Raw genomic sequence first — 143,609 nt, 5'->3', positions numbered from 1 at the left:
CCTTCCTTCCTTCCTTCCTTCCTTCCTTCCTTCCTTCCTTCCTTCCTTCCTTCCTTCCTCTGTTCTTTCCTTTTTTCCACTGGGTCTTGCTCTGTCACCCAGGCTGCAGTGCACCCAGGTGCAGTCTTGGCTCACTGCAACTTCTGCCTCCAAGGCTCAAGCAATCCTCCCATCTCAGCCTCCCAAGTAGCTAAGGACTACAGGTACATGCCATCATGCTCAGCTATTTTTTTTTTTTTTTGTATTTTTTGTAGAGATGGTAGCGGGGGCGGTCTTACCGTGTTGCCCAGGCTAGTCTGAAACACATGGGCTAAAGCAACCTACCCACCTTAGCCTCTCAAAGTACTGGGATTACAAGTGTGAGCCACTGAGCCTGGCTTACTTTAGGGTTTCTTCTCTTTTGTTTCCATTGTGAATTAGCATTAACGCAATAGGACTCATTTATATATTTATTTTGTACTATCAATTAAGGTTAGAATTTCTATGTTTTGTCCCAAAATGGTTAAATTCCTGGACCAACTATGCCACCTCTGTCTGCTCACTCCTCCTGCTCCTTCTTTGTTGATATCCTGAGTTTAGCTCTGGAATGTTATAAATAAATTTGTGGGTTTGCTGGGATGGGGTGTTACCGCTTACTTAAACAAAAATAAACTGTACCTAGCTAATCTTCTTACTCTCACTTCCTGTATCTTTTTGCTTCCTCTGGCATTATTCTTCTCTAGTGGTTTAATACTTCCTCCAAGAATGTTCCAAGAAAATGTTTGTTTGGTAAACTTTGAAAGGTCATGGATGCTAAAAATATTTTTATTTCAGTGTCATTTAAATTATAGTTTATTGGTATAAAATTCTAGCTTCAGAGCTTCTTTTTTGCTTCCACACAACCACAATATTACCCATTATCATCCCGTGTCTAATAATCATATTGAAAAACCTTTAATAATATGGTCTTTGTACTTTTCGTGGTTCTGCCTGTCTTCTAACAATGAAGAGAGATGCCAGATGTAGGTGATGGGGAGGAAGGTAGCAAATCACACTGCCGCGTGTGTACCTATGCAACAATCTTACATGTTCTTCACATGTACCCCAAAACCTAAAATGCAATAAAATAAATTTTAAAAAGAAAATTAGAGAAAAGAGATGAGAAGCCTCTAGCAGCTCATGACATTTCTTCAATCTTCCTTGTGTATCTGATGGTCTGACATTTTGTGACAACGTGGTTAAATGTGAGCATTCCTTTCTAGCCTGTCCTCTTCCCACAGCTGTCTTCCCATTACACATGGCTGTGTGCTGCTCACTTGTGCATTCCTCTTACCTCCTACAAACCAATCCCTAGCCACCCTCTGCTGCTTCAAGAGTTTCTCAAAGATGGTTTTCTTTTCTTCTATTCTTGGTGTATGCATCAGTACTGGGATTATTTGAAATGCATGTCAAATCTGTAACATCTCTAGGTTTGGCTTTAAGACAGGAAGACAGGCCCTGATGCCAAACTGCCATCTTATCTGACACTTGCAATTCTGCTTTACTTCTGTATCTTAAGATGGAGCTTGTGGTTGGGAAGATGGGATCCAGGAATGGGTGTGGAGTGTGACCCAGACAAAACCCAGAATGTTTGAGGGGCAGGTCTCGTGTTTTATATTTTGATGTCCCAGAAACTGTCATGAACTACTAGAGGCTTCTCATCTCTTTTCTCTAATTTTCTTCATTGACGACTAGGGCTCTGTTAATTTCTATGGATGCCTACATTGTCCTATTCAGGGTGACTCTAGAACTACTCATATGTGACAAATACAACACATAAAATGTAGTCTTCTCTGGGTGTGCATAAGCCCTCTCTTGACACCAACTTTCTCTTTAGATCCTCAATTAAGAGCTTCCAATATATGGCTTTCAGGTCATTCTAAAACCTGTGTTCATTGAATGCCATCGGTACTTAACCTTCAATTCATGCTAGATTTTTCTATATCATGAAAGAGAAGCTAATGAATGCTAACAAAGCTAATGAATGAATTACTTAATATAAAAGTGAATAAGTGCATTAATAAAATGCTATTTACAGTAGTATTGCTTCCCAGAGGATTATATCATTACATGAATCGATGGTTTAACCTTAAACCCCAAGGAAAATTTCACTCTCATCCTGGAACACGCTCCTCCAAGATGGTCCATAAGTTGCCTGTGGAACATCTGCAAACTTTTCTTGATTTTAACATGTTTAGTTGATATAATCATGAATTCAGCATTCAGCATTTTCTCAGCGAACATACCAAGTTGGCAACTCTTCAAGTTTTTGTTCACTCCATTCTGTTTATTTGGATCCCCCTCTGCTTCTCAGAGTTTATCCAGAATCCCCTGTTTTCTGAGGTTGGTACATAATCTCCTTGGAGCTAAATGTTCAGTAAATACTGCCGAGTCCCCAAGCTGCTCTGTGTTCCCAAGACCTCTCCATGTGCCAGACAGAAGTGGAGAGATGGCCACACCCTCTTCTCTGTTACTCTTTGCTTTAAGAGCAGGAAAACAGTTCTGCTTTGTCTATTTCTTACTGGGAGTTCAGAGTAAACTCAGCCTCCTTATAATTCAGATAAATCCAAATGAGAGACATGGTGATGTACTCCATTCATCCATTTATTAATTCCAGAAACCATTTACTGAAACTTCTAGGTGTTAGCCATTGGGTCAGCTCTATACAGGATGCAACGATGATACAATAGAGAGTGCAAAACAAAACAAAACAAAAAAAAACACAAAGACCAGAGAAAGTGATATAGAGAGAAAACAAGAAATTTCCAGTCTGGGAAGCGAGGAGTTTTCCAGGACAGAGCTCTGTGAGTCTATGGTGAGGAGGCCAGACCTAGAGCAGCCTTTCCACAGACTTTCTTTAAATGATAGATGGGTATGAGTAACGGGATTGAAATAAGACCCCAAGGAATGCACACGGACACTCCAAAGTATCATTAGTACTCTAAATATATGTATGTGTGTGTGTGTTAACTAGAATTAAAGCATTAAAAAATAATAAAAATGAAAACTTCTAATGAACTATTTCAAAAATTCTAAAGGAAGGGGTGTGGTGATAGTAACCACCAAGGTATCTATAAGTATCAAATGCTGTGTTTATATAAATGAGAGAGGGCATGGTATTGACAAGATATGCGTTGATAATAAATAATTATCCATTGAGAGCTGGGAATTGAAAAAACAGTGTGAGACTTTCTGGAGAATCTCAAAAAAAACAATAATGCCTGAAGAATTGTTCATTGTGACATCTTTTAAAGGGAGTTTTGTGTAGCTGGAGACCTGTAAGGCTCAATGGGATATACAGGGTAATCATGAAATCACTAAGAGCAACGTGAGTTCAGAGCCCTTCTTCCCTCTCTCCTTCCTTCCTTTCTTTTGTACATGATAGAATTAGTGAAGTGGAAAATTCAATCCACACTTTGGGAAGTATTTTTTTAATAAATGTGTTAATTAAATAGTGGGTAAAGGCATGGATAGAACTAAATAAACATGTTGTCATGTGGACTTTTAACACCCTCGCCACGCTGGCCATGTTCAGCACTGGCCATGCTTCTGACCGATACCCATGTGGTGTCTCTGTGGTTCCCTTTCCTAATCAGAATCCCATTATATCGCTGAACATATTTCTTGGGCAAACAAAGTCCATTTGCGAATTGCAACATTCTTATAAAAAGCATGGTTCTAGAACAACATTCTAAAGATAACTAACATAATAATTATGGCAGTATTTTAGTTGAATGGGAATTGATCCCGTATAAGGTCGTTTTCAGCACCTCTTTTTTTTATCAATTTTTTGTAGCCCTTCTCTTGCTGTATCTCTCCTGAGTCCCTCATTCTTCAAGAGCTGTGACTGCGTTGTCTGCTCAATCTAGTGTCTGCTCCAACTGACCTTCAACATTGTCCTGAGACATGAAGACAAACAAGCCCTGTTGAGGACCTGAGGGCTGCTGTTCATGAAGCAGCTCCAGCAGCCCTGGGCCTTTCTCTCTTGCTTGCCTCCTCACAATCTCATCAAGACTCACCTGCTACCTGTCCACGTCCCGATAGGCAAGCAAAATGGTGAAAGATGATTTACTAATCAGTCCCTACTGGGGAGATATTGATTGCACCTGTCACATTTTTTTCACAAACTATGTTTTATTTTATGTATTTATGATTATACTTTAAGTTCTGGGTAGCCGTGCAGAACGTGCAGGTTTGTTACATAGGTATACACGTATACCTATGTAACATCATCAAGTCCTTCTATGCTTCCAATGGAGAAGGGGTGGGATTTTAAGCAACTGTGAAGTTCATTGGGGGAACTCAGATCCCACCCCTTAGGCTGCCATATGCTCACTGGAAGGATCATGCTGAGTACCCTGCAGAGTCAGAGGAGGAATTGCATACTTTCTATCATTGCTGTTTGCTATAAATTGAATTGGGTCTCTCCAATTCAGTGCTGAAGCCCTGATCCCCAATGTGACTGTATTTGGAGATCAGGCCTTTAAGGCAGTAAGTTAAGCTTAAATAAGATCATAAGAGTGGAGTCTTAATCCATGCCATGTTGCCCAGGCTGGTCTCAAACTCCTGGGCTCAAGAGGTCCATCTGCCTAGGTCTCCCAAAGTGCTAAGATTACAGGCACAAGCCACTGCACCTGACTTAGGATTGGTGTCTTTATAAGAAAAGGACACCAGTAGCATGCATGCACAGAAGAAAGCCATGTGATGACACAGGAAAAGGTGGCTGACCACACTCCAGAAAGAGAGGGAAGAGAGACTTCCCCAGAATTCAACCTCACCCACACCTTGATCTTGGACTTCTAGCCTTCACAGCTTATTAGAAAATAACTGTCTGTTGTTCAAGCTACCTGGTCTGTGGTACTCCATTATGGCAGCCTGGGCAGACTAATACATTTGCTATTTTGAAAACAAACTCTCCTGCAGATTAAAAATGTATTTTAAAAGTTTAGATCATTAAATTAATTCCAATTATTAATTAATTTCAAGCTTTTACATGTATATAGGGAAATTTGGGGTTTAAATTTTTTCCAAAAAGGCCTTTAGAAAACTTGTTACCACAAACTGCTAAGAGTGATCTGGCCTTGGGAATAATTTGTGATGATTGGTGTATCATTAATTAGGTTCTTGAATCAAAAGGCAATGACTTGGTGTTTTCTTTTTTGTGTAAGACTGGAGCTGACATTCACACTGTAGGCTGGGTCTCCCAGTTATGACTGCTTTGCTTTCTCACTGTACATCGTACCATCCTGGGCTGGATATGTGGCAATCCTCGCCACGTGGCAATGCCACAGCTGACTAAACTGGCATCTGCACTTTGCAGCTCATGACAGATGTCTATTGAGAGTAAAGATGGAGGAGATTTATTAGAAAACTATCGAGATTTTGGAGTCTATTGGTCACTTTTGGAAGCCTTGAAAGGTCTTGCCTGCCTCTCCTTCCCCAGGGTCAGAAGCAGAGCCCTAGAGAAAAGCCAGCAGGCCTAAGGAGGGCGGGTAATAATGACAGAAGCCCTCACATCTGTGCCAGGCTTAGGTTCAGAGATCAAGATGCAAACTGCTGTAGGCTTTTTATACCTGCCCTAGAAATTAAAACCAAAATGTTAGCAGCCCAATTGAGTTTCAAGGAAGCTGCTTTGCTGAAGAACCTTGTATTCATCCATTCTCACACTGCTAACAAAGACATACCTGAGATTGGGTAATTTTTAAAGGAAAGAGGTTTAACGCTTCCACATGGCTGGGGAGGCCTCACAATCATGGCGGAAGGTGAAAGGCATGCCCCCCGTGGTGGCAGCAGGCAAAGAGAGAATGAGAGCTAAGAAAAAGGGAAAGCCCTTATAAAATCATCAGATCTCGTGAGACTTATCCACTAACTCGAGAACAGTATGAGGGAAACTGCCCCCATGATTCAGTTTTCTCCCACCAGGTCCCTCCCTCAATGCATCGGACTTAAAGAAGCTACAATTCAAGATGAGATTTGGGTGGGGACATAGAGAAACCATATCAAACCTTTACTGGGCCTGAGAAGTGGCTTATATTTGCTCACTCCCTCAGGTGGGTCCTGATCACCCAGGCTACCAACAACAGAGAATGGGCAAAATTACCAAGCCTGAGCAAGCTTCAGAAGAGAGAAACTTCTTCAGTGCTGTTCTCACACACGGCCATGGGGGGAATATGCTACTAGATGGGTTAATCAGGATGCTCGCCCACATGCCTGGATCGGGATGACCCCAGCCCTATTCCTGTCTTTCACAAAAGAACAATGTGGGTAGAAATTAGCAAGTCTCCTTGCAAAACAAAACATGCATGTGAAAATAAAACATTAAATCATAATTTATTGAAAGAATAGCACAATATGAGGGAATCTATTAGTATGATTAGAAATATTAAAAGAATAAGGCAATCATGTAATCCTCTCTTTGGTCCCTTAAAGAATGAATCTGAAGAAATTCAATATCCAAAAATAATTAAGGCACTTCTCTAGGAATTTAAATAAAAGAGGAATATTTCCTTTTTAATTTTTTCTTATTTTTTCTTTTCTTTTTTTTGATTCAGAGTCCCCCTCTGTCACCCAGGCTGGCATTGCAGTGGCCCCATCTCAGCTTACTGAAATCTCTGCCTCCTGGGTTCGAACTATTCTTGTGCCTCAGACTCCCAAGTAGCTGGTATGACACACGGGCACCACCACGCCAAGCTAATCTTTAGGCTGTATTTTTAGTAACGATGGGGTCTTACCATGCTGCCCAGGCTGGTCTCAAACCCCTGAGCTGAGTGATCCACCCACCTCAGCCTCCCAAAGTGATAGGATTATAGGTGTGAGCCACTGCACCCAACTGGGAGGAATATTAATCTTAAGTGTGCCTTGCTTGTTTTCTACCAGAGAAACAGAACCAACAGGATGTGCGCGCGCACACACACACACACACACACACACACACACACACACACTGAAAACCTTTGGATTACGGGATTGCTGGGGCTGGCTGGGCATATCTGGTACATCTGAGCTGGGGAAGGGAAAGCTGGAAACTCTTGAGCAGGCTCAGATCCTGCGATCCACAAGCAGAATTTTGTCTTCTTTGGGGAAACTTCTGTTTTGTTCATAAGGTCTTTCAATTGATTAGATGAGTCCTATTCCAGTTATCAGTGATAACCTCTTTTACTTAATGTCAACTGATTGTAGATATTGATCACATCTGCAAAACATCTTCTTAGCAACATGAAGGTTAGTAGCTGGGTGACTAGCTGAGTGTTATGGCCTAGCCTGTCATCAAAATGTGAGATACTTTGAACTTTACATAATGAAGGACTTTCAAAATATCTTTTTCTTTTGCTGAACTGAGAAGCCTAAAAGAGGCTCGTTCTGCCTAAGAAAACAGCAGTCAGAGCCTGGGTGATCTTGGGGGTGAGAGGAGGGATGAGAACAGGGCCCGAAAGCTGCCGTGGCTGTGGTCAATGATTGAGGTAGGAAAAAGGAGCACCTGCCTTGGGAGGGTTTTGTGACAGGGATTTTAAGTTGGAGTTTAAAGACGCTTTGCTATGTGATAAGTGAGGCACTGTCTCTGCTACAGTTTCACAGAAAAATCTTTTGGGCCAGGCATGGTAGCTCACACTTATAGTCTCAGCACTTTGGGAGGTTAAGGCGGGTGGATCACTTGAGGTCAGGAGCTCAAGACCAGGCTGGCCAACATGGTGAAATTCCATCTCGACTAAAATTACCAAAAAAATGTAGCAAGGCATGGTGGCATGCACTTGTAGTCCCAGTTCCTTGGAAGGGTGAGATAGGAGAACTGGTGGAACCTGGGAGGTGGAGGTTGTGGTGTGCCGAGATTGCTCCACTCCACTCCAGCCTGGGAGACACAGTGAGACTCTGTCTCAAAAAAACGCAATAAAACAAAAAAACCCCAAAACTTCAGTAAACATCTTTCATTGTCTCCAGCACTCTTAGAGTGGACTTCACTCTTCATTTACTGATACTATTGTATCAGTTGTGTCACTATTGTAAGGCAAGATCAGAATAGCCTCAGGGCAATTACATCAGAGTTGCACCGGTTTACAGGAGTCAATGAATGAAGACCAGTATTGAAAACATTCATGATTGCTATGTTTGGATTGCTATGTTATAGTCAAGGTTAGGTGGCAGTAAATTGAGAGGATGCTGATACCAGGAATGTCGATTACATACAGTCTGGAACAAAGATTAACAGCAAATAATAGATTTTCCTTAAGGGATGCTCTGATGAGCCTTGGTCACCTGACCTGAAGGTTCCAATTCAAACCTAATTATATTCCTTCCTTCAGCACCTATAAATTTGACTTTTAAAATTTCCCAGTAGTAGAACACAGGAGCATATATTGTCTTGGTTCTTCAAGCAAAACTTTCTCAAAGTTAATTTTGAAGAAAAATAGGATGATTCTTTTGTTCATCTTATTTTCAGAAGGCCCTAAATTTGGATTTGTTAACTTTCAAATTGCCAAACCAGCTGGAGATGTGAACTTACTTGTCACTTACGTGCAGGACTGAGATGCAAAATACTAACGGAAGGATCAGACTCCTCTGGGTCAGACTCCTCCAGACTCCAGTCAATGTTATTAGAGGCTTTCAACAGCTGCAGGAAGTCAACAACTTAATAAGAAACATCACAAATACCTAATTTTTTCAGCATGATCACAACACTAAATTCCCATATTGACAGAGAGACAAATACTGATTCAAGCAATGTGAATGAAAGCAGATGCTAGCTGGCCTCCTATTGTTAGATTGATTCAGAAATGTAGGACATAGTTCCAAGACAAGGCTATTCTTGGTTGCATATCAATTTAGTCAGGTGTTAAGAGGGAAATTTATAGCACTAAATGCCCATATCAGAAAGTGGGAAAGATCTGAAATGAACACCCTAACATCACAATTAGAAGAACTAGAGAAGCAAGAGCAAACAAATCCAAAAGCTAGCAGAAGACAAGAAATAACTAAGATCAGAGCAGAACTGAAGGAGATAGAGACACAAAAAACCCTTAAAAAAAAAATCAATGAATCCAGGAGCTGTTTTTTTTTTTTAATTAACAAAATAGGCCACTTGCTAGACTAATAAAGAAGAAGAGAGAGAAGAAGCAAACAGATACAATAAAAATGATAAAGGAGATATTGTAATATTGGGGTTCAGGGGTTCAATGTGCCCTCAGCTCCCCTGAGAGGATGTTTCTCCAGGTTCTTGGTCTCCTGCCCTCTCAAGAATGAGAGAGGGGACCACGGCATAGTACTCAGTAAATGCCGGACTCAAAAGTGTTTGTAGAAAGTGATTTATTCACACAGAGAGAAGCAGCTAACTCTCACACTGAGGGAGAGAATCCAGAAAGATGGAATCTAGGAGAGGAAAGCAGCTTCCACACTGAGTGGAAGGGAATAGAGAGAGAGATGGAGTTTAGGAGGGGAAGACAGGCTTTCAAGAGAGTGTGGAAGGGGACTCCAGAAGGAAAATCCAGGATAGAGAAAAACAGCTTCCACGAAGGGAGTGTTTGTGGAAGGGGATCCAAACATGGTGTCCGAAGGGGTGTGGAAGAAGGGGACTTTTAACCTGGGAGGACCCTCCCCCCCACCTTCTCTAAGACCCCTAGCCAATGAAAGGAGTTCCTTAGAACTTCTGCTGGAGTGATTGACTGTTAGTTTCTTCCCACGAAATTTAAACATAAACCATTAAATCTCCTGGATGGAGAGAGATGGGAGGGAGGGCATGGTGCTAGGAAGTTCTTGCCCTTAAAACTATGCCCCCTTGTGGACCTGGAAAGAGAACACATTCCCTCAATATCACCACTGACCCCACAGAAATCTAAGTGTCCTCTGTTGGGACACAAGCTCACTGCTTTGAACCAACTGATATAGAGAGAGGGTTGAAGTTCATGATTGTCTCAGCTTAGCAGGATCAAATAGAACTCCACAGTTGTCATGGAGGAGATGAAATTCCTTCTAGAAAAAGGGCATGGTTAAAGAATAAAGGGGCAGCTAAGTGTGGTGGCTCATGCCTGTAATCCCAACACTTTCAGAAGTTCAAGTGGGAGGATTGCTTGAGTCCGGGAGTTCAAGACCAGCCTGGGCAACATAGCGAGACCCTGTCTCTATTTAAAAAAAAAAAAAGCAAAGCATAAAGGGAAAAGAGATGCTAAGAAACTAAAAGTAACAGCTGTCTACTACTGAGTATTTGTCTTAAGTTTCAAATATCTTAAACTTAAGCTGATCAAATTCTGTTTGCCATTGCAAAAAATTTTGAATATTCATAACCTAAAAGACAAAATGGTAATACCTTTTTAGGGAGGAACCTAGAAATTTTTAATGCATTTTAAATACTTAACTAAATAATAGATGTTGATAGTTTAATACCTAGATTTATATTTTACCAATAAATAAAGTTGTTCAATAAATCACTAACACAGTCTAGGCCAAAAACATTAAAACCAAAATAACTAGTTTAACACTTGGTCATATTCATGTTAACACATTGTATGCTAATGTTAACACATTATTCCAAAATAAATGAAAAGCCAAATTCTTGATGAAGCTAACACAATACTTAAGTCATGTAAATGTGGACAAAGATCAAAAGTTTAATTAGAAAAAAAAAAAAAACACTCAATTTGTCCCTAGCAGCTCTAATCTCAAAAATAAGTTCCCCAATGATCAAGGTTCATTCATATTCATGCTCTCAGGGAAACCAGCTATTAAAACCGTTCTTTGTCAAATTACATCATAGTATGGTCTATGTTTATTACGAACCTTAGACTGTTTCAATTCTGATCTACTTTTTAAATGTCATAATTCAAACAAGTAGTAATCAAAACGACTGTGTTGTGTCAAAACAGGATGTCTGTAGGGGGAAGAGAGAGATGAATAGGTGGAGCACAGAGGATTCTTAGGGCAGTGAAACTATTCTGTATGATACTGTAATGGTGGATACACATCGAAAAATATAAAATGTACAGCACCAAGAGTGAACCTTAATGTAAACTATAGACTCTGGTGATCATGAGGTGTCAATATCAGTTCATCAGTTGTAACAAATGGGCCACTCTGGTGGGAGATGTGGATGATGAGTTAGGCTGTGCATGTGTGGAAAGGGGGGAAAAGGGAAATTTCTTACCTTTCTGCATAATTTTGCTGTGAACCTAAAACTGCCCTTAAAAATATAGTTTATCAAAACTAAAAACAAAACAAAACAAAACAGTAAAACTACCCATTATATCTGGTTTGGAAGAGATTATTTTCAAAGGTACACACAGCTTTCAAATTATATCCACTGGTACAGTTAACGGAGATGCTACATTTCTGGGTCACGTTAGCTCATTTCTCTCCCATCTGTATATTCCAACAGAAACATGTTTAAATTTGTGCCCATGTATTGCTGAAGTCCTATAGACATGAAGAATTCCAGTGTTGGGGAATTTTCTGTAAATTTGCATTATGGGGGTAGAAGGTAAATGCCCAGGCAGGAAGTGATGCTGTTTGAATTGCCTTTTCAGAGCACTCAGCTGCAACATCCCCAGCAAACCAAACAACCCCTGAAAAATCAGATCAGTCTTAGCTAAAGGAAGAAGAACCAGGCTAGGGAAAGAAGAATGAATGGCAAAGCTTAATGACTTCAATGGTAAGAATTTATCACTAAGAAGCAGAAGGAAACCACTCATGTGGATAGCAGATGTTGTGCACTTGATTTAAGTAGTACCAAGTGAGGGTGAAAGCTTGCAGGAAGACTTATTCAGGACAGTCTATTAGAAATGCAGTGTTAGTCCCAATACATCCCTCCAACCTGTCTTGCCTTTTTCTCTTTATTATTCCCCAGCTACATTGCATGACATTAGTGGTCCAAACAAGGGATGTTGTAAAGGGTCGACCCACTGAAAAAGAATTGTCCTGTTATTTGGCTTCCCCCTTGTTCTCCAAGTGCTAAGCTAAGTGTGGCGTACCATTCCAGGGTAAGTTTCCTTTTCAAATGTGCTCTTCTTAGCTCTTCTTTTTTTTTTCAGGAATTCTTCAGTTTTTGGTTCACTATGCTCACTATGCGATTGTTTTTCCATAATCTCTGAAGATTAGAGTGGGAGGGAAAGATGCACTTATCTTGAAACATAAATCTTCCATTTAAGTTGAGAGAGCAAATAACAAGGAAATCAAACATCAGCCTCTTTCTCTTCTCCCGTCTCCACGCTCACAAGACTCACTGCCAACTGAAGGAGCTTCTCTGCAGGGATTCTTTTGCTTTCTGCTCCAGGCTCATTGTGGACAACTGCATACTTTGCTATTGTACATGACTTAGAATTCTATCTTGTATTATGCTTCCTCATTATGAGCTTTAGGGGAGATGTACGTGGGTTAGGGGCAGATCACATATTTCTTACTTTTCTTCTCTTTATTTCCCCAAAGACTCCTCATAAAGACTTTACTGAACGGTAGGGGTAACCAAGGAAAATAAGGCCGCATTATTCTTCTGTTTAAGCAAAATCCTAAGCATGCATGGGAAAGATTCTTCAAGTTATCACAGGATAGGGTGGTGAAAACTGGATTTACTACACGCTAAAGTCTCAAAAACAAGGAAAGGATAAAAGCATTTGATTGCTTTTTTAAAATCTAATTTATGTAAGAATCCAAGTGATTTGTTTTTCTTCCAGCACTTATCAAACATGTTTAATAGTTCAAATATGAGCTTATTTTTTTGATGTATAAAAGGCACAAAATAAGTTATACCAAGTTCTTAATAACATGGCTACTGAGTTTCCCAGTTGAAATAAGTTAAAAGTAAACCAGATTGTGAAGATTTTATTTCATTTGTTTCTAATATTTAATAAAAAGTTGGAAGATTTCCCTGTTGACCTTGACTTTAGCTTTACTCGGCAAATTATTCAACTTATAGAGTGTTTCTTGTTGAGGAAAGCGTTCGATGTTTGGGCTCAGAAATGTACAAGCACTGCAACATTTAGACTTAAGAGAGAAAAGCTCCAGAATACATCTTAAATAGAAACATGGAATCCAGTAACATTTTTGGTATTCTGGAGAGTCTCAGCTCTCTATCACTGTTGTCATTGGAGAGGCTCGGGACTAGAAGAACAGGTGGCCATCAACCTTGTCAATATACGAGAAGCTATTTAAAATATACGTAATGTCTCAAAACCCACCAACAAAATGACTTACAAACTACAAAGTAGACAAAGCCAATCATTTACTGACGTCCTTGGTCATGATGTTGGGAACTCTCAATTCACGTAAGGAATTGGTCACCAGTATATGATTTTTTAATTCTTCTTTCTATCATTAACAAAATAAGAGTATTAACAAGAAAAGCTTCTGAGATGAGAACTCTATGACAAGTGGCTTTGTTTTGGTTCAGGATATGTTATTAGGTAAGAGAGAAAATCTTTTATGCAGTCTGAATATTTAAATATTTAAATTTGAGATTCATAATGATTGATGCATACCAAGAAGAGTATGGAGATCCTGGAGTAGTGACCAAAACAAACAAACAAACAAACCACAGCAAGGAAACTCCTATGACAAATTTGATTCTGTTTGTCATTGGGCAATTTTTCTCTCTCCTATATACTTCCACAGCTGTTCATCTTCCAGATGTTCTCTCCTGTGAAGCTTTGTCTTTTAAGGGGTTCATGCTCCTTCAAGATAAGTCATTCTTTTCCATTTCCCAGTGTATTACTTAGTCAAAACAAATCATTCTTCTAATCCTCATTTAACCTTTCCTAAATTTAATACCAGTCTTTTGAACACCAAATGGAACAATTTATAAACTTGAACTCTTGGTGGAAGGCAAAAACTGGCAGTCCACTGTGGCAGCCAAATGGACCAATCTTCCTTCTTGCCTTCCCCTGTTAACCTGGGAGCAGGCAGGCTACTCAAGCCCAACAAATAAGATGCTCCTTCTCAAGTCTTTGGAACCAGAGGAGGAGAGGCAAAGATAAAAGATGGTAGAGATTACTCGCAATAGCAAAGACATGGAATCAACCCAAATGCCCGTCAATGATAGACCGGATAAAGAAAATATGGTAGATATACACCATGGAATACTATACAGCCATAAAAAGAATGAGATCATGTCCTTCACAGGGACATGGATGGAGCTGGAAGCCATTATCCTCTGCAAACTAATGCAGTAACAGAAAACTAAACACTGCATGTTCTCACTTATAAGTAAGAACTGAACAATGAGAACAGATGGACACAGGGAGGGGAACACCACACACTGAGGCCTGTGAAGAAGTGGGTGAGAAGAGAAAAAGCATTGGGAAAATAGTTAATGCATACTGGGCTTCATACCTAAGTGACGGGTTGATAGGTGCAACAAACCGCCATGTCACATGTCTACCTGTGTAACAAACCTGCACATCCTGCACATGTATCCTGGAATGTAAAATAAAAAAAAAAAAAAGATGGTAGAGATATTATTTCATGGTGGCCATGTTGAGAACCCAGCAGCAATGACAGCTTCGAAAATTCAGTGGCTGCATTCAATGTTATTGATGTTGACGGTTCTGCAGTAGTTGTCTGGCACTCTGATCATGAAACAGATTGTCCTGCAGTGTGACATTAGTTGCATTTTCCTACTATCTAGTTTCTTCTAGTTCTTGATCACATTTTGAAGCTAAACCTAGAGCTTTCCCAACATTTCTGTGAACTCTTTATTTCTTTACAGTAAAGCCTTTAACAGCTGGCAGAGTTGACTCCTGTTATTTCAACCAAGATTGTTACACTGTCTACAAAATAATTCTTTGAGGCTGGGGGCGGTGGCTCATGCCCGTAATCCCAGCACTTTGGGAGGCTGAGGCGAGTGGATCATGAGGTCAAGAGATCGAGACCATCCTGGCCAACATGGTGAAACCCCGTCTCTACTAAAAATACAAAAATTAGCCAGGCGTTTGGCATGCGCCTGTAGTCCCAGCTACTCAGGAGGCTGAGGCAGAAGAATAGCTTGAACCCGGGAGGTGGAGGTTGCAGTGAGCCGAGGCTGTGCCACTGCACTCCAGCCTGGCAACAGAGCAAGACTCCATCTCAATAATAATAATAATAATAATAATAATAATAATTTGAGGCTTTGGATTACAAGTGGGACCCTTCTTGTGTTTCTGGTTTTGGCACCAAGGCATATATGTATGTATTCATGGGTCATTTTGTTGAATAGTTGGCCTCTCTTTGCAGAAAGTTGGCAGAGAGAAAGGGAGATTTAACGTGTTGGTGTACTTTGCTTTCTTGATTCAGGCTCTTTTTCTATAAACTGCACTATGTAGATTAAGGAAGGCAGAGGGTTTTATGTGCCCACTGATCCTTGTTGGTTCCTGTCTCCAACCAGGAACTCTTGTGATTTTAACATTTTTGTGCTTTTCTTTTCCCAATGGGTATATTTTCATACCATGTGCTATTCCAAATTTCTGAGTTCCTGGTGAGAACCACATGTTGCCTTGTTCTGTGCATCTGCACTGGGTGTATTTTTTATGGTGCATGCCCATCTCTACCATTAGCTCCTGTTGCTCATATAGTCATGATTTGTAATAAGCAACTCTGTTCCTCAACCCCAACTGCCCTAAAGAAACATGGAAAACAAGGTTGAGTTGTAGCCGAGAGAGAGAGAAAACCTTTGGTAATGGGTCATGAGGTAGGGCAAAACAGGCTTGCAGGTTATCGCTGGCTTCTGGAAGGGCTTCTTCTTCAGATGCTGGGCTTCTTCTGGTGCTAGGCTGCTGTTTCTTCTCCCCAGCATCTTTTTGCTTTGGTGGTCAGACAATAATTTTGGTGGAGATTATATTCTGGACATTGTGCTTGTAAGACTTCTTCCTTCAGCTGCATGAGCTATGTGTGAGTTGAGGCATGCTTTCACAGAGCCAACAGGTTCTTAAGTAGCTCACATTTCATCAGGCTATCTTGGGCATCACCCTTGCATTCATAGGTTTGTAGACACTGAGGTATGTATAGAGAGTTAAGTTTCTCAGCCTTTCTATGCTGTGGACTTCTATGGTTCCTGCATTAAATTTCTTACTGGTCTGCTTACTGCCTTGAATTGCATTCCCTGCCTCCAGTTACAGAGCCGTGGGATTTTGCCACCAGCTTCAATCTGAGATCGCCACCTCTTCCCACCTGTAATGATGAGGTTCTGAAGCCTGAGTATGCTGGAAAGGACAAGAGCAGCTCAAGGAAAGAAGGCCACATGCTCACCAGTATGCCCTACCAGATACAGCAGCCCCATTTCAAGAGGAAAATCTTCACAATGTCTTGTTTCTCAATTTTTTTTTTGGGTCATTTTTTTTTCAGTTCCTCAAAATGATTGTCTTAAATAATTTAGTCCAGTTTTATTCTTGTTCTCTAGGAACAGGAATTATCTGACCTCAGGCTGCCTTTACTGGAAGTAGTCTTACAATTGTTCTGGCAAAGAAGACAAATGAATTTTTATGGGACTTTAAGTTCTCATATGTGAGTGTTTATTACATTTCTCACAGAAAAAGTTAGGTTGTTCTTGATAGAATGTCATCATTATGGAGTTATTTTCTAACCTACCTACAGGGACTATCTTTTAAAATTTCCTTTTTGTTTTGTGGAATGTTTCAGATTGATACAGCTCTCTCTCTAGAGGTCTTTTGCAGCTGCAGTATTTTCAAGGATTCATTTGTTATGAAATCTGGCTGACCAGAATAGGTTAATTCCTTTGAGATACAGCTGCAGCCATTTTTAATAGCAAAAAAAAAAAAAAAAAAAAAAAAAAAGAAAGACACTATTTTCTTTTAAAATCATTTGTACAAATGGAGTATAATTTTACACATTCCTAAATTTTTCTCCATCCTTTTCCTCCTCTCATATGTGTTTTGTCGGTATTGTTGCCATTTTAGTTTTTCTGTCATTTTACCCCTTTCCCAATAGTTTGGTTGTATTTTTTTTTTAAATAAGCTATTTGAAATCCTTTTTATCAATCTGAGAGAGTATGAATAAAACAATGAGAACACTGTGTTTCATAAATTCTTGTACGTGTAAGCTAAGAGGCACATTCATTATATTGGGCAACCAAGAGTTGTGGAATAACCCATAGTCTGCTTTCTGCATCTGGTACTTACAAAAATCTCAAAAGAGTAACTGAGAAAGAGCAAATAAACCCCTCAACCTGTGTTACTCAGTCTTTTAAAATCTGAGATCCCTTTAAATTGGAAAACATACTTTTATTGTGCTATTGATGTTATGTGGAATGTAAAACAAAATATAACAACTTCAGTTAATTTGAGAATAATCTGTAAGTTTAACAGTTCATCTCTCTTTTTTTTTTTTTTTTTTTTGACAAGTTGTCACTCTGTTGCCCAGGTTGGAGTGCAGTGGTACAATCTCGGCTCACTGCAGCCTCAAACCCCTAGGCTCAATCCATTCTCCCACCTCAGCCTCAACAGTAGCTGGGACCACAGGCACACACCACATGCCTGACTAATTTTTGTTATTTTTTTGTAGAGATGTAGTTTTGCCACGTTGCCCAGGCTTGTCTCAAACTCCTGAGCTCAAGTCATCTGCCCACCTTGGGCTCCCAAAGTGCTGGGATTACAAGCGTGAGCTGCTGTGCCTGTCCCAGCTTAATGTCTTTGACTCCCAATGGAGGAGGAGGTTCGAGTTCTCATATTGCCTCTTGGAGCATTGCTCTACTTCTGTTTTAATTCACAAATGTAATTAGATGTTCTGGAAAAGAAATGTAGCTAATTTGATTTAACGGCATCAAAGTCTCAAATGCAACATGAATGCATTGGGAGGGGCTGAGAACCCAGATCCTTACCTGCTCAAGTGACCTATTAGATTACTACCAACTCTAGGCTGGGCGCGGTGGCTCATGCCTGTAATCTCAGCACTTTGGGAGGCCAAGGCAGGCGGATCACCTGAGATCAGGAGTTCGAGACCAGCCTGGCCAACATGGTGAAACCCCCGTCTCTACAAAATACAAAATTAGCCAGGTGTGGTGGTATGTGCCTATGATCCCAGCTACTTGGGAGGCTGAGGCAGGAGAATCACTTAAACCCGGGAGGAAGAAATTGCAGTGAGCAGAGATCATGCCCTTGCACTACAGCCTGGATAAAAAGAGCAAAACTCTGTCTCAAAAACAAACAAACAAACAAACGAAAAGATTACCACAACTCTATACTTACTTATTATTGCCATCAAAAAGTAAGGAAATGATATCCGACTAAGTGCTTATTAATTCCTTCTTCTGAAGCCTTTGGAGTATACACTTAAGCAGCATGGTTTAATAAAAACACAAACAAAAGCAGCATTATTTTTGAAGTCTGGATTATCAGAAGTAGCTTGCATAGTGGTTTTGAGTGGAGAAAAAATAATCCTCTTATGGTTTTACCTTAAATTGGAATATTTATGTAAATTGCATCATTAGCTCTTCATCAGTAGTATTAGAGGTTCTAATAGTTTAACAGGCCTTTCCTGCTTTTGTAAGTTCAAACTTCTCAAACTTTCATTCTTCTAGAGCGCTCTGGCAAGTTTTTGTTGTGATTCAAAATGGCAGCCAATCAGCTTCCTCCCTCTCCAGCCTGGGATCCTTTGGCCCCATCCTGTCATCCCAGGGCTCATTTTCTTCCTTTCTGCATTCTTTGCCAACACTCTGTTTCTGCCCTGCTAAAATTTCTTAGAAAAGCCAGGCTTTTTACCTTTCTGAACTGTAGAATCCCTGTTCCCTGAGGACAACAGTATTGAGATTAGACCAGGTAATGACCCAAATAATAGTCTTGCAGGGTGTAAGATTGGATTCAGGAACAACAAATTAGAGGCCAATGCAGAAATCTGGGTGACAGATGATGGCAGTTTGGACTAGGGTGGTAGCAGCAGATAGAAAGAAGTAAATAGATCTGGGATACCTCTTGAAAGCAAAGTCAACAGTACCATTGGATCACCTGAGGGGGATGGGGGAGAGAGAAATAAAGAAGGGCCCCTAGCTTGGCAACTAGGGTATTGCTATTTACTGAGATGGAGAAGACAAAGGGAAATTTGAAGATTTCTTTTTTGGACACATTTTCTTTGAAATGCCAACCAGATATTCAACAGGAAAATAAACCAACCAAGGGGTTGGATAGATGAGTGAGGCTCAAAAGAAAGGTCTGGCTGGTATTTGAAAGTTCTGTTTTATTTAAAAGATTGGATTTCAAATTTTCTCCCACCCTCCTTCCTGTGTGCTTTCCAGTATTGCATAGGCCTGGAATTTGAAGTGACACAAAGCCTCCTCTCCTTAGGTTTCAGAACGACCACAACCATTCCAGGGAGTCAGGTTTCAAATCAAAGCCAAAATAAACGGAACTTCTAGCATTTGCTATGTTTTACCCTTAGTGGTTCTTTGACTGGTGGCAGCAAAACAACTTCAGCCAAGGTAGAACTGTGGCCGGGCACAGTGGCTTATGCCTGTAATCCCAGCAGTTTGGGAGACAAAGGAGGTGGATCACCTGAAGTCAGGAGTTCGAGACCAGTTTGGACAACAAGTTGAAACCCCATCTCTACTAAAATTACAAAAGTAGCTGGGCATGGTGGTGTTGACCTGTAGTCCCAGCTACTCGGGAGGCTGAGGCAGAATAGCTTGAACCTGGGAGGCAGAGGCTGCAGTGAGCCGAGATCATGCCACTGGTTTCCAGCCTGGGTGACAGAGTAAGACTCATTGAATAAAAAAACAGAACTTGGATACACGCTCTCTCTCAATCCCAGCACCAAGACTTCAATCACTCAGGCTCCCAAAGGCTAAACCTTCAACTCCAGAACCTCTATTTAGTTTATGGGTAGACCTTGTTTTATTGCACTTCCCAGACGCTGTGTTTTTTACAAATTGAAGTTTTATGGCAACTTTGTATAAAGCAAGTCTATCAGGACTGTTTTTCCAATTGCACAGGCTCACTTCATGGCTCTGTCTCATGTTTTGGTAATTCTAGCAATATTTTAAACTTTTAAATTATTATTATATCTGTTGTGATGATCTGTGATCAGCGATCTTTGGTGTTACTACTGCCATTGTTAGGGCAACTACAAACCATACCTAGGTAAGATAGCAAACTTAATAAATTCATGTATTCTGACTGCTCCACTGACTGGCTATTCCCCTATCTCTCTTCCTCTCTTTGGGCCTCCCCATTCCCTGTGACACAACAATATTGAGATTAGGCCAGATAATACTCTACATGGCCTCTAAATGTTTAAGTTAGTGCAAGAGTCACATGTCTCTCACTCTAATCATAGGATTAGTGAAGAAGGCCTGTTGAACTCTGAGATAGGTTGAAAGCTCAGCCTCTTGTGCCAAACAGCAAATTTGTGAATGCAAAGGAAAAGTTCTTGAAGGAAATTGCAAGTGCTATTCCACTGAACATACGAATGAGTAAGCAAAATAGCTTTATTGCCAATGTGGAGAAAGTTTTAGGGGTCTGGACAGAAGACCAAACCAACCACAACATTCTCTGAAACCAAAGCCTAATCCAGACCAAGGCCCTAATTCTCTGCCATTCTATGAAGGCTGAGAACAGGTCAGGAAGCTGCAGAAGTAAAATTGGAAGCTAGCAGAGTTTGGTTCATGAGGTTTAAGGAAAGAAGCCATCTCCATAACATAAGAGTGCAAGGTGAGGCAGCACTGATATAGAAGCTGCAGCAAGTTATCCAGAAGATCTAGCTAAGATCATTTATGAAGATAACTACACTAAGTAATAGTTTTTCAATGTAGATGAAACAGCCTTCTATTGGAAGAAGCTGCCATCTAGGACTTTCCCATAGCTAGAAAAGAAAAGTCAAAGTCTGGCTTCAAAGTTTCAAAGGGCAGGCTGACTCCTGTTTGGTGATAATGTCACTGGTACTTAAGTTGAAGCCAGTGCTCAATTACCCTCAAAAAATTCTCAGGCCCTAAAGAATGTTGCTAAATTTACTCTGCCTGTGCTCCATAAATGAAACAACAAAGCCTGGATGGCAGAACATCTGTTGACAGCATGGTTCACTGAATATTTTTAGCCCACTGTTGAGATCTACTACTCAGAAAAAAATGATTCTTTTCAAAACACTATTGTTTACTGGCAATGCACTTAGTCAAGAGCTCTGATGGAGATATACAAAGAGATGAATGTTCCTTTCATGCCTGCTAACAAAACAGCTATTCTGCAGGCCATGGATCAAGAAGAATTTCGACTTTCATGTCTTACCAGTTAAGAAAGGCATTTTATAATGCTATAGCTGCCATAGATAATTTTTCTTCTGGTGGAGCTTGGCAAAATAAATGAAAACTTTCTGGAAAGGATCCATCAGTCTAGATTAATTACATTTCCCAGTAATAACAAATATCCACATTAACAAGAGTTTAGAAGAAGTTGATTCTAACTGCCATGGATGACTTTGAGGGGTCCAAGATGTGATGGAGGAAATTACTGCAGATGTGGTGAAAATAGCAAGATAACTATAATTAGAAGTGAAGCCTGAAGATGTGACTTAATTGCTGCAATCCCATGATAAAGCTTGAATGGAGAAGGAGTTACTTCTTATGGATGACCAAGAAGTAGTTTCTTGAAGTGGAATTTACTCCCAATGAGGTTACTGTGAACGTTGTTGAAGTAACACAAAGGATTTTGAATATTATATAAACTTAATTGATAAAGCAGCAGCAGGGTTAGAGATGATTGAGTCCAATTTTGAAATAAGTTCTACTGTCGGTAAAATGCTATCAAACAGCATTGTATGAGACACAGAAATCTTTTGTGAAAGGAAAAGTCAATTGATGCAGCAAATTACACTGCTGTCTTATTTGAAGAAATTGCAACAGCCACCCCAATCTTCAACAATCAACACCCTGATCAGTCATAGCCATAAATATTGAGGCAAGACCTTCTACCAGGAAAAAGATTATGATTTGCTAAAGGATCAGATGATTGTTAGCATTTTTTAAAGCAATAAAGTACTTTTTCATTAGGATATGTCATTGTTTTTTCTTTTTGCACATAATGCTATTGAACACTCAATAAACTAGAGTGTGGACATAAATTTCATATATACAGGGAAACCAAAGAAATTGTGTAACTTGCTTTATTTTGATATTAACCTTATCGTAGTGGTCTGGAATGAAACTCACAATAGTTTCAAGGTCTGTCTGTAGGTCTCATCTATATTTTTCTTGGTTGTGAGGAGAAGGATTAGGACACAAATTTTAAGTTATCAGAAAAAGAGTAAGGCTGATCTGGAATTTATAAAAAAGAACATTAAGCCTCTCATCTTTCAAAATCTTGCTATTTGCTCTCTATTGTGTAGTGGTGATGGTCTACTTTCTTCCTTCAATTCTTTCACAGCTGGGAATGATCTTATATGAAGGAGGAAAAGGATATCTCTTGAGGCACTCAGTTCCCACCATTTAAAGACATTGCATATCATATCGTCTCTGTTCTCTTTAGCATCTCTTGTTCAACATAATATACTTCTTGGTCCCTCTGGGATCTTAGATGATGGTACACATTTTTTTAATTGCAGGAAAAATCCTCCCCTATAGTTTTAATTCAATAAAATATTTAAAAGACTTCGTTGAAATTGACATAGGCCTAGAGAGGAGGACAGGAAAGAAACATGAAAGCAGAAAAGGAATTTCAAGCACAGAAACTGGAATAAGCAGGAGCCCAGGACTGAGAGACAGAAGCCATGTTTCCTTGACCTTAGTTTACCTGGTTGAAAAGTGATGGGTTGGTTCAATAGGCATCAGAATTTTTTCTACCATGCCAATAAATTAATTTTAATCAAACGTATCTTTCAAATACTATTTGGTATAGCGTCTACAGAACCAGAGTAAAAAGAAAACAAAGAGAAGTTAAAAGAATTTTATAAAATATGAGAAAAAAAAGAAAGATGGTATAAGGTTGGTCATAAGAAGGAAAAGGAATTGCCTTTCACACAACAGTATGTTTCCTGCCTTTTGTGGCCTATAACTAGTTGTGACATGTTGGGGGTAATATAATGCTTTCAGTTACAGATTTTCTCATTGGCCTCTGAAATGTAAATATCTGCCAGCCAGTGATCAACTTTTTACTGTTCACCATGCTCTGTGTGGTTCTAGGTTTATAATAATGGGTTTCCTTTGCAGATATATCAGGTGACATCAGCACCAGACCTTGGGCCCACATAAAGCCACGTGAAGAGTTGGGTGAGCTTTTCCTTGCAAAAGAGCAGGTACAAAACATGAGCTCATTTGACACAGTTATCAGTCTCATTTTTCCGAAAGTATGGTTGTCTATGATATCAATGCTGGTCAGATCCACAGGTTGAATAAAAATCCTTCTGGGTGCTGAAACTCTGCCTGCCCCAGGATCTCTCTCCCACTGACCTGCCAAGTACCTTCAGATAACAAAGATTGAGCTAGTTTGTACTATTTCTTTGGATGACAGCATAAATTCTTCTATTGAAATAAATCTGTTTAGTGAATTATTTGCAGACATTTCAGTTGGTCCTTGGGAAATGATGTTTAAAAAAAAAAGGTACATTTTCATGTGTCTGTGAAGAACTGAGGGAACAGGAGCAGGAAGGGAACCGCACAGGACGTGAGAGAACTTGGAGTTCTGGTAACAGGCAGGGAGCTGCTTAGTGCTGGTATTGCTTTTGTCATTGTTGGTTGCTATGGTCACTCTCTGAAGTGCGTACCGATATCTCCATTTTCTGGGTGATGCAACAAAGCCTGCATAGATGGTAAATGGTAGATCCCAAATTAAATCTGGGTCAAGATCTTAATCAGTGTGCCCTTCAACAACATTTACTACAGGTAAAAAATGAGTTTTAGTCCTCTATTGTTTCCCAGAAGAAAGGATGTGCAAAAAGCTGGCAGAGAAAGCTCAGACTTATCTCCCTGACTCAGAAAATCTTGCTTAATTATATTTACACATGTAGATGATCATGTGTCTTGTATTTTTAAAGGATTCTTCTAAGAAATGTTTCTGCTTTCCACCACTTTTTACTGCCTTATTCATGGTGTGGTGTTTTCTTTGTTTACATTTTGGTGGCAGGTGGATTCAAGCAGCAAACTAGCTCTAATTGCGTATTTATAAATATTCTTTAATCTTCCCAAGTGTTTACATTTCTCTTCCTAATTTGATTATAAGCATTTCAAAAAGCAGAACTATTCATCCAATTCATATTGAGTTCCCCAAAAAGTGTTTAGTAAATGCTTGGAAGCATAATGGGCTAATGGAAAATGTACGAACTTTAGATTTAAGAGGGAATCCACTTGGTTCTGCCTCTTAGAGAATGCCTATGGCAGTGACATAATTTTGCTATTATTGATCCTGAACAACCTCAAGATACAGTAGAAACTTATTTTTTTTTAATTTTTTGCTTTTTTTTTTAAATTGTACTTCAGGTTCTGTGGTACCTGTGCAGATTATGCAGGATTGTTGCATAGGTTCATACATGGCAAGGTGGTTTGCTGCCTCCATTCACCCATCACCTATATCTGGTATTTCTCCCCATGTTATCCCTCCCCACCCTCTCCACCCCCTGCTGTCCCTCCCCCAGCTCCCCACAATTGACCCCAGTGTGTGATGCTCCCCTTCCTGTGTGCATGTGTTCTCATTGTTCAACACCTGCCTATGAGTGAGACATGCGGTGTTTGATTTTCTGTTCTTGTGCCAGTTTGCTGAGAATGATGGTTTCCAGATTCATCCACATCCCTATGAAGTATACAAACTCATTGTTTTTTTATGGCTGCATAGTATTCCATGGTATATATGTGCCACATTTTCTTTATCTAGTCTATCGTTGACAGACATTTGGGTCTTATTTTTAAAAAGAGTAGTCTTAATTAATTTCAAAATGTGACAGATTCAAATACACACCAGTGTTAAATGCTAGTTTAACACACACACACACACACACACACACACACACACAATTATGATATTTTAAGATTCACTATCCATATAATCTCCATACTATTCAAGATAGTATTATTAGAAGTTAAAACAGTAAAAGTGTAGATCTTTTGAAATAGGTATAAATCTTATCAGAATATAAGAAGGATTTATGACTCTGGAATAACATATTCAAAGTGCTGAAAGAAAAAAAAAGAAACTGTGAATCAGACATTTGATATCAAGCCTACCTACTCTTCAAATGTGAAATTAGAAAAAAATACATTTTCAGGTAAAAAGAAACTGACATGATTTTTTGCCAATAGACCTGCTATAAAACAAAACAAAAACTTAAAGGACATTATTTCATCTGAAGGTAAATGAGACTAGATGTCATTTCAGGTCTTTAGGAAGAAATGAAGAACACCAGGCATTGTAAAAATATAAGCCAATAAAATAGATGATACATATATATATATATATATTTTTTTTTTGTTTTATTAAGTTTGTTGAAATAAGATGGCTTTTTAAAGCAAAACATATAACATCATATTGACGGTTTTTACAACGTACATAGTTGAAATATATAACAAGATGTAGTGCAAGGATGGGAATAAATTGAAATATACAATTGCAGAAGTCCTTTGTTATACAAGAAGAAAGTCAGTATCAACTCTAAATAGAGTAGCATAAGTTTAACATGTGTTGTAATTCCCAGAGCAACCACTAAAATGTATGCAGAGAATCTGCTAGAAAGCCAACAGAAAAATCAAAATTGAATGCTAGTAAAACGCACGATAGGAATAAAACAAGGCGACAGTAATAACTATAATATCTGAAAAAAGAAAAGAGACAAAAATATTAAATGATATAATCATATCAATAATTACATTAAATGTAAATGAACTTAACATTCCAATCAGAAAATAAACTACTAATACTTGATATAAAAGCAAGAACCAAGTATGTGCTGTGTATAAGTGACACATTTTAACTACAAAGACACAAATAGCCTAAGGGTAAATACATGGAAAAAGATATACCATGAACAAGATAGCCAGGAGAAAGCTGCAGTAACTATATTAATATTAAAAATAGACTTCAAGATAAGGAAGGACACTACAAATGATAAAAGAGTCTGTGCATTAGGAAGATAGAACAATGTATATTTGCCTAATAACATTGTGAAAATATGTGAACCAAAATCTGTGACAGAAAAATAAGGATAAGCAGACAAATCCACAAGTGTGGGTGGAGACTTTACAACACTAAGTAGCTGACAGAATAATCAGATCTAAAAAGAGACATAGTCTAAATGACACTGTTAATGATTTTATCCTAATTGATATTTACAGAACACTAAAACAATAACATTTAAAAAAGTGCATCTATATAGATACGCACAGTTAACACCCAGTATTTGCGCTCTGAGATGCCTAGTGAGGTCTGATTACATAAAAATTAAATAATACAAATAACGCTGAGAGGAGGGAATTTTCAGCAAAGGGTGTGAGAGAACTTTTGTTGCAAATGGCAAAGTTGTGTATCACAATTGAGGCACTGAATTTTAGATACACATATTGGATTATATATGTATACACACACACACACACAATTTGATGAGTTTGACAAATGCATATATTTGTCAAAAATATATATCTGTGCTGGGTGCGGTGGCTCACGTCTGTAATCCTAGCACTTTGGGAGGCCAAGGCAGGCGGATCATGAGGTCAGGAAATCAAGACCATCCTGGCCAACACAGTGAAACCCCATCTCTACTAAAATATAAAAAATTAGCCAGGTGTGGTGGTGTGTGCCTGTAATCCCAGCTACTCAGGAGGCTGAGGAAGGGGAATCGCTTGAACTCGGGAGGTGGAGGTGGCAGTGAGCTGAGATCCTGCCACTGCATTCCAGACTGGAGACAGAGCAAGACTCCATCTCAAAAAAAAAAAGAATATATATATATATCTATGTTTTCTTTAAAATCAAGGTTAAATTCATTTTCACTCAGAAAAATCTTCATTTGATAATATTAGTTCAAAATGGATCTTCTTAATTTTTATAGACAGCACCTTTGTTGATAGCATGCTATGTAATATTTGGTTATATAACACTGTTATCTTTTTGCTTTCTGCTAAGAGTAAATTGTAAGCACATCAAGAAGTTTCCAGGTTTTCTATGTCCACTGCCTTCTGAATTAAGTTATCAATAAGTGCTTGAGTCAGCTTGAGGTAGTGGAAAAAACATGGGCTTTGATATCAGACCTTGTTGAATGCTGGATGGGCTAATTACCAGTTGAGTGAACTTGATTAAATTACTTATCCTCTTTGAACATAGATTTGCATATCTAAAAATGAGAAGAGTTTAATTCCTGAAATCCACCCCAACTAGGCAATGAAATACACGAAGGCTTGACAGGGTTATAGGATTTACTCCAAATGTATATCTAAAAAAGGACAACTCAGACTTATATTTCTTGGGATTCCAAATCCCAGCATATTTCTATATAAAACAAAAGTTGAATTAGATAGGCAAACTGAAGCCAAGGCAAATAGAAATATGACTATTCTTTTCTATGTTAACTGTCTGGTTTTATGATTACAAACATGAAAAGGTGCACTACCAAGAAGTATGTAGAATTGGTGTTTCATTTTTATACTTGGTAAACAAGGGTAATAATTAGGCTAATATCCCAAACATTAGCTCAAATATTAGTATAGCAGAAAATCCTATTATGATGGTCTTAAAGTCCAGTAATTATGCTTACATTAGAAATTATTTTAAATGAAATTTGTAATTAGGAGGCACTGAGTTAAGAAAAAGGCACATGAAATAGAAAACATATTTCAAAACTACATATATGAGATTTATTTCACATTTCCTATCTACTCAGTCATGTGACTTATTGCTACATTTACGAACTTTCTGAAACCCAATGACAAATATCCACAAAAGATCAGTTAAACATAGACATCACTAAAGTCTAGATTTCAAAGTTCAATGAAAATGGCACAGAGTTGGCTTACAGAAATAAAAAAGTACAATATATTTCAAACAGTAGGTTTCTGGTTTTCAGTTTATGTTTATATCATGGTGTTACCTGTGGATATGTTATCAACTATATTAATATTAGATACTCTGACCCATGACATTTAGTATTTTTAGCAATAGGAAGCACATTTAAATCTATTTCAAAAAGTATGTCACATTAAATTCTTAAGAAAATATCAACTTTACCAAGTATCAAACACCATAAACATATGAATTTCTCAGTCTAGGTTAGAAAAAAAGTGTTTTAAGATTTTTATTAAAAATTTAAACAAAATTTGTTTATCATACCTAGAAACTTACATGACCTTATAAAAGTAAATTTATTTATTCGGTATTATTCAGAAAAATGGAACCAGGGTGGCCTGCAGAGATACGGAGGCTGTGAGAGGAGGCTGGCTTAGTCAAATGCCTCTGTCCACGATGTCACAGCACTTACCCAGCACCTCCCTCTTCCTCCCACCACCTGAAGAACCATTTCAGTACTTATAATATAGTTTCTTAAAATAGAATATTGATGCTATAAAATAAATGCATTAAAAAAGAACACCATGGGCTAAAACAGGAACACAGAATTTGGGTTTTTAAGACTCTTCCTGGGGAAGGAGCTTCCACTTCACCGAGGGATCAAAGTCCTCCTCAAAATTACCCAGCTCCTGCTCCTTGGAGAGCTCCAGGAAAACCTGAAAGAGAGGAAAGAAAGAGCAAACAATGCCCTATTGCCTCTGCAGCTCTGAGTGAATGCATTATACACATATTCCATGGATGATACGGAATCACGAAAAATGACCTACCTGCTCCAGAGTAGACTGTGAGAGGCTATACTCCTCTAGGTCGAAGCTCTGTTTAACTGTAAAGGGATGAACATGTATGAGGAGTTATGTATTTCATATCTAGAGGTCTGATAAATCAGCATATAGTACAAATGATACATTTTAAAAAAATATTTAATTAATAGGCTAAGGTAATATTCATTCATGTCTTAAGTACATCATTCAGTTAAAAATACACCAATGCATTTACTTAGGTTTGGGGGAAAAAGTGCTTTGAATTATGCTTGCATGTTGTACAGTTTTTGTGAACTGTATTTAAAGGAGAAAATGATACTAAGTAAGCTTTCTTTCTTACATGTGAGCCAGTGGGTTTTGCACATTCAACACAGAAAGAGGTGGAAGGCAGACACATTTTAAAAAGGCTAGCATCCGAAGATTATAGAGAAGGATTTGTGAAGTTTGTTAGAGAGCAGGTATCTTCATGGACCTTTATCCAAAACCATTGCAGCTTTCCCTGAATGGTTTGGAAACTTCTTATTGACCAAAATAGACTGAGAGATGCAGTTAGAGCTCTAATAGGAGCTCGGCAGACTGGAAATATGCCACCAAAAGTCTCAGGTGAGTATGGGGCTTGGTGCCAACCTGGAGAGTGCTATGAATGACCACATGACCCAGAAAGTTGGGATGCTCAGATCCATCAGGGAATTAAAAGAAGATGCATCACTGTGACCACAGATGCTCTCAAGGAGAGCATCAGACAATTCCTGATGCTCTAGGAAGTTAGACAATTTCTTTAGAACCAGAAAATCTGAATCTCTTCCTTAGGGCAGGCGATAAGGAAACAAAGACATGTCACTGAGCAGTGACAATGAAAACAGTATAGTGAGAGAGTTCTGACTAGCACAGTTCAGAGTAGCAGAGTTAATGAGCTAGAATCACAAGGAAAACATGAACCTGTGATCACAGATGCAGGGCAGTTAGTCTTAAAATGTGACAGATGCGAGAAGATTGTTTCAACGACCAGACAGGAGTCAGCTTCTTAATATACAGCCTAATACAGTAAAATAATATGCTGGTCTTGGAAAATTTAATTTTAAATATGTATGCATAGACGTCCCCAAAGAAATTTTTCTTAAATGCATATGTAACTGAGTTTTGACTTAGGCTGTACCAATACATGTGCAAAAATACATGACAAAACCCACAAGGCAAGTCAAATCACTCTCATTATTCTCTGCCACAGACACAGATAATCCCTCTATCTCCTTAGTTTCGGTCTTCCTAAAATTAAATTTGAAACTGTAACTTTAAAATTTAATGCATTTTGTCATGTTTCATTTTTGCCATCAGTATGGATTATTTTATAATTTGAAATTATCTTTTTTCCAGGGTCTTATTTCAAAATGATATTTCTTACCCTTCTCTAATTTGAAGAAAGTTTGGGCTAAAGGTCGCACATCTTCCACTGGCAACTTATAAACCATCAGAGAGGAGTACCTGAGAGAAGAGGAGAGGAAAGGACAGTGATGCCACCTATGGCAAATGTGAACTGATGGCAACCATCTCTCTGGTCTTTTTTTTTTTTTCTTTTAAAAAGTGGTATTAGGAACACTTAACATGAGATCTACCCTCTTAACAAATTTCAAAGTGAACAATCCAGTACTGTTGACTATGAGTATGTAGGTTTCCCCAGTTATCTCTCAATGAACATTTAAGATTGTTTACACATCTTGGCTATTGAGAATAGTGCTGCAATGAAAATGTGGGCACAGGTATCTCTTTGAGATCCTAATTTCCGTTATTGTGTATATATACCCAGAAATGTGATTGCTAAGACATAAGATAGTTCTATTTTTGATACTTTGAGAATCCACCATATCGTTTTCCATAGTGGCTGCACCATTTTGCATTGCTACCAGCAGTGTGCAAGGGTTCCAATTTCTTCACCTCCTTAGCAACAGTTTTCTTTTTTTTTGTTTGTTTGGGAATAACCGTCTGTCTTAGTCCATTTTTTGTTGCTATGATACAGTACCACAGACTGGACAATTTATAATGAAAAGTAATTTGTTTCTTACAGTTCTAGAGGTGGGGAAGTTTCAGGTTGAGGGGCTGTATCTGGTGAGGGTCTTCTTATTGTGTCATAACTTGGCAGGTGGCACTATAGGGTGGGAGGGGCACTCGAGAGAGAGCCAAACTGGCTTTTATAACAGACCCACTCCCAAGATAATTAACTTACTCCTGAGATAACCAGCAATCCCCTGAATAGATTAAGCCACTCATGAGGGCAGAGCTTTCGTGACCTAATAATCTCTTAAAGGTCCCACCTGTTCCTACCTTTTCATACCATCACAATGGTAATTTAATTCCAACATGAGTTTTGGACGGGACACTCAAACCATAGCACCATCCTAACCGATGTGAGGTGATATCTTATTGTGATTTTGATTTTCATTTCTCGGATGACTAATTACATTTAATACTTTTTCGTGTACATGTTCATTTACATATCTTCTTTGGAGAAATGTCTATTCAAGTCCCTAGCCCTTTCTTTTGTTTGTTTTTTTGAGATGGAGTCTTGATCTGTTGCCAGGCTGGAGTGCAGTGGTGAAATCTCAGCTCACTGCAACCTCTGCCTCCCGGGTTCAAGGGATTCTCCTGCCTCAGCCTCTTGAGGAGCTGGGACTACAGGTGTCCACCACCATGTCCAGCTAATTTTTGTATTTTTAGTAGAGACTGGGTTTCACCATGTTGGCCAGGACAGTCTCAATCTCTTGACCTCGTGATTTGCTTACTTCAGCCTCCTAAAGTGCTGGGATTACAGGCGTGAGCCATCATGCCCAGTCCCTTAGCCCATTCTTAATTGGGTTATTAGTTTTTTTGCTACTGGAGGTTAGGCATTCCCTATATACAGTCAGGGGTCACATAATGATATCTTAATCAATAATAGACTACATATGTGACAGTGACTCATAAGATTATAATGGAGCTGAAATAGTCAATTGCTTAGAGATATCATAGCCATGATGACATCATACATATTACTCATGTGTTTGTCGGGATGCTGGTGTAAACAAACTTATTGTGCTGCCAAACATAAAAAGTATGCAATTGTGTACAGTACATAATACTTGATGATGATAAATGAGTATGTTACTGGTTTTATGTATTTACTATACTATACTTTTTATCATTATTTTAGAGTGTACTACTTCTACTTATAAAAAAAGTAAACTGTAAAACAGTCTCAGGCACGTCCTTCAGGAGGTGTTCCAGAAAAAGACATTGCTATCACAGGAGATGACAGCTCCACGTGTGTCGTTGCCCCTGAAGACCTTCCAATGGGACAAGATGTGGAGATAGAAGACAGTAATGCTGATAATCCTGACCCTGCATAGGCCTTGGCTAATGTGTTTGTGTCTTAGTTTTTAATACAAATTTTTAAATAGAAAACATAAGTGAATAATTTTAGAAATAGAGAATAGCTTATAGAATATAGATATAAAAAATTATTTTTGTATAGCTGTACAATGTGTTTGTATTTTAAGCTATGTGTTATCACAAAAAAGTTCAAAAGTTAAAAATTTTAAAGTTTATACAATAAAAAGTTACAGAACACTAAGGTTAATTTATTATTAAATAAATTTTAAAAATAAATTTAGTGTGGCCAAAGTGTACAGTGTTTATAAAGTCATATACAGTAATGTCCCAGGCCTTTGCATTCACTCACCATTCTCTCACTGACTCAGCCGGAGTAACATCCAGTCTTGCCAGCTCCATTCACAGTAACTGCCCTATACAGATGTGTCATTTTTTATCTTTATGCCTATTTTTACCCTATCTTTTGCTGTGTTTAGATACACACGTTCTTATTGCATTACAATTGCCTACAGTATTCCCTGCAGTCACACGCTGCACAGGTTTGTAGCCTAGGAGCAACAGGCTATACCATACAGCCTAGGTTTGCAATAAGCTATGCCATCTAGGGTCGTGTAAGTTCACTCTGTGATAGTCACACAATAATGAAATTGCTGAATGGCCCATTTCTCAGAAAGTATCCCTTTTATTCAGCTGTGCATGACTGTATTTTGGACATTAACTCTTTATCATATATATGATTTGCAAATAATCCTCCCATTCCACAGGTTGCCTTTCACTTCGTCAATTGTTTCCTTTGCTGTGTAGAAGCTTTCCTGTTTTATATCATCCCACTTGTTTATTTTTGTTTTTATTGCCTATGCTTTTGTTGTCATAGCCATGAACTCATTGTTGAGATCAATGTCATGAAGCTTTCCTCCTATGTTTTCTTCTGGGAGTTTCATAGTTTCAGGTCTTATGTTTATGTCTTTCACCAATTTTGAGCTGATTTTTTGTGTATGGTCCAATTTAATTATTCTGCGTGTGAATATCCTGTTTTCCCAACACAACTGGTTGAAGAAATGATCCCTACCCCATCATGTATTTTTGGCACTCTTTGTGAAGATCAGTTGGCCGTATACTCAGGGATTTATTTCTGGGCTCTCTCTTCTGTTCCACTGGCCTCTATATCTGTCTTTACACTAGTACCATATTATTTTGATTTGTGTAGCTTTGTATCTGGGTTGTTATTTCTATTAATGAGAGTCAATTTGGTGGAGAACAAAAGGGTGGGGTGAATCAGTAATAATGAAAAGGATGAAGTTCACAAGAAGAACTAGGGGAAGGGCATGTAATAATACTCACACCGTTTAGTGTTTCTGGCTCCTTGGATGGAAGAGAGTAGGTGCTGTCCAGATGATATTTCAAGATTTGCCAAAGTCACCTTCCACCTTATTTTCTAACTGAATACCTGATCTTCAACTCCACCCTTCAACCAGGAACTTATACTGCATAGTTTCTTAAAGTTCCTCAAATAGGGTAGATATCTAGATATATTCCCCACAAGTTACATAGCTCTCCTTCTCCTCCGTCCTACTCAAACTGCCTTCCTAATATAGCATTATAAAATTGAGCCTCTGGTTGGAAGAGCGGGAATTCAGCATCAAATAATGTAAGCAACAATAATTTTTAATACTCTGTTTCTCAGATAAATGTTTGTCTTTTCATCATTTGAAAATAAGGAAGATTTACATTTCATTTCATAAAACATCATTACATATATTTATGGTGCACGATTCTCAATTATTTGGCTTATTCCTTGTGGTTTCATGATATATTTCTATACAGCCATGAGCTGGACATTGAATTATAGCATTGCTTTTACATTTATATTACAGCTGTAGAAATATACTTTCCCACACTGTTATTATGACTTATTTCTCCTTATTATCACTTTTCTCACCTAAATCTTAAATGATCTATTATTTGCTATAAATTCTATGTATTAAAAATGACCCTAAGGCTACTCTTCAATTTTTTCTGTCTATGAAAATAAATACATCAGGATGGTGTTACCAAAATTTACATAAATTTGGAAATGTTAATAGATTTGAAATAAAATAATTAAGTTTGCCTCTTGGTTCTGCCACTTGTTACCAATTGACCTAACCTGTCTCTCGGTCAATTTCCTCTTCATAATCAATTTCATTTATGAAGGTTCCTGTAAAGGCCTGATACTCACAGCCCTTTTTTTAAGTCTATTCATTTTCTATGGAAATAACTATGTCTATGCTGAAAAGTCTCTGTAAGCTTTGAGTAGGATAACACAATACCAGGACAGCCCCTGGCGCATCGTTGAACCATGACACTTGTTATATCAGCTCTTACATTTGCTCTCTCTTCTCTAGTTTACTTCCTGCAGAATCCAACAAATAATCTCTTTCTTTTAGTTTTCCATTTGAATGACTATAGATCAATGTAACTGACAAGGAACAGTGAACATGTGGTACCATTTCCAAAACAGCAACCATGTTTACCTTTCCTGACGAGCGGCTTGGGGGAAAAGCTTCAAGATCTCTGCATGGAGGGGCTCCACTTGTGCTACGTTCTTCACCTTCATCTCCAGCAGGTAATCTTTGCCAAATTTGCTTTTCAAGTGTTGGATGGAACCGATGCATCTGGAGGTAGGAGGAGGATGAGGTCATATGAGAAAGGAGAAAAAAATCATACAGTATAATGTTTGAGAACCTTGATTCGCTGCTTGCATTGTCTCAAAGTCCCTATTGTTGGACCCAGGCACAGTCGTTTCAGCTATTTTAAGTGATCTCTCCCTGCCCACAGACAAGATTTTCCAGCAATGCACCTTGGGTTCAAGATTGTGTCCAGGACAGGCACTTACCTCAACCTCCCAGACACCATGATGGCCACTCGGTCACACACTGCCTCAGCCTCTGCCATGTAGTGGGTGGTCAGGAGGGCACCCCTTTCCGTGTTTCTAAAGGTGGCCCGGATGGCCTGCCTATATTGTCAAGAGATTATTTGCAATTTAGGAAATATTCTAATTAATCAGAAAATGACAAAGAAAATAATTTTTAACTGGCATGCATGTGAATAATTAGCAAAAAGAGATTAAGCAAAAGAGGGCTCTTAGTACGGCAAGTAGGTTGAGGAAGGGCAATCTAGGTGAGAGCTATTAAACTGGAATCATGCATTGGAAAAGGGGCATTTACAGAACACAACATTCAATACAGGGCTGTATTCAAAGAGAAGCGCTAAGCAAAAGAGGCTTGTTTATGAGAAGTCTGTTAAAGGGGAACAGAATGACATAAAATTTAACAACAGCAACTCACAACCTAGTGAGAAGAAAATAAATGCACAGTAAATTCACACAATGACAACCACTTTTACACCTTAATGAGAACTACTGTTCTCATGCTAAGTACTGAACACTAGGTGACTGTGGTCCAGAAATGCACCTAAAAGATCAACTGAGCACTTATGAAACTCAAGAGTGAGACCTACAGGCCCTGACAATGGTAATTCTTCAATGAGAAATGGTTTTATTATCAGGGCTTTTTTTTTTTTTTTGCAAAGTATTGGTTTTACAAGTGACATCAATTTTTGTTTTTTTTTTTTTCCTCCACAAGAGTTTAAGGGACAATTTTTACAGAAGGAAAATGGTTCACAAACTCCATGCAAGTCATCCATGCTGGCCCTGACCATGGTAATATTCCTCACCACATTTGCTGCTGTCCCTCGGGGTCCATCCCGGTGGATGGCTCATCCAGAAGCACCACTGACGGGTTCCCCAGGATGCTCAGCACGAAGCACAGCTGCAATGAGAGGAACAGCCCGTCTGGCTCCCATCTATGGCACTTGCAGAGCAACACCAAGCCCTGCCTGTACCTTTCTCTTTATTCCCTCTGACAAGGTCTTCACGGGAGCCTTCAGCTGGTCCTGCAGCTTGAGTGCATCCACCAACCTGAAGGAAACAGTAGAGACGTACAGTCTTCTTGACAAGGAGAAGTAGAGAAGAGGATAGACCAGGCAAGGGTGGAGGAGCAGAGCTCAGAAATACAGTTCTGGAAATACATGTGGTGGTGGCAGTGGTGGGGAGGAGGGGTAATATTACTGGCTGACTTGCTCCCACACAAAAGATAATGTTGCCTTTTGAGGAAATAGAAGGACATGTCATGATATCCAAATAGTTGTTCTATGACAGTCTAAATTTTAGTATTTTTGGCTGGGTGCGGTGTCTCCCAGCACTTTGGAAGGCCGAAGTGGGTGGATCACCTGAGGTTAGGAGTTTGAGATCAGCCTGACCAACATGGAGAAACCTCATCTCTACTAAAAATACAAAATTAGCTGGGAGTGGTGGCTCATGCCTGTAATCCCAGCTACTCAGAGGCTGAGGCAGGAGAATCACTTGAACCTGGGAGGCAGAGGTTGCCGTGAGCCAAGATCATGCCATTGCACTCCAGTCTGGGCGACAAGTATGAAACTCCATCTCAGTAAATAAATAAATAAATAAATAAATAAATAAATTTTAATATTTTTGATATATTTTACCAATGAATACTTTAAATTTTTAATTTTATTATTATTATTAGAGACAAGGTCTGACTCTATCCCACAGGCTGGAGTGCAGTGGCTCAAACTTGGCTCACTACAGTCTGTGCCTCTTGGCTCAAGTCATCCTCCCACCTCCATCTCCTAAGTAGCTGGGACCACAGGTGTGCACTACCACCATGCATGGCTAATTTTTGTATTTTTGTATTTTTTTTTAGAGATGGCATTTCACCAAGTTGCCTAGGCTGGTCTCAAATTTACGAGCTCAAGTGATCCGTCTGCCTTGGCCTCCCAAAGTGCTGGGATTAGAGGCATGAGCCACTGTGCCCAGTCTTTTTAAATTTTCTTGTTTAATATGAGAAAGAAAATTAACATTTTGAAATCCAGAAGAAGTTTCTACTTGTAAATCTACCCAATGTGACCTGGTTCGGCATTTAGTGTCTCCCATCCTGAATTTCCTCTGAGGTTCGTCACTGCCAACCTTACCCTCCACCCTCCCTTGTGGCTCCTCTGTGTACCGTGTGATGGCAACCTCAGCATCCTCTTTCCTCAGCCCTTTCACGGCGGCGTACACCTCCAGGTGCTGCCTCACTGTCAGGTTGGGCCACAGTGCATTCTCCTGAGGGCAGTACCCCAAGAACTCCAGGTCATCCCCTCCGGCACTCCCTTTCAGTAGCACCTGCAGATGAAAGTTCCCACTGAGAACCTACATTCTGCACTGCTTCTTTGAGTATTTCCATGACCTCTTTCTCTTCACAAACCTAGAAAAACTAGAGAAACTCTAGGACCTCATTGGGTTTAATAATCTGTAATCATTTTGCAGTGGAGAAAGGTTGTCAGAAAGTAAACATATGAAAATGAGTGCGTGCACAGCCAGCAATCCAATCTCAGCTGAAAAATCCAATACCCCATAAATGTGGTGCCTGTCCATCCTGGCCAACAGTTGATATGTATTTTTTTAATTACTGTCAAAATGAAGCATACTGATTGAATTACTATTTAACTTCACTCATGGATCAACATCTTTTGAGTACCTCCTATGTAACAAGTGCTGTGTTGCCAGTGGGTACAGCGGAAGGTGGAATAACTAATGCCTCAGTTATTTGGAGTTTTCATTCTACTGAATGAATGAATCAGTCAATAAACAAATAAATAAATGAATACACAAAGTAAAGACAGATCAAAAGTGGTGCTGTTGTGGATATTCAAGAGGTTTGGGTCGAGAATAGCTGGGGAAGTGACAGTAGGTAGGGTAATTACAAAGAGCCTGTCTGCTGAGGGGCCATTTCAACAGAAAAGGAGGAGGTACTAGTCATGGAAAAAAGGCAAGAGGCAAGGAATTTGGGGCAGAGAAAAGAGCGAGACCAAAGTCCTGTGTGGGGATGAAGCTTGATGTGGAAACTTGATGCGGAGGACAAAAATGTGGCCGGAGGGACAGGAAGGTCAGCTCCTGCAGGTGCCTTTAAGACAGGGAGGGGTGTGCCCTTCCAGCCATAGAACAGCAAGAGGTTGCTGAAAGTATTTAATCAGGAGAATGTATAGGTTAAAAGAAAAACTCACACTGGCTGATCCAATTAAGCTCATTTTGTGACACTCAAATAGCTGGCTTTCTACTTCAGATCAGACTTACCTTTTAAAAGATTTCATTCCAATGTTTCAGTGAGCAGTTATCTCCTTTCTTCCCATGCTTAATGAGAAATAAAATACTGATTTAGGGTCCAAGTGGTGATTGAGTTGGACGGTGTCCATGATTGAAATTAAGAAGTAAGTTAGAGTTGGCCAAGCCACCAGCAGAGAGGCACCTTCATGAACATCTGCTCTCACCGTGGCTACAGAGGGATCGTGAATATCAATTTTCTCTTCTTTAGTGCGATATTTGTCAATAGCATTCCAAACTATCTTTTCCTTTCTTGGATTGACTACTAGCCCCTTTCCCATGGTACAGTTTCACAGACCTGTGCCTTATATTCTGTTCTGCACTTTTCCTGGACATTATTTGTAAAAGAGTTCTTAAGGTTTTCTATCTTCTGCCATGGAATTTGAGAGAAAATGTTTTATCTCTACCCCATGATGTTGCTCTGTTGGATAAACGCTCTTTTAGAAAAAGAGCTCAGGTTTATCTAACAGAGCAACCTAGCCACCTTTGTATAACCTTTGCCTGGCCACCTTATACAACTAAGCTGCAAGTACAATTAAAGTTGATTTCACCTCCTTGTATCTCATTTTTGAGCTATTCCTTGAAAATATTCCCAAGAAATAGTTGCATTTGCACAAAAATGTGTGTTCTGATAGCTAAGCACTTTGTGAAGGACAACTGTCTAATACAGATTTTTTTAAAAAAAAGTTTTACTAAATATTAAATATTACATATTGGAAAAGCAGTGCTCACTAAAAATGCAAATCCATGTGACTGATGGCAGTATAAATAGGATTTGTATGAATTCTGGCATTGATTTCAGCTCTGAGGCTGAACATTCTCTTTTAATGCCTTTAATAATTACTCCTTGAAAGCAGCAAACCACATTGCCATGTGTGTACCTATGCAACAATCCTGCATGATCTGCACATGTACCCAAGAATCTAAAGTACTATTTTAAAAAAATAATATAATAATAATAATTACTCCTTGATGGTGGCCAAAGCCTGTCTGCAGCCACTGCAGTGAAGATGCTGGCTGCAGCAAGGGAGGCATCTTAATGCCCTTAATAATTATCCCTTGATGGCAGTGGCAGCCTGTGTGGAGTGGCCACAGTGAAGATAGCAGTGGAGGTGTGGCTGTAGCAGTGGAGGTGTGGCTGGGGCTGTGCATTCTGGGGAGCTAGTGAAGGCCAGAAACAGGCAGGAGCCCTGCCCTTTACTTAATTGGGGCATCTCTGTGCTCCTGGGGGGCTGGTGCATGCTCCAATTTTGGAGCAAAGTTGTGGCCAAGCCCAGGCACTGTCATGACCCTGCCAGGTGTGTGATCACTCAGGGTGGCACTGACATGCCAGCCTCCTGCTGCCTTAGCCCCTTCTGGACTTTGAGCCCTGACAAGCATGGGAAAGAGGCCCAGGGGGGTGCTGATGGGAGCTTGGCACAGGCCTGTAGGTGCCCTTCAGCACAAACAGCCTGGGTGCCATGGATGGCATATTGATGGCTGGAGGCAGACAGGTTCCTGGATAGAAAGGAGTGGGTCCTTGGTGAAACCCCATCTTCAGGCCAGGGATGGCCTGAAGCCTGGGTGCCAGGGTGCCAGTTCCAGGTGGAGTCTGTGGCCCAGAATGAGAACTTATGATGCTTTTTCCAGGTCTGCCCATGGCCACCCATGGACCAATCAGCCCACACTTCCTCCCTTCTGAGCCCATAAGAAGCCTGGACTCAGCCACACTCACACAGATGTAGGGACTACCAGCTGCAGAAAGGAGCTACCCATTTTGGATCTCCTCTCAGTTGAGAGCTGGATGGTAATTGGGATGACCTGCCTGTAAATAGGAGCTACCCACTTTGGGTCTCCTCAGAGCTGTTCTGTCACTCAGTGAAGCTCCTCATCTCCAGTTGTCCACATGCCTCATTCTTCCTGGATGTGGGACAAGAGCTCAGGACCTGCTGAATGGTGGGACTGAAAGAGCTGTAACACAAACAGGGCTGAAACATGCTCCCTGTTTGCCACAGGGAGCCCAGACTTAGGGAGTCCCTGAGCCAGGACTGTGACACCCTCTTTAGGGCTCTGTGCTTCCTGTCATCTCCAAGCTTCTGGATGCCACTGTTTTTCGGTGCCTGCAGTGAAAGCTGCTTGCAGTATGCCTAGTCCAGCCACAGCTGTACATGGAGCTGGTGCCTGTGTCAGTGCCTGGAGCTGCCTGCTCTGCCACAAGCAGCATGCCTGGCTGTGTGCAGCAGCCAGACCCCATGCTTGCTCATACACCCATCACTGCTCTGTATCTGGCTTGTCCTTGGCAAGCTCAGGATCTGGGTTGGTAACATGAACCAGCAGCCTGCTGAGCCAAGTGGGCAGAATGAGTCCATTGGGTCTGAGCAAAACTTAAGCAAAGGTGCCACCAGCTACAGAGGTTTTGACTGGAAAAGCAACACCTTTAGGATTTGGCAACACCCTTTTAGGCTTAACTTTTGTGTGCATTTAAGTGATAATTTGTGAATTTATTCACCTGTGTATTTCATTAATCACTTCAGTTATCTAATTCTTAAGTGACATTTGCTGTTTTTAAGGTCATCAAATCTTATAAATCTATTTCACCATTAGATAACATATTTTGCACCTAATTCACCTACCTGTCCAGCCGTTGGTTTTGTGTCTCCAGTTATCACCTTAATGGATGTGCTTTTGCCAGCTCCATTATGTCCTAATAATCCTAAAACCTCACCTGAAAAAAAATGATTATACTTAATATTAATCTATTTTAATGGTAACATTAAGAGTAAAACATAGTTGAAGTCTCACTATGTGACAAGCATTTGCTATTAGTTGTCATTTAATAATCACAACTACCCTGAGAAGTTGTTATTGTACCCCCTTCTTATGTAGTTGGGGTAGAAGCTCTCAATGATGAGGTTACTTGTGCAAAGACACACGATGGGAAGTGGCAAAACCACTCTTGGAAGCCAAGTGAGTCAGATTCTGTCTCCTGTGATTCTAACCTTGGTGCAATAATGGCACAAACTGAGGTCATCTAACACTTGCTGACCTTGCCTTCAGAGTGTGCTAGCACAACCTGTCAGTCCTTTTGTGAAAAGCAATGAACATCAGGAAATCAGCTGTGTTCACTTAATAGAAATGCTATGATTTCAGAAGTTCATCTTATTAGAGAGCTTACAGTTTCATTGTAGATTTGACTAGGCTCTTCTTTGTGGAGTAAATTAATTTAAGTTAAAAATGAACATGTAAAGGACGCTATCATTGTCACTCTCCTCCGGGTCTGCATGTGAACCAAGAGGTGGTGTCCAGAATAATGCTCATTAGGAGCCAGGAAGCTCTAAGGAGGGCTCTAAGCCTGCAGTGAAAGAGCCCCACGGCCAACCTTTTCTAACACAGAAGGAGACATTTCTTGTGGCTATCTTTTTCTTCCTCTTGGAAAAACAGCCTCTCCTCTTTCCTGCATACTCCTTGCGTAGACAGCTGGCAATGATGACTGGTTTCTGTAAATGACAAGAAGTTGTGACAGATGTTAATTCTCTCCATTAACTTTGATACAAAGTTTCATTTTCCCATTGGTTGGACCCAGCCACGCATCAGAGAAGAACTTCGATTTGGTGACATGCTCCTTGGCCATGCCCCTATCCTAACACTTGGTTTTGGAGAGAAGAGACTATCATTTCCTCTCCTACAAAGGCAGTTTTTTTCAGGAGCACATTATTTTATACAGCTTGCCTGTCCTTTCATAACAAACAGGGGCAATGAGATTCAGAGAAGCACTGATTATTCTCAAACAACAAAACAAATGCTGTGGGCTGGACTTGACCCTGAATTTGTACTGTGCACTTTCTCCAACAAGCAATGATATTTGTTGCTTAGCTCAGTTTCTGAAATTCTTTCTTGGCTTTAATAATTTCTATTGCACTCTATTTTTAATTTATTCTAAGAACAACAAAAAAATTAACTTGACTTTTAATCTGCTCATTTAGTTGCAAAAATGGCAACTGCCTACTAAAATAGTGATCTCATTTGTAAGTAATAGAGAAACTCAAGATTATTTGAGAATTAGACTAGTAGATTGACTAATAAAAAACATTTGTGTTACATTTTACCTCATCAAAATCAGTAGAATTCAAGGCATTTGCTGTTCTCACTCTTTCCATCTGAACATCTTCATCTTCCCCTTCTGGTTCTTCTGGATTTTGACACACATCACTACTTCTTGGATAAATTCTAGGGTCAAAACCATCCATTAATAATTGATTTCTGGCTTTCAACTTTGTATCAAAAGTTGCATTCTTTAAAGCTCATTTTTGAGTAGTATGAGCAATTAACAAACTGTCATAATCTCCCTTCACTACTCCCATCCCCTTACAACTTCCTTGCTTATCTTATCTATACAAATATGTTTTTATCAGTATCAATAGTAACTTGAAACCTAATAGCCGACAAAAGATTCTTATACCATAACTCAATAAAGTAATTTTTCTGGGAACCCTAGCTTTGACACCAAAATGTTGGTGTCTTATGTTTTCATGAGGAAAATAGGACAGGATATTTGTAATGAGGAGTTTCTAACAACATACAAGTTAGATGCTTGATCTCTCATTAAAGCCTGACCATTTCTTTGGAATATGTGGCATATTTACTTTTCCCCTCCATTCTAAGTCTGATCATATCCAGGATATACTTATTCTGGTCTCTCTTCCCTTACATGCCTCCTCCATACTGATCTCAGAAGATTTCCTAAAGGTCTGCTTTCATCTTGGCAGTCTCTCATCCAACTTTCTATAATAGCAAAAGATGAAATTGATGTGGTATGGGAGACACAGAGGGAGTAAGATGCTTATGGTTGCTTCTTTGTATGGTGCCAAAACCAGTCTCAGCTTTTAAGTACCATTAATAACTGAACCAGCCTGTGATCCCATGACTGGGATGCTTGCTACCAGGAGAGAACACAGCTATTGGTGTCCTTGGCCAGTGGACCATTCTGTTCCTTCCTCCTGGATGGACAGCATTTCTTCAACTGGCAATATACTGTTTGTTAAATGGGGCTGGCCACATGGAACTTTCCTCAGCGCTCTACTGTGTGTAGTGTCAGATAGAGCCTTAATACTCCATGTTTCAGGTCTGTTTCTTCCACTAGATCATAATCTTCTTGGGTTTAGGTATCTGGATCTGTATTATTTGTATGGGCACATGGTTCCTACTCTAGCCCATCCTAGCACATGGCACCTCTTTGTTAATGATTTGATTTATGCATAAAAAAGTTACAATATTAAACAACAAAATTAAAATCTGATTTGATTTTTCCAACCTAAAGAAATGATCTTTTCTCATTGATTTCTTTCCAAACTTCCATTCCAGACATCGAAGAATAAAAAGAAAAATGATGAAATGAAGGAAAGGCTAGGAATAAAGAGAGATGCACAGTTAGAAACATAGAAAGATAACTGTTTAATATCAGAGATGCACTATAAATAATTGAACTTCTACAAAAATACATTCAGTAAAATAGTTACAAATTTCTAATAATCTATCTACCAAATTATAAAACTGTCAAGTTCATTTTCAATCTTTTTTATAGAAACATTGGAAACAACTATAGTTATGTGACATCATTACTTTCTCATCTCCTCTAAGAGTTGTGTCCTTAAAATTTGGGAGGCACATTTTCTAGTCAGTTGATCTTCGTAAAAATAACTCTTCCAGATTTTACAAGCATTATATCTCCTTGAGCTATAGATACCTATATCTCTAACTTAATAAAAAATTTTCACAGTGTGTACAGGAATAAAAATTATTAAATTTAATAAAAAGCAATAATTTTTCAAGAGGACTGTGTTCTTACAATTAGGAATACCAGAAGTGCCTGTACATTCTTCGGCTCTCCACCAAAGAAAGGAGATAAGAAGAGCTGCAAAAGAAAAGACAATTGTTAAACAGGAAGTTTTTTGTTTCCTGAATTTTGTCCACATATATGTGAATTGGCCCTAAACAGCCCTACTAACATTTGACCATGAATATCACCTAAGTGCCCTTTGTATAGCAAGGGGCTGTCTTCCTTCCTCCCAAGGTCGAGGAGCTTTTATTTGAAGCAGTGGCATTTATTAATTACCAATCACCTGGCGAGAGAATCCTGGAGATCCATGCTAACCTCCCCAAACAGTGAGAGACAGTGTTTATTCCATTCTCACACAGAACTTCACACCTGCCTATGCTCATTGTTTCTCTCTGTGGGGCCCTTTCTCTTCCTTTCCCCTTCCCATAGATACCTCTTCACTCATGTACTGTAACTTCCTTTTGCAGGAGTATAAGTTATCAGTCAGCCAGAAAAAAAGGACTTTGTTTATATTGGGTGCTTCTTTAGAACTCTGAAATCCCAAAGATCAGGAACATTTCATTTGCTTCCTTCTAAAGCCGAGCATATCCAGGAAGGAATAAGGCCCAAATGAGTGTAAGGACTGGTTGTAGTACACCTTCCACGTTGGGCAAAGCTTCACAATTCGTCATGAGTTTCAGAGCTCTGGGACAGACTGTGTCATTACTTACATGATAAGACATGAACAAACAGCCAATCATTGTGGAAAGTGGTATTAAAAAGGTGAAGAGAAATAGAATTTCAATTTCAAAGATATCGAATGCAAATCCAGTCACAGAGAAGAAAGTGATCTAAAAAAAAAAAAGTAAATATAACTGTTAATCACTCTGAATTTCAGTGTAAGTTCCAAATTGAGGTGGCTCATCTTGAAGATATTACTAATTTCAGCTCCAACCTCACAAACTAAGCTGAAATCAGTATATCTTCATTAACATTTTATTTTCGTGACTTAGCCAAATTCCTTTGGCCTAGGGTTTCAAGAATGAGGTATTACTTGATAAATCTAGGATTCAATATATAGATTTTTTTTCTCTGTTTTTTTGAGATGGAGTCTTGCTCTGTCACCCAGGCAGAAGTGCAGTAGCGTGATCATGGCTCATTGCAGGCTTAAACTCCTGGGCTCAAGTGATATTCCTCTCTCAGATTTTCAGATAGCTAGGACTACAGGTGCACGCCAACATGCCCAGCTAACATTTCTGTATTTTTAGTAGAGATGGGGATTCACCATGTTGCCCAGACTGTTCTCTAATTCCTGGGCTCAAGTGATCCACTGACCTAGGCCTCCCAATGTACACCTAGCACCAGTATATATTATATTTTAATTAAAGTAGATAAACTTTAAAAAATAAAAGTAGATAAGCAAAAAACAAAGAATAAAATTGAAATTGATATCTAACAGGAATAAAACAACAAGAACAGGAGACTTTTGGTAACTATACCAATGGGAAAATAAAAGCATTTAACAACATGGAATGGCTTAAGCAGAAGCACTAAAATACAAAATTCAGGTCGAAGAGAAAGTGATAGGTATGCTAGAAGCCCTCACATTTTACCTTCTAAAACACTGCAATGACTTCTTGAAAGGTTTTGCACTTCTAATGTCTCTGTCTTCCAAACCATCATCTTTATGGCTATCAAAGTATTCTTCCTCCAAGTTTATCTCTAATCCTATTTATGTTCTGCACTATAAGCTTTTACGGCATCCCATAGCCCACAGAATAAATTCTTGAGCATATTATTTAAGGGCAGCCATAATTTTATTTTTTGCCATAACTAGGACCATGGCCATTCTGCACCTTGTTTTTTGTCCATATCTAGAAGAGATTATTACCAGTTCCTAGGATCAGCTTGAGCTTTTTCTCTTCTAGGTTTCTGTTCATTATTTCTATTCACACCTTATACTTCTCTCGGCTAACATCTAACTTTTTTTCAGATTTCACCTTTTATAAGAAATCTCTGTTTCATTTTCATAAATGAATCTCTCCCTTATCTGTTTTGTCATAGACCTCTTTATTCAGTTGTATAATAGACTCTTAAGATGGAAAATAATTCATGATTCTGTTTTAATAAGTGGCTGATAACTTATCTGTTTATCTTTTGAGAGCTCTTTCAGGGTTAAAACTGTTTAATATATTTTCTCCCATTATCAGTCTTAACTTGGACATACTGCAGAAGTCAACAGTTGTTTATTGAATTAATAATTTACTTTTGCCATCCTGAAATCATAGGATTAGAATACATACTCTTAAATCATACACATTTTTCCGCCTAATTTAGACAAAAGAAAGGTGGCTTTACAAAATTAATTCTTGGTAGGGAGTTTGGTGAAGTAGTTTCTAGTTTTAACCATGTCAGTAACAGAATTTGTAATCTTGTGTTTATGAGGGTTTTGGGGCTTATTTCTTTTTCAGTAAAAAGAAGATATAGATGGTTTACAGGTTTCTTCTAGCTTGGTATTTTATAGTTCTAGAAACAATTTGGCTACTTTAAAGAAAGAAAAGCATGAAAAAAGGTGCAGATTTTGAAAAGAATCCATATATAAAGGAAATGTAAAATATTTTAGATCATATTATCATCCTATAGAGGGCAAAATTTAAATGAGTAGCTCAGAATTATGTATTGAATATATACAGTATACATCCACAAGAAACATACTTACAATATAGAAACAAAATGACCAAATGCCACTATTTTTTCTCCCTTTGTGAAAGATGAATGAAATCACATATGTCATGAAGATAAGGGAAAAAGAATAACCAACAGCACATGGGATCTAAAATCAACAGGGATGAGAAGCTTAGTTAAATGCAAGCAAGGAAAACATTTAGGATCCAAAACATTGTTATAGCCCAGAGTTTTATAGTTCTTTAATTTATTACCATATAAATATTGATGGAAATATTTCAAAATTTCAAATTAAATCACACAATGATACTGTGAATATTTTCACTTACTTGAATATTGTCACTTACTTGAATAATACGAATTACAGCTACAAATATTTCTTCGAACTCTAAAATGTAGCTCATTAAATATATAAAAACGAACATCAAGAAATACAGGGAAACATCCACCAGCGCCTGCCCAAACCAGTAAGCAGAAGGGAAGAGTCCTGAAATCCGCAGCTGGGACCGAGCTCTGTTCTAATTAGGAGACAGCAAAGATACAAAGTTTGCTGCTTAAAATAATGTGGATTATGCAAGGAAGTATTCCAGCAAAATCTTTATTTGTAACAATTCTAGATTATGGCTACAAATGCAGTCTGGACTAAGGGATGTGGATAGTTACAAACATAAATAACCAGTCTGCCGCCTTAATGAACTACAATGACGTTCATCACACCTGGTAGAAATATGTAAATGAAGACCTTGGAATAATCAAGGCATGAACACTGCGGCAAACAAAACAGTGATTTTATGACTTACAACAGGGTAAGGGTGAGTGTGAAAGTTTATTCCACTAAACAACTAACTTCTCATCACAGTGATTCGAAGTGCATATGTATATACACACACACATACACACACACACACGCACACAATTGCTTTATCCTTCAATTGAAACAAAAGAAATGGAGTTGTTCTGCCATAGTCCACATTCATATATTTATCATTCATTCAAATATTTATGTATATGTATATAAATATAAATACATTTATAAATGTAAATATATTTTACATTGTCATTCTGTAAATAAACATACTAAATTACATGTTTTAAAAGTACTTATGAAGTGTTGTGGTTTTCAGTATAATCAATAGGTTTATACATTAAACTATTCTAATAGTTGTAAAATTTTTTCTTTTAAAAAATACTTAAATTCATTTATTGATGGGCTTTGATGAGCTAAATGATGTTTCTGCCTGAGACATAATTTGACCTGAAGATTCATATTAGAGCCTCCCAACATCAGACACGGGTCTATGCAGGTAGTTGAATTGGTAAGGAATTGATTGACTCAACACATGAGTGGAGGTGAGAGAAGAAGAAGGATGATTTTCAGATCTTTAGAAATGACTGAGCATATGGTGCTGCTATCTATGGAGAAAGTAGGAAGAGGGGAATATGTTAAAGTAGCTATACATTCAGTTCAGGTTTGGAAGCATGAAGCTTGAGACATCTGTGTTGCCTGTAGTGGAAATGCTTAGAAGGGATTTGTATTAATGTTGGAGGTCAAATTAGATACAATTATAGATCTGGGATAGAGTCAGATCTGGGGGTGACCAGCTGGTAGAGGGGATTTGAAGCCATAGAGCTAGATGGGCTTGCCTAAGACAGAATGGCATCTAACATGAGAAGACAGCAAAGGGCCAATATCAGGATTTCAGAAATTTAGAGATTATATAGAGGAATGAGAATCTCCAAAGGAGACAAACAATGGACAGTCTTAGGATAAGCATGGAGAAATTGTGGCCTCACAAAAGCCAAAGAAAGTGTTCATGTTTCCTATGGAGGAAGTTTTAAAGTTTGGATTATGTTAGTTACATCACACTACTAAAAAGAATTCCTTGAGATTCCTGCATGTTCCACCTGAAAAGGGAATATTACATAAATCGCATGCTCTTTTTGTGGGCAACAGAGAGAGAAAAAAAATGAAACAGATGAAGATGACACAGTAGAAATGCTTAAATGTAGTTTCATGGACTTTTTTCATAAAGTCACAAAAACTGAGTGCTAAAGCACATTTTTTTGAAACCTGTTAAGTAAAGCCAATGCAAGTTGGCCTGCATTGATTAATCATATAAATTCACCACCTGTGATTGCCACTCAAAATCTGGTTCCACTGCAGAACTACCGAATCAGAATCATCTTTTAAACAAGATTCTCAGATAATTTGTAGACACATTATAGATTCATTTGGATTAATAAGAGTATCTGTAAATAAAAATTTATAGGTCGTCAGTTCCATATTAAAATTCTCTCTTTATCTTTTCAAGTTCTCACATTTCCAAAAACATCATTTCCTTTTATTTCAACAATCTCTTTTTAATTAATTTTTTGAGGTATAATTCTCAAACAAGAAAAAGTACTCATATTACGTGTATAGTTGAATGAGGTCTGATGAATGCATATGTTCCTGTACCACAATTGTAAGGCGTGGAATACCTTCTGAAGTTACCCATGATACTTTGCGGTCCATAGCCTTTACCACTGGTTACAAGTGACCCACCCCCATCACACCCTGAGACTGCCTTCTGTCACTGTAGATTAAGTTTACCTTTCTAAGAATTTTATGTAAATTAAATCATCCGAATTAAAAGTACCTAATCATTTGTGGTTATCATTCCCTCAGTGTAATGGTTCTGAGATTCACCTGTGTTGGTGCATTAGTTGTTCGTCTGTTATATTGCTGAGTAGTATTCCATTGTATGGCTATATCAGAATTTGTTTATCAATTCACTGTTTGGGGGACACGGGTCATTTCAAGTTGTTGGCTATTATAACGAATGCTGTTCAGAACATTAATGTTCAAGTGTTTAGGTGGAAAGATGTTTTCTTTTGAGTAAATACTTAGGAGAAGAATTGCTATGTCATAACAATAAGTATATTTTTAACTTTATAAGAAACAGCCAAATTATTTTGCAATGTGATTGTACAATTTACATTCCCACCCAATGCATGGGAGTTCTAGTTTCTCCACATCCTCATAAACTCTTGATATTGATAGTCATTCTAACATTATTAGTTTTATTGAGTGTGTAGAGCTATTTCATTGAGGTTATTTTCCTGATTACTCGTGATATTAATCATCTTTTCATGGGAGTATTTTCCATCTGTACATCTTCTTTGGTACAGCATATATTCAAATACTTTGTCCATTTTAAAACTTAGGTTATCCTCTATTACAGAGGCATGAGAGTTCTTTACATATTCTTGATAGAAATCGTTGTCACATATATAAGTACTGTGAATATTTTTTCCCAGTCTGTAGCTTGCTTTTTATTTAATTTTTTAAATTAGTTACTTAATTTATTGTTTGAAATGGAGTCTGTCACCCAGGCTGGAGTGCAGTGACATGATCTCGGCTCACTGCATCCTCTGCCTCCTGGGTTCAAGCAATTCTCCTCCCTCAGCCTCCCACGTAGCTGGGATCACAGGCGCACAACATCACACCCAGCTAACTTTTGTATTCTTAGTAGATATGGGGTTTCACCTTGTTAGTCAGGCTGGTGTCGAACTCATGACCTCGAATGATCTGCCCACCTCAGCTTCCCAACGTGCTGGGATTACATGCGTGGGCCACCGAGTTCGGCGGCCTTTCGTTTTTTATTGGTGTTTTACAAAGAGCAGAAGCTTTTAAATTTGATGAAGTTCAAGTTATCTTTTTTAAAATTACATATGCTTCTTCTTCCCTATCTGAAAAATATCACCTATGGCAAGATCTGTGATTCATTTCAAATTAATTTTGTGCATGGTATGATGGATGTTAAGAATTTTTTTTCCAGAATGATAACAACTTGTTCCACCACAATTTGTTGAAAAGTCTAATCTTACTCCCATTTAAGTTGTTTGGTAATTTTATTGAAAATCAATTGATATGTGTGCAGGTTTATTTCTGAAATGTCTATTTCATTTCAAATATCTACATAATTATTCTTAATACAACACATTCTTAATTACTAAAAATTTGTAGTGAGCCTTGAAATCAGAAGCATATTTTCCAACTTTGCTTTTTTTTTAAAGTTATTTTGTCTATTCCAGTTTGTTGGCATAACCAAATAAAGTTCAGAATAATTCTCTATCACTTATTTATCTATATATTTCAATTTACAAAACTTTCTTTTATTTTTATAACTTAGAATTTATGTCTGAATTGGCTGTTCAATTAAGCATGTATAAGTTTTCTTATGAAAACTCCCGTAAAATTACCTTCAGCTTCTGATTATGCAAAATAATGGAAGTTGAAATTACTTATTATTACCTTATAATCATCGATGCTGCTCATGGCAATGTAAGGTGGGCAACTCGATGTTAAAAGCAGCCAGAACATGATATATGCCGGGAATCCGAGTGGAGAGCTCTGTTCATCCTTAAAATGCAAAGGATACAGTGAATTGAATGAAGACATTTTAGACTAAGTTTACATAATTCTGCCTTAGGTCCCTTTTGAGATTCCCAGACTCTCTCATTATCCTTCCAGTTTTGACACTTAAATCTTGGCTTTATACTCAAATTTATAGATAAGTGATTGAAGAAGATGAATGCACTGATAACATTTGGAAAATAATAAGAGCAAGATTTTTCTCTTTTCTTACCTTATGATTCTAAAATTTATTTTGGTGCTAAATGACAAATTATAATTCACAGTTGACACATTCAATTTCTTAACTGACCTTTATCTCAAATGTCACGGCTTGACTCAAAAAATACCTGACATTTTATGGGTATAGTGATAATAAGTTAGTTTTTTAGGTACATCATGAGACCCGATAAATATTGGTTGAGGATTCAAAAGTAGAAATAAAGTACTAGAAGGGAGAGCAAAAACACCCAGAAAACCATTCCCTAGTTCCATCTGTTGTTCCTCTGTTTGTAAGAATCTTCAAGGATAAAAGATCACAAACTGTCTTGAAAGCCAGTCCCATTTATTTTCATGATTCACATAGTTGCTTGTTTGACTAAATATACTACTGAAGAAAGTTATAACCACATCCTGGTGGTCTTCAGCTTGGTCACCAGAAAGCCACTTGCTAAGGTTCCAGCTTATTGTCGGGATGCTTCCGGAATGCCCTGAGTTCAGTACTTAGTGGCCAATCTACTGACTTTGGGGAGGATAGAAGCAAGTTCTGAAACTCCAGGAAACTCTGAGTTTGGGGGCAATGAGCAGGTAAAGTACAATAGAGAATGAAAGGAGTTGCTGGGGTTATTGGCTAAAGTGAATATGTCAGGCACATAGACACAGAGTCAGCTGAGCTAATTCATTCATTATTAGCTTCAATAATTAATGGTATCTAATTCATTCTAGTTGAACAGGATATCTTGATAGATAGAAGTCTGAGGCAATTTGCCCAATTATGTATACTGCTCTCAGAAACCAGAAAATTAAAAGGTCTTCAGTCACAAAACATTAATTAAATGAACCATAGCATATATTCCAAAATTAATTCATACTTGATGGGTGACTAAAATCTTTTACTTTAATGATAAAATTTCTTGCACATCCTTAATTAAAGGAAGTTTTACCTCCTAAGCACACAGTGAAATATGGTGTGAGAAGGTAACTGAAGATCTTGCTGAAACATACAAAAATAATAATGGCAGCTGGGTGCAGTGACTCACACCTGTAATCCCAGCACTTTGGGAGGCCAACATGAGAGGATCTCTTGAGCCCAGGAGTTCGAGGTCACAGTGAGCTATCATCCCACCACTGCACTTCAGCTGGATGGCAGAGCGAGACCCTGCCTCTAAAAGTAAATGTAAAAGAATGACAGATATGTGGTCTATTTTATGTATACAGGAGTACATGATTGTTAGCCAAATATATTATCATAAAACACTGGAGTCGGATGTAGATAATTTGATGACCCTAACACTGACTTGTGTACTTAACAATTAAGTTGTTTCATGTTTATCATGTTGCAGGTTTTTTCCTAGGTACAGGGTATTTATATAGTGTTAAAAACACATGATCTTTGTGCTTAAAGAACTCTCCGATAGGGAGAAATATATGTGTACAATAATTAAAAAGGAATCATTACAAACTGTGATAGGTATTCTGGTTCTAGGCTTAAAGGGCTGTATATATTCCAATCACTTGGCCTTTTGTTTAAAAATAAATTCCATCCTCTCACCATCTCTGTAAAGAAAAGTGTTTGATTGGTCTCAAATAGGGCAGGGGAATTAATATTTTTGACAAGAATCTGCAGTAATTCTAATGTAGACAGTCTGTAATTCTAGCCTGAACTTTGTCTTGAATTTCTTTTGTAAAATTTCTATAAGTAATAATAAAGCCCCTTTCTTCCTTTGTTCCTTCTCTCATTCTTTCCTTCATTTATTCACTCCTTCCTTCCTTTCTCCTTTGTTTCATTTGTTCATTATTCTTGTGTTGGTCACACTGCTGTACGATTTCATTTTTATTGCTTCGTATTCTCTTTGAAAAATGTTTTGTTAGCTTTATTTTACTTTAAAAAAATGAGGCTCTGAAAAGGTATGGATTTTCCAAAGTCACAGAATTAGAATGAGTCCAAATGTTAATTTTTATGCAGTGGTTTACTCAATAAAGACAAGATCCCAGCATTTAAACAGGTGATCTGGGAGATTCCTGACAGAAGAGAGTCAGGAATTGTAAGATTGTATATACTTACCCCCAAAAATGTACCTCTTTCAGTATGGATATGTACTGATGGTTTAACCATTCCAAGTAGCCCGTTACTAACAACATCCATAAGAACTGGGAAGCAATTCAATCTTTTGGCATTGCATGCTAACGAAAAGCTGTAATTCTAAAATATAACAAATAAGGATATAAGTTCTCATATATCTTCATTTTGTTTTCTAAAAAAATCAAAATTCCATATTTAAATTTAAGATATTATGTTTTTATATGGTGTCAAATAATCAAAATAAAGGGCCAAACCCTGTACAAGTAAAAGCATACACTATAAGTAAATCAAAGCATGTATATAGTAAAACAAAATCATGTATCTGATATTTAGGACACCAGATATCTTGCTATATCATATGTTCAGTGTTTATTGCTTAAGAACAAAACAGAAGTTTTGGAATACATGTATTATAAAATCCTTGAGAGGAAATATAAAATTTTTGAACTTAAATACGGACTTGACAGTAGGTACTCTATAGTATATATTTTGCTAATAGTTTGTGCCAGTAGACAATGATTGATACATGAATTATTTATGCCAGTGAATACAATTCACTAAGTAATAAATGAAAACAGTATTTGTTTTTCATTTTTTCAGTATTTCTGAAGTTGGAGGCCTGGGTATACTGATATTATGTTAGCTTTTCACATTTTTTCAGAAAGATTATTAGAGACCTGCATACCTTTTCATTACCACACACTGTGATGGCTCCATTATAAGATGGGTCATCTGTGGCATTTCTAGTTCCAAATGCATCCACTTCTAAAGCTATCTTCTGGTGTTCCAAAGAATGTATAAAGTCATCAATGCTTGCCCCTAATGTGTAAAGATGATAGATATCACAAAACTAAAAAAATTAATGTCAAGTTGTGTAGTCAAATTATAATTAATGTTATTATGTGATGCAGTAATATGGACTGTCAGGATATTTTCCACATGCTTGTTAATGTGAATTAAAATATCTATTTATTTCTCATGGAATAACTTCATAATTTTTTTTGATTTTTAAAAATTGTACTTCATATTTTTATTTGCTTATGATTACTATTAATGTAAAAGATTTTTTTAGTGCCAAATGTCTTTCAACATCAATTTCTTTTTAGAATCTTACAATGAATGGCCATAACCAAGAATGATACAGATAACTTTGTATCTGTATCATTATCATTTAATGATAATGATACCTTTAATGATACAGATAACTTTTATTGATTAACCACCAAATTTGCTAAAACTCACTTTATTACTGCTAGATTATTAATTAATTTTCAAAATTTTCTTGACACAGGAAGACAACACATAGATTAGCAATGTGAGTAGCTCTGTAGACCTTCTCCCCAGAAAAACAATCATAACCTACAAAAATTCCTTAACCAACAAATTAAAATCTTTTCAAATTGTTCTAAGAGCATACAGAAAATGATGACATATATTTAATAAAATCTACTAAATCTAAGTAAAAATGCTATGAAATTGTGACATTTAAGTCACCACCTGATCCCTCCACTCCCCACTTCCTTCCCAGATCTGTCTAACAGAAGCTTCACTCTAAAAGGGTGTAGCCAAGAACCAGGGATCCTTCTTCCCCAAGCCCAGTTCAGAGCTACAGTATCTTCCTGGGAGGGGCTGCCCATCAACTTTTCTCGTTTCCCCACAACTGTGTTACAGAAGATCAATACCAGGCAAGAGTGGCTAAGAGAGCTGGAGGTCTCTTCGTCCACCCAGTCCCTGATCCTAGGTGGAAGCTGTCCTGTAGGCATAAGGGGCCAAAAGCACCGGGGCACAATCATCCTTGTCCCATCTCACGTGTAGGGCAGAGTTTCCATGACAGGAGAGGCAAGCTGAGAAGACCAGAGGCTACCACCCCCGCCAAGTACCCTGCTCATAAAACAGGGGCGGCCGGGCGCGGTGGCTCAAGCCTGTAATCCCAGCACTGTGGGAGGCCAAGGCGGGTGGATCGTGAGGTCAAGAGATCGAGACCATCCTGGTCAACATGGTGAAACCCCGTCTCTACTAAAAATACAAAAAAAAAATTAGCTGGGCATGGTGGCGCGTGCCTGTAATCCCAGTGACTCAGGAAGCTGGGGCAGGAGAATTGCCTGAACCCGGGAGGCGGAGGTTGCGGTGAGCCGAGATCGCGCCATTGCACTCCAGCCTGGGTAACAAGAGCGAAACTCCGTCTCAAAAAAAAACAAAAAAACAAAAAAACAAAAAACAAACAAACAAACAAAAAAAACAGGGGCTCCACACCAAGAGAATGAGGCATGATCCATGCTTCCAAATCTGAAGCAACAGTGAGATTCTTGTTTCAGGAGCAGAGGCAAACCATAAGAATAGTATGTGCTGAAACTCTCCCTCAGGAAACTGACTTTAGCTGGAGCAGAGTTTGGGGAGGTTCAGGCCTAAGAGTGCACTAAAACCATCAAGATTTTGTTAGTTAGCAACTGACAAGAGATTGCAATTCACTAGGTTAAACCATACACCAGCTAATAGTTTACTAGAGAGAGCAGCAAAACAGTTAAGAAGAGCCCTTCTGTGGCGAGGACAAACCTCAATAACTGGCCTCAAAGACTTTTCCTACAAACAAGACCATATTTATATTAGTGCTCCCTTATCCATGGTTTCACTTTTCGCAGTTTTAGTTACTTTTAGTCCACTGAAGTTCTAAAATACAAAATGAAAAATTCCAGAAAAAAAAAAACAATGTACAAGGTTTAAATTGCATGGCATTCTGAGCAGCTTGATGAAATCTCATATTGTCCACTCTGTCCTGTGTAAGATATGAATGAGCCCTTTGCCCAGTGTGTCCACATTGCATATGCTACCTACTCATTAGTCACTTAGTAGCCACCTCAGTTATCAGATCAACTATCAAAACATCACAGTGCTTGTGTTTAAGTAACCCTTATTTTACTTAATAGTGGCCCCAAAGCACAAGGGAGTAGTGCTGGCAATTTGGATATGTCAAAGAGAAGCCATATATTGATTCCTTTAAGTGAAAAGGTAAAAGGTGTTGACTTAATAAGGAAAGGAAAAATAATTGTATGCTGAGGTAGCTTAGATCTTAGCAAATCTCTTCTGTGAATTGTGAAGAAGAAAAAAGAAACTCATGCTAGTCTTGCTGTTGCACCTCAGACTGTAAAAGTTATGGCCACAGTACATAAGTGCTTAGTTAAGATGGAAAAGGCAATAAATTTGTGGACAAAAAACATGAACAGAAATGTGTTCTCATTGATGGCTATTAGATTTGGTACTATCTATGGTTTCAGGCATCTACTAGGTATCTTGCAATGTTTCAGATGAGAGGGAATTACTGTAATTGGATTAAACTGTGGAACAATTTGTGCATATGGGCATTTTTGAAAACAACCGGCCAATCAGCTTGCTACTGGTGGTGACTAACAACTGAATGTGATACCAGTAGAGTTAGCCAGTTTAATGGAGAGATCAGGGAAAGAGTCAAGGAAAGGTCTGCCAAATCTATTGCCATCTCAGGAGAACAATGCACTTTGCAAAGTTATGTCTCTAAAGAATGGCATCAGAGTTGTATAAAGCAGGGGAAATGAGCAAATAATAATAACAAGCTTCAAGACATTACCCAAAGTTGTTACAAAGTATTATTTTAAATGTCCAGTTTTCAACCATAATTATGAAGCATATTAAAAAATAAGAAAGTGTCACCCTTATACAGGAAAAAAAAAGTAAGCAACAAGAACTGCCTTTGGTAGGCCCAGGTAACAAATATAAAAAACAGACTACAAGGCAGCTATTGTAAGTATGCTCAAAGAACCAAAAGAAAACATGTTTAGAAAAGTGAAGAAAGGTATGATGACAATGTCTCTTCAAATACATTATACCAATAAAAAGTTTTTTTAAATAATAAAGAGCCAAATATAAATTCTGGAGTTGAAAGTACAATAATTGAAATGAAAAATTCACTGGAGGAGATCAACCATAGATTTGAATGATCAGCAGAAAGAATTAGCAAACCTGATGATAGATTAAATGCAATTATGCAATCTGAAGAATAATAACAAAAAGATCCCACAATCTAAGAAAAATGTGTGACATTATTAATCACACTATTTCACATGCATGGCAGTACCAGAAGAAGAGGCGCAAGATAAAGGAAGAGGAAAAGAACCACTGAAGAAATAATGACTGAAAACTTACCAACTTGATTGAAAACTTTGTACATCTGAGAATTTCAACAAACTCCAAGTAGGATATATGAAAAGAGATCCAAACCCAGACCCATCAGAGTAAAAATGGTGAAGACAAAGGCAAAGAGAATGTTTCCTTAATGATGTATAAGGAAACACCAATATGAACACAGCTGATAGTTCATCAGAAACAAAAGAAGCCACAACACAGCAAAATGACATATTCAAAGTGCTGAAAAAAATTCAGCCAAGCATCTTATATTTAGCAAAACTGGCTTTCAAAGATGATAGCAGTAATAGGTATGATGTACACTATTTGAGTGATGGTTATGCTAAAAGCTCAGACTTCACCACTACACAATATATCCATGTAGCAAAACTGTACTTTTATTCTCCTAATCTATAAAAATAAAAATAATAAATAATAAAAAGATGAAGATATAATAGAATTTTTTTACAAAGACTTGCCTTATAAGAAATACTTAAAACTGAAAGCGAATAACCCCAGATGGCAATTTGAATCCAAGTGAAAAGGCCAAAGAGGATCAACAAAAACAACTATGTACTTATAATTGGTAGTATAAATGCACGGTTTTCTCTCTCTTATATTAACTCATTTTAAAAGCAATTTTATAATGCATTATGTATATAATTTTATTATCAATATATAATATTATTACAATATAGACATGTAAAATATTTGAAAAAAATGGCACAAAGGAGGCAGGTGGAAGCCTAGCTGTATTGGAGTAAGGAAATCACATAAAATGATAATATAAATTCACAGGAACAAATGAAGAGAACCAGAAACAGCAAATAATCTTAACTCTTTCATTTTATCTGGCTGTATTCACTATTCCACATTTTGATGTTATTATTACACATATTACATCTATATGCTTTAAAACCGACAATACATTGGTACAATCATTACTTTATATGATGTCATATCTTTTAAAGAAGATGAGAGAAGAAAGGAGAGCAAGTATGTACTTGTACTTTGTAACATTAATCTTAAATTTGTGTAAACTTTAAGTAGATTAAAATAAGTTAAGATGTATATTCCAAGCCCAAAAACAACCACTAAGAACATAATTCAAAAATATACCAAAAAACTTATTAAAAGAATTAAATCATTAAACTAGAAAATACTCAGTGTAAAAGAAAACAGTAAAGAAGAAATAGAGGAACAAAAATGACATGAGACATTCAGAAAACAAAAAACTGGCAGATATAAATATTACATTATTAGTAAAAGTAGGTGAATATGATAAATAATACACCCAAAAGGCATAGATTGGCAGATTGTATTTAAAAACACTATGCAACTATATACTGTTTATAGGAGACACATATTAAATTAAATTAAATTTACAGGGGACACATTAAATTTCATTGATACAAATTAAATGGTGAATACAAATAGATAGAAAGCAGAAGGTGGAACAGTACACCATGCAAAACAAGACCATAAGAAAACTGAAGTGGCTCTTCTAATATCAGACAAGAAAGATAAAAAATTGTTACTAGAAATAATAAGAGACATTTTATAATGATAAAAGGGTCAAAACAGCAGGAAGTTACAACATTTATAAACATATACACACTTTTAACAGAGACTCAAAATACAAAATAGCATTGAAGAGCGAAACAGAAAAATTTTCACCCAACGGCAGAATGTACATTCTTAAGTGCACAAGGAGTATTCTCTAAGATGAGCTATAGGCAAGGATATCAAACAAGCCTCAATGCACTGAAAAAGGTTGAAATTTTATAAACTATGATCTCTGACCACAGGGGAGGAATTAAAAATTCAACAACAAAAACTTAGAAAATCACAAATTTCTGGAAACTAAAAAGTCTGCTCCCAAATAACCAATGAGTCAGAAAAGAAATCACAAGGGAAGTTAGAAAATATTTTGAGATAAATACAAATGAAAACATAATACACCAAAGCTTATGCTATGCAGTGAAAGCAGAGCTTAGAGGGAAGTTTATAGCTATAAACACCTATGTTTAATAAAAGAGGAAAAGTATCAAATCAGTAAGTGAAACTTTTATGTTAAGACACTGAAAAGAGAGGAACAAGCTAAATACAAGGCAAACAGAAAGAAAGGAAACGAAGAATATTGGTTTGGAAATGAGTGACACAGACAATAGAAAACCAATAGAGACAATTAAGCTAGAAGCTAATTCTTTGAAAGCATCAACAAAATTGATGAACCCTTAGCTAGGATGACCAAGAAAAAGTAAAATAAAATGAAAATTACTAAGATCAAGAACAAAAAGAGGGTATGAATACCAATCTTATAGATAAAAAGGATTAAAATGGAATATGTTTGGATAACAACAAATTAGATAATACAGTATAATGGAAAAATTCCTAGAAAGATAGAAACTATCAAACTGATACAAGAAGAAATATAAAATGTAAAGAGACTTGTAACAATTAAGATTGAATTACTAATTACACAACTTCCTATAAAGAAAATCCCTCACCCAGATAGCTACACTAGTACATTTCTACCTAATAAAGAAGAATTGTCAATCTTTCACAAAGTGTCAAAAAAAAAAAAAAAGAAAGTTCAGGGAATATTTGCCAACTTATTACATGCAACAAGTATTACCCTGATCTTTAAAGACATTACCATAGAATAAAACTACAGAACAATATCCCTTATGAATAGAGACACAAAACATTATCAACAAAACCCTAGAAAACCACATCCAGCAGAAAATGGAAAGGATTATGCACCACAACTAAGAAGAATTTATCCTATAAATGCAAGGTTGGTTTAATATCTGAAAATAATATGATGTAAAAGTCACATGATCATCTCAGTAAACACAGAGAAAACATTTGACAAATTCAACATCTGTTTATAATGAAAACACTAAAAAAAAAAAAAAAAACTAGAAAGAGACATGTCACAGCCTTCTTCCATTTAGAAACATTAGATGACACTTCAGCACTATGCTTTGTGTCATTTTAAACAGCAAAATCACCACAAAAACACACACAAAAATGTGAAAAATGTAGAATGAAATAGACTTCAAAAAAAGGCATTTGTTTAAAGCATGAAAGCTAAAACAAGAAGGCAGTGTCATTTTGTTCAATCTCTTTTGAAAATGTGTACATCAGGTGACTAAAAGTGTTCACTTCTTTGAGCATATCTGTAAATATCATGAAAGTGCAACAGATATGTATTTGGGGGTTACCAATAAATTTTAGTGAAGAGAAAAATTCTTAGATACAGAATCTGAATAATGAAGACCTACTGTATCTGATAAGATGATTTTATTTAGACTATATAAATATCATTTAGAACCCAATAAAAAAGACAATCCATTTTAAAAATGGTCAAAGAAAATAGACATTTTTACAAAGATGTACAATGGATCAGTTATCACATGAAAAGATGCTCAACATTACTGGCCATTAGTAAAATACAAATCAAAATCACAAGATACCACTTGACATACACTATGATGTATGTAAAGAAAAAACAAAAAAAATTGTTGGCAAACATATGTAGAAAGTGGAATCCTCAAAAATTGCTGGTGTGAATATAAAGTGGTACAGTCACTTTGAAAAACAGTTTGGAAGGTCCTTCAAAGGCTGAACAAGTTACCATATGACCCAACAATTCTACTCTTACGATTACACCCCAGAGAAATGAAAACATATGTTCAAACAAAAATGTGTACATGAACATTTATAGCAGCATTTTTCATAATATCCAATTATTGGGAAAAATATCCATCTGCTGATGAATGATAAATAAATTGTAGTATAACCATAGAATAGCATATTACTCAACAATAAAAAGGAAGTATTGATACATAGATAAATGCTACAAAATAGATAAACTTTGAAAACATGCTAAGTGAAAGAAGTCAGTCACCAAATATCACATATTGTATGAGTCCATTGATATTACATGTTCAGAGTAGACAAATCAATAGAGACAGAAAGTAAATTTGTGATTGCCTAGTACTGTGGGGAAGGTCTACATGGGGGTAATTGCTATTTGATATTGGGTTTCTTTTTGGGGTGATGAAAATATTCTAAAATGGATTGTAGAGACGGTTTCACAATTCTGCGAATACACTAAAAACCATGGAATTGTACATTTAAATGGGTAAATTATATGGCATGTTAATTAAATCCCAATTAACCTGTTAAAATGCTTTTTTTGGTACGAATGCTTTCATTTTGCAAGTTGCTATCAGATAATGTTTCTCCTTTAGAAAATACTTTCCACTTTGGGAGGCCGAGGCGGGCAGATTACCTGAGGTCAGGAGTTTGAGACCAGCGTGACCAACATGGAGAAACCCCGTCTATACTAAAAATACAAAATTAGTCGGGTGTGGTCACACATGCCTGCAGCTACCCAGGAGGCGGAGGCAGGAGAATCGCTTGAACCCAGAAGGTGCAGGTTGCGGTGAGCTGAGATCATGCCATTGCACTCCAGCCTGGGCAACAAGAGTGAAACTGCATCTCAAAAAAAAGAAAAAAAAAAAAAAGAAAAGAAAATACTTCCCCAATCTTCCCCAATTCCTGCTTCTTTTGGGGCCTGTATTTATTATCTCCAAGCTTCATAAATTGTTTTTTAACACATGCTGAAAAAGTGGAAAGCTATTTTCTTTCTCATGATTATGTTTTCTAAGTACTGCTCTGAACAGTAAATGTATTTGGAGATCAAGTATTGACCACCTTACCTGTTTTATTGATGATCAGTAATTGAGTGAGAGGGTCATGTGGTTGTTGTCCAGGAGCAAGGAAGTACAGATGAGGAGAAAGTTCCAAAGTGTAACTGTTTTGATACATTTTCATCACAATATACTCCACCAGAAAAGGGCACAATCCAACTGCTAGAATTAATAGCCTACACAAAAGAAAATTGACAACATGAATGCAACGTCATTTCCTAATCTAATAATGTATGAGCAGTTTATAATGTAATGGGATAAAGAAATTATAAAAATTAAGCGCATAATTATCTGTCACATTTCTTGAGTAGTTTGTCCTTTCACTACCTCCAAATTGGAGATGATAAACCGTAGATTTGTCCTTTGTTCATTTCCCCTGTTGCGTTTTGGCCATTGGATATCCCATAAAATTTCATGCGATATTTGTCCTTTATATGTCAAGATTCTACCTTGCTCCTGTGCTTCCACTGTGATGTTTTCCCTTTCTGCTGCCTAATTCATCATCAGTGCTTTACTCCCAATTTTATTCATATCCACTCCTCATCATTCCTGTTTCTGTTAGTGGACACATGATTTCTTTAGTATCCAATCTCAAATTTCAAAATCACTTTCTACTGCTTATTCTCCTATATTTCCCACTTAGAATAAATTTAAAAATCTTACTATACAGTCATATTTTTTACTTTGGAAACTTTCTCCATTCTCAATTTTTAATTACCTCTTGTCTGAAATCTTGCCAAATGGCTGGCATTCCTCCACTTTTCACTCTCTCTAGACTTTCCATACACTGTTGCCAGATTCATATGAAAGATTTTTCTTAAATCATGCAAATCTTTTTGTCATAATTACTCAAGAAATTTTCATTACTTATTTGTTTGGCAAGTATTTGTTGAAATTCAATTATGTGCCAAGTCTTGTATCTTTTAGTGCTTAGAGTATTCAAAGACAAAGTATTGATTGACAGTCAAGGTACCATGGGTACCAGAGTGCTAATGGGAGGTGATGTGCTTCTTGGGAGCAGGGATGGTGCCCATTATACACAGCAGACAAGGAGAATGAACTACTTTCACTAAAGAGGGCTGAAGAGAAGTCAGGGCATGTAGGGAAGGGTCTGTAGGATGACAATGAAACAGTCAGGGTACCCATAGAAGAGTCAGATGCTGTATGGTTAGCTAATGGCTAATGTAGGGCACTGGCATATAGACAATGGGAGAAACAGTCCAATGCCTCTGTCACATACAAGAGTGGAGAATTTGAGAGAGAAAACATTACAGGAAAACTTAAATTACTTCGACTTTTTTTCTACAAATGTCTCTAGAAGATTACAAATTCCACCCACTAGTCTCCTAATAGGTAACTACTAGGACCTTTGACTAAACTGGGTATTACACTTTATCCAGTTTTGTAGATGCAAAAATCTATTCTCATATTTTTCATGTTTTTTCTCTTGCCTTTATACCTCAGATTTTCTTTTTAATGCATTGAGTTAAAAAAAAAAAAGCCGGTGGCAACTCTGATACCTACAGTGCTAAAAGAGCTTTTCTTTCATGCTTTAACTTTAATAAGCGAACTCTTGCAATTGCACATAATTGCTGTCGCCAGAGAGCCACACCACCTATTGTCTTTCTCATCTGGTTAAGTGAAGAGAGGACTTGTTCCAATTCAACAAGCTTTTCAGTGTCGCCAGCTTTTTCCACTTGTACTTCTCCCAAAGTAGCAATATCTGCAAAACATAAAATAAGCAACTCATACGAACTTTATTGAGCTTACAAAAGGGATTTGCTCTGTTAAGGGTATATATCATGATTAGACTGTTCTGCATTACTATAGGTATGATGTGGTTTTGCTGATTACTGCCTTAAAATAGAGAAATAGATGAAATATTTATTTCTTGAACAAAGGGATAGAAAGGAGACTTTAGGTAATTCGGATACAGACAATACATTACAGAGATCATGATGAATAGTTAAGGTCATCACAGTGCTTAGGAATGACTTGGAAAATTAGTAAAGGAAGCAACTATCTCACACGTTCAATTAAGCTACAAATTGACACGCCCTGAACTGGGAGTAAACTGTAAATGACAAGCTACAAACTGAGAGTTAGCTATAAATTGTTGTTACTGCAGAGATTTCAAAACTATTCACAGTTTCTGAGACTGCATTCTTTTGTGTATTCTCTATAATCTCTGGATACCCAGGATGATGTCCATTGTATAATGCCTAATATCAAACCTCAAAAAGCACATACCCGAAAATGTATAAGTACAATGACAGGACACAACAACACATGTGAAGGAAGATGTAAGGATCTTAAAATAGTGGTCAAAAGTATATTAAAAGAATAATTCAGGGATATTCTGCTTCTCATTAGTTGCAAGAGACTGCCACCTGGTCTTACCAAGGGAAAAAGTTAGTTATTTTTAATCCATCAGATGGGCGAGAGCACAAAGAAAGCTAAAAAAATACCTAACATGTACAGAGGAAGAAAACATTTCTAGGGGGAAAAGATTCCTGTGGAAGCTTTCATCTTTAGGGGCATGGCAGAAAAAGGAAAAAGGAGAAAACCCCCAAAGGTAGGTTAAGAGAAAGCAGCCCAGATTACACAAACTCTGTGGTTATATGTGAGCTGATATAACTGACTAGAATCATGTGATACCTTAGCCACAAAACGAGTTTACACCATCTACCAACTTTTTTTCATGGAGCCCTTCCTAAGTGCATAGAAACAGTACACCCGTAGCTGGGGGCAGATACTGAGATAAACAGAGAGAGACACAAGAAGCTGCACAGCGTCTTGAGCAAGATGTCATCGTGTTTTTTTGGTGCTTCCCTTTGTGTAATACATTAGTCCACTAGGGGCCAGACACTGAATGAGAGGGTGGAGAGATATGTACAAATAAATAATAAAGAAATACGAACAAATAAATAAACGAAAAGTGATGGCAGGCTGAAAAGCAGTGAGATTAATCCTGTTATTGAGGTATTTGAGAGTGGGGCTACAGAGAAATATATAGAATTTTTCCAGTGCTATAATTCAAAATCATGTCTAAGGGAAAGACCTGATTCTACTTTTAAAACATTCGAAGCTGGGAGCGAGCTGAATCTATTAAAACCTATGCAAAAGCCCAGACGCCTGCAAATACAAACTAGATCAGTTCTGCCATCCACATCAGCATGGATGTGGACGGAGTAAGATTCATGCCATTTTCTTGGCATTGTTTACCTCAGTACTCCTGTTTTGTGACAGTAATGTCCATGATAAAATACAGTTTCAAGACATATGAAGAAGCAAGGAAATATAACCCATAAGGAAGAGGAAAAAATCAAAGTCAGTTACTGATAAGGGTCATCAGTCTCGTGGTCCACATGTTAAAATTAAAATACATGAGTTTAAAAATAACTATAATAAATATGTTATAAGATCTACTGGAAAATATGGACAATATGAGGAGCAGACGAGAAATAGTGAAGAAACTGAAACTCTACAAAAGAACAAATGAAAATGTTAGAATGGAAAAGTACATTATCAGAAATAGAGAGTTTATTAGGTTTGGCTTCAAAACAGTCTGAAAACAAGAGAGTAAGTTATCTGTGACTTTGAAAATAAGTAGATAGATATTGTCCAATTTCTAACATAAAGAAAAAAAAAGAATAAAAAACCTGACACCAGAGAATCTGAGATCTGTGGAACAGTACAATATGTTTAATTCAGATTTTATTGTTTATCACTGGTGTACAGAAATTTAATAGTTTCATTTTTAAAGTACTGTTTGAGGTTCTTAAGTGTTATAGACCTGGGAGTTCATGTCTTATATTAACTATTTAGAATAAATGTTTTATTTGAAATTGCTCTTGGAAGCACAGGGATACAATGAGTGCAGTGAGCTTTGGATGTAGAAAAATGGGTTATTTTTAACTACAAGGCAATGTTGACAGGGATGCGTTTTATTTTTACACAAGCTTGTCTAAGAAGAGCCTTCATCATGAACTCCACATTTTGTAATCACATCTTTGGAACAGTGTGTTCTTAAAATATGTGCTGCACTGGATACTGTGAATACTTTTACATAATAATTTTCACGCATTTTATTTACCCGATTCATTAATTGTTGATTTTCCTTCTAGTTTCAGGAATACTTCATTTAAAGTTGTCATGGAAACACCATAATTCTCAATTCCTAGGTCAGGATAGCTATCGAGATCCTTGTAAAGTTCTAAAGAATACACACAACAGTGAATTAAAATAAGACTCACAAATGAACTGAAGACAATTTTTCAAACTAATAAGCACAAATATATGAAATTATACTTGTGATATGTCAAAGACATTTGAAAATTAATATTTCATAATAGATAATCTTATTCTGCAAATTCTATATATTATTTTATATTTTATATCATGTATTACAACCCCAATATTACTTTCTTATTATAAAATATTAATTTATATTAATTTGCATGTCTATTAAAATTTGATCTTAGTTTCTTCTGACTTGCTTTTAAAATTTAGTTAATTGTGAAACTTTGGATTTTTCAACTCTAAGCCTAATTAATTGAAGACTCTCTTCTAGAGAACAGATATAAATGGGAGCCATTTATGCTATAACTGACAAAATGAAAGGAATTAATTTTTTGAGAATTAGTTGGATGGTACAGCATCTTCTGTAGTTCAGAAAATACTTGTTAAAGGGAGGACAGAATATAAACTATTTAAAAGTATTCTGCTTCTAACAATGGAAGAAAAAATTCACAAGATCTAATAGGCAGAGAATGTGAAATTGAATAAGGGAATTTTCCTGGAATTGTGATAGTGATTATTCCCTCTAGCAATTTTATATCTATTCATTCTTTAGTTCATTTACCAAAATATACTTATGCATCAGTCATTGTTCATGAAGCAATGAACAATGCCCCTGCCTACATGGATTTGAATTATAGTGGTTAAATTAAGCTTAAATAAAAACCTAATTTTAATACTAGGGTGATTACAGAAGTCCTGAGGCTTCGATCTTGAGCTCCTGCTTAGGCAAAAGGATAAGTTAAAAAACTTTTTAACTTATCCACACATAGAGCAAGGTTAATGGTTTCAACCACTAATGCAGGCCCTCCTAGTGCCCATTGTCAAGGAATAGATTCCCTGAACAACAAACATAACTAGTAAACTTTTATGCATTAGCCTGAAAAACACAAAGTTATTGCAAAAGTCTCATCAAGAGAGACAGCCACATCACAGGGTTGTTTAATACAGTGCGTATGCCAGAGGTTTTCAACTATTTGTGCTTGTGCACATTTATGAATATTAGAATATTATATTATACACTACAAGGACGGAAGGACTAAAAGAAGCTTTCTAAAGCACCCAGGCATTACAATAAAACTATTAGAATATAATACTATTTCCTACTATACAGAAAATAATTCAGTTATTGTACTATTCTTTTGATTATGTTTCAATACCTGAGCATACTATAAGACCTTGATAAATGTTAGTTGTAATAATAATTATGATTATCATGATGACTACTATTTACATATTTTATTTCACAGTATTCATGTACATTACCTGGAAATTTATTTGTTCTTTCTAATGGTAATGTATAAACAAGTTTTCCTTCACTTTTGGCTGATAATTTGGCATCAGGGATGTGCTGTCTAACAAGCGACGTTATGTTTTTCTCAACACATATTTCATTTAACTGCAAGCTGGCATTCAGAAAAAAAAAAGGACATGTTATTTGAAATAGTCTCAATAGCAAGAAAAAAAAAATGACTAGTCTCTATAGGACAAAGAAAATCAATTAAAATCTAATGCCAGAAATAGATCATACAGATATGAAACATGAGGACAAAAACCCAAGAAATAAGAAGACAAAAACCCAACCAAATCATATAAAAGTGATGGACAAAAGAAAAGCATGAGCTAATCAGAGTTACTGGTGAGGTTACTGGTGCCCAGAGAAGTCTGATATTGATTCAAGCCCCTGAAGAGAGAGTAGTCACACAGTGGAAACACCAGGGTTGCAATACAGCAAAGGTCGGGACTATGCAAAATGGCTAACGTTGCAGATTATGTTCAGTTTTAAGTTGACTAAATAGAATTGTTGTATTGATTCAAAAGAACAAAAGACTTGTGATAAGTATAGATGCCAAACAGTTTCATTTATTCAATTTAGTCATCCAATGCAAGTTTACTAAGTTCTTAGTATGTGACAAACATCATACTAAGTGCGGAGGATACAATGGTGACTAGACAACATTATTCTGCTCTTACAGAGTTGATTGTCTAGTAAGGGAGACAGGAAGAAAACATGTAGACAACCAGATGAGTAACATAATTATCAACAGTAATAAGCACTATGAAGGAAACTAGATTATAGATAGAAACTAATAATGGATGAATATGGGTTTGCTTTTCTTGTCATGCTAAGCCCAGAACTGTGAATAGGAACAAAGTATTATTGAGAAAAAGTCTATCCATTGAAAAACACCACCGCTATTTCTCCACTATAGAGAAACAGATACACAAAATATTTATTAATTAAGGCTATAAAGTATACAGTAGGTAAAATATCAGTAGTGACTTGGCTTTGAAACATAGTTTTGCCATTTGGAATGTGTTATTTAACTTATCCAAACAGTTACTTTGTTAGAAAATTGGAATAATGATTCCTAGCATCTAAGGTTATTCTAACAACTGAATAATAGTGATGTTTGCACTTAGCAAGCCCTTAAAAATGGTAGCAATTTTATTTGACCAAATGCATAAGTCAAAATTATTCCACTGACACATAAGGCATGTATGAACTTACAAAAATATAAGCTATTTTTGGAAGTAGCGAAATCCACTGAAGGAATGAAGCAAAAAATGTCATAGTTGTTTTCCATGATGCTGACTCCTGAAACTAAAGCAACTTAAGAAATATTTCTTGGCCACTTGTAAGAACTTGTGCTAAGTGCTACAGGAGAATGAATGAATCATGCACAAAGTTGTTCCTTGAGGAGCTTACAGCTTGAAAGGGGAGGTGATAAAACTTCTTCTGTAAAATATGTACTAGATAGCAAATTTTCTAGGATTTATGGGCCAATAGAACTCTGTTGAAACTCTTCTACTCTGCTGTTGTAATGTGGAGGCAGCCATGGCAGTGTGTAAAAGAATGGGCATGATTGGGCTCCCACCAAACTGTGTTTATAGAAAGAAGAAGTAGGCTGGATGTGGCTCATGAGCTACAGTTTGTTGACCCTTAGATTAGAAGAAACTAAGGCAACTGCACAAATAGGAGTCCATGAAGGGACATGCAAATTGGGCAGGGATACTGACTAGCGCTTTTTATTTTGAGAACATGTTATGTTTCCATGCAATGTGCCAGGCAGCCTCTTACTTATTTTTCTCTAACCATTACTTGCAAGTAGGAGTTACTAGTCTCACTTTGTAGGTGAAAACACTAGGTTTTAGATAGTTTAATTTCCAAGAAGAGATTCAAACAAAGTGCTATAACAAATAAAAAATTGGGGGACATTACACAGAACTGGAAGATTAATAAACTCTACATGAGATATTTTTCAAATAACTCTCTAGGACTTGCACAAGTGCAGATGAGTTCAAGGAAACTGTCATCCTATTTTCTTTGTCTTGCTGTTATCATATGTTTGTTTTCCTTCTTTCTTTTTTTTTTTTTTTTTTTTTTTGGGAAGAGTCTTGCTCTGTCGCCAGGTGCCCAGCTGGAGTGCAGTGGTGCAATCTCGGCTCACTGCAACGTCCGCCTCCTGTGTTCAAGCAATTCTCCTACCTCAGCCTCCCAAGTAGCTGGGACTACAGGTGCGCGCCACCATGCCCAGCTAATTTTTGTATTTTTAGTAGAGACGGGGTTTTGCCATGTTGGCCAGGATGGTTGCGATCTATTGACCTCTTGATCCGCCCGCGTTGGCCTCCCAAAGTGCTGGGATTACAGGCATGAACCACCATACCCAGCCCTGTTTTCTTTCTTAAGTATAGATGGTATAAATTTACACAAACAACCAATCATGTAACAAAAGTAGTTTAAAATATGAATTTGACTACTAGATTTAGAAGTTAAAAATATTCAGGTTCAATTTCTGGCTCCAGCTCTTATTAACCTAGAGAATCTGTAATTTCATCTTTAAAATTAAAAGTAACAACACTTCTATTTTAAACAATAAAAGATTTAGAAGGGGAGGCAGAGCAAGATGGCCAGATAGAACCCTCCAGAAATCTCCCCCTCTGCAGGAACACCAAATTGAACAACTGTCTACACAAGGAAGCACCTTCATAAGAACAAAAAATCAGGTGAGCAATTATAGTGGTTTTAACATTAGATAAGGAAAATAAGCACTGGAGAGACTAGGAAAGACAGTCTTGAATTGCTGACACAACTTCCCATCCCCTGCAACAGCTGCCTGGCACAGAGAGAGAATGTTGTATGCTTGGGGGAGGAAGAGCACAGTGATTGTGGGACTTTGCATTGGAGCTCAATGTTGCCTGTCACAGTGAAAAGCAACATAGGACAGAATTCAGCCAGTGCCGACAGAGGGAGCATTTAGAGCAGCCTTAGCCAGAGGGGAATAATCTATCCCACTACCATGGACTAAAGTGCTCTAGGGATCTAAATAAACTTATGATCGCAGGAACTGTAATTCCTGGCCAAGTACTGATGCTGTGCTGGGCTCAAAGCCAATGAACTTGGGGTGCACAAGACCTAGAGAGACACCAGCTGGGGCAGTCAAGGGAGTGCCTGTTTCACCCCTCCCCCAGCACCATACAGTGCAGCTTGTTGTTCCAGGAGAGACTTCTTCCTACTGTTGAGGAGAGGAGAGAGGAGTAAAGAGGATTTTCTCTTGCAACTTGCACACAAGCTCAGCCACAGCAGAACAGGACATCAGGCAGAGTTCTGAGGCCCCCATTCCAGGCCCTTGCTCATGGATGACACTTTTAGACATACCCTAAGCCAGAAGAGAACCTGCTGCCTAGAAGAAAAAGACCCAGTTCTGCCAGATCCATCACCTGCTGACTAAACAACGTTTGGGTTTTGAATAAACACCAGCAGTAGCCAGGGAGTACTTGCCACAGGCCTTGGGTGAGGCCCAGTGCTGTTGCTGGCTTCAGATTTGACCTAACACATTCCCAGCTGTGATGGCCCTGGAGAGAGATTTTCTGCTTGAGGGAAAGAGAGGGAAGAGTAGAGTGGACTTTGTCGTGCAGCTTAGGTACCAGCTCAGCTACAGTGGAGGAGAGCACCAAGTGGATTCCTGGGGTCCTGGATTCTAGGCTTGGGCTCCTGGATGGCATTTCTGGACTTGCCCCAGGTCAGAGGGGAGCCCATTGCCCTGAAGGGCTCACTGCAGGCCTGGAGCAGTGGTTACTATGGGAAGAGACTTCTTTTCCTTGAGGAAAGGGACGAGTGGGAAGACTTTGTCTTCTGGTTTGGATGTCAGTTCAGCTGCGGTAGAATACAGCACCAAGTACACTCCTAAGATTTCTGACTCCAGGTCCTTGCTCCCAGATGGCATTTCTGGACCCACTCTGGGCTGGGGGAAGCTTGCCACTCTGAAGGGAAGGACACAAGCCTAGCTATATTTGCCACCTGCTACCTAAAGAGCTGTTAGGCTTGGAGTGAACATTGGCGGTAGCCAGGCAATAGCCACTGCAAGCCCTGAGAAAGACCCACTGCTGTACTGGTTTTGGATCTGACCTAGCATAATACTTGTGTCACCCCTCTCCCAGCTCCAGACAGCTCAGCTCAATACACACGCACACACACACACTCTCTGTCTCTCTCTCTCTCTCTCTCTCTCTCTCTCTCTCTCTCTATTTGGAGAATGTTAAGGGAAGAGAACACAAGAGTCTTTGCTTGGTAATCCAATTATTCTCTAAGACCACCAAAGTGGTACCTCTAAGAGTCTGCAAGAATCACAGTGTTACTGGGTTTGAGGGTGCCCCCTAGTGCTGATATAGCTGCAGTGATCAAAGACTTAGACCACAACATTCTATTCCCTTTTAATATTTGGAAAGCCTTCCCAAGAAGGACGGGTACAAACAAGCCCAGACTGTGAACATTATAATAAATACCTAACTCCTCAAGGCTCAGACACTGATGAACATCTACAAGCATCATGACTATCTAGAAAAATATGACAGCACCAAATGACTAAATAAGGTACCAGGGACCAATACCAGAGTGACAAAGATATGTGAGCTTTCAGGCAGAGAATTCAAAAGGGCTGTTTTGAGGATGTTCAAAGAAATTTAAGATAATACAGAGAAGGAACTCAGAATCCTATTAGATAAATTTAAAAAGAGATTGAAATGATGTTTAAAAATCAAGCAGAAATTCTGGAGCTAAAATATTCAATTGACATACTGAAGAATGTATCAAAGTCTCTCAATAGCAGAATTGATCAAATAGAAGAATCAATGAGCTTGAAGACAGGTTATTTGAAAACACACAGAAGAGACAAAAGACAAAAGAATAAAAAAGAATGAAGCACGCCTACAAGGTCTAAAAAACAGCCTCCAAAGGGCAAGTATAAGAGACATTGGTCCTAAGGAAGAGATAGAGAAAGAGATAAGGATAGAAAGCTTATTCATGGGATAGTAACAGAGAACTTTCAATGCAAATACAAAACAAGAAATAGCAGAAATAGCTATCTTTATATTATACAAAATAGATTTCAAGACAAAAACCATAAAAAGAGATAAAGAATGTCACTATATAATGATAAAAGGGTCAATTCAGCAAGAGGATATAACAATTGTAAATATATATGCACCCAAGACTGCAGCACTCAGATATGTAATGCAAGCGTTATTAAAGCTGAAGACAGACAGAGAGAGAGAGACCCAATATAATAATAGCTGGAGACTTCAACACACTACTTTCAGCATTGGACAGATGATCCAGACAGAAAAATAAAAAACACTGGACTTAATCTGCATTATAGACAAAATGGACCTAATAAATATTTATAGAACATTTCATCCAATGGCTGTGGAATACACAGTCTTCTCTTCAGTACATGGATCATTCTCATGGATAGACCATATGTTAGCCACAAAACAAGAATTAATTTTTTTTCAAATTGAAATTATACCAAATAGATTCTCTGACCACAATAGAATAAAACTAGAAATCAATACAAGAGGAACTTTGGAAACTATACGAACACATGGAAATTAAAGAATATGTGCTAGAATGACCAGTGGGTCAAGGAAGAAATTAAGACAGAAATGGAAAAATTTACTGAAACAAATGAAAACAGAAACACAACATACCAAAACCTATGGAATATAGTGGAAGTGTTACTAAATAGGGAGTTTATAGCAATAAGTGCTTATATCAAAAAGATAGAAAAACTTCAAATGAACAACCTACCAATGCTTCTTAAAGAACTAGAGAAGCAAGAACAAACCAAACTCAAAAGTCATAGAAGAAAAGAAATAATAAACATCAGAGCAGGAATAAATAAAATTGAAATGAAGTAAACAATAAAAAAGATGAAAAGTTTGAAAAGTAAAAAAAAATGAAAAAACTTTTAACAAAACTAAAAAAAAAAAAAAAAAAAAAAAAAGCAAAGCAAAGACAAAAATCAATAAAATCAGAGATAAAATAGGAGACATAACAACTGATACTGAAGAAATTCAAATAATCATTAGTGGCTACTATGAGCAGCTATATGTCAATAAATTGGAAAACCTAGAAGAAATGGACAAATTCCTAGACATGTCCAATTTATCAAGATTGAATCATGAAGAAATCTAAAACCTGAACAGATCAACAACAACTAACAAGGTTAAAGCCATAATAAAAAGTCTTCCCACAAATAAAAGCAAGGGATTAATAGCTTCACTGCTGAATTCTACCAAGTACCTAAAGAACAACTAATGCCAATCCTACTCAAAATTATTCTGAAAAATAGAGGAGGAGGGAACACTTTGAAACTCATTCTGTGAGGCCAGTATTGCCCTGACCACCAAAGACACATCAAAAAAAGAAAACTACAGGCAAGTATCACTGGAATATGGATGTAAAAATCCTCATCAAAATATTGGCAAATCGAATTCAACAACACATTAAAAAGATCCTTCATCTTGGTCGTGGCTGGACTTATCTCAGAGATTCAAAGGTGGTTCAATGTATGGAAATCAGTGTGATACATCGTATAAACAGAATAAAGGACAAAAAAGATATGATCATTTCAATTGATGCTGAAGAAGCAGTTGATAAAATTCAACATCTCTTCATGATAAAACCCTCAAAAATCTGGGTATAGAAGAAAAACGACTCAACAAAATAAAAGCCATATATGGCAAACCTACAGCTAGTATCATACTCAATGAGGGAAAGCCTTTTCTCTAAGATCCGGAACACAACCATGAGGCCCACTTTCACCATTGTTATTCAACATAATACTGGAAGTCATACTGTGGCAATCAGATAAGAGGCAGAAATAAATGGCATCCAAAATGGAAAGGAAGAAATAAAATCATCCTTGTGAGTATATGATCTCATATCTGAAAAATCCTAAAAAAAAAAAACACAAAAACTATTAGAACTGATAAAGTCAGTAAAGTTGTAGGATACAAAATCAATATATAAAAGTCAATAGCATTTCTATATGCTAACAACGAACATGCTGAAAAGGAAATCAAGAAAGTAATCCCATTGACAATAGTTACAAATAAAATAAGATATCTAGCAATAAACTTAACCAAAGAAGTGAAAAATCTCTATAGTGAAAACCATAAAACATTGATGTAAGAAATTGAAGAGGACACAAAAAAGGAAAGATGTTCTATGCTCACAGATTGGAAGAATCAATATTGTTAAAATGTTCACACTACCCAAAACAGTCTACTTATTCAACACCATCCAATGACATTTTTCACTGAAAATAAACAAACAAACTAGAATTCTTATGGAACCACACAAGACCCAGAATAGACAAAATCATTCTTAGCAAAAAGAACAAAATTAAAGGAATCACATTATCTGACTTCAAATTATACTACAGAGTTATAATAACCAAAACAGCATGGTACTAGCATAAAAACAGACACATAGGCCAATGGAACAGAATAGATAATGCAGAAATAAATCCATACTTCCACAGTAAACTCATTTTCAACAAAAGGACCAAGAACATACATTGGGGAAAATCTCTTCAATAAATGGTGCTAAGAAAACTAGATATCCATATGCAGAAGAATAAAACTAGACTCCTATCTCTCACCATTTATAAATATCAAATCAAAATGGATTAAAGTCCTAACTATAAGTCCTCAACCTAGGAAACTACTACAAGAAAACACTGGGGAAACTTCTCAGGACATTGGTCTGGGTAAAGATTTCTCTACCCCACAAGTAGAGGCAACCAAAGCTAAAATGGACAAATGAGATCATGTCAAGTTAAAAAGCTTCTGCACAACAAACCAAACAATCAAGTAAACAGACATCTCATAGGGTAGAAGAAAATATTTGCAAACTATCTGACAAGTGATTAATAATCAGATTATATAAATAGCTCAAACAATAGGAAAAAAAATCTAATAATCCAATTCAAAATGGGTAAAATGTCTGAATAAATATTTCTGAAAAGAAGACATACAAATGACAAACAGGCATATGAAAAGGTGTTCAACATCACTGATCATCAGAGACATGAAAATCAAAACTATAATGACATATCATCTCACCCCAGTTAGAATGGCTTTTATCCAAAAGACAGGCAATAACAAATGCTGGCAAGGATGTGGATAAAAGGGAATCATCGTACACTGTTGGTGGGAATATAAATTAGTACAAGCACTATAGAAAACAGTTTGGAAGTTCCTCAAAAAAACTAAAAATAGAGCTACATATGATCTAGCAATCCAACTCCTAGGTATATACCCCAAAGAAAGGAAATCAGTATGTCAAAGAAATATCTGCACTCTAATGTTTATTGAAGCACCATTCACAACAGCCAAGATTTGGAAGCAACCTAAGTGTCCATCAACAGATGACTGGATAAAGAAAATGTAGTATATACACACAGTGGAGTACTATTCAGCCGTGAAAAGAATGAGATCCTGTCATTTGCAACAACATGGATGGAATGGAGATCATTGTGTTAAGTGAAATAAGCTAGGCACAGAAAGACAAACTTCATATGTTCTTACTCATTTGCAAGAGCTAAAAATTAAAACAATTTAGAGAGCAGAAGGATGGTTACCAGAGGCTGGGAAGGGTAGTGGGGTGGAGAAGGGAAAGTCAGGAGAGTTAATGGTTACAAAAATATAATTAGTAGAATGAGATCTAGTATTTGATAGCAGAGCAGGGTGACATTCTTCACAGATTATATTACATGTACAATATATTAATATAACTATACAGGCTATATTAAATAGTCAACAAATTATTTTACATAGCAAAATAACTAAGACAGTATAACTAAAATGTCTGTAACACAAAGAAATGATTAATGTTTGAGGTGGCTAGGCGTGGTGGCTCATGCCTGTAATTAATCCCAACACTTTGGGAGGCCGAGGCAGGTAGATCATGAGGTCAGGAGTTCGATACCAGCCTGACCAACATGGTGAAACCCTGTCTCTATTAAAAATACAAAAAAAAAAAAAAAAAAAAAAAGTAGCCAGGCATGGTAGCACATGCCTGTAATCCCAGCTACTTGGGAGGCTGAGACAGGAGAATTGCTTGAACCCAGGAGGCAGAGGTTGCGGTGCACCGAGATCATGCCATTGCACTCCAGCCTAGGCAACAAGAGAGAAACTCCGTCTCAAAAAAAAAAAAAGCAAAAAAGTTTGAGGTGATGAATACCCCATTTATCTGGATATTATTATTACACACTGTTTTCCTGTATCAAAATATCTCATGTACCCCATAAATATATATACCTACTATGTATCCATAAAAATTAAAAGTTAAAAAAGGAGATTTAAGTAAAATAATGTTAAGTATCATATATGAGTCACTCAATAAATTACAGCCAGAATATGCTGCTATTCAAAATAAAGATAATAAAATGAAGAGGGTGGACAGGAGGAGAAGAACAAGAAAGAAGAGGAAGGTCTAGGAGGAGTGGAGGCAAGTAGCCTACCTAAGAATATATTAACAACCTGGGTGAGAGATGATGAAGGTGTAGAATACAAGTGTGTCAGTTGAAAAGGTTCCCTTAATATACACCTCTGTTAATAAAAACTGTGTTGCAGATGTATATTTTTAATCATATTTATCTAAACTTTTGTGGTTATATTCTCAATATCTAAAATCTTCAGATCGCTATCTCTTACATATACATACTAACCAGGTAGACACGAATATGTGTATATGTTTGTACAAACACCTGTGTATAATAATAAAAGTTTTTCTTATGTGTTGTAATGTTTTGCTTCAAGCATCATGCCGTACTTTAGACCAGTTCTCATTTACTCCCAGCCTTCTTAAGTGGCCTTACCTTAAGTGATATCCAATCCCCCATTTCTTCTTTAGAAACAAAGAAGAGCCCACACACTTTAGCTTCCCTTTGGAGAGAAATACTTTCCTGTCTGAAAAAGAAGAAGAGCAAAGAAGAAAGTTTGTTAATAAGTTGCCCATTCATTTCCAAGAAAAGACAGGTAATCATCTATATAATCAAACTTTAATTCAGGAGCTTCTATGGTTTTAAATGCAGGGCTTGATAAGGATTCAATTAAATAGACACATTTTAATCTCATTTATGTACCATGTTTTGCAATCCATCCCATTAGGGAGGTTAAATTTTGTGGATATATGTTCTAATATAGAAAATTGTCATATTACATATTTTAACAGATGAAACATTAAAATCATTTGAATATTTCAAGTGGATTTCCCTCAATTCTGAGTAAAAGGTAGATCTCTTAGAAAATAAACTTTGTTTATTTTGCAATAAGTGAATTTCCTGGCAGATCATGCTTCTATGTGACCAAATAATACAAAATTCTGCAAGATACTCTGAAATGGTTGTAAGAGGCTTTGGGTCCAGTTCTAACCACTACCAGCCATTCAATTTGCCAGATACAGCTGGATAACAGAATTACAAAATACAACTGTTCAGAGACCAATCCATATTTTTTTAGATCTATTAAAGTCCTCCTCACGATACTTAACAGAAACCAGTGATTACCCGCCAGGATGTCGGCCTCATCCATGAACTGGGTACTGAAGAGGATCACGCGGTCTGTTTTGCGTTCTTTCAGATGATTCCACACTTGGTGTCTTGAAAAGGGATCCAGTCCAGCAGTTGGTTCATCCAATAGGAAAATCTACAAATGTGGCAAGTATATAAAGCAGTTTTCCACAAAGATGAAGTTCTTCCAGAAAACAATGCAAAACCCATATTGATTATATTTAAGAGGGTATTATGGTTAGGATTTAGATACTATATTTAATGTTCTATTATGAATATTTTATAACACATGTCCTTTGCAAATAAAATATTTGAACTAATACCTAAAGTTCCATTTTTTTAAAATTTGAATTCACCTGCAAATTCATTCAGTGTGACTCACCAGAGGGTCTCCTAAAATGGCAGTCCCAAAGGTTAGCTTTCTTTTCTGTCCACCGCTTAAGTTTTGAGCAAGAACATCCTGAATATTTTTCATTTCCAATTCCAGCAAAACTCTTTGTATCTAACCAAAAGACAGTATTTATGTCATACACCAGCATTTAATTCTTTTCTTAAATGTATAAATACAAGGCTATAAAGTGTAAATGATTAAAAGCACAAACAATGAAGCCAAACTTCCCAGGTTTGAAAGTCACCCTCATTAACTAAGTTGGTAAAGTTACTCGCTCTCTTGAACCACAGGCATAAAATGGGGATAATAATAGCACCTGTCTCATAGGGTGGCTGTGAAGAATAAATGATTTATTACATTTAAAGTTAATTATCATCGTGATTTTATTAAGATGGATCGTAAACATTATCTTGATACTAACTTTTCCTTTGTTCCAGGTTCAGTTATTGTCAATTATATGCAATGTTAGCTATTGTTTAAATTGGATTTTCTTGTCCAATAATTGTACAATAATTTGCACACAAGTGATTTAAAATTAAAAATTAAAACTCACTGCAAATATATTTTAATAATCTCATTTTGACCAACACATTAGCTCTAACATATTTATATACCTCCTTATCCACTTCTTGTGGCAGAATCCCTTTAATTTTAGCAAAGAGTCTGAGGTTTTCTTTCACAGTGAGGAAGTCAAATTGCACATTGGATTGTGGACAAACTCCGGTCAGCTTGCAGAGATTTTCTAGGTCAGCCATTTCTGAAAGCTTATTGTTATAGACAGTGACTGAACCTGTAACAAAGGAAGAGTTAACATCAAGATAATGCTTAAGATATATCTTAGCAAAATAACTATGTTAATTAAATTTTGTAGGTATAACTTTATCTTCACAGTTTATACAATTCAGGCATTAGAAATTTCTACTTTAGTGGCATAGTATATTAAAAAAATGTTCAGATCTGCAGCTTTTCCCATCAAAGTGTAGTCTCTTTGTCTACCCTTGACATTTAGGTTTGCCTGTCTACCAAGCAGGATCTTAGCAAATGTGATACAAGCAGTCTGATATAAAGCTTCCACACAGTGATTCATCCTCGCTTGCTTCTGGGATCATGGGGACCATCAGGTGAAGAATCCCAGCTAGCCTTCTGAAAGATATTCCCATGCGGGAAGAGACATGCAGCTGTTCTAACAGAAGCCCCAGATACATGAGTGAGGCCATGGTAAATCATCCAGCCCCTGTCACTTTGGTCCAGAATAGAAAAAAATTCCCAGTCAACTCACAGAATCATAAGGAGCAATAAGACATGAAATCAACTTAAATGCCTAGCAATGATGGACCAGATAAAGAAAATGGGATACATATATGCCATGAAATATTATGCAGCCATAAAAAAGAATGAGATCATGTCTTTTGTGGGAACATAGATGGAACTGGAGGCTTCATCCTTAACAAACTAATGCAGGAACAGAAAATAAAATACCGTACACTCTCACTTATAAGAGGGAGCTAAATGGTAAGAACTTATAATTACGAAAAAGCAAATAACAGACACTGAAGTCTACTTGATGGGGGAGGGTTGAAGAAGGGAGGGGAGCAGAAAATATAACTATTGGGTACTGGGGCTTAATACCTGGGTTATGTAATAATATATGCAACACTCCCCCATGACATTATTTATCTGTGTAACAAAGTTTCACATGCACCCCCAAACATAAAATAAATATTTAAAAAATACCTTATTGCTAAAAAAAGAAAGAGAGAGAGAGAGCTGACAGATACATCTGGAATGCCAAATGGTAACTAATGACCATGAAAATAATTATTATGAAATATTCAGATTCCATATGCAGTATACCAATTAAATATTACTTACTCTGTTTAATATTACCATTAAATAAAATTCCATTTTTCCCTAGGTGTGTGTTTGTGATTAACAATTGAGAGAACTTTATATTAACAGCTGATTTATTTGTCAATCCGACTTGTAAAACAAACCAGTTTGTACCTTTGGTGGGAACAGACAAGCCACTGAGAATGTTTAGCAGTGTTGACTTTCCAGCTCCACTGTGACCAAGTATGGCAGTGATTTGACCTTCGTAAATGTCAAATATCAGATCTAGGAAGAAAAAAGGAAAGGAAAGAAAGATAAGATAAAGAGGTAAAGAAAAAGAGGTGGAGAGAATGAAAAACAAAACCACAAATAAAGTCTATTAGGGAGCCAATCCATTGTTGTTAATTTCCTTGAATGGTTGTCTTTTCCAGGTATAAATATATAAATATAAATAAATTTGTTAAATTCAAAATGAAACATTAAAATTTCCCTTTATAAACTTATTTATCAAAATAGCTTCTTTTGAAATTTTGAAATTACTGAGTTTAAATGAATGGAACATATCTATATCATAGGTTCATTGACATTCCCTGCATATGGTAGGTCAACGTTAATATTTATTAAATGGAAGAATAGATTAATAGTAAATCATTACATGGCTAAAACTCCTTTGAGGTAAGTGACATTTTCACATGCACATAAAAATACAGTATCTACCAATAGCTTTTAGATTACAGAAGAAAAACTTGAGTTTGTAGGGAAAAAAAACCCAGAATATCCTTAGTCTACCTCAATATCACCCATTATAGATCCTAAATACATCCATTTCTAAAACATTCATTTTTTCTAACTTTTATTAAGTAAAAGTAATAGAAGAAAAAATTTATTATGAAGCTCAAATAACTCAAGTCTGAAATACCACGTTACTCACCAAAACAAAACAAACTGAATTAAAATCATGAAATCAATATTAATATAATAACTAAATATTTTCTCTCTCTCTCTTTTTTTTTTTTTTTTTTTTTTTTTTTTACCTTTCAAGGCTTCTATTTTGTCAGGCTTTCCTTTGTATTCTTTTGTAACACTTCTGATTCTGAAAAAAAGAAAAGATACTTCAAAGTGACAATTTTCTTCAGTTTGTAACTTCCAGTTTGGTAGATAGGATTGGATGAATCTTATCTTCAGGGTACATGAAGATCTAGGTCTTCACTCTCATGCAGTCATAGTTGTGTGACAGAATCAGCTAGAATTCTGCTTGCCAACCCTGTCTGCACATTGGCATCACGTGAGGAGTTATAAGAATTTAACTGTGCTTGGGACCCATAAGCACAGGTTCCATAGATTGGGGTTGGAGAATAGGATCACCTTTGAACGGCAAGGCTAAGACATCTGATACCAAAAGGCTCCTGTGAACCATGGGCACAGGTTGGAAAGATCTTTGGCTATCCTGAGTCAAGGTCTCCAAAGTTTCTCTACGAAATACCGTCAGAAAGGCCGTCAATGTATCATAATAGCAAGAGCAAAGCCTTCACAGTACTGTTCATTTAAGCTTAACCCATTACAACCACTTCGTGCTGTTACCTTAACCAACGTACTTATATTCCAGGCCAGTTTCAGGTTTCACAACTTGAAAATTTGCAGGGCTTTAGGACTGTGTTGGAAGGTAAATACAACATTTCATCTTGCATGTACAGTGTATATAAGATGATATTGGTTACATGGTGATGATGTCTACAGAAAGGAATGAAATTAACTTATGCTGTGTACTACTATAGGTCTGGATTCCTAGGCACTTAATCTGTATGGTTTTATTCTACCAGGTAAGTATATAATCCATAAGCCAAATCAAATTTATATTTCTTATTTTATGATCTACTATTCAGTCTCTATTCATATAAAGCTGTTTAATTAGATTTTTTTTTTGAGGGACAGTCTTGCTCTATCACCCAGGCTGGAGTGCAGTGGCACAACATTGGCTCACTGCAACCTTTCCCTACTGTGTTCAAGTGATTCCTGTGCCTCAGCCTCCCCAGTAGGTGAGATTACTGGTGTGCACCACCATGCTTGGTTAAGTTTTGTATTTTCAGTAGAGATGGGGTTTCACCATGTTGCCCAGAGTGGTCTCAAACTCCTGAGCTGAAGTGATCCACCCACCTCAGCCTCCCAAAGTGTTGGGATTACAGGCGTGAGACACTACTCCTTGCCAAAGCTGTTTAACTGAGACCTAGTAAAGCAACAAGGGAGGCTGAGGATGGAAAGAAATAGCAAGTAAAAGACTGAATCCAGGCAAGGTTTTGCTGAATTATATTAGCTGGTAAAATTTAGGTTTTTATTTAGTGTAAATGTCAACAATGTTAGGCTGTAAGGGGTTGGCAAAAGGATCTTTCTTTAAACTTGAGGTGAGAAGTGACAGAAGCAGCATAGGTGAAGACAGGTGGGAACTGTCTACAGAGCACAAAAGGAAACTTTGCTTGTCTCAGGTGCTGACTCTTAGCTTCCTGCCTTTGCCCTGTTCTCCACCTGCAGCCTTATTACCTGATGGCTTCTTTCCCATGGAATTCTGGAGGCACTGGTTCAAAAGAATCATTAGATGAAGGATCAGAATCCATTTCATCTTCAAGGGCCACATGATCAGCCTTTTGTGTCTGTGACCAAAATGAGGACTTCAGGAAAAACAAAGGTGAACGTCGACGTCCATATTCATCTACATAATCAAAAGACAATTAAATATTGGGTCAATCACCACATTAGGGAGAGAGTCACAGTAATGTAGCATGGGAACGCAGCCCCTTTGTCACTAAAACTGAATATGTGGTCAACACCAGGTAATGCACATTTTGACACATGTAGCTTCATAAGGAAAAAAAAAATTACCAGATGTCTCTATATAATAGATCCCATAGGAAGCAATGAAATTGTGATTTTTAAATATTTCAAAAGGAATCTAAATAAATGTTTTAGAATTTCTTAACCTCAAGAAAGACATTGAACTACTAATGCAAGGTATGCAAGCATGCTGAATTCTGTCTAGAAGACCAGGTGTCATTGCATAGGCAAAGAAAGAAGAAATTGAGAATTGAATATTGGATACCTTAAAGAAAAATCCAAGAGAAGACAGAATAGGATTTAAGAAAAGTAAATGACACATTTGTAACAAAGGAAAAGAACACGGTATAATAATTTACTGAAACTTAAAGTGAATACTTTTAAAACTATTGTGTATTTCTGCTTTATTTCATCACCATACCATAATTTTCCTCTTAAGTAAATTTATGATCTGCTTTAAAGACATATTATTCATGAATATCTTGCTGGAAACTAATCCAGCTGTATTAGTATTCTATCAACACTTCTGCTTTTCTTCATATTAGGAGACATTATGAAACGGAAGAATCGTACTTCACTGATATTCTGCAACTGACCTCCTCTGTAAGGTTATGGGTTTTCAAACTTCTGTGTACTTCTCACATGTTCAGACCTTCATTCACGTAATAAATACCTTACACTCTCTGTATACCTGGCATACGGTATGTTATTAGTACCTATCTCTCCCTTTTGACAAAAGAAAAATCTAGCACATAAAAGCATATCACCATCACTGGATACCTTCTGCCACCAGATTTACCGTGAAATAATTCTGTCATTTTATCCAGTTAATTTTTCTTTCTGTCATTCGTATTTATTATCTTTAAAAGTATTTTAAACAAAGTCATCTCTGGTCTTAAATTCAAGCTTAGTGAGCGATAATAATTAGGAAGAAAATGGAATAACTCATTTTTTGGATGAAATACATGTCCAGTTATAATAATAATATGCTTTTGAAATTGAAACAAGTGTGGATGTGAAAGACATTTAGTGATATAATGTTAAGTAAAAAATAAAATGAAGACATGAAAATGTAACAATATGTGATATAACTTGATAAAACTTATACAAAGAGAGTATTTAAAGTAATATTATTAGAATATGTTTGAAACAGGGACTAAAAAAGATGGAATATATTACATAATGCACACCAAAATAAAATTTAAATTAGAGAAAACAATTACCTAAGAGGATACTATTAAGCAATTGTAAACACAGTGACAAGTGACATCTGTTTGTGGATCCACTGAGAATAAACACATTGGAAAAACAAACAAAAATGAAAAAGAATATAACCAGGATGTTTTAATAAGTAGAAGGAGAAAAGAAAGAATTAGTTAGTACAAGGGTCACAAGAGTAAACCTCCTAAACTACCCCGAACACCAGGGATATAAATCATGACAGAAACACAAAAAAAGGTCATTGAGATTTTGCCATAAAAGCAAAAGCAGAACAGAGAAAATGTAATTAAGCATGTGTCTTAAATAAGCAATGTTAACAAGGAGTAGAAAGGCTTAAAATATTAGTAAGCAAAAATAATAATTTTTCTATATGTAATTTTTACCTCTACTGAAGAAAATCAAATGAAAACAGTTTATTCAAGCAATTCTAATTGTATATTAAGCATGCTAGCTAACAATAGTGAATTCTGACATCTTTTGTTCCGGGCTGTTTTAAAAGGCAGAGACAGTAATTCTTAAAGGATTATCCTAAAAAAAAAACAACAAGAACAACAACAACAAAACCAGAAAATTCATGCCACAAGATGTTGCTTTCTGTCTTCCTGCTCACCCTTTCCCCTTCTTCCCTTTCCACAAGTGTGTATTCATTGCTTTATGAATAAAGGGCCCTTGGCATTCTGTCTTCAATAGGAAATGCAGAAGGGAAACTCAGGCCCTGCCTTTGGTTATAAAAGGAGGGAGAGAAAAGTGAAGCAATATTTCAGCTACAAGAATCTACTGAGTCTCCAGGGTTAATCAGACACTGTCATGGGTGCTTAAACTTCATCTGTGAACAAAACAAATCCCTACTTTTGTAAAACTCATATTCTTTTATGTTGCAAGGTGATACAAATGAAAATGTATGATATATTGGCTTTCATATTGTGAAATTCTGGCGAGTTTTTTTTTTTAATATAGATGCATTGATTAATTGAATCAAAATCTCTTCAGGTTGAGCTGGGTTTAGAATTGCTTTAAAATTCTTCACATGGGTCTGTTGTCCAGCCGGAGCTCAGAACCATTGAGCTAAACAGTTAGACAAAAACAGTTACAAATGTCCATGATTACCAGACCTGTTTAGGAACTAGCTTTCTAAGATCTCTTAAAAAGAAAATAGAAAAAGAGTATGTGTTAGGAGATTTGTTTTCAGAAATAAAATCATTTAAATAATGTTTGATTTTAATCATATCACTACTCACTTGGCAAAATTTTGTCAAAGTAAATCACCAATGCCAGATAGAGGCAGGTATCAAATGCCAACATGAAATTTGTTGCCACAATGAGATTTGAGCCGCCCGATGGATGAGGAAATACATTAGAATTCAAATCATAATCCAAATGTAAAAGCTGAAAATCAAAAAGTAATTAATTAAAGGAAATTAGGTTTAAGATACATTTTAACAGTTAGGTTTAGCCTAGGAATAAAATGGCTACTCATCGCCTCATAATGCAAATAGAGTTGAATAAGGAGCATGCCTACTTTATGGTTTTCAAATCTATGCCTTGAAAATCATGGACATATGAGCAACTAGAATGCAGTTTAGTAATTGTTATGATAAAAATATGTTCCAAATGAAATTGAAGCATCAGGAGGAAGTAGGGAAGTATGGGAAGAAATGGCATTTGAGATCAAACTTAGATGAACTTTTACCAAATAGGGCACAATCAAAAGGTGTGGTGATGCATGTAAATTGGTGTCATGAGGGAGAATTTCTGGGCAAAAGGCAATGGTGCGTTTAAGGAGGACCAGAAGTGGCCTGGTCTATGGTGATCAAGTTAATGAGCTCTTTATAATTAACAATCCTTTTGTTAAACACTAAATAATGGATATTTAATGGTTGGCATTTTCATTTAATTAGAGGGAAGGCAAAGGGAATTTAATAAGAATCACATAAATAGAAAAGATATTTTATGAACAGAAAAATAATTTACTAACAAATTTTCCAGACATTTAAAATTTTTAATTTAATTTAATGGTTTTTAAAATCATGTATTATCTTCAATTACTAGGTAAAAACATGAATTGGAATAGTTATTTAGAATTAGATTTGTGACAAGTCCATGTTTAATTAGTAGCCTAAGAAAATACTTTATATTACCTTTAAATAATTGTATATTGATCCTCTTTTTTTCACTTTCTAAATGTCTTTTTTTGCTGGGCTAAATAATTTCAAAGCTTTTAAAAGTTCCACCTTTGTAACTTCATAACAGCCTTCACTAGAATTTTAAGCCTTACACTGTTGAATTTGAAAATGACTACAGCCTACCGAATTCCAGAGAGGACAGACATTTCAGAAATGCCATTAACAGACATTCAAGTCATATCTCACCTGGGCCATTCCAAGCATGAAGGCAAAGGGACTAAGCAAGCTTAAAATCCACTCCAATGATGCAGGAAGGTGTCTGTACAGCGACGTGAACCCAAGACTCCCACAAAAGACAGTGAGAAGGAACCCAACCAGGCCACTGAGGAAAGATTTCCTTACCAAGATGCTCATTAAGAAAGCCAAAGGTATCTAAAATGAGAGAAGATGCAGTTCATTTATGTAACATTATTAATAGCATAATAAAATAGGTATACAAAATTATAGTTATTATTTCATATATAACATACAAAACTGTGTTCCACAAATTCCACTAAAAATTGGCATTACAAAATACCTCAAATCAATTGTTGCTTTTTATAGATTTTTCACATGCAAACAGAGTAGACAGGAAAAAAAAGGAAGCATATAATCACTTAATCGAAAACAAACACTTGATTTTTAGGCTATGAGGTGGATGGAGAGATATTTAATTCAACAACTCACCAAAGACAATCCATATAGGAGAAAGAGACTGAAAACCACCATGAAGCCAGACAAAATGATAAACTGGATAGATTTTATAACAAGTGCTAATAAAAGGGCCATAATGAAGATGAAACCAGCATAGAGCAAACCCCAGGAGAGCCTAATGTGGAAACAAAACGTTATTTTAGTATTTTATTTTCACTTGAAAAGGAAGACCTGAAATGGATTCTAACATAATTTTTTCATTCGCTTATTCATCCATTCATTCTCTCTTTCAATAGGTATTTTTTGGGTGTTCTAAGTACATAAATACAAGTAAAAGTTTTGGATGGAATTCTTTAGGAATTAGAAACATTCTTTAGGAATTAGGAATTGTTTTTCCTAAAATTGATTTCAGAAATACATTCACACACATATGCACATTGTTCTGGGGATGGAGGGGCAGGAAAAATTGGGTAGATTTTGGACTGAACATTTTATCTGCTGTATTCTTGCTCTATAACCTTGGGCAGCCTCTGTAACCATTCTATTATTCCTTTATGTTTCTGGACACCAGGAATTATACTACACTGAGGGCTCAATAAGACGATGGATATGTAGGGCACTGTCTTAACACAGGGTAGGCCCTCAGTCAATCTCAGAACCTTCTCTCCTCTCTGGAGTCTCTCCAAGTTCAGGACCATCTCAAGTTTTCTTGGACATAAGAAATCCTTCCTTACGTGTAATTCTGTCATGTCACTTTTTTTCCAAAAACCGTTGTCACCTTTCTCTGGATGTGTTCACTGAAAAGTCTACATACTTGCCTTTAATTCCACTCGTTTTTGTTAAGAAAGAATGTTTTTTTAATCCCATTTCTTTTATGTCAGAATAATTCACTTTCCTTTCCTCATCAATTTCTTTTCTTTTGTTTTACAATATTATTTGAAAACTATAATGCAATAATAATTTTAAAATTAAAAAAACAGCTGCAAAACCAACATAATAACTCACACACAGCAATTAATATGTATTGGAGAATATTTTAAATAAATATTTTTACTTTTTTGTGCTGGGTTTGACTCACCAGAATGCTGAATCCCGAAGACCCATCATTGTCATCAAGCCCTTCATCCTTTTCCTCTCCCTTGCAACATTAACAGATGCATAGTAAATGAATGGAGAAAAGGAAATAATGCAGGCAAAAAGAAATAAATCAGTTACAATTCCTGATTGGCTAATGAAGGAATGTATCTTCATAATTTTTCCAGTAACTGACATCAGCTCTTCCATCACTGAGTGATTTGCTGTAATCTGAAGAAAAGCATTAATAAACAAAATTTGTATCTTAATGAATAGCATTTTCTGTTTTCTTTTAACCATCTGTTTTCCTGTGAATGTATAATTGGCCTATTGGGATCTGATACTAACCTAAATTTCCACTTCTATGTCCTGCCATTGACCTACTGAGAACCTGGAGTCCGGGCATTCTTGAGTTACTCACCATTCTCTGATTTACTATGTGTTTCAATATCTCCCTGCCTAACATTACTTTATGATTTGCTTGGCATGCCTTTTCTGAATTTATATACTCAGTAAGCCACCCTTCACCTCAAGCTTCAAGCTGAAATGTTATTTCGATTAGGAATTCTTCCATGGCATTCTAAGGCTGAGAATCCTCATTTACTTATGAGGACCTGATTTATAGTTCTGTAATAGTCTACTTCTGTTCTAATAAATTTTTTGTTTGCCTGGCTTCCCAACAAAGATGAGTCCATGAATGAGATACTTTTTCTTCTATTTGTATCTACATTCCATGGTATACAGCAACTTCAGTAAACTTCAGAGTGAGTAAATAAAATAACAAGGCTACCCACTTAAATTTTCTTTCATGAAACTTTTGATGCCTTTAATATTATTAACTTGCATTAAACATTAGTTTGCATTGAACAGTTTGTACTCACTTCTATAATAGCGGCATTAATGGTAGCTTGAAGAACCACAAAACCTTCTTCCCAGAATTCTGAAACTGCACAGTAAACACCTTCATATGCTCTATAACAATGAGCTTTGCGGAAAAAAAGAAACCGTAAATATCATTACATCGCTATCTATATTATTGAAATATTATTTCAATACTGATTATAGCAAACAGTGAACTTTACAATGGCTCCAAATTCCGAATGCTCTTATTTTGACTCAAAGCTTATAAAAACATAAGTTATAATAATGATTCTCAAAATGAATCAGGCAGACTCATGAGGCAGAACACTCCTAGGAAATGTTGTACATTAAGTTACAACACTCTAAGCTTTCCCATATCATGTCCTGTGCTTTTCTGCTGATCAAGAATTTTATTGATGTCTTTTCTTTTGTAATTTGTCTTGTGAAAACAATACATTTTTATGTTTTTCAAAAGTTCACAGAGCCTAACATGGATTGAGAAACACTGAACTAAAGCTTTTTCTAACACTGAATATAATACAGGCATAATAGGCAAATAGAAGTTCAAGTAAGATTAGTTACTGTGCTTAAATCATGCCAATCAGAATATCTTTTGAAGAAAAAGATTTATTAAAAAAGGCCTACCAGCACATTTAATATTAAACTATATTGAAAAGATATTCTTCAATAAGATGAATTAAAATTGAGTAGAGGAATTAAATGCATGTTACATGAAAAGTGTAAGTATTTTAAAAATCATCTTGAAATATTTCAGATATACAAATGATATAAAAATATAATAAACACAAATGGACCCACTACAAATTTGCAAAATAAATACATCATTTTAAATACAGTCAGAATCCCCTGTACACTTCCACTAGCACCAAGTTTCTAGCTAGCTAACTGCTTTCCTGAATGTTCTGTTTACATATATGCCACTACATATCTCTAAACTATATATGTGATATAAAAAAATTAAACTCTACTAATTCCATATAGCTTGTTATGTTTATCATTATAAACTTTGCTCATTTGCTCCATATTATAATTTTGACATGTGTATAAATATCCACATTTAATTTTTTCTTTTTGTGGTTATAGAATCCCATTGCAGGAATGTAAATCAATATATGTATCCATTCTTCTGTTGATGATAATTGGGTTAGTTCCTTTCTTCTTTTTGCTATTACTGGAAAAAAAATCTTCTGCTATAAAAATCTGTATATATATCTTGTAAATATATCTATCTTGGTCAGGATAGTCTCTTATATGTTACAGTAATAACCCCTAAATCTCAGTGATTTATCACAGCAAAAGTTTATTTCTCACTCAGGCTACAAATTCCGCATAGGTCTTTGGTAGGAGGGTTGAGGTACTCTACTCACAACAAATTTAGGATCCCATGTTGGAAGGCATTTCCTCCAACTGTTAGTTGCACTGTCTGTATTATACATGATTCCTTAGTTTGCAGAAGCAGGTGAGAAAAGGTGAAGAACTCAAATCCCTGAGGTTTAGTTATCTTATTATGGCTGCAAAAAATATTCTATGCCCTCAGGAAGAAGAGGAGAATAGGCCGCAAGTCTTTAATACAGGTACGAGAGTTTCACTAACAAGATTTCTATGATGATGAGTTGTAGGTTATGTGCACATCAACTTTAAAATAAAATTTGTCAGCTTTTGTGGAATTTAAAAATTATGTAAAGTTAGATAAGTGTTCTCTTTGCTACATATCCTTGTTAATACTTTGAATTGTTTTTTTGCTAATTTTTGCAAATCTTATAAATGTGAAATGATATAACATGTGGTTTCAACATGCGTTTTCCTGGTTGCTAATGCAGAAAAGCACCACTCCAAGTGCTTATTCTTGATCTGTGCTGTTTTATGAAATTCCTATTAATAATGTCTTTTTATTATTTTCCTATTGTTGATCTTTTTCCTATTTATTCCAAGTAAATATTTACATATTTTAGAATTCATTTTTTGTTAGTTTTTTTTTTTTTTTTTTGGTTATAAACACTTTATCACCTTTTTAATTTTTTTGGAGATGGAGTTTTGCTCTATTGCCCAGACTGGAGTTTAGTGGCACGGTCTTGGCTCACTGCAACCTCTGCCACCCAGGTTCAAGTGATTCTCCTGCCTCAGCCTCCTGAGCAACTGGGACTACAGGCACACAGGTCTCTACACTCGGCTAACTTTTGTTTTTTTTGTTTTTTGGTATTTTAGTAAAAAAATGTTTCACCATGTTGCCCAGGCTGGTCTCAAACTCCTGAGCTCAGGCAATCTGCCTGCCTTGGCCTCCCAAAGTGCTAGGATTACAGGTGTGAGCCACCATGCCCAGTCACTTTATCATAATTTTCGCCTTTATTTTTCACTAACTCTCTGGTGTCTTTTGATAAAGGGAAGTTCTTAATTTATATTTAGTCAAATTTATCAATATTTTAATTTTTGGCTGGGTAGTATTCATATATATATATATATATATATATACATAAATAATATTTTCTTTAACCCTGTTGATGGACATTTATGTTAATTCTCTATCTTTGCTTTTGTGAATGGTGCTGAAATAAACATATAAGTGCAGGTATCTTTTTAAATCTAATGATTTTTTTTTCCTTTGGATGGATACCCAGTAGTGAAGTTCCAGGATGAAATGGTAGTTTTGTTTTTATTTCTTTGGGAAATCTCCATATTGTTGTCCATAAAGGTTGTACTAATTTACACTTCTACCAATGATGCATAAGTGTTATATTTTCTTTGTATCCTTGCCAACATCTGTTTCTTTAAGACTTTTTAATAATTGCCATTCTGACTAGTGCAAGATGGTATCTCCCGGTTTTAATTTGTATTTTCTGATAATTCGTGATGTTAAGGTTTGTTCTTACATTGGTTGACCACTATGTGTTTTCTTTTGAAAAAAGAACTCAAGCAACTCAAATAACCCCATTGAAAAATAGGCAAATGGGTTATTTGTTCTTTGAATTGTTTCTTGAATGTATAGTTTGTAAATTATTTTCCATCTGTAGGTCTTCTGTTTACTCTGTTGATTATTACTTTTGCTGTGAGAAGTTTTTTTTATTTAATTAAGTCTCACTTGTCTATTTTTGTTATTATTGTACTTGCTTTTGACGACTTAGTTATAAATTCTTTGCCTAGCCCAATGTCCAGAAGAGGTTATTCCTAGTTTTTGTTTTCTGAATTTTTATAGGTTCAGGTCCTATGTTTAGGTTTTAATGCATCTTGAGTTAATTTTTGTATGTGGTGAAAGATACGGGTCCAGTTCTATTCTTCTGCATTAGACAATTTAATTTTCCCAGTACCATTTATTGTATGTATATAACCATATATAATGACCATTTATCAATATGTTCTTATGCCCAAAAATGAATATACTTTTTTTAAATGTTGAAGGACATTATGACAGATAGTGATGCTCTAATTTGGCATACTAACCTCTATTCCCACACACGGCTTATGACATAATTGAAATAAAGAATAGTGAAATTTTAGAGCCAGAAAATTACCTGTATGGTCCTTGTGTTCCTTCTTGCTCGGCGTTCTGTGTCCTAGCAAGAACTTCAAATGATATGAGTATGTATTGGTAAAGATGACTCTTACTATATCTTCAGAATGATTTGCTGTGAATTCTTTAATACTTTCTTCATCTGGCATTCCCAAGACCATTTTACCTTTTGTTACAAGAAGAGAATATAATAGGAAATTACTAGGAGACACAGCTTCAGGATGTCACGTTGAATTGCTTTTACTGAAGTTTTCTATGGAAGTAAAACACAATCAAGTATTAACTTTCAGAAGGGTAGACAAAAAAATTGGGTGGGAGAGAAATTTCTAAAGTTCCATCCAGATACAATCAGAACACATGAAAATTAGTTATTTTATTTTCATATGTTGTGATTACTGAACCAATTTCAATCACATACAATGTCATGCTATACCAATCAAACTGTTCAAAAATAATTAACATTCCTAAAATTCTGAAATGGTAAATATAGACAGATAGATATTTAAATTGCAATTAGGCACTGTTTTGTATCAGGTGGACATACCTATACAAATTTGTTTTTCTTTAACAAGCCTGACGGTATGGTTAATAAGCTTAAAAAAGTGATAAATTTAAAAACATGTTAAGAAATTATGTTGACATCACTGAAAGAATCCCTCTTCTTTGTAGATATTGTATCCAAGGCCACATGGGTATTTTATTAATACTAAAAAATTAGACAAAAAATAAGAAAAGTTCTGGATTAGGGTGGAAGTGTTGAAGATGAATGGAGAGGGAGCAGGCAGCATGCATTTTAATAGAATTAATTTTATTGTCAAACTTGTGTCATCATGAGCAAATTACTTAACCTTTATTACTCAATTTCTATATATGTAAAATAAACTTAATAACTATTATTATTATAGAATATCAATAGATAACAAAATATAGAATACTATCATTATAAAATATTCCCTTTTTACAGAATACAGCTTTTGTAAAAATATAGCATATTGCAGCATTTAATGAATATTTATTATAATAGCATGTGGTTTTGAACGAAGTAATGTTGAGAAGCACACGTTTCTGACATTGTGACTTGTCATGGACATTTGTGAAACAGAGAGCAAGCACAGACACATCTCAGGGCTGGACCTTAGGTGATAGTCTATATCATGCGATCACCCTGAATCAGAAATGGATTCAGTGTTGGTAGGTAAGATGCACAGTGTAGACATTAAAATCCAGGGGGAACTAATGGTGTGATGGTTGGCGAGGTGCCATTGGAAAGTAAACTTTGGATGGCTCACAGGAAGGAAAAGTCTGACATGCTCTGGAAACTGTGGGCAGAGAGGCTCCATATAGCAAGTGCTTGAACTGGATTACTGGATACTAAATCCAGTGAAGGGGTCAGAATCCAGGCATAAAATCAATAATTACTTAGGCTGGAGTGGAATTTGGACAGAAGTTGACAAAGAAAGGAAAAAAAGAGGTTATGCAGACTTTCAGTGACTGGTTGGAGCAAGATGCATAGGCTCTCCTTAGAAGAACGTCCTTGGTGGAAATTATGTTGCTTAAAATGAGTAACCAGTACCTTGTAAGTCATATTTTTATATTCTTTTAAAAATTGAGATATAATTCACATACCATAAAATTCACCCTTTTAATAATTTCATGGTTTTTAGGATACTCACACAGTTGTTTGAGCCACCCAGTGGGTGGTACTTTGTTATGGCCTTCCTAGAAAACTAATACAGTGATAAATACAAACAGAAAATTATTGGTAATATTAGGAGTAAATAAGGCATGAGTCTTTCATTTTAAGAAGCCTTGTTTAAATCTTCCAAATCTATTATTGGATCTGGTCTCTCAACCTCCTTGATATTTTTCTTTAGCATCTTTAAATCAATCCTGTCACCTCTTCTAGATGAATCTTCAAAAAATGCCATTTTCATTATGCCAATTCCCTGATTTAAAACTGTGTTGGTACCATATCACTTATTGAATCAAGTTTAAGATTCTAACTCTCCATTAGATCTGATGGGCAAAGGAAACCTCTTTGAGGAACTTATAATTGTTTTCATGGTTTTTAGGATACTCACACAGTTGTACAAGCTCGAAGTCAATTTTTTTTTTTTGGGGGGGACGGAGTTTCGCTCTTGTTACCCAGGCTGGAGTGCAATGGCGCGATCTCGGCTCACCGCAACCTCCGCCTCCTGGGTTCAGGCAATTCTCCTGCCTCAGCCTCCTGAGTAGCTGGGATTATAGGCACGCGTCACCATGCCCAGCTAATTTTTTGTATTTTTAGTAGAGACGGGGTTTCACCATGTTGACCAGGATGGTCTCGATCTCTTGACCTCGTGATCCACCTGCCTCGGCCTCCCAAAGTGCTGGGATTACAGGCTTGAGCCACCGCGCCCGGCTGAAGTCACTTTAAAATTATAACTCAACTCATAATAATTCAACTCATCAAATAAAATCTCACTTTACATCCAACCATCATTTCTGACTTGAAGCTGCTGCCCAATACTGACATTCTGTAAATATAGTCTGACTGTTCCTGTACTTCTATCCCCATGTGTCAATGAGAATCTTCTTTTAGTATTAGCACAGTTGACTTTCAATTAGTCAGGCTTGGTATAGTAAAAAACAGAATAATTAACCTCCTATTAACTTTATTAATGAATGCATTGCTAGCATTATTTTTTTGTAGTTATTGTGATTACAACAACTAAATATTTATACAGAAAAAATCATGTCCATATGAATGTGGGTCTGATCTAATAGCATACACCTATATGCCATTCTTTACAAAATTCTTAGTAGTTATTACATTTTTACTAGCTGATCTAGAAATCATCCTCCTGTTACTATTACCTTGAGCATCTCAAACAACTTAAATCTTATACCCATTATAGCACTAATTTTAGTCTTTATCCTAGCCCTAGGCCAAGCCTATGAACAAGTGACAAGGTAATCACCACAGATTTCCCTTTGAAGTATGCACTTATAGTTGTAAAGGACATATGTTGTTTTTATCTGTTGACATCCAGTTCTTCTTCTAGTAAAACACACTATGATCCATTTGGGATACTTCCCTTCCTCCACTCACATATCCTGTGGGTTTGGATGTAGTTCATGACCTGGAAACTCAAGTGGCCAATGAAAATACTCCATCCCCCTATCCAAAGAGATTAGTTCTTGGTGAACCAAGATCAACACTAACCCAAAGTCACCTATTTGTTCCCATTGATATAATCCTTGAAGTTATTGTGAACTATCAGGAATGATCCGCGATCTTTTCACTGGAGTTGCTAATCTGGTAGGGCTTAAATCTGGAGAGTCTTCAGACCAACTCTGCCCCAGCAAACAAAGCTACAGATCTAAGGACAGAGACATAGTTCCTCCTCTGTTAATGAGTTTAAACCTCTATTCTGCCTTGCATTAATACTCTGCTTCTTTAAGCTAGATGAAGGATTCTTTTTCTTAAAAGCAATGGCAACCAAAGCCAAAATAGACAAATGAGATCTAATTAAACTCCAGAGCTCTGCACAGCGAAAGAAACTATCATTAGAGGGAACTGGCAACCAACAGAATGAAAAAAATTTTTTGCAATCTATCCATCTGAAAAAGGGCTAATATCTAGAATTTACAAAGAACTTAAACAAATTTACAAGAAAAAACAAACAACCCCATCAAAAAGTGGGCAAAGGATATGAACATACACTTTGCAAAAGAAGACATTTATGCAGCCAACAAGCATATGAAAAAAAAAAAAAAAGCTCATCATCACTGGTCATTAGAGAAATGCAAATCAGAACCACATTGAGATACCACTCATGCCAGTTAGAATGGCAATCATTAAAAAATCAGGAGACAACAGATGCTGGAGAGGATGTAGAGAAATAGGAATGCTTTTACAATGTTGGTGGGAATGTAAATTAGTTGAACTATTGTGAAAGAGAGTCTGGCAATTCCTCAAGGATCTAGAAACAGAAATACCATTTGACTCAATAATCCCATTACTGAGTATATATCCAAAGGATTATAAATCATTCTATTATAAAGACACATGCACATGTATGTTTATCTTGGCACTGTTCACAGTAGCAAAGACTTGGAACTGACCCAAATGCCCATCAATGATAGACTGGATAAAGAAAATGTGGCACATATATACCATGAAATACTATGCAGCCATAAGAAAGGATGAGTTCATGTCTTTTGCAGGGACATGGATGAAGCTGGAAACCATCATTCTCAGTAAACTGACACAAGAACAGAAAACCAAATACCACATGTTCTTACTCATAAGTGGGTATTGAACAATGAGAACACATGGACACAGGGAAGGGAACATCATACACCATGGCCTGTTGTGGGGTGGGGGACTAGGGGAGATATAGCAGGGGGTGGGGAGGTTGGGGAGGGATGGCATTAGGAAAAATACCTAATGTAGATAACAGGGGTGATGGATGCAGCAAACCACCATGGCACATGTATACCTATGTAACAAACCTGCATGTTCTGCACATGTACCCCAGAACTTAAAGTATACTGAAAAAAGAGATAGATTGAGTTGGTCCTTTTACTCTCAACTGAAATGTTTATGAAAAATATAGTATTTTTTATAGATTATTGTTAACTAGTCACCCTATCGATCTATCAAACACAAGGTCTTATATTCTTCGAACTGTAAGAATTTATTGTTGCATAAATTGTTAATCTTATTTTGCATATGCTAATAATAAGGCCATGAGAAGCTGATGATTTTCAAAATGTACTCCAGACACATATACGTTACAGCAGTTCTGGGTGGACTCTCAGAACTACTTTTAATCAAATGTCCTGACTCTAAGTCTAGTTCTCTTGCCTTTGTACCAGGTTGCATCTCCTCTAATTTCAGAACATCATTACAAAAATGATTGTTACAAAAATGATCTTGACCCTTCAGTTTTAGGGTAATCATTAAGTAGCCTTAACCTTAACTTGACCTAAGTACTTAACCTTAACTCGTTCAGTACCTTAATGCCGGAGGATGAAAATCTGAAATACAGAATATTCAAAGGAATATCCAAATACAGCAAGGACATGTTTTTGGTGTTAAAAGGTAAGGTTGAAATTCCTATAATCAAATTTAAGAAAGGAAAAGACTGGTTGCTCTTTGCCTATAAGAACAAGAAAACACTATAGCAACGATTTCATTTTGGTAACAATGCTTTCAGAGTCACATGTCAACACATCCCTAAACACTGCTGCTCTAAATGTGCACCAGTCTGCATATTCCATGCTTCTTCAAATCCTGTACCAGATCAAACATGTTTCTTGTTGAGAGACCGTGTACTCCAAATGGCAAACCCTTGTTTGGCAAGTAATACGTTTAGTTTTAACTTAGATACTGAGTGGTGGTGTCTTACTTCCAGTAAAGGGAAGATATATTCCTAATTCATATACTCCAGAAAGTTTGACAATTAAGATTTATCAAACTGAAAGACAAATTAAATGGATAAATCTGCAGTCAAATAAACCAAATATTCACACCAGACATTTCTCTTAAGTAGCTAGAAATCTCACCTGCCAGGAAGGAAGCAGAGGCTACTTTATTCATTATCTGTTGGGTTGTTTTGGTGACAGGCGTGTAGGCAACAGAAAATCCGGATTCATTAAATGCATCTAGCCGTCCCAGGTCATTGGTAAGCAGTGAAGAAAAATCATTTACTTTATGACCATGAGGATAAGTGTACAAACAAAGCAGTAAGACCAATGCATTCATCCATTCCTATATAATACAGGAGAAAGGATAAAGAAAAATCTGATTTAAAATTAGTCATTCACAATCATTTTGTCATGAAGTTTGTCTCTTTTTTTACTTTTCTAGTTTTAATATAATCCATATTATAAACTGTTTAAAGTCTGCTGAAAGTCTGTGTTGTAAGAGACAGTTTCAAGGCATTGCTAGCTTAGTAATAATATACCGGTTACATGCCAAGATTCTAGAATTACAAACTCAACAGTATGCCAGTTTGTAAGGGCATTCTGATCATTCTAATAATAAGATAGTGTCTGGGGCACACTATCTTAATTAGTTATAAATCCTGATCACATGCAAACTCAATAAGAAATCACTTCATTTCTGAAATGCATTGTCTTAGGGGAAAAAAACTTCACAGTGTATACATAGTGGAATTCCAATTTAGTTAAAAATGCTATCTAGCTATATCTATCTGATTTTTAAAATATACCAAAGCTTAATCAAGGTTTTTTATATGGTAAGATTATAAGATTATGCCAATTTTCTTCTTGGAACTTAATACAATTTCAGCTGTTCTTTGAAGAAAACCGATTTCTTAAGAAGAGAAAGAGATCCCACAGAGAAAAAGCCAGTTACCCATTGTGGTGGGTTGGTTTGTTTACTGTATCTTTGGAATGTCAGTATCTTAACCCTAGTCTCCATGAGTGGGGACACTAGTAACAAATCTGACTATTGGCTTTTAAAACATGTTTTGATGTGTTAAATGCTAACCAGATTCAGTGCTTTCAGACCTCAACTTGTGAGCCCATGTCAATAGAAATGTCTTCTAACAGATTCATGGCCTGAAGAATAGTGTTTTCTGTTATATAAAGGTACTGTATTTTAGTGTTTTTGGTGTATGTGTCAGGGGAGATACACATGGCATAGATACCTCCCAGGCAACATATATTTTCCTACCATAAACACAGAATAATATAGATACTGAGTCATACCAGTAAGGATTCTCTTTTCATTCTCCATTTTTTAAGCAAGTTCTTGCATAATAAGGCCCCAGTTTGTTGACACACACTGATCTCTCTCTTTCTCATCTTGTCCTGTTTAATAAAAAAGAAAGAAGATACAATTAATATGAAGTTTTTAATAAGAAGAAATATCCTGCAAACAACAAAAAAAAGTGTAGCCTAATACTCCAATGTTCCAAATGATTGCAAAGAGTCAGGGTGTTCCCAAGCCAGTATTGTATTACTCCCATGTTCTCCTGCCTTTCCCCACTTACAGACTCAGTTCCATCATTTATTTATGATGCACTGTGCCAGTTATCAATTTACTGTGACTCAGACCTAAATTCGCTCTGCATAGCCTGCTCTATAAAAATGGATCTGACTCCTTTAAATACTTTCCTTTGCCAGCTGGCATGATGTTATGCTCTTCCAATAGAGAGAGTAGTAGAGACACTGCAGGCATCTGATGCCATCCAGGTATCAGAATAGCCCATTTTCCAGGTTTCTATAGAATGTATTTTTCCCCACTGAATAAATTATTTTCTCCAATGCAAAGTACCTACAGTATGCAGGATTCACTGTGTGCTTCCTCTAGCTCTGGACTTGGGTAGCATAGTATGTCTGGGAGCCCCAGATAGCTACAGTCCTTTCCTCAAAGCTTGTTTCCTTTAGCTGTCCTGTTGCAAAAGCAGTGCACTCCAGTCCTGGTGTCCACAGCTTGCCATTCAGGCTTCTCTGCCATTCAGTGGGCTTCAACCATCCCTTATCCAATTGTCAATACCTTATCTCCTCATGTTTATTCTTCCTTGGATATTCTTCCTCAACCCTAGGAAGCCCTCTTGAGCTCAGTCCATCTTTATAGTTATTCTCCTGTCATCATTTATTAGTTCTGTATATTAAACTTACTTTGTTTAATTACTGTTAGTTTCTGTCCCTGGATTCCACCCATATCAACACCTACACATACACCACTCTTAATTTCAACAAATACATCCTTGTACACTCAACCTAATGTCTCTACAATATTTAGCTTAAGAACCTGAATAAATAATCTGTTTTAGGAATTGATCACTTAAGACAATATAATGGGATCTTTGCTCTTTCTAGCAGAAAAAATTACACTTTTTACTAGGTTGTGGGATGAAAGGAAATTTTCTTTCCCTAGTGAAATAAATCGTACTTTTCACTTTCTTTCTTTGAAAAATTAAAATCTTAAGATAGGGTCACCATAGTTTGGCCTGGAAGGCTGTAAAGAGATTTTACATTGCCATTTAAAAATGTCAATTGAATCAAATGTCATTTTAAAATGACATTTATTTCTTGTTTTCATCTTTAAGAATTTATTTATGTTTATTATGCAGAGTCATCAGGAAAAATACACACATATTTGCATATATATAATCTTCGTGTATGTGTATATATATATATTTTTAAAATCATTTGTAGCAATTTGTACTATGATATGAAGTATTTCAAAATATATCTTTCCCACATTTTCATCTATAATGATACTGCCATTTTCTATAAGATTTCCTAGATTTTTCTTTCACTTACAATGCATAAATTCTCAAGAGAATATTGCTTCTTTCCTAATAATGAGAGAAAGTCACATAATCTATAAAATTATAACTTTTCTTGAGCCCACCTAAGAGCTGAGATCACAGATAAATAGGTAAACTAAAGTCCAAAGGGTAAAAGCCTTCTTCAGGGATAAATGGGACCCATGAACAGTTTCAGAATTGGTAGAGTATTACAGAAAGACATGGCTACTATAAAAACAGGTGGGAGGAAAGCAGCTGAAATGTTAAAATTTTAATAGCTGAGTGTGGACACTAGTCCTGGTACCCACAGCTTGCATTTTTCTTTACAATTACTGGGAAGCCAGCAATTATTTATCAATTCTTTTTTTAATAGGTTTCACCTCGTATTAATAAAAAAATTTACAATAGCAAAGACTTGGAACCAACCTAAATGCCCATCAGTGATAGACTGGATATAGGTGGGTAATAACAAACTTCTCTGAGTCAAAGACCATGTTCTAACCCAATGCAAAGAAACTAAGAACCTTGAAAAAAGGTTAAATGAAATGCTAACTAGAATAACCAGTTTACAGAAGAACATAAATGCCTTGATGGAGCTGAAAAACAAAGCATGAGAACTTCATGAGGCATACACAAGTTTCAACAGCCAAATTGATCAAGCAGAAGAGAAAAAAGAGTGAAAAGAAACCAACAAAGCCTCCAAGAACTATGGGATTATGTGAAAATACCTAATCTACTCTTGATCGGCATACCTGAATGTGATAGGGAGAATCAATCCAAGTTGGAAAACCCTCTTCAGGATATTATCCAAAAGAACTTCCCCAACCTAACAAGGCAGGCCAACATTCAAATCCAGGAAATACAAAGAACATCACAAAGATACTCCTCAAGAAGAGCAACCCCAAGGCACATAATCATCAGATTCACCAGGGTTGAAATGAAGGAAAAAAGTCCTAACAGCAGCCAGAGAAAAAGGTCAAGTCACCCACAAAGAAAAGACCATCAGACTCACAGCGGATCTCTCAGGAGAAACCCTACAAGCTGGAACAGAGTGGCGGCCAATATTCAACATCCTTAAAGAGAAGAACTTTCAACCCAGAATTTCATATCCAGCCAAAGTAAACTTCATAGGAGAAGGAGAAATAAAATCCTTTGCAGAAAAGCAATTGCTGAGAGATTTCGTCGCCACAAGACCTGCCTTACAAGAGCTCCTGAAGGAAATACCAAACATGGAAAGGAACAACCAGTACCAGCCACTCCAAAAATATACCAAACGGTAAAGAACAGTGACTCAATGAAGAAACTGTGTCTACTAATGGGCAAAACAACCAGCTAGTAACACAATAGCAGGATCAAATTCAAACATAACAATATTAACATTGAATGTAAATGGCCTAAATGCCCCAGTCGAAAGACACAGACTGGCAAACTGGATAAAAAGTCAAGACTCATCAGTGTGCTGTATTCAGGAGACCCATCTCATGTGCAAAGACTCACACAGACTCAAAATAAAGGGATGGAAGAAGATTTACCCAGTAAATGGAGATAAAAAAAGCAGGAGTAGCAATCCTGGTCTCTGATAAAACAGACGTTAAACCAACAAAGGTCAAAAGATACAAAGAAGGGTATTACATAAAGGTAAAAGGATCAACGCAACGAGAAGAGCTAACTATCCTAAATATATATGCACCCAATGCAGGAGCATCCAGATACATAAAGCAAGTTCTTAACGACCTATAAAGAGACTTAGACTCACACACAATACTAGTGGGAGACTTTAACACTCCACTGACAATATTGGATAGATAAATGAGACAGAAAGTCAACAAGAATATCCAGGACTTGAATACAGATCTGGACCAAGAGGACCTAATAGACATTTACAGAACACTCCACCCCAAATCCACAGAATACACATTCTTCTCAGCACCACATTGCACTAACTCTAAAATTGACCACATAATTGGAAGTAAATCACTCCTCAGCAAATGCAAAAGAATGGAAATCATAACAAACAGCCTATCAGATCACAGCAGAATCAAATTAGAACTCAGGATTAAGAAAAGCACAAAACTGCACAATCGATGGAAACTGAACAACTTGCTCCTGAATGATAAGCGATAAACAATGAAATGAAGGCAGAAATAAAAATGTTATTCAAAAGCAACCAGAATGAAGACATAACGTACCAGAATCTATGGGACACATTTAAAGCAATGTCTAGAAGGAAATTTATAGCAATAAATGCCCACATGAGAAATAAGGAAAGATATAAAATCAACAACACCCTATCATCAAAATTGAAAGAGCTAGAGAAGCAAGATAAAAAAAAAAAAAAAAAAAAACCTCAAAAGCAAGCAGAAGAAAGAAATAACTAAGATCAGAGCAGAACTGAAGAAGAAAGAGACACAAAAAACCCTTCAAAAAAAAACATAAATCCAGGAGCTGATTTTTTGAAAAGATCAACAAAATATACAGACCACTAGCCAGACTAATAAAAAAGAAAAGAGAGAAGAATCAAATAGGTGCAACAAAAAATGATAAAGGGGAGATTACCACCAATTCCTTGGAAGTACAAACTACCATCAGAAATGACTACAAACAGCTCTATGCACACAAACCAGTAAATCTGGAAGAAATAGATAAATCAAGTTCCTGGATACTTGCACACTCCCAAGACTGAGCCAGGAAGAAGTTGAAACCCTGAATAAACCAATAACAAGGTCTGAAGTTGAGGCAGCAAGTAATAGCTTACCAACCAAAAAAGGTCCAGGTCCAGGTGGGTTCACAGCTGAATTCTACCAGATATATAAAGAGGAGCTGGTACCATTCCTGTTGAAACTATTCCAAACAATACAAAAAAGAAGGAATCCCCTCTAACTCTTTCAATGAGACCAACACCATTCTGATACCAAAACCTGGCAGTAACACAACTGAAAAAGAAAACTACAGGCCAATATCCATGATGAACATTGATGCAAAAATCTTCAATAAAATACTGGCAAACTGAATCCAACAGCACATCAAAAAGCTTATCCACCACAATCAAGTAGGCTTCATCCCAGAGATGCAAGGGAGGTTCAACATATGCAAGTCTATGAACATAATCCACCACATAAACAGAACCAAAGACAAAAACCACATGATGATCTCAATAGATGCACAGAAAGCCTTTGACAAAATTCAGCAGCCCTTTATGCTAAAAACTCTCAATAAACTAGGTATCAATGGAACCTATCTCAAAATAATAAAAGCTGTTTATGACAGCCAATACCATACTGAACAGGCAAAAACTATAAGCATTCCCTTTAAAAAGTGGTACTAGACAAGGATGACCTTTCTTACCATTCCTATTCAATATGGTATTGGAAGTTCTGGCCAGAACAATTAGGCAAGAAAAAGAAATAAAGGGTATTCAATTAGGAAAAGAAGAAGTCAAATTGTCCCTATGTATTTGCAGACAACATGATCATATATTTAGAAGACCCCATCGTCTCAGCCCAAGGTTTTTGGAGCCCCAAAACCTCCTTAAGCTGATAAGCAACTTCAGCAAAGTCTCAGGATACAAAATCGATGTGCAGAAATCACAAGCATTCCTATACACCAACAACAGACAAACAGAGAGCCAAATCATGAGCAAACTCCCATTTACAATTGCTACGAAGAGAATAAAATACCTAGGAATACAACTAACAAAGGATGTAAAGAACCTCCTCAAGGAGAACTACAAGCCACTGATCAAGGAAATAAGAGAGTTCACAAATATATAGAAAAACATTCCATGCTCATGATTAGGAAGAATCAACATTGTGAAAATGGCCATACTGCCCAAAGTAATTTATAGATTCAATGCTATCCCCATCAAGCTACCACTGACCTTCTTCACAAAACTGGAAAAAACCACTTTAAACTTCATATGGAACCAAAAGAGAGCCCGAATAGCCAAGTCAATCCTAAGCAAAAAGAACAAAGCTGGAGGCATTATGCAACCTGACTTCAAACTATACTACAAGGCTACAGTAATCAAAACAGCATGGTACTGGTACCAAAACAGAGATATAGACCAATGGAACAGAACAGAGGCCTCAGAGGCAATGCAACACATCTACAACCATTCGATCTTTGACAAACCTGACAAAAACAAGCAATGGGGAAAGGATTCCTGTTTAATAAATGGTGTAGGGAAAACTGGCTAGCCATGTGCAGAAACCAGAAACTGGACCCCTTCCTGACACCTTATACAAAAATTAACTCCAGATGGATTAGAGATTTAAACATAAGAACTAACACCATAAAAACCCTAGAAGAAAACCTAGGCAACACCATTCAGGACATAGGCGCAGGCAAGTACTTCATGCCAGTTGGAATGGCGATCATTAAAAAATCTGGAGACAACAGATAGAGAACACTTTTACACTGTTAGTGGGAGCGCAAATTAGTTCAACCATTATGGAAGACTGTGGCAATTCCTCAAGGATCTAGAAATAGAAATTCCACTTGACCCAGCAATCCCATTACTGGGTATATACCCAAAGGATTATAAATCATTCTATTATAAAGACACATGCACACATATATTCGTTGTGGAGCTGTTTACAATAGCAAAGACCTGGAACCAACCCACATGCCCATCAATGATAGACTGGACAAAGAAAATGTGGCACATATACACCATGGAATACTATGCAGCCATAAAAAATGATGAGTTCATATCCTTTGTGGAGACATGGATGAATCTAGAAACCGTCATTCTCAGCAAACTGACACAAGAACAGAAAACCAAACACTGTGGGTTTTCACTTATAGGTAAGTTATGAACAATGAAAACAGTTGGGCACAGGGAAGGGAACAACACTCACTGGGCTAGGTGAGGGGTTGGAAGGGAGGGATAACACTGGAAAAAATGCCTGATGTAGGTGATGGGGGTGGGGGATGAAGACAGCAAGCCATCATGGCGTGTATGTACCTATGCAACAATCCTGCAGGATGCAGGATGTGCACATGTACCCCAGAGCCCAAAGTACAATTTAAAAAAATTTACATATAGAATCATGTTTTCTATAAATAAAGATAATTCTACTTCAAAAAAAAAGAAAAGAAAATGTGGCACATATACAGCATGAAATACTATGCAGCCATAAAAAAGAATGAGTTCACGTCCTTTGCAAGGACATGGATAAAGCCAGACACCATCGTCCTCAGCAAAGTAACAGAAGAACAGAAAGCCAAACACTACATGTTCTCACTCATAAGTGGGAGTTGAACAATGAGAATACATGGACATAGGGAGAGGAACATCATACACTGGGGCCTGTCGGGGAGTTGGGCGAAAGGAGAGGGAGAGCATTAGGATAAATACCTAATGTATGCAGGGCCTTAAAACCTAGATGATGGGTTGATAGGTGCAGCAAACCACCATGGCACATGTATACCTATATAACAAACCTGCACATTCAGCGCATGTATCCCAGACCTTAAAGAAAAAAAAATACATACATATATATATGCAAACAGAAGACCTGAGAGACCTCCAGTGGCTCACAGGCTACAAAATGTACCCATGTCTCAGAATGTTTTCTCCAAAGGGGAAATCTAGAAGCCTTGGTGGAAGGACAGGAATCCCTGTCAGCCCCACAAAAAGACCTGCTGTTGCCTCTTGGGGAGGAGTTAAAGTAAAAACCAGCAGCTAATGGGAGGCAATCTGTAAATTACCAACCACCCCTTCCCCCAACACTTACTGCCGTTCCAAGTAAACTTCTACTGCTGCTAAGTTATGGGTAGAAGCAAAAAGCCATTTCGTGGTGGGAGAGGAAGGAAACCACGTCACTCTATGATAAGCCTTGCACCTAGTAAAAAGCAACAGCCTTCTGCCACTGTGGGTGGGGTGGGAAACTTCCAGTCCCAATTCCTAAGCAAGGATAAGTTGCAGCTGAGATTTGCAACAAGGATCTAGCATGGATACGAAGCAGAGACAGCTTATCACCACAGGAGAGAAGAGGAAGCTCTCTCACAGGTCCAGAACCTCCCAACAGATACAAGGTAGGAATTGGCTGGTATGTAGGGGGAAAAACATGCTGAGGAAGCCCCCTATCAAGGACCAGATCTATAGTATCTGTCTAATACTGAGGCTGAAGCAAGAAATCTAGAATTCCTCCTATACACACTTCAAGCATTGCAGTGAGCAAAAAGCTATAGCAGTCTATGGATGGGGTAAGGGAAAGGGAATGGAGGTCTCCTTTATGGCTTGGGTGCACAAGGCCTTTGAAAGTAGAGGGTGGAACAGGAACACAGAAAAAACAACTTATGGCTCTCCAACATATATTGCCAGTCTGATGAGTGCGTAGGGTAACTCATTATTTGAATTTGTGTTGTCTTCTTTTTCATAGAATTTGGGCATCCTCTTATATGTTGAATGGCTTTAGACTTCTGGAAATAGCTTTTGGTACTTAATTGATTTTTTTTGGTCATACCTGTTTGTAGTTCATTATATATTCTACATATTTGTTTGCTGCTAGTTCATTAATTTTGTCCATCTCTAATTCTCTTTTTTTGTATTCAAGTTTTGTTGTAGCCAAATTAAACAAACTTTTCCTTTGTGATTGTGTATTGGTATGTGTATCCCGTTTAGAAAGCACTTTCCTTTTCATAAGTCATAAATATACATTCCTTCATTTTCATCTAATAATCTCAAGTATTTTGTTAATCACATTTACCTCTTTCATACATCTGAGTTTATTTTTGTGTAAGACCTAAGAGAGTGATCTAAGTTGTTGGTGACGAGATTTTTCTTTCGTTTGTTAAGTAAACTGTTCCAACATGAATTTCTTTCTGGTTCCTTCTTTCTGTATTCATTTGTTATGCCTTCTCTCTCAAATAGCAGGTGTGTGTGCGTGTATGTGTGTGTGTGTGTGTCTGCATATGTATATATATTATGTGTGTATGCACTTTGAAGTATTCTATTTTTCAATTAATCTCTTCATATATTTCTTGCACATAGTCTAGTTACTAGTAGTTGCTAGAACTTCATAATAAACCTTCATAAATGCTAGGACGGGTTCTTCATCTTATTTTTTTTCAAAATTGTCTTGGCTATTCTAGGAGTTTACTATTTGTGACAGACACTGCTAGCATTTTATCAAAATGTATGACTTTTTCTTTCTGAGCACAGAGCTATACTCCATTCACAATGACATAAGATTGCTTTCTAGTCAATGGAATATAAGCAGAAGAAATAATGTGCCATTTCTAAGTCATAATGTTAAGAAGTAGGTGAGTCTCTCCATATCTTCTTTTTCCTTCTGCTAGGTAAATGCCTTAGAATACAGCTGGGCCAAAAGATGGATGGAATTCAGTTTCCTAGATTATCATGGAAGAAAAACTGTGAACACAAGCCGATGTCTTAGTTTAGTGGACAAGAAATTATATTGTATTGGTCAGGCGCACAGTGGCTCACACCTGTAATCCCAGCAGTTTGGGAGGCTGAGGCCGGCAGATCACCTGAGCTCAGGAGTTTGAGACCAGACTAGGCAACAAGGTGAAACCCCATCTCTACTACAAATACAAAAAAATTAGCCAGGCATGGTAGCGTGCACCTGCAATCCCAGCTACTCGGGAGGCTGAGGCAGGAGAATCACTTGAACCCAGAAGGCTGAGGTTGCAGTGAGCCGAGATGGCACCACTGCACTCCAGCCTGGGTGACAGAGCAAGACTCCATCTCCAAAAAAAGAGAAAAAGAAAAAGAAATTGTATTGTATTGTAGTTGAGCCATTAAATAATTTTTGTTAGATTTATTCTATAGTTCAATTTATATTAACTGCTTATACTCTTCTAAATGCATATTGGAAACATTTTGTCATGTTTCATGATAAATAAAGATCTGATTACTATTGTATTAAATTTATGAATTCACTCAGAGATAATTAAAATGTTTATGGTATTGAGTTTTCTCCTACACAGACATTATTTTTTCAGTAACTATATCATATCCTCTAATGATGTTATTTACATTTTTATATATCTACCAAAGTTTCATTGATTACTTTCATCAAAATTATTTACAAAATTTAGAGCTTGTCACTGGCATTTTGATTAATTATGTGCATTCATCATTGCTTATCTTTAGGAATGGCACTGACTTTGTTTATCTAAAAACATCAATGAATTCTCAAGTTAGTGAGACATTTTAAAAATAAATCTTCCTGTTTTCTAATATAAACAATAATGTTTTAAAATAACCTTTTAATCTCTTACATTTTTTCTTGTCTTAATGCATAAGGTGCTACCATTATGCAACACTGAAGAGTTAAGTTTATAGAGCAGACATCCTTGTTATCTTCCTGACTGGAGAAAAAACATATAATGTTATCATTCAAAATGATATTCTTCACATGTTTTTGTTAAATGGTCATTATTACTATAGCATAAGAAACATCAACTGCTAGTCTACATTCCTAAGGTCTTGATTTATTAATGAATTTTGTATTTTAGTAGATATTTTCTCATATTCTTTTGTGATTATGATTATATCTAATATAATCTGCTAACATGTAAATTAGATTGATGTTTTCTCTCATATTTTCCAGCAAATACTATAATTTGTCATAAGGTGTTTTTTAATACTACTTACTTGTATTTGCCAATATTTTGCCTGGGATTGTTTATAATCAAAAATTACTGTGTACTATAATGTGATTGTTTATACAGTGTGCTTGTCTGATTTTAGCCTCAATGTTATATTAGCTTTATTATGGCTCGCATTTTCTCTTTTTTAGTTCTCCAGGGCAGTTTGTAACACATGGATGATCTGATCTTAGAAGGCTAACAAATTTGCTGATAAAACCTTATAAGCCTTTTGTTTCTTTTCTTTTTTCTTTTTTTTTTTTGAGACAGTCTCGCCCTGTTGCTAGGCTGGAGTGCAGTGGTATGATCTTAGCTCACTGCAACCTCCACCTCCTGGATTGAAGTGATTCTCCTGCCTCAGCATCCCAAGTAGCTGGGACTACAGGTGCACACCACCACACCCGGCTAATTTTTGTATTTTTAGCAGAGACAGGGTTTCACTTTCAGGGATAAGGATAGGCTAGGTTATCATTGCTGTTAACAAAGGTTCAATTAATTAAACAAGACTGGCCTATTAGGGTTGTCTGTTTGAACTTGATCCAATTTAGATTATTTATTTATTTTTATTTTACTTTAAGTTCTGGGATACATGTGCTGAATGTGCTGGTTTGTTACATTGGTATACATGTACTATGGTGGTTTGCTGCACCTATCAACCCATCATCTAGGTTTTAAGCCCCACATTCATTAGGTATTTCTCCTAATGCTCTCCATTCCCTTGTCCCCAATCCTTAACAGGCCCCAGTGTGTGTTGTTCCCTTCCCTGTGTCAATGTGTTCTCATTGTTCAGCTTCCACTTATCAATGAGAATATGCGGTGTTTGGTTTTCTGTTCCTGTGTTAGTTTGCTAAGAGTGATGACTTCCACCTTCATTAAAGTCCCTGCAAAGGACATGATCTCATTCTCTTTTTATGGCTGCATAGTATTCCATGGCGTATATGTGCCACATTTTTTTTAGCCAGTCTATAATTAATGGGCATTTTAGTTGATTCCAAGTCTCTGCTATAGTAAATAGTGCTGCAATAAACATATGTGTGCAAGTGTCTTTATAGTAGAATGATTTATATTCCTTTGGATATATATGCAGTAATGGGATTGCTGGGTCAAACGGTATTGCTGATTCTGGATCCTTGAGGAATTGCCACACTGTCTTCCACAATGGTTGAACTAATTTACACTTCCACCAACAGTATAAAAGCTTTCCTATTTCTCCACAGCCTTGTCATCATCTATTGTTTCCATACTTTTTAATAATCACGATTCTGACTGGAATGAGATGGTATCTCATTGCGGTTTTGATTTGCATTTCTCTAGTGATCAGTGATGATGAGCTTTTTTTCATATATTTGCTTGCTGCATATGTTTTTTTATATGTTTGTTTTTCATATGTTTGCTTCTTTTGAGAAGTGCCTGTTTATATCTTTTGCCCATTTTCTGATGGGATTGTTTGTTTTTTTCTTGTAAATGTATTTAAGTTCTTTGTAGATTCTGGATGTTAGACCTTTGTCAGATGGGTAGATTACAAATTTTTTCTCCTATTCTGTAGGTTGCCTGTTCAGTCTGATGATAGTTTCTTTTTCTGTGAACAAGCTCTTTAGTTGTATGATATCCCATTTGTCAATTTTCATTTTTGTTGCCATTGCTTTTGGTGTTTTCGTCATGAAGACTTTGCCAATGCCTATCTCCTCAATGGTACTGCCTAGGTTTTTTTTCTAGGGTTTTTATGGTTTGGGGTTTTACATTTAAGTCTTTAATCGATTTTGAGTTAAATTTTGTATAATGTGTAAGGAAGGGATCCACTTTAAGTTTTCTGCCTGTGGCTAGCCAGTTTTCCCAGCACCATTTATTAAATAAGGAATCCTTTCCCCATTGCTTGCTTTTGTCAGGGTTGTCAAAGATCAGATGGTTGTTGATGCCTGGTGTTATTTCTGAGGTCTCTGTCCTCTATCGTTGGTCTATATATCTGTTTTGGTACCAGTACCATGCTGGTTTTTTTTTCTGTAGCCTTATAGTATAGTTTGAAGTCAGGTAGTGTGATAAACTAGAAAAGCTAGAAGAAATGGATAAATTCCTGGACACATACACCCTCCTAAGACTAAACCAGGAAGAATTAAATTTCCTGAATAGACCAATAACACTTTCTGAAATTAAGGGAGTAATTAATAGCCCACCAATCAAAAAAAGCCCAAGACCAGACAGATTTACAGCTGAATTCTACCAGCGGTACAAAGAGGATCTGGTACCATTCCTTCTGAAATGATTCAAAACACTAAAAAAAGAGGAACTCTTCCCTAACTCATATTACCAGGCCAACATTATCATGCTACCAAAAACCTGGCAGAGACACAGCAAAAAAAGAAAACTTCAGGCCAATATCCCTGATTAATATTGATGTGAAAATCCTAAATAAAACACTAGCAAACCAAATCCAGCAGCACATCAAAAAGCTTATCCACCACGATCAAATCAGTTTCATCCCTGGATGCAAGGCTGGTTCAATATACACAAATTAATAAATGTAATCTATCACATAAACAGAACCAATGACAAAAACACATGATTATTTCAAAAGATGCGTAAAAGGCCTTTGATAAAGTTCAACGCCACGTCATGTTAAAAACTCTCAATAACCTAGGCATTGATGGAACATATTTCAAAATAATAAGAGCTCTTTAAGACAAAGCCATAGCCAATATCATACTGAATTGGCAAAAGCTGGAAGTATTTCCTTTGAAAACCAGCACAAGACAAGGATGTCGTCTCTCACCACTCCTATTTGATATAGTGTTGGAAGTTCTGGCCAGCACAATCAGGCAGGAGAAAGAAATAAAGGGTATACAAAATAGGAAGAGAGAAAACCAAATTGTCTCTGTTTTCAGATGACAAGATTCTATATTTAGAAAACCCCATCGTCTCAGCCCAAAAACTTCTTAACCTGGTAAGCAACTTCAGCAAAGTCTCAGGATACAAAATCAATATGCAAAAATCACAAGCATTTCTATACACCAACAATACAGAAGGAAAAAGCTAAATCATGAATGAATTCCCATTCACAATTGCTGCAAAGAGAATAAAATATCTAGGAATACAACTTACAAGGGACATCAAGGACCTCTTCAAGGAGAACTGCAAACCACTGCTCAAAGAAATAAGAGAGGACACAAACAAATGGAAAAAACATTCCATGCTCATGGATAGGAAGAATCAAAATTGTGAAAATGGCCATACTGCCCAAAGTAATTTATAAATTCAATGCTATTCCCATGAAGCTACTATTGACTTTCTTTGCAGAATTAGAAAAAAAAAACTTTAGATTTCATATGGAACCATAAAAGAGCCTGTGTAGCCAAGACAATCCTAAGCAAAAAGAACAAAGCTGGAGGCATCATGCTATGTGACTTCAAACTATATTTATATCTATTAGCATGAATTTAAAATATCCATAACTAAAAATACTTTTGAAAACCTATTATATATGGATATATTTTTTCCTTCTATTTTTAAGCTTCTTTTTAATTTTATTCATTAATCTTGCTAGAATGTATTTATTTGCTAGAATTTATTAACGGCCTTTTAAACAAAACGGCAGTGTTACTGTTTCATCATTTTGATTGTTTACTATGTTTTCTAATTTATTAATTTATCTTCTTTCTTTTTATGGTGTTATTTACACTCTTTTTAGGGTTTGTTTTGCTGCTTTTCCCTTTGGCTTCTAGGCTGAAATGGTGAACAAATATTAGCAGAGTGACTGAGAACATGGACTCCGGAGTTGCGTGATTGCATAAGTGACCCAATTATCCACCTCTGCCTGTGTCCACCCTTTGTCTGGTAGTTGTGGAATATTTCTCATTAAGGCAGGCTATTACTTGAGCCAAGAGAAGAAGGGAGGTGTGATGACACAGCAGTTCTGAGCCTCAGCCTCTCGAGACCTTGAGTGTTATCTGCTTGCTTTCTTGTGTTTCTTCCATTGCTATGAGAGCAGACCTGGCCTAGCCTACTGCAGAATGAAACCAAGCTAAGTCATCCCAGTCATCCAGTTGAGAGTGCTAGCTAGTCAGCCCCCAGAGGTATGATAAAGCCTATTCAAGATCAGCAGTCTCTTAAGAATCACTGCAGACACCGCAGCTACAAATGCTTATTGCTGAAAATTATTATTTGTGTTTGTTTCCTTTTTGCTAAGTAACATAAACGTGACACTAGACCATAGATATGTTACTTAGGATTGCCTCTTTAGCTTCCGTTATATTGAAGTTTCTTTATTTTCAGTGACTTTTTATTTTTGATTTCTAACAATTATATTGTGATCAAAGAAATGATTTCTAAGTAAGAGACTGCTTCTTTAAAATTTCCTAAGGCTTCCTTGGTGGTGCAGCACATTTTAATATTTGAAAGTGTTCCATGTGCACTTGACATACCTGTAAATTGCCATTTACACTGTTTTGTACATATCTATTAAGTCTTTTTAATTGTGTACTTCAAATCTTCAGCATCCTTTCTAATGTTATATTTACTAGATCAATCATTTCATAATAGAATTCAATTAAACATTTCCACTCTAATAATAGGTTTGGCAATTTCTTATTATATCTCTGTTAGTTTTTAGCATGTGAGTTTAAAAGCTAGGTAGTTAGGTATATAAAACATTGCCCTTTTTTATGTTTCAATGGTAAGTTGCTTCTATTTCTTTCTTTTTTTTTTTAATCTTAAGTCCATTTTCTGTTTCTGTAACATGCTTCTATTTCTGATAATGACATGAAGACACTAGGTTACTATAGGTTAATATTTGCCTAATGTCTTTTTCTATTTCTTTATTGTTAACCTTTTGCTGAGTTTTAAAATATTTGGTTAATGTATAAAAAAACTCATCAATGCATTGTGTTTAGAAATCTAAACTGATAGATAACCATATTTTAAGAGATGATCTCTCATTGTATCTTATTCTCAAGTTAAACCTACTTTTCCTTTGCTTCTAGTTTTGCCTACGTCTTTACCTTCTATTGAATTGAAAATGTTTTCCTCCTCTTATCCATTTCTTCTCTTGCCCCAAAGATATAAAAGGTAGTTATATGTCTTTTACGGTTACTCTTAAATTTTAGACTTTTCTAGGGAACTATCACTTATTTTAAGAAAACTCAAAAGTACTTACTGTCTCTATTCTCTTCTTACAAACAAATACCATATATATATATATATATATATATATATATATATATATATATTTTTTTTTATTCTTATAAGGAGTTTCACTCTTGTTACCCAGGCTGGAGTGCAATGGCGCGATCTCGGCTCACCGCAACCTCCGCCTCCTGGGTTCAGGCAATTCTCCTGCCTCAGCCTCCTGAGTAGCTGGGATTACAGGCACGCGCCACCATGCCCAGCTAATGTTTTTGTATTTTTAGTAGAGACGGGGTTTCACCATGTTGACCAGGATGGTCTCGATCTCTTGACCTCGTGATCCACCCGCCTCGGACTCCCAAAGTGCTGGGATTACAGGCTTGAGCCACCGCGCCCGGCCTCCTTATAGATATTTTAACACTCTGCTTAATTCCAACCTAATTATCCTTGTTATTATTGTATAGAAGTGTGATTCAATTTTTAATTTAAAGTACATACAAAGTAGATTCATTTTTTACCATCAAAGGTTAACTAAATTTGCCAATGAATTATGCATTTCTGTGAGAGAGGCTGTAATATATTCGGGCTTGTGCTTGAGGTGAAGTATAGAAATTTCACCTGTATAGGACTTGGATTGGCTTCAACTGGTTTAAGAACCCAGAAACTTTTGTCCTCTCTGTAGACTAGCTCACTGTGAAAATATCCCATGGATTTTATCTAAAATTGTGTACCGAGAATAGCATTATACTTCTACAGATAATTGCATCAGTAAACAGAGAGGAGAAGTAGAGCAGTAGACTACACTCTACCCCCTGGTAGAAGTAGCACATCACAGTTTTCAGCATATTCAGTCTTGAGCAAAGAACATGATGTGAGTGTGTGTGAGTATGTCTTTATATGGGGAGTGATTTTGTAGGGGAATTTATACATACATTTTATTGCAGCAGGCACATAAAATACTTCACAGAAGAAGATAACTCAGTGCATAATAATAACACCACATCTTTCCATAACTTCAATCAACCAGTATTACACATATACAATTTGCTAAGCCTCTCCTGAAAACTGTAGAACTACAGCGCTCTCAAATTGTCTTTGCGATGGAAGAAAACAGGGTACCTAAGCTGAATTACAGAAAGTAAAGAGATTCTGGAGGGTACCATCATCCGTTTTCTTGGAAGCATGCAAAGGACGTGACTTGGAAGAATGGGTCCAGACTTTTGAGCACAAAGCCAGCAGCTCCACCCTGAAGACTGTCATTTAGCTAATAAATTCTGACTTCTGAAGTAAGTGATCTTCCTTCATATGCATGCCATGTTGGCCATGTGGTTTCTATGAATTCCTCCATAGTGAAGAGGAGTGAATGAGCCCCAACTGAAGCCATCATCCTATGTATGGGACAGGATCACTCACAGGGTGGTGCTACTTCCTAGAGTCAAAGCTCAGGTAAGGTGTCGGGTCGGTTGCCACAGGAGGCACATTAGCCACGGCAGTCTCAGAGAACACTGCTGGAGGAAGAATCTACACATGGCCATGTAATAAGGCTGAGAGGCAAGCCTAAGTAGAAGCAGACCAAGTGAAGAGGTCAGAAAGCCCATGGAAAGAGAAGAGGAAAAGACAGTTCCAAGAGTAAAGCAGCCTATTAAGGTGCAGAAAATTCAGCATACATACTTTTAAGAGAGTTGTGCAAGGCTGCAAAGGACCATGAACTGGCCAGAAGAATGTTCTCCTCACTATGGAATCAACCACAGTCTTAAGTAGCAGGCAAACTCCAGTCTGACTCCAATCCCTTATACTTTTCATTGTAAATTATTGCCTACTTTGTTTCTTTCCAATTTTTGTATGTTATGCAGTTAATATAAAGGCTAGCAAAAACATGAATTCCTTATAATACATATGGCAAATCATCTCAAATTGTAATGACTCATCTTTTTCCTCTAATACTGTTGTAAAATTCAGAACAAAGTGTATACACTATAGGAACATAAAAATTCTTTTTACCAAAAACAATGTACATTTGAAGTAACATTGTGATAAAGAGAAGCTGCATATTTCGCATTCTGATTCAACTCACTGTATCCAATGAGTAAAAGATCCTAGAAAGCATCTAACATTTTAAAATTCTTATAGTCTGAGAGTGAGAGTTAAGAACAATAAAAATATTTCTGTAAACGTTCCTGATAAACAGTCCCAAAGTCAGAAAAACACGTATCCAAAAGACCCTAAATTATTCTACAATAAAAGCAGATAACTTTAACTTCAAAAAAAGCCCAGTCTTCCAACCCAATTCTTAAAACTTTAAGATCTTCACAAACATTTTTTTCAGCCAATTTAAACTTGTTTCTACACTGAGTTATGTTTAAAACAACATAATGGTTGCTTAACTTTTTAAAAAAGCATTCTAACTCAACATTTTTATCTATCTAATATTAATTACTAGATATAAAATCTTGAAAATAGCCCATTAATTTTCAAAATAATTTCTCCATAGAGGGTTTTTATTCAGTTTATAAAGCTTTATTTATAATTTTGTGATAGAAATAAGAAAAGAGAAAACCTTCAAAACAAACACACACACAAAAACAAAATACAAAACAAAACAAAAAATACAATGAACTTACTTCTGGGAAAACTGAAGCGGGGAATCTAGAGGTATGATTTATCCACTGATCTCCTTGTTTAGAAGAAAATTATTCATATTTTTTCCTGGTTTCTACCACGTATCTAGAATTTTCTCTAACTGTTTGACTTCTGTGAAAAGTTTCTGTGAAGACTGCTTTCAGAGTGGCTATTATGATCTCAATTCTGTGTTTCTGCCAAACATCGTATTCACGTGACCGTGCTTGGACTCTTTATCTTCTTGTTGATATTCAGCCAGTTCCTGCAGAGCAGTGGGATTTATACTAGGTTGCCTGGCTATTATACATTATTGGGAGCAAAATTAGTAAGTTTTCCTATTATGTCCAAGATTATCTGTGGCCAATACATAAATTTAAAGAACTATCTTTAAGCCATGAGAAAGTAAACAGCTTAATCAGAGAAAAGCATTTCTCTCTACCCAGAGCTCTAGTATGCTTAATTGACAGCTCTACCTAGATAATCAACATTTTCATTCCTCTGCTTCCCAGCTTCATTTTCTCTCAGTTCACTCAATTTCAGCACATTTATGAATAATCCATATTGGATTTTTTTCCAATTTATTTGACCCATGGATTATTCAGAAATGTGCTTAATTTCCAAATGTCTAAAGATTTTCTTATCTTTTAGTTATTGATTTCCAGTTTAATTCAGTTATATTCAGAAAAAATATTTTGTATGTCAAATTTGTAAAGGCTTATTTGATGACCCAGGATATGATATACCTTGGCAAATATTCCACAGGCACTTGAAAAGTATATTTTGTTAGTGTTGAGTGGAATATTATATAAATATCTATTACATTTAGTTGGTTTATGATATTGTTCAGTTTTTTTTCTACATTTTTCCTAATTTTCTGTCTCCTAGTTCTGTTGATCACTAAGAGAGGAATGTTGAAGATTTTTTCTTTCTTTTTTTTTTTTTTGAGCCAGAGTCTGACTCTGTCTCCCAGGCTAAAATGCAGTGGCATAATCTCAGCTCACTGCGACATCTGCCTCCCGGGTTCAAATGATTCTCCTGCCTCAGCCTCCCAAGTAGCTGGATGTACAGGTACATGCTGCCACGCCCAGCTAATTTTTTGTATTTTAGCAGATACACGGTTTCACTGTGTTGCCCAGGATGGTTGAGAACTCTTGAGCTCAGGTAATCTGCCTGCCTCAGCCTCCCAAAGTGCTGGGATTACAGGTGTTAGCTACCGCGGCCGGCTGAATGTTGAAGATTTTAACAAAAATTCTGGACTTTTAAACTTCTTCCTTTAAAGCTATCATGTTTTGCGTGATGTATTTTGCAACATTTGTTACGTCTTCTTGGTGAATTGACCCTTTCATCATTATATGATTCTAATCTTTATGTCTAGTAACTTTTGTGTTCTAGAGTCTACTTTGTTTGATATTAGTAATATAGCCATTCTTACCTTCCCGTGATTATTGTTTTCATGGTATTTTGTTTCCATCTTTTAATTTTTATCTACACACACACACACATACACACACACACACACACACACACAGACTATATGCTTTCAGAGTGACAGTTATGATCTCAATTCTGTTGGCCCTGCCAAACATCACATTCATAATGTGTTTGTGTGTGTATGTTGTGTGTGTGCGTGTGTGTGTGCATGCATGTTAGTGTGTTTGGAAATGGGCATCTGTCTATGTTGCCCAGGCTGGACTTGAACTCCTGGGCTCAAGTAATCTTCCCATCTCAGACTCCTGAGTAGCTGAAACTACAGATACATGCCACTGTATCCAGCTCTATATTGTATTTCAAGTGAGTTTCTTGTTGATGGTGTATAATAGAATCATGTGTTTGGTTTTTAAAATCTATTGACAATACATGTCTTTTAATTGGTGTGTTTAAATCATTTTCATTTAATATAGCTATTGATTTTTTAAATTCAGGTCTGTCATTTTGTTATTTGCTCTCTTTTCTCTCTGGTTTTAATTCTCCTATTTCCCATTTTCTGCTTTCTTTTTGGTTATTTTGAAATTATTTTTTAGTATTGCATTTCAGCTTACCTGTTATGTTTCTTCACTATATTTATTTGTACAGTTATTTTAGTGATTACTCTCAGGATTACAAAAGACATACTTAACTTGACATGGTCAACCCAGAATTAATGTTTCTTCATTTTAAGTGAAATATAAAAGTAGAAAGGAGGCCAACAAGCGTGCTTCTCAGTAACTATAACCAGAAGGGGAAGAAATGGAGGAGTAAAAGGCTCAGCATGGTCTCCATCACCCCAATAAAAAGTCATGATCTCTTATTCAGCCCCTAGTCCAAAGCTACTTTTCAGAAACAGAACCTATTGATTGAAAACTAGTCAGACCCCTAGAAGAAAAGATCCTGCAACATCTTGACAAGTATATACTGTGATGATTATACTCCCTAGTTCTCCCTCAAAGTGACCTACAGCTGTTACTTTGGTGATTATACATTGAAGAAAGAAAAATCCCCAGACATGTCAAGAGTTGTTGGGCATAGAGTCAGAGTGGACATTGATAACTGGAAACCCAAAATGTCACTAAAGCCCTACAGCTAGATTGAGAGTATGGAGCCAAGGTCATAAACGGAGTTCTGGTTAATGAGCAGCTCTGTGTGGTCTCACTGGACGTATGGGCATACCCAGTGGTTATGTGTCTATCACCAAATGTGCTGTTAGATTTGTTGATATATCTGGTAGTTAGAATAATTTCCATGCTGTTTCTTGGCCTGTAGGGTAAAAACTATCATAATGTGGAAGGGAAAGTAAGCACCTCTGACAACCCCCCAGCCAAGATACTTAATCAAGAACAGTATTGCAAATGGAGAGAAGGAATGCAGAGACTAATGCCACCATTAATGACATAAGGATGAAAGATAGTGTTGCCTAGCACACCTTAATTTAATTTGCCAGCCTGATCCTTGCAGAAGCCAGAAAGATTCTAGAGAATGCTTAGACTATCTCAAGCTTAAACAACTAGTGGTCCTAATTATAGTTGCTTTGTCAAACATGGTGTCTATTCCTAGAGCAGGTACATGATTTTTAGCCAGTGATTAGTCAAATGCATTCTTTTCTATCCTGATTGGAAAAGAGCATCAAAAACAATCAGGTAGGTTGAGTAATATTATTTCTTTACAGTTTTCCCTCAGTGCTCTATTGACCCCCTAGCTTTTGTTATAACATAGTCTTAAGAGTTCTGGACCATGTAGACACCTACAGAACATCATATTCACACATTGATGGCATCATGCCGATCACACAAGATGAGCAAGAGGTGACTAGTATGCTGGAGATTTTGGTAGGACACATGTTTAAGAAAGTGGGAGACAAATCCTGTGAAGATTCTGGAGGTTTTCACTTTAGAAAAGGTTTTATGGATCTAGTGGCTAGGGGTGCTTTGCCTATCTCCTTCAAGGTGAAAGACAAATTACTGCATCTTGCAGCCCCAACCAATAAGAAGAAAGGTCAGCATGTGTGATGTCTCTTTAGGTTCTAATGGCAACACATTCAGTGGATATATATTATATATATATATATATATATATATATATATATATATATATATCTTGCCATTTAAGCTGTATACTCTGCAGACCATATAGTATTGGAAGTGTCAATGGTTAAAAAAAAAATCTGTTAAAATGAAAGTAGTTCATTATGTGGGATCTTACCCTCAGGAATAGTTCAGCAACTTAGCAGGATGTGACTTATTTATCAATGAAGATATGGAGTGTTATTAGAAAAGTATTTTGTTTAGTAAACTTCACACACAGTATAACCTCACACTACTTGTGGCATTCTGCTTTTATAGATAATTTGTGTAAAGAGTTTTACAATTTTTTAAAAAACTCCACCTGTAATTTCTTATTTAAGTCCCACATAACCTAGTACATAAGTAGAATTAAGAGGACACTAGAATCAGTAGAGTTACAGGACTTACTCTAGAATCAAATAGTTAGAAAGAAGCTGATCTAGCTTCAAAGGATCTGGGAATCCAAATCTTAGTATTTTCCCCTAATAACACACAATGCAAAGCAGATGCTTAAGCTTCTGCCAAAACAAATAGATAGTTGAGGATGATACTCTAAATAGATCAATCACCTGTTTTTATGCTTCTTTTCTGGTTTTGATTTTATTTTCATCATAAACCTGAAAGGGGTCCATCCAAAAAAATAACTGGAGTTAGTGTTTGCATTAGACTGTTTTTGTGTTGCTACAGAGGAATACCTGAGACTGGGTAATTTACAAAAAAAAGAGGTTCAATTGGTTCATGGTTGTGCAGGTTACACAAACATGGCACCATTTGCGTGGCTTCTGGTGAGGGCCTCAGGAAGCTTATAATTGTGGTGGAAGGTGAAGCACATCATATATAACAAAGATGAGATTACAATCAATCCCAAAGAAATGTAAAACATCCTCAGAAACAACTATAAACTATTCTATGCAAACAAATAAAAAAATCTATAGGAAATGGGTACATTCCAGGAAACACTCAACTTCCCAAGATTGAACCAGGAAGAAAGTAAAAACCTTAACAGGCCAATAACAAGTTTCAAAATTAAATCATACTGACCAAATAAAGGCCCTAGATCAGATGTATTCATAGCCAAATTCTATCAGATGTACAAAGAACTGGTACCAATCCTACTGAAACTATTTTAAAAAATCAAGGAGAGGGATCTTCTTCCTGACTCATTCTACAAACCCAGCATCAGCCTGATACCAAGGTCTGGCAAAGACACAATGATAAAAGAAAACTTCAGTTCAACATTTTTTATGAACACAGACATAAAAATCCTCAACAAAATATGGGCAAACCAGTCACAGTGAAAAGCAGTTTGGAGACTTCTCAAATACCTTGTAACAGAATTACCATTCAACCCAGTAACATCTTTACTAGGTATATATCCAATGGAAAATAAATTGTTCTACAAAAATGACACATGCACTTGTATGTTCATGGCAGTGCCATTCACAATGGCAAAGACTTGAAATCAGCCTACATGCCCATCAACAGTGGTATGGATGAAGAAAACTTGGTGTATATATATATACCATGGTACTACACAGTCATAAAAAAAGAACGAAATCATGTCCTTTGCAGCAACATGGATGCAGCTGGAGGTCATTATCCTAAAGGAATTCACACAGGAACAGAAAACCAAATACTGCATATTCTCACTTACAACTGGCAGCTAATCATTGAGCACACATAGACGTAAAGATGGGAATAATAGACACTGGCACTACTAGGGAGGGGGAAGCAAAGAGGAGTGTGTGGGCTGAAAAAGTACTTACTAGGTATTATGTTTATGACTTGAATGATGGGATTATCTATACCCAAAACCTCAGCATTACTCAATATATTCATGTAACAAACCAGCCCCCAAATCTAAAATAAAAGTTAAAATTCAAAGATCAGATGGTTGTAGATGTGTGATGTTGCTTCTGAGGCCTCTGTTCTGTTCCATTGGTCTATGTCTCTGTTTTGGTACCAGTACCTTGCTGTTTTGATTACTGTTGCCTTGTAGTATAGTTTGAAGTCCAGCAATGTGATGCCTCCAGCTTTGTTCTCTTTGTTTAGCATTGTCTTGGCTATGTGGGCTCTCTTTTGGTTCCACATGAAGTTTAAAGTGTTTTTTTCCAGTTCTGTGAAGAAGGTCATTGGTAGTTTGATGGGGATAGCATTGAATCTATAAATTCCTTTGGGCAGTATGGCAATTTTCACGATATTGATTCTTCCTAACCATGAGCATGGAATGTTTTTCCATCTGTTTCTGTCTTCTCTTATTTCAATTAGCAGTGATTTGTAGTTCCCCTTAAAGAGGTCCTTTGCATACTTTGTTAGTTGTATTCCTAGGTATTTTATTCTCTTTGTAGAAATTTTGAATGGGAGTTCGCTCTTGATTTGGCTTTCTGTTTGTCTGTTATTGGTGTATAGGAATGCTTGTGATTTCTGTACACTGATTTTGTATCTTGAGACTTTGCTGAAGTTGCTTATCAACTAAAGGAGATTTTGGGCTGAGACAATGAGGTCTTCTAAATATTTAATCATTTCACCTGTAAATAGAGACAATTTGACTTCCTCCTTTCCTAACTGAATACCCTTTATTTCTTTTTCTTGCCTGATTGCTCTGGCTAGAACTTCCAATACTATATTGAATAGAACTGGTGAGAGAGGGCATCCTTATCTAGTGCCAGATTTCAAAGGGAATGCTTCCAGTTTTTGCCCATTCAGTATGATATTGGCTGTGGGTTTGTTGAAAATTGGCTAGCAAAGCAGAAACTGGACCCCTTCTTGATACCTTACACTAAAATTAACTCCAGATGGATTAAGGATTTAAACATAAGACCTAATACCATAAAAACCCTGGAAGAAAACCTAGGCAACACCATTTAGGACATAGGCATAGGCAAGGACTTCATGATTAAAATACCAAAAACAATGACATCAAAAGCCAAAATAGACAAATGGGATCTAATTAAACTTCAGAGCTTCTGCACAGCAAAAGAAGCCACCACTAGAGCGAACCAGCAACCAACAGAATGAGAAAAATTTTTGCAATCTACCCATCTGACAAAAGGCTAATATCCAGAATCTACAAAGAACTAAAACAGATTTTCAAGAAAAAAAGAAACAAACCTATCCAAAAGTGGGCAAAGGATATGAACAGACACTTTTCAAAGAAGACATTTATGAAGCCAGCAAACACATGAAAAATACTCATCATCACTGGTCGTTAGAGAAATGCAAATCAAAGCCACATTGAGATACCATCTCACGCCAGTTAGAATGGCAATCATTAAAAAATCAGGAGACAATAGATGCTGGAGAGGATGTGGAGAAACAGTAACACTCTTACACTGTTGGTGGGAGTGTAAATTAGTTCAACCATTGTGGAAGACAGTCTGGTGATTCCTGAAGGATCTAGAAAGAGAAATTCCATTTGACTCAGCAATCCCATTATGCAATCCCATTACTGGGTATATAACCAAAGGACTATAAATCGTTCTATTATAAAGACACATGCATGCGTATGTTCACTGTGGCACCTTTTACAATAGCAAAGACCTGGAACCAACCCAAATGTCCATCAATGACAGACTGGGCAAAGAAAATGTGGCACATACACACCATGGAATACTATGCAGCCATAAAAAACTATGAGTTTGTGTCCTTTGTAGGGACACTGATGAATCTGGAAACCATCATTCTCAGCAAACTGACACAAGAACAGAAAATCAAACACCATATGTTCTCACTCACAGGTGGGTGTTGAACAATAAGAACACGTGGACACAGGGAGGGGAGCATCACACACTGGGATCTGTTGAAGGGAGCTAGGGGAGGGATGGGGGGAGGGATAACATGGGGAAAAATGCCAGATATAGGTGATGGAGGGATGGAGGCAGCAAACCACCCTGCCATGTATGTATGTGTGCAACAATCCTGTATGGTCTGCACATGTACCCCAGAACCTAAAGTACAATTTAAAAAAAAGAAAATTAAAAAATAACCCAGAGTTGTGGAAAGTATTTGCAAATATTTTATGTAATAAAAATCTAGTATCCAGAATATATAAAGAACTCTTACAATTCAATAATAAAAACAAACTGAATTAAAGCTGACAAAGAATTTGAATAGATATTTTTTTCTATAGTCCTTTGGGTATATACCCAGTAATGGGATTGCTGGGTCAAATGGAATTTCTATTTCCAGATCCTTGAGGAATTGCCACACTGTCTTCCACAATGGTTACACTAATTTACACTCCTACCAACAATGTAAAAGTGTCTTAAAAACTACACATGTGTTATCTTACCTCACAGTCTGCTGTCTTTGATTGAAATGGGACTCTTCTTTACAAATTCATACAGACGTATTCCACAGAGATGCTTTGCTGCTTTTTTGGACAAGCAGCTTATGGCAGATGTAGATTTACACACATAGTTTTGCTTCACCAGCAATTTCCATAGAGGAGAAAGAGATACAAATCAGGAGCCCAGACTGAAGGCAGAGCATTAGAATTCAGGATGGTCTCCCTGCCAGTGAAACTACAGGGATTCTTTAACTACCATATCCAAAGGTGACTGACTGTCTGTCTTCTCTCTTTAACTGACCTGAATACCAAATTTTGAATTTCTGGTTCCAGTTGATATTTGATCCTGGTTAGGCATACTTTTTGTGCAGTCTATAACAGGACATTATAGATATCAGATTTTTTATTGATCCTCTTTTATGTGCTTACTGGCCATTTGTGTATCTTTTCCATAGAAATATCTATTCAAATAGAGAGTGAGACCCTGTCTCAAAAAATAAGAAAGGAACAACAATATCATCAACAATTTGTTTAAATATACACATCTATATGGTGCTAGAGAGATGTAAGTGCTCTTTGATCAACAGAAGTCAATTTACTAAGAGGAGGAATGAAAGACAAAGGAAAGGAAATTAATAGCCCCTATGCCTTATGAAGGGAAGAAGCAGAACTACTTATCCTTCTTTTTAGTGAGAAGAGGGTAGCATTTCAGTCAAAATAACTAGATTCTACTCCTGCCTCCTCCACTCTGAGTCTCAGTTGCTCATACTGATAATAATATATAGAAATGTTAAGAGACACCTTTCACTGAGCTTTGACTGATGCCTGGCACGCTGGCATGGGCTTTATGCAGGTGATCTCCTTTAATGAGGGATGCTTTTACCCTCTGGAAGGAAATCCTGAAATGACCTAAGTGAGTGCATGCATCAGTATCTGGCACATATTAGAACCCCCATGAATACGGATTCTCTTACAAGAGTCAGCTTTCAAATCAGAACTTTGTTCTCTTATTTCCTCTGGTGGGAGCCCTTGGAATTACTTTCTCTAAGTAAAGTACTCACAATTACCATAGAGTTAAAGAATGAGAGTTAAAGCTCTTATTCTGTCATCGTAATAGAAGTACAGAAACATAAGCCAAGGACTGTGATAAAACAAAACACCTGTGTCTACCTTTCCTGCTGAGCAGCCTGAGGGAAAAGCCTCAGGATCTCTTCATGGAGGGACTCCACTTGTGCCAGGTTCTTCACCTTCATTTCCAGCAGGTAAACTTTGCCAAATTTGCTTTTCAGGTGTTGGATGGAACCAACACATCTGAAGGTAAGAGAACGATAAGGTCAAGCAAGAAAACAGAAGAACGTATGACTTGTGATGTTCAGCTTCTGGAGGCCGGGGTAAGGCCACGTAGAGATGGGAGCAACCATGCTAGATCCTCACCACGGGTAGACTGGTGCAGGGAAATAAACTTCCTTTACAGCACACAACCTGGAGGGCTGAGTGCAGGTTTTGACAGATGCTCACCTCAGCCTTCTCAACACCATGATGGCCACTCGGTCACACACTGTCTCGGCCTCTGCCATGTAGTGGGTGGTCAGGAGGGCGCCCCTCTCCATGTTTCTAAAGGTGGCCCGAATTGCCTGCCTAAAGTTAAGTCAAGGGAAAACGTAAACTCATGGGAATGCTCAAGGTATTTGGAATTTTTTAAAAGAAGTTTCCATTGACGCACCGATGAAACATGTAGCAAATTCAGACTAGACAAAGAAGGAGTGTGTGTAGGGGTGACAGGCATGGAAATAACGAAACTATTGGTTAGAGTATATAATTCAGAACATAGAAAACGATATTGGGTAAAATGCTGTTTATAAAAATACTGAGTTCAGGAATATTTATGAGAATGCAGTGGGAAGAAATAAAATTAGGAGAATTTATTAAAAAGATTGATAATGATGACATATACCCTATAGGTAAAAAATGACAGAACTCAGAAATTTCCTAAAACAACTAAAAAATATATCGAAGACTTAGAATGTTTCTTTTTTTCTCCATAAGAATTGTATATCAGGTGATGTTGCAGAAAGATTTAAATTTTAATTATAGATTGATTTGACTGTATGAAAATGTTTCATGTAGGCACAGACACAAAAATTATTCGAGCAACTATTAGGGTGAGATAATATAGCTTTTTCATCTCAAAAAAAGCTGGCTGTGATTTGAAGTCAGATCCTTTTTTTCCTAAAATATTGCTTTTCCTGATATTGTGGGTGTCTTTCCCTTTCTGAGTGAATGATTTTGCAGGCCAGTTGTCACATAGATCAATATAGTCATATAGAGGTTGCTCATTATAGCAGCTCACCACATTTGCTGCTGCCTCTCAGGGTCCATTCCAGTCGACGGCTCATCCAGAAGCACCACTGACGGGTTCCCCAGGATGCTCAGCACGAAGCACAGCTGCAACGAGAGGAACAGCCCGTCTGGCTCCCATCTATGGCACTTGCAGAGCAACAACAAGCCCTGCCCGTACCTTTCTCTTTATTCCCTCTGACAAGGTCTTCATGGGAGCCTTCAGCTGGTCCTGCAGCTTGAGCACATCCACTAACCTAAAGGAAACAGAGTCAATTCACATGACCCAACACTGGCGAATGTACATGGGAGAATAAGCAAATCAGGAGAAACACAACGATGGGGGAGATGTTTAAGAGTAGTCAGAGTGGTCATAAAATTTAAGCCATCCAGGGTATGTTATGAACTTTTCATGGTCATCAACTCATATTTTCAATGATGTCTTTCCATATTAAGAATAATCAGGCTGGGCCGGATACGGTGGCTCACGCCTGTAATCCCAGCACTTTAGGAGGCTGAAGTAAGCAAATCACGAGGTCAAGAGATTGAGACTGTCCTGGCCAATATGGTGAAACCCTGACTCTACTAAAAATACAAAAATTAGCTAGGTATGGTGGCACATGCCTGTAGTCCCAGCTACTCAGGAGGCTGAGGCGGGATAATCGCTTGAACCCGGGAGGCGAAGGTTGCAGTAAGCCAAGATTGCACCATTGCTCTCCAGCCTGGTGACAGAGCGAGACTCCGTCTCAAAAATATCAAACAAAAGTAAATACGAGTCAGGCTGGGCACGATGGTTCACACTTGTAATCCAGCACTTTGGGAGGCCAAGGTGGGCAGATTACCTGAGATCAAGAAGACGAGCCTGGCCAACATGCAGAAACCCCGTCTCTACAAAAATACAAAAATTAGCCAGGCATGATGGCAGATGCCTGTAATTCCAGCTACTTGGGAGGCTGAGGCATGAGAATCACTTGAACCCAAGAGGCAGAGCTTGCAGTAAGCACTCCAGCCTGGGTGGCAGAGCCAGAATCCGTCAAAAAAAAAAAAATAATAATAATCAATAAACTTTTTTCTCTCCAGGCTCAAAGTGAGAGAAAACAACACTGAATGGAGTTCTAGATGACCAAATTTTCTCCCACAATTATGGGGTCATCAGTCAGAACCCTCCTGTCTTCATTTTGTGTGTATGCCATTACTATAACATCCCCTCAGCAAAGAAGGGGATTCCCCCCAGCCCCAGGTACCCTGTGATGGTGATCATCACATCCCCTTTCCTGAGCCCTTTCACGGCGGCGTACACCTCCAGGTGCTGCCTCACTGTCAGGTTGGCACAGTGCGTTCTCCTGAGGGCAGTACCCCAGGAAGCCCAGGGTGTCCCCTCTGCCGCTCCCTTTCAAAATCACCTACACGAAATAAGTTCATTCTCAGTTTCTATCCCAAATGTTACATATATGTATGTGCATGTAAGCATGTACTTCAGTGATGCCCTTCTCTTTACGCACACAGCTGCTAAGTCCAAAAATGCAAATCAGCAATCACTTAGTTCTGGAGAAAAGATGGTATAAACCCACTTTAAAAGTCAGACACTCCATTGTTGTCCATTGCAGTTTAGACTTTATTACCAATTCCATCACCATGATTGCATTCAAGATTGCTTATTTGAGTGTCTTTCACTTGGCGTCATTCATTGATCCAAACATTCAAAGGAATAGATACTTGTGGAGAATTCTGTTTTGCCAGTGATAGTTATAATTATAGGATTTTTCTTGCAATAAGGCAGTGGTTCTCAGCCAGGGGAATCTTCCTCCCAGGGGATATTCAATAGTGTCTGGAGACACATTTGGTTGTCACAATTCATGTGCGTATGCTTTGGGAAAACAGTATTACTGGCATCTAGTAAGTAAAGGCCAAGGGTGCTGCCAAACATCCCACCATGCACAGAACAGCTCCCCACAACAAAAGTTATCAAGATCATAATGTCAAGATTGAGAAATCCTGAACTAAGTAATAAACAATATACAGTGCCCTTAGCACTGTATCTGGCCCATAGGAACCAATATATACACGATAGCATTTATTATTTTTTATGAGCCAGTCTATGCATTATAATAAGAAGAACATCTAATGTGTCCTCAGTGCTTGCTATGTGCCAGAATCGAAGCATATGGTATATTTTTAATTACATTATCCTACCTGCAGAACCTCTGTATGTGTGAGGTGTTAGTTTTATCATTGATGTTTTACATACAGAAAATGAACATAAGCATAAATTATGAAACTTGTACAAGGTCACAACAAGGTAGACCTGGGACTTGAAGCTGGGATCTATTTTCAGAATACAAGTCCTTGACCTTGATGCTATATTGTCTCCCCCAGTACAAAGAGGGAGAGAACTAGTTAACCTTGCCCCATAGAGCTTCCATTCTAGAGAATGAAACAGAAAATATAAGTAATAAGTAAATACATGAGTGAACAAATTATAGCCTCTGCTTTATGCTGTCATGGAAATAGATGTGCTACAGAATAACAGGGAGGATTTAATTTAGCCGACAGTGTAGTCAGGAAAAGGCATTTTGGGAAGATAAACTTTTAAGTGGTGAGAAGGAGACAGCCAAGCACGTGAGGAGCCAACGGAAGGGCACTCTAGCCACAGGAAGATCAAACCCAGAGATCCCACAGTGAGAAAAAAATATTTGATGAAAAACATTTCTGAGTTCTACCTCCTCAAAGTCTCAGACAGCCACAGCATTTACTGTTCTCATTCTTTCCATCTGGATATCTTCCTCCTCTACTTCAGGTTCTTCTGGGTTTCTTGGAGAAATTCTGAAATCAAAACAGAGTGATAATTACAAACTTCTCATTAAAAATCTTGTGTCAAAATTAATGAATTTTCCCTATACTGCTACCATTTTTTTGAGTAGATTCATTCTGAGTACAACATTCTCTCTATTCTTCTACTTGCACCATCTGCCTTTCAAACAGCCTAGTTTCCATCAATGAGTCGAGTTGTGATACCCTTACATCATCTTTGCTTTTTAACGTAAGCTTAATCCTCCTCATCTAGGGTGACAGTTTTCTTTCAAAGAAGAAAGTCATATACACCCTCTGGCAAAGGATTTTGAAGCAGAGTTGCATGAAGAAAGGAATCTAGGAACTGTAGTTTTGACAACAGATATTTTGGAACTCTGAGGTCTTTGTGAGAACAATGTGTCCAAAGATTTGGAATCAAGGGTGTATTCCAGAAAATCCAGGATATTCAATCACTATATCAAAGTCTAATCAGTTACTGACCACAGTCATTTCTTGGGAATGTGTGACAGAATCACTCTTTCCTCCCTACTACAGATCTAGTTCTTGCTTTCATCATTCCACCGTTGATTCCTCCTCATTCTTTTATTTCTCCCTCGTGCCATGCTCTGACATTTCTGTTGTCTGCTGGTTTCCTAAAATGTGGCTGTCATCTTGTCCCTCTTCTCTGCTACCACAAATGTTAGACTTAAGCTTGGTTTATATTTTGTATGGTAGGCCAAGTGTTCAAGACACATTGGTGTCTTGGTTTCCCATTATGTAATCTGCAAAATCTTCCCTATTCTTTTCTGTTTTAAGACTCTTCAATATCTAGCCTCACTTTCATTATCACCCAACACAAGCCTACAAGGGAGCTCCTGTTCCCTTCATCTCATCCTTGGTCTTATTGCACAGACTACTCTTCCTTTCTGGGTTGGCTTAACTTTTCCGATGCTTATCTATATTTACCTGTTATTTTAGAGATTCTGCCTTTCCTCTACAGTGAAATTATGGTCTGCCTTAATTTTCCAGTGTCTGATGTGTGCTAGTGTGGTTTTCTCTCTAGCTTGTAAGCTCAGTATATATTCCTATGCTATGGGTTATAAATTTTGTATACTACAGTCTTTAAAAACCATCCTGTGAAGTGCCTTTTACTTAATTAATTCAGGGTATTTAAAAAATCCTTAAATAATGAATATCAAAATGAAACTTGAAATTTGATTTGATTTAATCAACCTGAATACCGGATTCTTTCTCATTGATTTCTTCCTGCAGTTCATTTCCAGGCATCACAGAATAAAAAGGAAAATGAGAAAATGAAGGTAAGGCTAGGAAAAAAGAAAGACAATCAAACTTAGTATCGCTATAAATTCAATGATTTCAATATTGGAATTGATTTAAGGAGTTTGATTATATAAAAATTCGATTTGATAACATTCATTTTTACAAGGCTGAAAGACAATTTATGTAATACTCTTTGAAACTGTCAAAGTTAGCTTCACTGCTATTCAGAGAGAGCCTAATAGAAATATAGTAGTAGCAAGTGAAACCAGTACTACCCATGACAGATGATTGTTGTAAAGATAGGGGTCCAGGGCCAGGCGCCTTGGCTCACACCTGTAATCCCAGCATTCTGGGAGGCCGAGGTGGGTGGATCACCTGAGGTTGGGAGTTTGAGACCAGCCTGACCAACATGGAGAAACCCTGTCTCTACTGAAAATACAAAATTAGCCAGGCATGGTGGTGCATGCCCATAATCTCAGCTACTTGGGAGGCTGAGGCAGGAGAATCACTTGAACCTGGGAGGCGGAGGTTGCGGTGAGCCAAGATCACATCATTGCACTCTAGCCTGGACAACAAGAGCAAAACTCTGTCTCAAAAAAAAAAAAAGATAGGGGTCCAGGTCAAAAGCCATCGCGTGTGTGTGTGTGTGTGCACACGCACATGCGCCTGTGATTGTACACACGCTCATGTGTGCTTTGCTTCAAATGCCTAAAATGTCCAAACCTTCTTTATTTGATGCAGTTCAGAGAAACTCAAAACATACAAAGATTGTGTTCCCTCACGAGCAAGAATGTTGAAAAAAATGTCTTCTTACTATTAGCAGTGCCAGGAATACAATGTCAGATTCTGAAGTTCCTAAATAATCCATGGAGTCAGGAGAAATTGGCAAAATGAACAGTTAGTATATTCAGGTGAACCTTCCCTATTCTATGTCCTTACAACCATTCTACCTGGTGCTCCTTTGGGTATCATGTAAAAGTTAATTTCAGACTGTGGAGTATGTCTTCTTTGCTTCCAATGGGTCTAAGAAATGGTCCTCTAGTTGATTTCATTTAAAAACTCTTTAGGTTGGAATAAGTAAGACTTCCTTTAAAATGTTGTACTATTCTTACTGTCTTGATGTAAGTCATATTTTTCATTATCACACTGTGAAAACTAATGAGTGGATTCTGCTATTGTGACTACTATAAGTCACATTATTGTAATGATTGTCATAACACAAGGTCTTGAAAACATGACATGGACTATTCTCCTGCCTCAGCCTCCCAAGGAGCTGGGATTACAGGCGCCTGCCACCACGCCTGGCTAATTTTTGCATTTTTAGTAGAGATAAGGTTTCACCATATTGCCCAGGCTGGTCACAAACTCCCGATCTCAAATGATCTGTCTGCCTCGGCCTCCCAAAGTGCTGAGATTAAAGGCATGAACCACCACACCCAGCCTTGTGTCCTTTAACCAACCTTTGGGTACACTTCCCTCCACCCTTACCTGCCTCTGGAATCACTATTCAGCTCTCTACATTTATGAGATCAACTTAGAAAAACATAATACTATTAAGATGATAATTTTCCCCAAATTAATCTATAAATTTAATGCAATCCTGATTACAAATCTCATCTGATTTATTATGGACTTAACAAACTTGTCCTATACCACTGTAGGGGATTATAAATAACAAAATGTATTGTATGTTTTCAAATACCTAGAAGAACAGATTTTAAATGTCTGCAACACAAAGAAATGATAAATGTTTGAGGTGACAGATATGCAAATTACTCTGATCATTATACATTGTACACATGTATCAGAATATTACACTGTATTCCACAAATATATACCATTATTATGTCTTCATTACAAATAATAATAAAAGCAAAATAACAACTTTCACTTCAGTTTGGTCAGATACTCAAAGAATGTGTTTCCCAGAGCTGCTGGCTATACTTAGAAACAGGTGTGGGTCATTGCACCGTCAGTATTTTATCAAGCCAATAAGCATCTAGTGATTCTACAATGTAAGGCTTCCCAGGGAACCTAGAGGAGACAGCGAACTTAGGTGCAACTTCTTAAGAATGAAAGAAATGAGGCAAATGTGCATTAATGATAGAGCAAAGTGAAGTGCTTCCTGGTGGTAATTCTTATTAATATAAACACAGCTTTTGATCATCATTAATCTTAGCACAAATAGGATATTAAAAGAACCACAAAAAACTAGAAATGACAGAGGAAAGCAAATTATGAATGAGCTACAGAAGTTTTCACTAAACAATAAAGAAAATTGATTAAGCACATTTTCTGAGTTTACTTTTAGGTAACTTACATTGTTTTTTAGAGACAGCTCATTTCTTGTTAAAGCAAACTTTAATCACTCTATAAAACTTCATATTCATTTAGAAAAATAGCTTATATGTATTTTTCAAGCAAAATGACATTCTAGTTAGATCAGTGCAAATTCAGTTAACTAATGATTGTTTCAAATGCAAGAAAGGAAAGCAGAGTAAAAATTAGTGTGTATTAAACTTCTATATGCATATTTTGAAAGACTAGTAAAAGAGATTACTCAGATAAAAATAAAGAATATTTTAAAGTAAAAAAATTTGAAGCATATAATAAAAAGATAGGAAAGAGAAGGATAATATTAGCACTTTGCACTTGTGTAGCTCGTAATAGACGGCAAAGCATTTTCCCACTCTCTCCTTTTATTCTTGTAAAGATAATAAGGTCAGTGGGCATGTCATAATTATTGACCCTTTAAATGTAAGGCCAGTGACCATCATAGAACCTAAAGCTCTTGACCAGGGTCTCAGATCCTGGAAGTGTGTCAAAGCCAGACCTCTAGGATCTAAAAATCTTCCATTCCCTTCTCTACAGACTGATGTTCTAAAATGAAGAAATAAGGAAATTTGTACAGAAAAGATAAATGCCAATCCATATAAAATGTTTGTGAATTCTGGAATTCATATTGCATTAAATGAATATTTTAAAAGAGAATGAAACAAATGAAAGCAAAAAGAATTGAGTTATCTTATTAATAATATTTTTCTAACACAGAAATATTTCCAGGAAAATATGACTCTCTTTAAGAGAAGCTTATGGAGAAATGACTCCTTGCAATATCAGTCATAGAGGTTAAAAAAAGAAATTTGGATCCAGGTGACAATATGAGAAAAAAAAGGAGAAGCTCTGGGTATAAAGACAATGTTTATGAAATCATGTCAAAGAACAGAGAAAAATAAAGAGCAATGAGTACTTGTTCCTTTGTTCCCAATCGTTTGGTGTTTTTAATACTCTTTTAGGAAGAGTTTGCCATTATTAAACAATAGTTATTATTTCCAATATGATTATTTAAAGTCATTATTAAAGATGTCACTTGGACACGGTAAACACAATTGCTCTGCAGCTACCTTTGCATGTTATCATCTAGGATGGTATGTTGGATTTTATAAAAAATATAATGCTGCCTAACAGCTACCTGTGTCCCCTTCTTACTTTAAGGATAAAGAAATGCCCTTTAATTTCCTAAGCTTAAGTGAAGCCCACATCTATTGATTTCTTTGATTACTTAATTCAATAATCCTGTCAAAATTGACATGAGGTTTTCTGAAACCATTTTCTCCCAGGGAACTCAGGCTAGATCCACTTTTCAGAACTTCTACTATAATGAAGATCAGAAACTATTTCCTACCTTATTTGAAAATCTTACCCAGGGCAGTTTTCAAATTAAGTCACAACTAATGAAATAAATTTTTTTTTCCTTTAAAAAGCAGTGCATATACCTGTAGTCTAATTACAATACTTTTTATGATATCCATGTTTTTATAAAATTGCTATTAGTAGTTTACCAATCTTTCCACCAATTAGTTGTAATAACCTGCATTTAAAAGATGTGTCAACAATGTAAAAATAGTATCATTTAGCATAACTGAACATCTTAGTATTCTATCATTACATATTTGAACTTTACATTTTTTCTTACCATGTTCCAATTACTATTAAAATTTTATTATATTTCATAAATGAATAGAATAATTATATTGTCTTTAAATTAATCCTTAATACTTTCTGCCTTTATATTTCAAATTTTGATATATTTATATTCTATTTCTAGATAGACAAAAATTATTAATATTTATGGATAGTTAACATTATCAAATTTTAGTTTATATGTCTTAAAGTAGTGACATAATTTTATTTAATAATTTAATGTGATAAATTCTGTTGCTGGAAAAAAATGCTCTGGTTATTAGCTATTGATTTCATAAAGTGCTATTGGAGTTCATTTGTTTTTGCTCATTTAGATTTTACAACCACGTGCGAATGTGAGATTGGTCTAAATATTTCTTCTTGTCCCACTTTTGTGTTCTTTCTCTCTGCTTTGCTCCAGTCCCAAACAATGAAGTAAATTCTTCAATGTGTAAATTCTTCAATTCTATGCCCCTGTGTGGTTTTCCCCTTTGACTTGCTTCTTATGGAGCAGCTTTGTGATTTTCTCCACTTGGATTAGATAAGGTCAATGCACCAAGAATAATAGTAAATATCATAACACTAATGATAAATTCTGAAATTTCTTACTTGGGAGGTTTTAAAATAATCAATGAGTCGTTACTCTGTATCAGTACTCCCAGAAATGATGAATAAACTATTCAGAAGGTCCTTCCTTCCCTTCATTTCCCTATTTTCCTTTCTGCCTCTTCCCTAGCACTTACCTAGTATATACAAGGAATTGACAGACAAACCCCAGAGATGCACAGATAAAAATGTTTTTTATCTATAGAAATGATAGTATAATCAGGGCGGCATGGTGGCTCATGCCTGTAATCCCAGCACTTTGGGAGGCCGAGGCGGGGGCATCAGCTGAGATCAGGAGTTTGAGACAGCCTGGTCAACATGGTGAAACCCTGTCTCTATTGAAAATACAAAAATTAGCCACACATGGTGTCATATACCTGTAGTCCCAGTTCCTTGGCAGGCAGAGGCAGAGAATCACTTGGACCCTGGAGGTGGAGGTTGCAGTGAGCCAAGATCATGCCACTGCACCTCAGCCTGGGCAACAGAATGAGACTCCTTCCAAAAAAAAGAAGAAGAAGAAAGAAAGAAGGAAGGATGGAAGGAAGGAAGGAAAAAGGAAGGAGGGAGGGAGGGAGGAAGGGAAGGAAGGAAGGAAGAAGGGAGGGAGGGAGGGAAGGAAGGAAGGAAAGAAAGAAAGAAGGAGGGAGGGAGGGAAGGAAAAGGAAGGAAGGAGACAATCAATTAGAAGCTGAAACATCAATAATAGAGCATCATCCTATATTTAGTGACTTAACGAGAAAACTACGCTGAGAGAGAAAAATTAAGTCATTCCTCTCTTGTAAATGTTTATTTTTATAGAAGCTATAGAATGGAACGCTCAGAGCATGTTGCGTGGATTATTAAGAGGGAATCTTTGTAGAATTGTTTGTAAAAAATGAAATCATTACCTTAACTCTTACCTGGGCCATTCCAACAGTGAAGGCAAAGGGGCTAAGAAGACACAAAGTCCATTCCAAAAATGCAGGAAGATGTGTGTACGATGCCGTGATTCCCAGAATGCTCCGAAAGACAATAAGGAGAAATACAATCAAGCCCATGAGGAAAGCCTTCTTTATTCACACACTCATCAGGAAAGCTAAAGTTATCTAAGAAAAGAGAAAACTTCAGCTGGTATATAATTCTCTGAGAACCATCAATAGCACACAAAAAAGGAATTTTATATTATAAAAGTATATTTTATCAGTTTTCCACCTCTAGACACTGTCTCATGCAAATACTACAAAGAAAACAAAAGAGGTGAGATCAGAATTAGTGATAAATGATTGACAGCAGAGGGAGAGAAAGAAAGAAAGATTGATATGAAATTCACCAACTCACCAAAGACAGGCTATAGAGGAGAAAGAGGGTGAATACCAACACAAAACCAGTCAGGATGACAACTTGTGCAGATTTTACAATAAGAGCCATTACAGTGGCCATGATAAGGATTAAGGTAGCATACATCAAACCCCAGGAAAGCCTAGCAGAAAAACAAAGCAGTCAGAGTGTTGTTACTTCATCACTTCCTTGATTCATTTATTTAGCAAATGATTTGTGAAGCTCATAATTTATATCAAGAGTTAAGAAAATGCAATAGCTAACTTATCTTCTAACCTCAAGCTTACACAATACAGGAGAAAGTAGGCAATAAAAAGATAGAGAGGCAAAATAGATAGCTAAATTGCAAATAAATAAAGCTGTGTGATAAGATGGACATCACCGGGAGAGGTTTTCAAGGATAGCTTTTCTGGGAAGACATCTATGATGATTTGTCAGCTCTGGACAAGTTTCTTCAGTAAAGTTATTGTGTAAACCATACGGACAAAAAGTAGATAATGAAGCAGGGTTCAGCAAATTTTTTTTCTAAATAGCCACATTGTGAATATTTTCAGCTTTGCATCCCATACAGTTTCCATTGCCATTGTAGCATAAACACAGTCATAAACAATATGTGAGTGATGTGTGGCTGTGTTTCAATAAAATATATTTATGGACAAGAAAATTTGAATTGCATATAAATTTTCACATGCCACAAAATATTATTGTTCATTGAATTTTTTCCCAAGCATTTAAAAATGTAAAGATATCCAGCCAAACTAAGCTTCATAAGTGAAGGAGAAATAAAATCTACAGACAAGCAAATGCTGAGGGATTTTGTCACCACCAAGCCTGCCTTACAAAAGTTCCTGAAGGAAGCACTAAATATAGAAAGAAAAAACCAGTCCCATCCACTGCAGGAACATGCCAAAATATAATGACCAATAACACTATGAAGAAACTGCATCAACTAATGTGCAAAATAACCAGCTAGCATCATGATGACAGAATCAAATTCACACATAACAATATTAACCTTAAATATAAAGGGGCTAAGTGCCCCAATTAAAAGACACAGACACCAGTGTCCAATTTGCCAATTAGGATAAAGAGTCAAGACCCATCAGTATGCTGTATTCAAAAGACCCATTTCACGTGCGAAGACACACATAGGCTAAAAATAAAGGGATGGAGAAATATTTACCGACAAATAGAAAGCAAAAATAAAAGCAGAGGTTGCAATCCTAGTCTCTGATAAAACAGACTTTCAATCACAAAGATCAAAAGACACAAAGAAGGCAATACACAATGGTAAAGGGATCAAGGTAATAAGAAGAGATAACTATCCTAAATATATATGCACCCAATACATGAGCACCCAGATTCATAAAGCAAGTTCTTAGAGATCTACAAAGAGACTCAGACTCGCACACAATAATAGTGGGAGACTTTAACACCCCACTGTCAATATTAGACAGATAATGAGACAGAAGACTAACAAGGATACTCAGGACTTAAACTCAGCTTTGGAACAAGTAGACCTAATACACATCTACAAAACTCTCCACCCCAAATCAACAGAATATACATTCTTCTCAGCACCATATAGCACTTATTATAAAATTGACCACATAATTAGAAGTAAAACACTCCTCAGCAAATGCAAAAGAATGGAAATCATAACAAACAGTCTATCAGACCATAATGCAATCAGATTAGAACTCAGCATGAAGAAAATCACTCAAATCTGCACAACTACCTGGAAACTGAACTTGCTTCTGAGTGCCGGCTGGATAAACAATGAAATGAAAGCAGAAATAAAGATATTCTTCAAAACCAATCAGAGTGAAGACACAACTTACCAGAATCTCTGAGACACCTTTAAAGCAGTGTCGAGAGGGAAATTTATAGCAATAATTACCCACATGAAAAACAAGGAAATATCTAAAATCGACACTCTATCATCAAAATTGAAAGAGCTAGAGGAGCAAGATAAAAAAAAAAAAAAAAAAAAAAACTCAAAATCTAGCAAAAGACAAGAAATAACTAAGATCAGAGCAGAACTGAAGGAGATAGAGACATATAAAACCTTTCAAAAAATCAGTAAATCCAGGAGCTGGTTTTTTGAAAAGATCAACAAAATAGGCAGACCACTAGCCAGACTAATAAAAAAGAAAAGAGAGAAGAATCAAATACATGCAATAAAAAATGATAAAGGGGATATCACCGCTGATTCCGCAGAAATACAAACTACCATCAGAGATTACTACAAAGTAATCTCTGATGCACAAAAACCAGTAAAGTAAGCCCTATGCACATAAACCAGTAAACCTGGAAGAAATGGATAAATTCCTGGACACTTGTACTCTACCAAGACTAAACCGGGAAGAAGTTGAAACCCTAAACAGACCAACAACAAGGTCTGATGTTGAGGCAGCAATCAGCTTACCAACCAAAAAAAGTCCAGGTCCAGAGGGGTTCACAGCCAAATTCTACCAGGCATACAAGGAGGAGCTGGTTCCATTCATTCTGAAACTATGCCAAACAATACAAAAAGAGGGAATCCACCCTAACTCATTCTGTGAGACCCACATCATCCTGATACCAAAACCAGGCAGAGACTCAACAGGAAAAGAAAACTTCAGGCCAATATCCATGATGAACATCGACTCAAAAATCTTCAATAAAATACTGGCAAACCGAATGCAACAGCACATCAAAAAGCTTACTCATCACGATCAAGTAGGCTTCATCCCAGGGATTCAAGGCTGGTTCAACATACGCAAGCCTATAAACATAATCAATCATATAAACAGAACCAAAGACAAAAATCACATGACTATCTCAATAGATGCAGAGAAGGCCTTTGACAAAATTCAACAGCCCTTCATGCTAAAAACTCTCAATAAACTAGATATCAACGGAATGTATCATAAAATAATAATAGCTATTTATGACAAAACTACATCCAATATCATACTGAACAGGCAAAAGCTGGAAGAATTCCCTTTGAAATCTGGCACTAGACAAGGAGGCCCTCTCTCACCACTCCTATTCAATATAGTATTGGAAGTTCTAGCCAGAGCAATCAGGCAAGAAAAAAAAAATAAAGGGTATTCAATTAGGAAAGGAGGAAGTCAAATAGTCTCTATTTGCAGACAACATGGTTGTATATTTAGAAGGCCCACTGTCTCAGCCCAAAATCTCCTGAAACTGATAAGCAACTTCAGCAAAGTCTCAGGGTACAAAATCAATGTGCAGAAATCACAACCATTCCTATATACCAAGAACAGACTTAAAGAGAGCCAAATTAAGAATGAACTAGGGAGGCTGAGGTGGGAGGATCACTTGAGCCCAGGAGTTTGAGGCTGCAGTGAATTATAATCATGTCTGCGAAAAGCTACTGTTCTCCAGCCTGGGCAACAGAGTAAAACTTTGTCTCTAAAGAAAAAAAAAGTTAAAAATAAAATCAATGATAGAATCTAAACTCTTATTATGACTACATATCCATGTTTCTATCTCCCCCAGTACCAATGTCCCTGGAGAAAAGTGCTGTGTTCTACTTGTTTTCTGATCCCCAGTACTGAGTACAATGGTTTGAATACGGAAGTTGTTCAGTATATTTTGCCTCATTAATGAAGTGAATAAATGATGGAATAGAATAATCCATTAAATCGCCATCTATCAAAATTCAAATTTAATGCAGTTAGATTCCTTTAACTTTACATTTATGTCTATGATAGCAGCATGAATGGCAGCTTGAAAAGCTACAAAGCCTTTCTCCCAGAATACTGCACCTTCACACTTCATTTTTCATTCACTGCTTGACAATGAGCTTTAGAAGAATAACACACCCTTTATTATGGAATAATACAATCTTGGCTAAAGGAAAAAAACAAAATTTCAAATGTTTCAAAATGCAAAGTCCATGATAACATAGTGGATGGTAAGTCTTCTCAGTTGAGATTTGCAGAGTATACCCAAAGAGAATATAGCAGAATTACTTTACGAATTTTTTTTTTTTTTCTGAGAAGCAGTCTCACTCCATCACCAGGCACCAGGCTAGAGTGCAGTGGCACGATCTCGGCTCACTGCAACCTCTGCCTTCCAGGTTCAAGCAATTCTCCTGCCTCAGCTTCCCGAGTAGCTGGGACTACAGGTGCGCACCACCACGCCCAGCTAATTTTTGTATTTTTTAGTAGAGACGGGGTTTCACCATGTTGGCCAGGATGGTTTCAATCTCTTGACCTCATGATACGCCTGCCTTGGCCTCCCAAAATGCTGGGATTATAGGTGTGAGCTGCCACGCCCCGCATCAAATGTTTTTAAGTCCGGTTCTCATGGAGTTTTCATTATATTTTATAATTCTTTCCATTAGTCAAGAATTCTCTTCTTGAGCTTGGTTGGCTCTTCTGTTGCTTATGTCAAGAAAGCACTAAACTTTAAGAAAATGGGAGCAAAAGAGTAAGATCATTTTGTTCAGGTGTTTTTTAGGAGTAACTTAGAAATAATAGTAAATATATTTTTTTAATAAAACAATGTACTTAAGTACATAAGTTTCATTTAATATGAATATCCTTTATGTTAAGAAATTAAAGGTATATGTTGTGGTTTTATATGTTTGTGTAGTTTCACCTCTGCAATCAGGTATGTCCCCTGTGGCTGCTCTTATGATAGCAACAAAAAAATATATTTTTTCTTCTATAAAAGTTACCTGAATGGTCTCTGTGCTCTTTCATCATGGAGATTCTATGTCCCCAAGAAAACTTCAAATGATATGAGAAGGTATCATCAGTTTACATGACCATTATTTCTTTCAACCTGACATTGTCTGTGTCTATAGTGACATTGTGTAGAAGTGCTACAATTTGTCTTCTGATTGTTTCTTAAATTTTGGATTCTCTGCCTGATTTTTACTTTGGCCCTGAACTTCTATACCTATGCCTTCATGAGATTCAAATGGGCTCAGAAGTTAAGAATTGTTATCTCTGCTCTATAAAGATGTGTCTTTATTTTTCAAGTATTTCTGCATTTGAATTCTTTAAAAATGCCTCTAGTAAGACATAAAGCAATAATACATATTTTAATTTAGAAAAATAAATTTTAATTGATAAAACAGCAAAGCCCGGAATTTGAAAAAAAAAAATCTAGCTTGTTAATTTGAATACACATATGCACAGTATTAAATAATGAAAATAAAGTGTTTATGTTGCCTGAGAAAGTACTTTTTCATCCTCTAAATATGAGAACACATAGACTCCGAATCATACCAACAAGGTCTGTCTCCTCATCCTCCATTTTTTGAAACAGTTCTTGCAGAGAGGAGCCTATGTTTGCTGACCCACGCTCATGCATCTCTTGCTCATTTTGACCTGTTTCCTTTAAAAAGACAGAAAAAGAGGAAGTAAATGTGAAGGTCTGAAGTAGAAAACATTGTGCAATCAAACATAAAAGAAACATTGTAACAGCTGTGTCCAGTTGCATGCCTGGAGAAGAAGCCAAAAGGCTAAAATAAAACATGAGGCAATGTTTAAACTCAATATTGAAAGAAATAAGAATTAAAACAACTATCAGATATCATTTCTCCATCACTGGACTGAGAAAAATCAGAAGAGTGAATAGTGTCAATTGTTGCTAGCTCCTCAACTGTGGGTGTTGTTAAATTGTCTAATGGGGAGAAAGGAACTTTCTGCCCTGCTGTTGGGGGTACAAACTTACCCAGTTACATGTGTGATTCATTACTCATTCATTACTACTTAGAAATATCCTACCATCAGTCAATTCTGCTCCTGTGTATGCAGCCCAAGGAAATTCTCACATGAGTTCATGAGAGGAGCAGTTCAAGGATGTTCTTCATAAGG

The 143,609-nt window shown here is 36.8% G+C and overlaps 1 protein-coding gene and 1 pseudogene across 2 annotated transcripts; both read right to left on the bottom strand.

Moving 5' to 3' along the window:
* Nucleotides 1-27,705: 27,705 nt before the first annotated feature.
* Nucleotides 27,706-126,716, bottom strand: LOC116525753 (ATP-binding cassette sub-family A member 8). 2 transcript variants are annotated; one of them, XM_032241894.1, is made up of 39 exons: nucleotides 117,654-117,892; nucleotides 99,749-99,850; nucleotides 98,579-98,783; nucleotides 93,027-93,191; nucleotides 89,520-89,623; nucleotides 88,643-88,869; nucleotides 87,598-87,739; nucleotides 87,118-87,303; nucleotides 85,987-86,134; nucleotides 83,237-83,405; nucleotides 81,736-81,794; nucleotides 80,876-80,986; nucleotides 79,486-79,661; nucleotides 78,863-78,982; nucleotides 78,478-78,616; nucleotides 77,788-77,878; nucleotides 67,886-68,025; nucleotides 66,417-66,536; nucleotides 63,845-64,043; nucleotides 62,330-62,496; nucleotides 54,127-54,260; nucleotides 53,424-53,561; nucleotides 51,041-51,148; nucleotides 47,091-47,261; nucleotides 46,778-46,891; nucleotides 44,790-44,909; nucleotides 44,089-44,154; nucleotides 43,555-43,646; nucleotides 42,350-42,470; nucleotides 41,623-41,740; nucleotides 40,877-40,968; nucleotides 37,126-37,286; nucleotides 35,945-36,020; nucleotides 35,777-35,871; nucleotides 34,938-35,057; nucleotides 34,576-34,716; nucleotides 30,102-30,181; nucleotides 28,706-28,761; nucleotides 27,706-28,594 (listed from the first exon to the last, which is right to left on the bottom strand). In XM_032241894.1, exons 2-39 carry the CDS (start codon nucleotides 99,842-99,844, stop codon nucleotides 28,496-28,498), a joined length of 4,866 nt encoding a protein of 1,621 aa, XP_032097785.1. In that variant the 5' UTR covers nucleotides 99,845-99,850; nucleotides 117,654-117,892; the 3' UTR covers nucleotides 27,706-28,495. The 2 variants fall into 2 exon arrangements, with proteins under 2 accessions (XP_032097785.1, XP_032097786.1); XM_032241895.1 differs by lacking the exon at nucleotides 117,654-117,892 and adding an exon at nucleotides 126,646-126,716 and having other exon boundaries at nucleotides 27,717-28,594.
* A 9,005-nt stretch (nucleotides 126,717-135,721) lies between these two features.
* Nucleotides 135,722-142,550, bottom strand: LOC116525434 (annotated as a pseudogene).
* Nucleotides 142,551-143,609: the final 1,059 nt, after the last annotated feature.

The sequence above is a fragment of the Sapajus apella genome, unplaced genomic scaffold, assembly GCF_009761245.1.
Source record: "Sapajus apella isolate SASKATOON/1434 unplaced genomic scaffold, GSC_monkey_1.0 scaffold48, whole genome shotgun sequence".
Classification (NCBI taxonomy): Eukaryota; Metazoa; Chordata; class Mammalia; order Primates; family Cebidae; genus Sapajus; species Sapajus apella.
The sequence above is the reverse complement of the archived record's forward strand: the minus strand, read 5'-3'. Positions and strand labels throughout refer to the sequence as shown.

Coding starts and splice junctions, on each gene's coding strand:
- LOC116525753 (XM_032241895.1), bottom strand. CDS start 99,844: ATGAGAAAGAGAGAGATCAGTGTGTGTCAACAAACTGGGGCCTTATTA. Junction 86,135..87,117: donor TCATGCTTGGAATGGCCCAG/GTGAGATATGAC, acceptor TTTGATTTTCAG/CTTTTACATTTGGATTATGA. Junction 28,595..28,705: donor CACAGTCTACTCTGGAGCAG/GTAGGTCATTTT, acceptor CCTCTCTTTCAG/GTTTTCCTGGAGCTCTCCAA.